This window comes from Oncorhynchus mykiss, chromosome 4 (genome assembly GCF_057628025.1).
Source record: "Oncorhynchus mykiss isolate SJ-2025 chromosome 4, ASM5762802v1, whole genome shotgun sequence".
NCBI lineage: Eukaryota > Metazoa > Chordata > Actinopteri > Salmoniformes > Salmonidae > Oncorhynchus > Oncorhynchus mykiss.
The window spans coordinates 70232955-70354850 of NC_143025.1; the positions used below are offsets into that span (position 1 = coordinate 70232955).

The following is a 121896-nucleotide window of genomic DNA, read 5'->3' on the forward strand; positions in this document are numbered from 1 at the left end:
ATGAATGAATCCACATCGAGAAGACGTGCAGTATATTCATGGTTCTCTGGTTGTTGTGTACCGATGTCACGGTATACAGACTTTCTAGTGCATACCTCGCAGCAGGTTACTAGGTTACAGGCTCAAGTGGACCTCTGTTTGAGCCCTGTGAATGACAAATCAATGGAAATATATTCTACCGGAAGGTCAGTAAACTTTGTGTAGTGATCGCATTGAGGGGGAAGAAATGTAATAGAAAACGGGTTTCTATATTAGATTAAACATTTCAGTCCAAAAGTAAATGCAAATATATTTTATTTGATTACTATTTTTGTTTCTTTAACCTCTATGAAAGCATAGAAACAGTATTCAAATAATATATGAGGGAGTGTTTCAAAAACTTTTTTGCAGTGTTTTTGAATTGATCTTATGTCCGTCCATAAGTCGACCATTATGTACAGTAAAGTTTAGAAATGTATGTTTTAGTGTTCTATCAATTTGAAAGTGTTCTTGGGGAGAGACAGTGCATGCCCTATTTAACACTGTACAGAGAAAGAACTTAATTTGGGAGATCAAAGATAATTAATTCCCAATTCACTCCCATTATTACACTCACATGTTTCTAATTTGATCAAAATGTAGTTCCGTTAATTAGAAAGTTTCCACTGATTAAATTTTCCCCTTGTTTTCCCCTTTGTCGCTTCTGCAATGTGGTTGTTGTCATGTGTGTGTGTGTGTGTGTGTGTGTGTGTGTGTGTGTGTGTGTGTGTGTGTGTGTGTGTGTGTGTGTGTGTGTGTGTGTGTGTGTGTGTGTGTGTGTGTGTGTGTGTGTGTGTGTGTGTTTTGGACCCATTCCAAAATGGACATGAGTCTTTCCCACCCGGACCCAATATGCAGAAATTTTTTAATTATAGAGACCCGTTCTGTACGGACCCGAGGGACAGACCCGTTCCATATAGATCTGGCTGGATCCAGACCAGGTCCGATCCAATCCGAGTGAGGGAAGCAGTAGAAGAAAATAAATTAAGCTACTTTATTAACCAGTTGAAAAAGCGCGAGAGGAAGGAAGAGGTGCCACTCTAGCAGGCAGGGAGGGGCCGTACTGTTAGCGAGTGACACAGGGAGGAGGGAGCGATAGACGAAAGACACCAACCAACAAAGCCGACTTGCCATACCTAGGTGGCATTAAGCTAGCTAATGTTAGCTAGCTTGGCTACCTAAGGCTGCAGTGCATTGCAGTTTTGATGACTCATGATTGGCCAACAACAAGCTACACGTGCCACACTCCACTCTAGTGTAAAGCAAGTGCAAACAGCAGCATTTTTCTCTTTCTCTACTGTAGCAGTCACGTTCGGATCTGTACAAGTCAGTTAAAATTACACATATCCGAAACCCTTGACAATCATATCAAATCCGACCCAGACCTGTGATATTATTTATAATTCTGGATCCGGACACGCTCGGGTCCCAGATCAGGTCTTGGATATTGGTGTACAGGTGGATCACTGAACACCTCTAGTATGTGTGTGTGTGTGTGTGTGTGTGTGTGTGTGTGTGTGCGTGTGCGTGTGCGTGTGCATGCGTGCGTGTAAGAGAGATATGATGATGATGTCAGACTAGCACAAACCTTCCTCACATACGCTTGGTCATTATGGTCCTAATCTATATACTGCATGGAACAACTCAAATGTTATCTATGGATTTTATTCATTTAATCTCAAAAACAACTCTCGGTGTGTAATAAAAAACGAGGCCTTCCAGATATATTGACCAATGATAACAGAAGAAATCAAGTTAAGTGTCTCTCAAAATTCCCACACAGGCCAGATCTTGGCCTCCTAATTCAGCTACTGTGTGGAGTAACCCAGTGCAGATCACTAAGTGGATATCACGTTATAAGATGCATGTCTGCCACTGAAGTAATGGCCACACCATGGAATGGACATGAAAATAGTTTGATTATATAGAAATCCCTCTGCAGTGCAAAGAACATAAGGTATTCACAGGACGGTAGGAGCATTGTACACACACATTCTGTTATTATCTCTACCCAGCACAGCCAGAAGAGGACTGGCCACCCCTCATAGCCTGGTTCCTCTCTAGGTTTCTTCCTAGGATTTGGCCTTTCTAGGGAGTTTTTCCTAGCCACCGTGCTTCTACATCTGCATTGCTTGCTGTTTGGGGTTTTAGGCTGTGTTTCTGTACAGCACTTTGATATATCAGCTGATATAAGAAGGGCTATATAAATACATTTGATTTGATTTTGACTTGACATGGAACATCTTGCCTCCGAATAGAATATGCATAAAAAGGACACAGAAACGATGTAACCTGCAGCAAACAAATAAATGGTCTCCTTTTAGAATGCAAATAACATTTTCTCTCAGTCTCATCTCCTTGCCTCCTTGTCCCCTCTAAATGTGTATCTTTGATACTGACGGCCGTTCCCTAAGTTACACATAGCGAGTCTACACAGCCTACACATAGTATATAATGAAATGAAATGCCTATTGCTTATTTTATGCCTTTCTAATTATCATGCCTTTTATGTCTATGCTTATTTTCTTTCATGTATAGAGACACATTGGTGTGTTATTGGAGGACGAGAGACCCAAAATAAAAAAAAAGCCTAAGCAGTCAACTTCCTCACTGCCCATATAAGGCTGAACAATATATGGACAACAACCACATCAAAGGTCATGCTTCAGTGAGGCACATGACCACGTCTTTCAAAGATAATTCGTAAAAATCCAAATAACTTCATAGATCTTCATTGAAAAGGGTTTAAACACTGTTTCCCATGCTTGTTCAATGAACCATTAATGATTACAGTTTACAGATGGTAGGCAATTAAGGTCATAGTTATGAAAACTTAGGACACTAAAGAGGCCTTTCTACTGACTCTGGAAAAACACCAAAAGAAAGATGCCCAGCATCCCTGCTCATCTGCGTGAACGTGCCTTATGCATGCTGCAAGGAGGCATGAGGACTGCAGATGTGGCCAGGGCAATAAATTACAATGTCCGTACAGTGAGACGGCTATGACAGTGCTACAGGGAGACAGGACGGACAGCTGATCGCCCACGCAGCGGCAGACCACATGTAACAACACCTGCACAGGATCGGTACATCGGAACATCACACCAGGTACAGGATGGCAACAACAACTGCCTGAGTTACACCAGGAACGCACAATCCCTCCATCAATACTCAGACTGTCCGCAATAGGCTAAGAGAGACTGGACTGAGGGCTTATAGGCCTTGTAGGCCACTGGCAACAATGTGGTCTATGGGCACAAACCCACCATTGCTGGACCAGACAGGACTGGCAAAAGGTGCTCTTCACTGTAGAGTCGCGGTTTTGTCTCACCAGGGGTCACCATCAGATTTGCATTTATCGTAGAAGAATGAGCGTTACACCGAGGCCTGTACTCTGGAGCGATATCGATTTGGAGGTGGAGAGTCCATCATGGTCTGGGGTGGTGTGTCACAGCATCATCGGACTAAGCTTGTTGTCTTTGAAGGCAATCTCAATGCTGTGCCATACAGGGAAGACATCCTCCTCCCTCATGTGGTACTCTTCCTGCAGGCTCATCCTGACATGACCCTCCAGCATGATAATGCCACCAGCCATACTGCTCGTTCTGTGCAGGATTCCCTGCAAGACAGGAATGTCAGTGTTCTGCCATAGCCAGCGAAGCCTGGATCTCAATGCCATTGAGCACGTCTGGGACCTGTTGGATCAGAGGGTGAGGGCTAGGGCCATTCCCCCCAGAAATGTCCAGGAACTTGCAGGTGCCTTGGTGGAAGAGGTGGGTAACATCTCACAGCAAGAACTTGCAAATTTGGTGCAGTCCATGAGGAGGAGATGCACTGCAGTACTTAATGTAGCTGGTGGCCACACCAGAGACTGACTGTTACTTTTGATTTTGACCCCCCCCCCTTTGTTCAGGGACACATTATTCAATTTCTGTTAGTCACGTGTCTGTGAAACTTGTTCAGTTTATGTCGCAGTTGTTGAATCTTGTTATGTTCATACACATATTTACACGTTAAGTTTGCAGAAAATAAACACAGTTGACAGTGAGAGGACATACTGTATCTTTTTTTGCTGAGTTTCTTTCTTTCTTAGTTTTTTGAATATATTTGACGTTCACGTTTTTTGATTTGCCCTGTTGTTTTTCAGTTACATCAGTGTATTTAATTAAGTTGTATAACTTGTTACTTTACTGTTATTCCTCTCTTTCAGAGTTCACAATCATAGACTGTGGCTTCATTTGCAGAAGTGCGACACCCTTTCCTTGTTGCTTTTGCACAGCAACAATAAACAACAGAGCACGGTTTCTGAACACCTGACATACCATCAGCATCCAGTGGTCCCTCAAAAGCACCCAGAGGCCCTTAAACAGTGGCCAGTGGCCCCTCAAGAGCACCCAGAGGCCCTTAAACAGTCCACAGAGAGACTGTGTTATGTGTTATGTTATGTTGTTTAGTAAAGCTGATGTTGAAGTCAGCAGAGTCTCTTTACTGGAGCTGATTTAACTTCATGTACAAAGCACATTCAGCTTGTCAGTATGTCTATGTGGTATAGTCTGTCTCCATTCTCATGAGGAAAGTAAACTGCATTATAAATCAGGGTAGGTAGTAACTGTATATATATGCTCAATTAAATAATATAATTACCAAGTTATAACACAATTTTAACAGTACATGACATACATAACAAGCCTGTTGTTCAAGCCTGTTTTATTCTCTGTTTTGGTTAGGCCAGGGTGTGACTAGGGGGGGCATTCTAGTTTCTTTATTTCTATGTTTTCTATTTGTTTTTTTGCTGAGTGTGGTTCCCAATCAGAGGCAGCGGTTTATCGTTGTCTCTGATTGGGGATCACATATAAGTTGTCATTCTCCTTTTGGTGTTTGTTGGATCTTGTTTTTTGTTAGCTCTGTGAAGCCTGCAGAACGTGACGTTCGTTATTCTTTTGTTTGGTGTTCTGAGTAAACAAAGAATCATGAACACTTACCACGCTGCACCTTAGTCTCCTTCCGACGACAAACGTTACAAGTAGCTTGTCTCAAATATAGCATGAGGCAAAAGTGTTAATGTACTGGTACCACTTTATATAATATTTCTTATGATCCTCAAAAACTAAATATGTTCGTATTCAACGTGTGCCGTGCACAAACGCGTGTGTTTGTATTCAGTGCGTGACTGTCAAACCTCTGCCCACATTGAGCCCGGCCCTGAACTGCACACTGCAGTCAGGGGTACATGTATCTTTCTGTGTGTGTACAGTACTCAATGTCACTACTACTATTATGAGCAGTATTCTTTTCATTGGGGGACTGGAGCTGCGGTGAAGATCTCTTCTGTTGATATTTGATTGATTTCGTCCTTTGCTGCCATCGCCCCTTCAACCCCTCCACCTCTCGTTCTGTAACAGCATTATGAATGCGAAAGCCCCCCTCCTCCAGAGAGATATCAGAGAGCCTCACAGCGCCAACCAAAATAATCAAGTCATTTTCATAATGAACCGTTGATAGAAAAAGCACCATATACCTTCTTGGGTCAGAGGAGATAAAAATGGCAAGTCTCCTTTACAACTTTGTATAATATTTTAGTGTGAGCCAGCTGGTTCGTCTTGGCTCGATGGAGTGCTGGTTATTTGCCATCAAATCACTCAATACCTCTCCATAGCTCTTACACCTAAAGGACACATTTGACCTTCATCTACACTGATTGTTTCAGCTTCATCATCTACCTTAGCCAGCCAGATGAGTCACCTAGAACTGGGATTTACCCCAAATGGCACCCTATCCCCTGTATTCGGCTCTGGTCCAAAGTAGTGCGCTATGAAGGCAATCAAATGCCATTTGGGATGGAGACCTGGGCTTGGGGTAGCAAGCTCACGGGAAGGGAGGGGCCAGGAGATGACGGATGGCCCATGACACCAGTCACACGACTGCAATACTCATCGGTAGGAGAAAGCAAGGGAGAAACCCCTAGCCAATTAATTGCGACCACTCAACTTTCTACATGTGGCTGAGTACTGAGAGGGAAGGAGGTTGTAATCCAGAAAAGCTATGTCACCTTGGTGGCGGTAGAATCCACTGTGACAAGTGAAATTATTAATACGTTTTTTTTTCACCCCCACAACCCCCCACCCTGCTCCTTGTTATTCATGGGAAGTGGTTAAGAGATATTGCATTACAATCACAGCAGCATAGTACTACCTATTGCAGAATAGTACTACAGTATAGCAGAGCCAGTGTGGACCGGGGCTTGGCCTGTCTCCCCTTCTTACAGGAGGGTTCACGATCGTGTGCTCGATGAAGACGTACTCAAGGAAAATACGGTCAGATTTCCAGACCAGGTGGTGCTTCCTGTTCCTCTGACCGGGTGCCAAGTCCATCCATGACTCAAGGTTGCTCTGACTGGGAATCAGAGGTGGGAGTCAGCACAAGACAAGGTACATACCGTATGTATAAAAGCCCATTGATAACACTGGCTAGAAACAACGGCAACAGACACTGTCCTTCTCTGGCCGATGTTCCATTGAACGGCTGTTGTGTTGTTTGTGATTAATTGATCAACAGATAGGATCAATAATGAGAGACCTGTACCTCCCTCTCTTTCTTCTTCTTCTTCTTCTCTCTCCCCCCTCTCTCTCTCCCTACTGTTGTGAGCTAGTATGATGTTTCCCAGAAGCTATACGTGCAGTGTAACACTTGGCCACCCAAGTGTTGTTATGAATTACCCTATATGTATAAAAGCGTGTCACGTTGGAGCAAAACCCCCATCATTTCAAATCGCCATACACCAGTCGTAGGCCTCGTTCGTAAGTTGCCGCAAATCAAACTACAGTGCATTAGGCCATTATACATGTGATTGCTGAATATATATGGCTCTGCAATGTTGACTCGCTTTCAAATGAGAGTTGTTGATCATCGACAGTCAAGATTCAAATAAATGTAAAAAATTGCCTATAGCGTGCACTTTGAGTACACTTTTCCAATATCTCCAGCTCGTAGATATGATCCCACCTCACATGGGACGTCTTTAAAATTGCATTACGCAAGTAGATATTAAATAATGCATAAGGTTTCGTATTTATATGATATGGGTGTATTGACAGCAGCAGTCTATGTGGGTCCCTTCAAGAGGAAGCTCTGTTTTAAAGCCAGTCTTAATCAAAGAGGCTCATTCATCTTAGCTGCGATGTTATGGCTGGCCCAGTGGTGATCTATACACATTAGTGTCAGCTCATGTGGGTGGTGTGCTCCTAACCAGAAGACATGTCAATACTTCTGTATTCATACGTAGAAAAAAGCATAGCAATATAGCATCTGTTTGATATTGTATTATTGCATTAATAATGTCAATAGATGTACAATTCTATACTATGAAATGAAAATGAAGTATCATTTTGCTACAGTACAGAGAATATGAATATATACATAACAATTAAAAGCATTCCACCACCCACATAAACAATAACAATCCCAAATGCAAATTCTCAGCTGATGTCAATTATAGGTAGCATAGGGAGTTACCAATCGATATCTATAGATGTCTATATCATATACACAGTTTATGGATGTTGCATAAGATAGTCTTTAATAACCCTATACTGACGTTCAGTACTATTGAAAATCCAATATACTGTTATCGCCCAGGTTTTTACCCTACTACAGTAGCTCAGGCCTACTGCCAATTTGTTGGCATGGACATGGGCAGATTGGAGTGGTATAAAACGGATTGATGGTCTGACAGTAGTGATTGTGGATTCTGTCTGTGGCTGTGTGATTTAAGAACGTAAAAGTCCTTCTGGGCCGTGTTTCTGAGGCAGAGCACCTCCAGAGTGCAGCACCTGGCACCCGTGCTACATTCGGTGATCCACCCAACATCCCTGCATCCCTGCACAGAGGTAGGTCATCATTGTAAATAAGAGTGTGTTCTTAACTGACTTGCCTAGTTAAATAAAGGTGAACTAAAAATAAACAGAGAAGGGATCCCTAACTCATGGAGCACCCTGCCCTGAACTACGTCCTCCTCCTGCCCAATCCTCCACTCTGTTCCTCTGTCTCTCTCAACCCTATCACAACCTCTAAATGTCTTTCTCACCGTGGTCTCTCCATCTCTCTCTACCAAGACTCAGCCCATCTCTTTCTCTAGGCAACGTGCATGTACTATTATTCTTTGGGGAATTGATGATGTCTTGTGCTTCCCGAGATAGACAGAAGAATATTTTGCACTACCTTTTAAAGAAAAGCAGCATGTACTGTACATCCAACATATGCATATACACATATGTTTCCATTACTAAGTATTAATGAATGGATGTACAGTGTATTTCCATGGACAGTCGTGAATAAAACAACAACAAAGCAACAAAGTTTAACTGGAGTAACACAACACACATACTGTATCTCAGGCAATATCTGCAGTAGTGAGTTTAAAACCAGGAATCCTCCATAGGGTAGCATAAATGTTGCCTTACTGGGGGGGGGTTACTGAGGAAAACGTTGAGCTGATTGAGACTTAATGACTCCCAATTTCGGTTAAATTAGCTAACTAAGAAATGTAGAATACAGTACTCATTTGGTTCGTCTGTGGGGAATAGGCAAGGACAAGCTGAATTAATCAGTGACATTCTCCATTGTAACCTCATTAGGGACAAGGAGTGTAGATTTCTGCTAAGTCACCTTCACATGGAGAGGGAAGAATTGCTCCTAAGATGCTCTGTTTATTTACTACTACAAAAAATACTAGCTGCCGGCTAAATTTAGATTTTTTTGAAAAATATTTTTATAAATAATGATTAGAACAGAGATGGTGAAATTAGAACATGAATCAAATGACAAAGCTACGTCCTTTAATATTTATTATACTTAGGTAGACAGTAGGCCTTTAGTAGTCAGGTAGAGACAGAAATAGATCATTTGAGCATAACAAAAGGCTCAGTTGCTCAAGTCCTCCTGGATTTCACTGACAGTTTACTGATCCCCTTGAATCTATTTCAAAATATGAATAACAGATCTGTAATTCCTTGTATTATATTCTTCTGGCTAAGCTCCCTGCAATATAATACATGGCCTAAAGAAATGTTTGTTTTGTAACATTAGAATATTATAGCATTATTCAAGGGAACATTTTGTCGGACGTGCATTGCATTTATGTGCTGAAAATAAAGCATCATTATAAGTATAAAGGATATGATGATGCATTTGAAACATAGCTTGACCTTTATCACTGTTCAAACAGGATGTGCTGCAGTCACAGCTTAAGGTATTAGAGGTTTTAAATGTCAAAGCATTACCTCTGTTTGTCATGCTGCAGACCACATGGAGATTTGTGTTTGAACAAGTGCACACGCATATATCAACACAAACTGTTGTGACGTACTGTACAGTATGCTTGGCAAGGCCAACCACCCTCTTGACAGTGACTGTCATCTTTCATAGAACTCCACAACAAAGGAGAGCAATCCGTAATTCAGTGGGTAAATGTGTATACACTCTCTCTCTCTTTCTTTCTCTTTCTGTGTGTCTGGGGGTGTTGATGAATAGTGGTGATTAGTTGTGAGAGGCAATGTGAGAGCAGTTTGCAGGATTACAAGCCATCACAAGGATGGAAGACGATCACTGAGGCAGAAAATAACTTTCATAAAGAGTCTACATTTAAATAATACACACCACATACAAACAAGTCCTGATAGGCCCAGGGTACTGTAATGGGTTACGTAAAAACAATTTCAACATGGACAGCTGAGAAACAAATTAAACCCCAATGATGGTTCCCAACAAGAAATATAAAACCGAAAAAATCATTGCCATGTTTCAAATCAAAAGCAGCAGTCACTGGTGATATCAGCGTGTCAGTGTGATATCATTCAAAACTCCACAGCTGAAACTAAATAACACTGTCTATAGAAAGTTCATGGAAGAACAACTGAGCATTGTTAAATAAGTAAAAAACATGTATTATAATAACTGCATGTTTACAACTACATTGGTTGGCTTGACTGTCATCTGTATGCGGTGTACTTAAGAAACGCATAACGTATGCAAGGCTTGCGATCATTCAAATCAAGTTTTATTTGTCACATGCTTTGTAAACAGCAGATGTCGACGAACAGTGAGGGACCCTCCACAAGAATGCAGAGAGAAAGACAATGGAGAAATAATAGAAAAGTAAATAAAGTAATAATAAAAGTAATAATAAATACACGAGTAACGATGACTTGGCATCATACACAGATGTTGTGACTTGACTTTCATTACAGTTTTTCTTAATTGCTAAAACACTCAAACCCATTGGCTGTACAAAGTTCTCAGTTGCCTGGACTCATTTAGCTAATTATGCAGTCTGTTGTCAATACCTTAAACAATTTCACATGGTAAAACACAATTTGCAGATCTCACTTAGACTTTTCAGCAAAACTCTAAACACATTCTCATTCTCAAAACACATTCTGCACTCTAATGCACATGTCATCCATACTGGTAAACACAAGTGGCAACAATCAAATACAAATAGAGAACATATGTCATTGATTGAACACAACCACTCAAAATGTATTTAACCTGTTTCAAATTATGCAACACAAGCAATATAAGCCAGTTCAGAGAGCAAACAGGTTGTTGAAGGTGGGAAGGAGAAAGTCTGAGAATGGATACTGTAGTACAGTACATTGTAGGCTGTATACTGTACAATGGACAAATTGTATGGCCCTGAACATTGTGCTTTCCATTTATTAACAGTACTGACGGACGGCTCAATAGATTTTGACTGGTTGCAGGTTCATATCAACAAAGAACAAGAATTACAGTATCACAGAGACAATGGACAAGTTGGTGAGATGCAGGGTACAGTACTGTAAAAATAGGAGTACAAGGAGGAGGAAGAACAAAAAATAAAATTGCAAAGAGCAAAGCAGAGTAGTAATTTCTGATCAATTTTGAGCTACTATGATAGAACATGTTTTTGTTCATCAAAAGACAATGACAGAAAAATATGAATATTTTTTTAGATTAAAAATGTACTTCTCCCTGAGAATTGTATGTTTCGAACAATGTGTTTTCCATTTTTCGGTGTATTGTTTACTGACTGCTTGAGAGTGTATATCATTTTGATCACTTTGTTTATGATTTGAGAGCAGTGTTTGATTTTGAACATTCGCCTCAAACTGTTTTTAAGAAGAATGTTTCATTTTGCAAGAGGAGTCAGAGGTTATGTAAATAGTGCTTGAAGATGAGGTTTTGTGTTTAATGTTTTCAGGAAATGGAGCAAGGTTTCAGAAATTGTGTTTTAGCAATTGAGAAAAACTGTAATCTGATGACTGTTATTTATTTAATCCAATAACTGTTTTTTAAAATGTTTTTTATTTATTTAACCTTTATTTAACTAGGCAAGTCAGTTATGAACATATTCTTATTTTAATTGTTACCCGATTAAATGAATCATGTAACAATTAACCCATTAGGAATTTGGGGCACCACAGAAGAGGTTGTTTAAAGAGTTAACGTCTCCTGAATTAAATTCTATTACATCGATAAATAGTCATCTTATTAATCATTACCTCTTATCATATCATCATTCTGAACAGTCGTAACCTTCTTGGATCTGCAAAACCCCCAGCCTTACCTATAATTCAGTACTACACAAATTGGTTTCATTATTTATTTACTAGCTAACTAAATAATAACAGGATAACATGCACACTTTATACATGACACAAAGGTCCCTAGCGGACGTTTACAAGATGGCGACTTTTTACACAACGACATGAGAGTGAGAGAGAGAGAGAGAGAGAGAGAGAGAGAGAGAGAGAGAGAGAGAGAGAGAGAGAGAGAGAGAGAGAGAGAGAGAGAGAAAGACACTTACCGTTTATATATTTCAGAACTATCCTCATAGTAGTCAAATAGTTTGCACACAAACCGCCACCCATTTGGAATAAGAAATCATGAATGTATTCACGTGTGAATGCCTTTGTTTTCTGTTCATCTCTGTCGGGAACCAGCCCTCCTTAAGAAGGTTGTTGGCCTTTCAGCGTAGTAGGATAGTCTCACTTAGATGAGCTTTTCTAGATATTTGACTCAAGACAGCTAATCAGCTGTCTCAGTGATTGTCTGAGAGGGGAGTTTGTTTTCCTCCTTGTGTTGGTATTCAGGATTCGGACCACAATGGACATGAGCTGCAGCTCGCCGTCTTTCTGGTCTAAAGGAAGGAGAGTTTATTTCTTCACCTCATGTTGAGGTTCAAAGTTCAAACCACTTCAAACGTGTAGCTCCTGCCTCACGTTTCCTGGTCTCTGAGACTCAGTGTTTAAACCACTTTAGACGTGGGCTGCAATTCCTCGTCTTTCATGGTCTGAAATGTTAACTCTCAGCCAGTCCTTTTAAGCACTCCGGTCAAAAAGGACGCTTCCATCAGGCTGAAACGCTCTTCTGACCTCACTCGGGGCATGGCTACTTACTATGCACAAAGTTATGTAAAACTATTTTTTCTTATGGTTCCTAAAATCATGTCCCTATCTTAACAATAATACTTACATCATGTTTCATATTACATGCACAATGTAATGGATGGAAACTGTCCAAGTTACCGTATTTCGTCCATACCATTTTTAATGGCATCACAAAATAAAAACCAATATGGCATTCTTCTTCTACCTTAATTTACAACAGAGTGTGGAGGTGTTAAAACCCCCACACCAGTTCCCTCCTCCCCTCTCCTGTTGGTGAGAGAAGGTCTGGTTACTGTCAGCCATTGCCAAGCTGATCTGACCCATTCTGATCCTCACAGGCCAGTCATGACACAGAATACCTGTGCTGAGTCGATGTGTAGGGGTCCAGCTTCGGCTGGACTGGTGTAAACAGGTAATTGAGGTAGATACACAATAAATACAAAAGTATGTGGACACCCCTTCAAATTAGTGGATTAAGCTATTTCATCCGCAACCATTGCCTACTGGTGTATAAAATAGAGCAAACAGCCATGCAATCTCCATAGACAATCATTGGCAGTAGAATGGCCTTACTGAAGAGCTCAGTGACTTTCAATGTGGCACTGTCATAGAATGTCACCTTCACAACAAATCAGTTCGTTAAATTTCTGCCCTGCTAGAGCTGGCAACTGTGAGTGCTGTTATTGTGAAGTGGAAACGTCTAGGAGCAACAATGGCTCAGCCTTGAAGTGGTCGGCCACACAAGCTCACAGAACGGGACCACAGAGTGCTGAAGCACGTAGCACTTAAAATGACTTCCAAACTGCCTCTGTATGCAATGTCAGCACTATAACTGTTTGTCGGGAGCTTTATGAAATGGGTTTCCATGACCGAGCAGCCACACACAAGCCTAAGATCACCATGCACAATGCCAAGCTTCGGCTGGACTGGTGTAAAGCTCCCCACCATTGGACTCTTGAACAGCGGAAACTCGTTCTCTGGAGTGATGAATTACACTTCACCATCTGGCAGTCCAACGGACTAATCTAGGTTTGGCGGATGCCAGGAGAACGCTACCTGCCCCAATGCATAGTGCCAAATGTAGAGTTTGGTAGAGGAGGAATAATGATCTGGGGCTGTTTTTCATGGTTCGGGTTAGGCCCCATAGTTCCAGTGACAGGAAATTTGAATGCTACAGCATTCAATTAAATTCTAGACGATTCTGTGCTTCCAACTTTGTGGCAACAGTTTGGGGAAGGCCCTTTCTTGTTTTAACATGACAATGACCCCATGCACAAAGCGAGGTCCATTCAGAAAGGGTTTGTCGAGATCGTTGTGGTTTAACTTGACTGGCCTGCACAGAGCCCTGACCTCAACCCCATCGAACACCTTTGGGATGAATTGGAACGCCGACTGCGAGCCAGGCCTAATCGCCCAACATCAGTGCCTGACCTCACTAATGCTCTTGTGGCTGATTGGATGCAAGTCGCTTCAGCAATATTCAAACATCTAGTGGACAGCCTTCCCAGAAGAATGGAGGCTGTTATAGCAGTTAAGGGGGGACCAACTCCATATTAATGCCCATGATTTTGGAATGAGATGTTCGAAGAGCAGGTGTCCGCATACTTTTTGTCATGGAGTGTATGTACACATAACTAGGAATAAAGTGACAGATAATAAACAGTAGAAGCAGCATATGTGATGAGTCAAAAACGTTAGTGCAAAAAGGGTCAATGCAGATAGTCTGGGTAGCTATTTGGTTAACTATTTAGCAGTCTTATGGCTTGGGTGTAGAAGCTGTTCAGGGTTCTTTTGGTTCCAGACATGGTGCATCAGTACCGCTTGCCGTGAAGAGAGAAAAGTCCATGACTTGGGTGGCTGGAGTCTTTGACAATTTTCAGGGCCTTCCTCTGACACCGCCTGGTATCGAGGTCCTGGATGGCAGGGAGCTCGGCCCCACTAATGTACTGGACTCTACGCACTACCCCCTGTAGCCTTGGATGTCAAGCAGTGTCCATAACAAGTGGTGACGTAGCCAGTCAATATGCTCTCAATGGTGCAGATGTAGAACTTTTTGTAGATCTGAGGTTCTGAGCGCCCATGAGAAATATTTTCAACCTCCTGAGAAGGAAGAGGCATTGTCATGACTGTATTGGTGTGTGTGGACCATGATAGATCCTTAGTGGACACCGAGGAACTTGAAGCTCTCAAAACAAGCTCTTCATCCAATGCAGATCAGCATGCAGCAAAACCTACTGTACTACGATATGGTTTCTTTCTTTCTAGAGTAATTGGAGAACTTCCTTTACTAGCTTTGTTGGTGACTTAATTTCCTTCATGACGTTATTATGATTATTTATTTGAGGTATGCCATATATGACTTCATTGCCATGATGGATGTCTTGCTGCACTTTCAATGCCGTGGTTGTTTTTATGTGCACTTTGGAGAATGCATCACCATAATTAGATAATTTCTCTTATAAGTGAGCTGAATGAAAAGTCATTAGTGTGAAGCAACGCAGGCTGGAGGATTGTGTTACACTCTTTCACAACACCATTCATCAGAAAGCGTCACAAACTCAATTCATTAGTGTTTTATGACGTGGTGTGACTGGCATTGAGTGAAGGGAGAGTTAGTTAACATTAGCCTATAGGTATTACATTGCATATTTGATCATATTGCAGCAACCAGGGTGGTCTCAGCGATTAAACTTCCACTTAATCCACTTGTCTTGAGATGTTTTCCTTTCACTCATAATAACAGCAGTGTGCATGTGACCATCCCACAGACCTGGTGGATTTTTAAAGAAAACACTTGGCACATATTTAAAGGCAAGTGGTATGGTCAATCACTGAGGAGAGCAATAGTGAATCCGTTCTCCAAGGAGAGGGCACACTTCACAGTGCACAAAGGAACAAACATGACTATATTAGGCAACAGTTTTGTCAATGTGTCTTTTGAATGTATGTAGCCTAGTGGAGGTAGTTGCAGCTAGCGTCATGCAAGGACGCAGGGTTCATAGGTTATTCTAGGCGTCTCCCTCCCTGTATAGGCCTCTTTCCATGTAACCTGGCCAGGGACTCTACAGTGTCAAGTGACTGTCGCTGTCCACGCTGTCCTGGTGCTGAAAATAGGAATTCCGATTATGTCGCTGAATCGCCTCAATAGTGCTGAATTGCTTGTTTGCTTATTTACTGCCAATGAATCCCAACAGATAAAAGTGAGCTATAGGTAGCCTGCTGTAACCCGATGGTATCAGTGACAGTATTGTCCCAGATTGTGTGGCAGGTGTAAACAAGTGTTGTACTGCGAGGCAATCCAGCGTTGTCTTTACTTTACTTTGCTCCTATACATCGTTCTGGATAAGAGCGTCTGCTATGACTAAAATGTCAATATAAACTTCCTGAGGTGAAAAAATAACTTCCTCAGCAAACTCCCCATGACTTTGAAAGGCTTTGAAGGACATGCTGTCTCCCCCTCTCACGAGGATAATTCATTAGCTAGTATTAAATATGAGCAAGACTATGTGATTTATCAAATACACCCATGTATAAAATACACCTAGCATAGCCTAGGCTACTGGCTATTTAGCGTTAAGCGCAACAGTATGGTTCTCATTCATGGGGTATTGGGAGTGATTTCAGGAAGTGCACGTGGCCATTGTGCCACCAGTGAATATTTCACGACTCTTATGGCTATTGCGCGTGTTCCTAAAATAACCCACCATCAGCATTTCTCCGTCTTCCCCCTTCAACCAGCACATGGTTACAGTCAAGTAGGCGGCACCAATAGTGTAGTTAGAACTAGGTATGCAAGCACATCAGACAGCTGCAGGTTGCTGCTATTGCAGCAGGAGCAATAGGACTAGTCACGGATCTGAGGTTAATAAGTGGGAGGAATGGCTTGAGATTAAACAACAACAAAAAAAAGCAACGAGAGATGAGCAATATCTGACAGTCTTGTTGGAAATTGCTGCAGTGCTCTTTTCCCAGGTGTAGTGTATTATCATACAGATGAACTAAACTGGGCAACGGAGTCTCATGTCACATGTGCTTCATAGGAAGAAACGGGGCATCTGCAAGCTGGATCTGGAGGAGGATGCTGCGGCAAATGATACACAGAGGGCTCAAAGCTTCTTTCTACTGGCTGGGCTTATTTGTTAGTAGGCATCCTGTTTTTTTCCTCACCGTTCCCGCAGTCTTAACCATCATTTTCGGATCTACAGTCCTGAGCAGATTCAAGCCCGAAACGGACCTCGAGATACTGGTTGCCCCGACCCACAGCTTTGCTAAAGTAGAGCGGAGTCTTGCGAACAGCCTTTTCCCCATCGACCAGTCTAAAAACAAGCTGTATTCCGACCTGCACACCCCCGGCAGATATGGCAGACTGATTCTACTGGCCAAGTCTGGGGGAAATATATTGGAGCTAGCCGACCAGGTCCTGCAGGTTCACAAAAAGGTGTTGGATTTGAGTGTTAATTACAAGGGATTCAATTACACTTTCGCTCATCTCTGTGTCCTGAGCCATCAGGATAAGCGATGCATCTTGGATGATATAATTACGATATTCGAAGATATCCGTTTAGCTATTCTGTCGAATTATACTTTATCGAAGGTGCCCGTGAGCTATCCAAATACAACCTTAAAGGTAAGAAGGCGAGAATTATGTTTTATTATAGTAAAATTATAGGCTACAATGTTTTTGTTGGCCGCAAGCATCAATTACCGATGTGAGTGTCAGAGAACGTGACTGACACACTGTGTTATTAAAAAAACGAACGAATTACTTGGATTAGCAGTGGGACAATGTTTCTGTAATGAGACCATAACCCACTGTCTGAAACCTGCAATAATTTCTCAATGAACGCAATAGGTGTATTCACTAAGCCTATTATGGAGGTTTCTGATGTCTTCATATCAGGCAGTCAAGGCAAGGAAACACTCAGAATAGATTGATTGAATTGCTGGTGTGTAGGCTAATTGTTAGCTGCAGGTTGTGAATTGGCGGCACAGCCCTGCACTGCTCCAGTATACAGGGAATACCCCCCTTCCTATTCTGATGCAGTGTCTTTCTCCCTCTCCTGCACATATATAATGACATAGCTGATAGACTAGTAAGGGCCTGCATCCCGTCTTCCCCTGTAAAATATTGTTATGCCTCCTAAGTGTATGCTGTGATTGCAGCCCTCTGCAGATGTATTGCTAGGCTGCTAGGCTACCTATGCCCATGCCATTTTAAACAGTAGGTTATAAATGAGGTTTATATTTTAATCAGCTGTTACACAGCTACAACAGGTAGCCTAATTTTACAACAGGTGACCAGATCTGTTGCTAGTAACATGGCACATTGAGCCCATTAGATTAATGAGTGTAGATAGAGCCTTAGGTAATAATCTACCTTGAGTGAGACTATTATGCTGGATAACATGAGTAGCCTTGTCACTGAGTGGAAAACTGTACTGTACAAAAGAATGCCTTTGCTACACAGAGCATCTTAAATTGCAAGGCACATGTCTAGCTACTGTGTCTCCTCCAATATGAGCATTTCTAGTGTGAGCTAGCTAATTCTCCTGCACCAGGCCTAGCTGTGTAATGCACTTGGGCCTGCACTGTTAATTCATACTGGGCTGTCCCTAAATCACTTCTAGACAGCACATCCTACTACCGTTCATTTCTCTGCATCCAAGGCCACGGTCTCCACGCATTACTATTGCAGCTAGTTGCCTGTTTCCCCATATGTCTCTGGCCCTTGTCCTCCCGTTGCCACCAACCCCTTTCACCTCATCTGGGTAAAAGGCTTCCTTTTTAAGGTTGGAATATACTGACCATATACTGACCTTCTTTTCCACCCCTCTTTGGCAGATACTTCCATGCGTTGTCTGGTGTCGTCTGCATCATTGATACTCCCCGTCTGTCTGAGCTGAATGTCTTGACACATTTGTTGCTCTTCATTCAGTGCTGTGATGTCAGCTGGGGGCTTTATTCATGTGCTTACTAGTCTGATGCTAAACCAAGCCACGACACTGCACTATGAACGTTTACATCTCTGGTTGGTATGTCAGACTTTCATGTGGTCTGCTTGTTAGAGGAGTCTTTGTTGGTGTGGGGTTGGCTATAAATGTTCAGGTCCACTGTTTTGAGAAGTTCTTACTCATTACTCCATCTACATGATCATGATAGGGAATGAATGGCAATAATAGCAGGAAATTCCCTGTTCTGCTGACAGTGCAAGTGGTATTTAATTACAATACCCGTGGAATCATTCATTTTCTGACGTTAGAGTTGTACAATCGACATCAAGTATTGTATTGAAGAGATCCAGGATTGTCTGTACAGTACAGTAGGCTGCAGATTACAAATAGTGATCAAATCAGACCAGCTAGGGCCCTTGTCCGAAATTAACAAACAATGCTCTATTACATTTGCATAATTCCACAATTGGCTGACAAGTTAACTGTTCCCCCACTTGTCTAGGAGATCCATCTTCTCTGGAGGACAGTTAAGTGGTGTCCTATATCTCATCTCCACATATCAGTCACCTTCTGGGGGAATGAATATCACGGCATCCCTATACTAGCGGCGTGCTGAACTGATAGGACAAAATATGCCTTTCTAAAAACAACTCGGCAGCCAGTGATTGGTTTAACGGTTATTCAACAGTGTTTTAGGAATCATACAGTACAGTGCATGTGCTCTGATTCTGTAGTAGCTGTAGTAACCAGACTTTTTCAGGCAAGATTCCCAGATACACAATTTACTATAGTATAAATGATGGGAATAGTTTATCATAGTGCAATTTTACTATTGCTTAGTAAATATGATATTACACATTATTTATTTGACCGTAAAATGTATTCAATGTGTCATCTCTCCTGCAGGGAATTCATGCATTATGTAATGGTTGATTGATGGGTCACAGTGTTTAAATCATTCACAAGATAATCATAATCCAAAAACATAACCGACTGTTGTTATTTCAGGTAACAGAAACCAAACAGCGTATCACCAGCTATGCTCTGTAGGGACTTGAGATTCATCTGTCAGTGTGTCTGATAGTATCCTGTCTGCTGTGCTCCATATCCCAGGACGGTCGTGTCTCTTTCATCGGCCACCAGCTGGGTGGAGTGGCCTTCTCGCCCAACAGCCGAGACCAGCAGGTGAAGTTTGCCCGTGCCGTCCAGATCACCTACTACCTCCGCAACCATGGCCCCGTGGTTCAGGACGTCATCGCAGAGAAGTGGGAGAACGCCTTCTGCGCCCTCATCACGCGCCTGTCCACGCTCAGCGAGGACCTGCACATCCAGTCTCTCACCTCCTTCAGCCTGTGGAGGGACTTCCACCAGACGGGAGTGCTGGCTAAAGGGGAGGTGTTGGTCAGCATGGTGCTCCTCCTGCTGGCAGCCACCATCTCCAGCTCCATGAGGGACTGCCTGAGGGGGAAGCCCTTCCTGGGTCTACTGGGTGTGCTCACAATAGCCATCGCCAACGTGACTGCAGCTGGCATCTTCTTCATCTCCGACGGGAAGTTTAACTCCACGCTGCTGGGGATCCCCTTCTTTTCCATGGGTGAGTCTGGAGCTGCTTAGTCTTATCAGGGGCAGCCATGTTGCTGATTGGGGAGAGGATTAGGGTAATTGGCTGCTGAGGGCTTCCTCAAAGAGGGCCACCCCTTCCTCCACTGATTGTTTTCAGTTTGTTTTAGTGGGAGTGTGTTGAATTGTGTTTGTGTGTGTGTATGTGTGTGTGTATGTGTATAAGTGTATGTGTGTGTATATGTGTGTGTGTTTGTGTGTGCCTGCCCTGCATATATGTGAGTGTATCTGACATCAGTACAACAATGCTCGATATTTCCCAAATAATCGTCAGATAAATGTTTTAATCAACTATGAAATCACAATTAAAATGCATTGTATTACGTACGTTACAAAGCACTACTGTACATCATCTAATGGCTGCAATAAAAAAGCCTGACTATTTAGTGTTAGTATGAAAACTTTGAACTGAGTTATGATAATCTTAACAATCACAAATTGCAGGCTACTTATAACATGTATATTTTCTAAATCGATAAACTCTTTATGAAAGTGCCAGCATCTACAAACATCTCCATCTTAATTGTCCCATTGTCTGTGGAGGGTAATACAAGTTTCCCGGCAGAGTTTTTACTCAAACCATTCTAAGCCACAGTATCACAAGGCGATCTCCTGTGTATATGTGGTTTTCTGCCATATGCAGTAACCTATTTTCCCAGTCTGAAAGGTTCAGAAGTCAGTCAATCCCTGGAGACTAAACTACTCTGACGTAAATAAAGTTTAAGTAAGAAGCAGGAACAGGAGGCAGAGGCATCTGGGTGACCTGCAGGTTGTGTCTCACCAGGGAAATGGAGGAGGAGAGACAGAGTCAGGGAGGAATGGCGGGAGGATAGACATAAGCAGGGAGGAACTTAATTAAAGAGGCAATCTGCAGTTGCTACAGCCATTTTTTGTAATTATAAATGAATGATATGTCCCCATTTATTCATGAAGAAAATAACTTATTCATGTCTCATGAGCTTAGTTCAACTGTTGTACCCCATCAGAACTCAAAATATAAGCTTGTTTTACTCCAATGTTAGTTAACAATGTAAATTTAAACAAACACAATGCAGCTTTAAAACATGATTAAAACTAATGTTGATATCGTGGATGGTCAGTCCTTGCATCCATAGCTCAGTCTATAAATTTGAGAGTAGTTACATTTCTCCAGCCCCATCCCCCAGCTTTTACCGAAACAGAGAGCGCTTTGTTATTGTTTCAACCGCTAATTGCTGCTTTAAATCACTAAATACACGTGACAGGTCCTCCGAGACTGAAGATTTCCACCACCCACCACCAGGGATGACACTGTAGTTTCTCACAAAGTAAACAAAGACTGTATCTGACTCCATCCTTGTCCAAAATGTGTTTTGTAGTTATCCTCGAAATGAATGCAACATGATTATCGCCAGACTCAAAGTCCAAATGATATTTTAGTTCTGTAATGTTAAATCATCTGACAAATCATACTTAACCAATCAACGATAGTCTTTTTGGACTGGGCCAACCCCCATGAGGGCAGTCGACTCTCACCACACGTCAGTGGACAACTGTAAGATGAGACAGCCAGACTGTCTTAACACAGTGCACCTTTTCATGTCTTTTACCAACTATGTCTGCCTGGGATGTCATCTTAGTGAAGCCAATTACTGTATTGCTGAGCTTGTCAGTTCTCGTCTCCCTGGGTAGATGTTAACTAGAGGAAAAGATGGAGGAGAGAGGGCTTTGTGCCAGGACTCATGAAACGTACATGTCACCACTGGCAGGGCACTGCCTGTTGTTCTCTCTGCACCAAATGAGCTGTGGACATTCACCTTACCTACTGTACTGTAACTCACACACTATTCACTTTGCTGTAAATAAGTACTTACTTTCTGCAGTTCTTCTGAATCCTCTGTTTTACAACATGTGTTATTCTTTGTCCTAGAAAGATTTCGCTCGCACTACTAAAACATAAATCATTGTAAACAAATTGTTTTAAAGGACAAAATTAGAAAGTGTTGACGCTGTGTGTATGCTTAGCAGAATGGTTCTGCAGGCAGGCACGGTGGCCTTTGTGGGAGTCTTACTCCATTTCAAAGTAATTTCTCCTGTTTCGTGACTACTGAACACTACTCTTGAAGAACTGGTAAAAGCCTACACCTAGTACTTGTATCTAAACCATGCCTCCTAAATCTAGTCCACAGTCAGATCAATCACAGTGAATGCTCTACAGGAAGTCCTTTCTGATTTACAGAGTTTGCATTTTCCTGTCTGGAAAACATAATTCTGGAGGAATTGATTTTATTCAACAGGCTAAGACGAATAGTGACACTGGACACGGCTGGTTACAGGCTTCACACAATGTGGCGAACACTGGTCCTCTGAGACCCAGCTGGCCGCTGATGGACTGGAACGCTGATGACACGTTCATTAATATTATTGTCATGAGCGTAGGATGATGATGATTATGGATGTGACAATTTCTCTGCCATTATGATTATGGCCATAGTATCATGACACAAGGCGAGACCCAGATGCAGACAAAGGAGGCAGATGGTTGGAGTCTTACAATCTTTTTTAATCAAATAAGTCAAGAGACTGGTCGTGAACAGGCAAAAGGGTCAAAACCAGTTCAGAGTCCAAAAGGTACCCGAAGGACAGGCAGATTCAAGGTCAGGGCAGACAGGATGATCAGGCAGGCGGGAAAGTAGTCAAGTCAGGCAGGGGTCAAAATCGGGAAGACTATCAAAAGAGAATAGCAAAAGGAGTACGGGAAAAACACGCTGGTTGACATGGCTAACATACAAGACGAACTGGCACAGAGAGACAGGAAACAGGGATAAATACACTGGGGAAAATAAGCGACACCTGGAGGGGGTGGAGACAATCACAAGGACAGGTGAAACAGATCAGGGCGTGACAGATAGGGAATACAATCTTCTTTAGGGCTTGATTAGAACCTTTGAGTTGTACTCAGATTAGAGTCCAGGAACAGTCCTATCAGAGAGTGATTGAAGCAGATATGAGAAACATCCTGAGAGAACTCCACAGTGAATCAATGTCAGGATGAGGGGATGATGTTATTTTAGTGTATGTCAATGGAGACAGTTGTTCCATGTACAGTATACAGTATGGTCAAGTTAGAACCGTTAAAATTTTTGAGTGGCGACACTGAAGATAAGTGTATATATTTTGTTGGCAAAAGCCTGTCCACCAAGACCAATGAGAATGGAGAAGGAAGCGGTGGGAAATGAAACTGATGTGTTTGGTACCTAATGAGCACACTGAATAATAAGCATGAGTGGAAGTGGGATTTACAGAGAAGAGGGAATAAGTAAACACTGTAGTATAACTGGTTGAGGCTTGATTTTCATTTAGTAGTGTGTTGGTTATTATCATTCATGATCAAAAAGTCCATGGAAAGAATGGATAATGTCGATACACCACCGAAGAAGAAACCACCACATTTACTCATTCCACATAACACATTGATTCCTAAGAGCAGTCCAAGCAATATAATAATGTATGTTCACAGGCAGCTGATGCACTTCTTGGGCCAATTTGTCAACACTGTTGTGTCACAGACAAGTCATCCGTATTCAGTGCTGTGCTGCTGCTGCCACCAACCTTGAGTCAATGGCCTCAGATAGGGCATGTGTGATACAGACAAGACACTTGGTGGGTGTGGCACGCTACCAGACACAGTCCAGATAGGGTATGTGTGATACAGACAGACACTTGGTGGGTGTGGCACGCTACCAGAGACAGTCCAGATAACTCCTCCTCAGTACGTCAGCTCATTGATCCAACTCATTACTGTTATTGGCCTTAGACTGGGGAGAAATATGGATGCACGTAGACCCGTTGCCTCCAGGGCGCTCCAGCCGGTGACGCCTCCACATATGATTTAAGAAAATTATCAATGATAACACAATGAAGCTTAAAAGCTTATTTCCATTGTGGTCCAATATATTTTGTTCAAAACATACACTTTCCGATCCAATAAATTGACATCTTTCGGAGAGTAAGAGTGAGAGAGCATTTCTGTGCATTTCACATGCTCATACATACACTGGCACTAACACTCACGTATGCACTACTCACTCGCATATGCACCATTACACTAGCAGGCAGCACCTGTCTTGTTTAGAATTGTAAACAGGACAGGGGCTGTGTGGTCATGGCAAACATGCTCAAGTTGCTCCGGGAAGGCATATGACAGTGTCCCCCGCAATCAGTGAGAGAGACCACACACAGACATGCTCTCTCACTCTTTCTCTCACAAACACAACCACACCCAGAGAGAGAGAGAGAGAGAGAGAGAGAGAGAGAGAGAGAGAGAGAGAGAGAGAGATTCACACAAATTAATGCACAGAGCAGAGCAGACCGAAAGATGTCAATTTATTGGATCGGAAAGTGTATGTTTTGAACAAAATGTATTGATCTCCTCCAACAAGAGAGACATTTAAGCCATTCTGATATAGATACTTATCGCTAATGTCCTCAAGCATGACATATTACATGTCAAAAGGCTAGGGGTCCCGCTAGCGGGACAACTTCCGGTGAAACTGAAGGGCGTGCAATTCAAATAAATAATCATAAAAATTATGGATATTAAACATTTAGGTACATACAAGTGTCTTATATCAGTTGAAAGTTTAAATTCTTGTTAATCTAACTGCACTGTCTGATTTACAGTAGGCTTTACAGCGAAAGCATGCCATGTAATTGTTTGAGGATGGCGCCCCACATCAAAATATTTTTCCACTGGCACAGGTTTCATAAATTCACAAATAGCGATTAAATATTCACTTACTTTTTGAAAATCTTCCTCTGATTTGTCATCCAAAGGGTCCCAGCTATAACATGTAGTGTCGTTTTGCTAGATAAAATCCTTCTTTATATCCCAAAAAGTCTGTTTAGTTGGCGCCATCGATTTGAGTAATCCACTCGTTCAACACGAAAATGTACCCCTAAATTTTGTTTCAACAAGTCAAAATATGTTTCTATTTAATGCTCAGATACCCTAAAATGTAATTAAACTATAATATTTCATACTGAAAGAAGTATGTTCAATAGGAAAGCGATATTAGCAGGTGCGCGTCCTCTTCGTCGCGCGCGCATACACACATTTCCAAGTCTGTATCCCTGTAGTAAAACTCATATTTCTTCCTCATTTTGGAAGAAACAAGCCTGAAACCTTGAACAAAGACTACTGACATCTGGTGGAAGCCATAGGAATTACATACTGGGAGCTAGATTTAATGATTTCCCTATACATTCCATTGGAAGACCTTGCTCTCAAAACAAACAAAAATTCTGGTTGGTTTTTCTTTGGATTTTCTCCTACCATATCTATTGTGTTATAATCTCCTACATTATTTTAACATTTATACAAACTACAGAGTGTTTTCTTTCCAATGGTACCAATTATATGCATATCTTGGCTTCAGGGCCTGAGCAACAGGCAGTTTACTTTGGGCACGTCAGTCAGGCGGAAACTGAGAAAAAATTGTCCCTAGCCTGAAGAAGTTTTTTTAAGCTAGCGACTATTTAATATCCCATTGCCGTGTTGGGCAGGACGCAGGGAGATTTCTTGGCAATGCAGCAGCTAGTATGGCATTTCCATGTTCATCCAGGCAGAGAGAAGAACCACTCACTGTGCAAATCAAATCAAATTGTATTTGTCACATGCGCCGAATACATGTGTAGACCTTACCGTGAAATACTTACTTACAAGCCCTTAACCAATAGTTCAATACAGGTAGATGACGGGTAGATGACGCCTACTTTCCTCTATAGTCCATCGGTAAATAGCCCACCCAATTTACCTACCTCATCCCCATACTGTTTTTATTTATTTACTTTTCTGCTCTTTTGCACACCAGTATCTCTACCTGCACATGACCATCAGATCATTTATCACTCCAGTGTTAATCTGCTAAATTGTAATTATTCGCCTACCTCCTCATGCCTTTTGCACACAATGTATATAGACTCTTTTTAAAAAAAATTTTATACTGTGTCATTGACTTGTTTATTGTTTACTCCATGTGTAACTCTGTGTTGTTGTCTGTTCACACTGCTATGCTTTATCTTGGCCAGGTCGCAGTTGTAAATGAGAACTATTCTCAACTAGCCTACCTGGTTAAATAAAGGTGAAATAAAATAAAATAAATATCTGAACTTTTGCCCATACTTGGGCCTATGTTTTGCCCAGATTCATTCACGTCATCTATCTTGTCTTTGGTTTCATGCTTGTATAAAGACATAATGAACTCAGAGAGAGGATAATTTTGTCAAACAACTCTTTTCTGTATTTTCTTACCATTTACTCCCGATTACAGCAGTAAGAATTAGCTTGATGCTGTATTATAGTGATCTGCCTTGTGGTAAATAAGCAGATGAGTATCGGCTGGGGAGGAAGCCACTATAGATGAGAATCAATGTGGTGGTATGTTAGGGTAATCCATCTTTAATTGAACAATCAGCAGGAAATGTACTTTGACTTGACAGATGTGTTCCTGCCAGGGCTGTATTTCCTTCTATTGGCCTCCCAAGCCAGGTCGCTCCAGTTCATGATAAGAGCTAGAACAGCCACCGTGTATTTATGTCTAGACACCTATTTATACTATTATTTTCTAGACAAATACTGTGTTGATACTGTAAGGTTTATAGTCTATTTAATCAGCAACAACAAAAATGATATAACTGTGAGAATGTTTCCAACAAGTCATCTTGAATCCGACAAGGGTTATTTTATCTTGCAGATATGTCTGAATAGCTCCTTTATGTGGTAACATTTCTGAAGTGGAATCATAAAGACTCTCCCCCAACTGCAGTCATGTATGACGTCTGAGAAAGCAAGTGTCAATAAAACCTTACAGCAAAACCGCATGCAATTGGTTGTTCTTGAATTTATGTGACGCAAACACTCTGTTATGCAGTACAGAGTAAACCGAAGTGTCCATAACTGGAGAAAGTGTTTTGAGTGTTTTGGAGCATTATCCTTTCGGTGTAATATTGGTAAATGTACCAACATTTTTACTCAGAGTTTTAAATCAGGATTGATGCTTGGCTGATATAGTCACGGCTATTGACATGGTTATTGTAATGCCATTTTATGGGCTGATAGGCAATAGTTGGATGTTGAAGGTGCTTCTTTGTTTTTATGGTGAAATTATCAGATGGAAGCCACACATGCACGCACAAGCACACAGTCTCTCACTCACACTCACTCACTCTTACAAATCAACTGTCTTTCTGGATTGGTGCATGACTGGAATCAAATGACTGAAATCAAATCCATTAGAAACCAATATACCTTGTGTTCCCTCAGGAATGTCATAACCCTGCACAACACTGAGATATGTTCTAACTGCAAACAAACATACAGACTTGCAGAGTAAAGAGGATTTCTTCTCCTCCTTTGTATTTCTAGTGCAGCCATCATGAACAGAAGGTTTTAGCAATTCGTGCTAATTCGTTTTCTTCCAGGAAGATAAACCTTCAAAATGCAAATTAAAGCATTTGCTGTTCCAGGAATGTTTCCGGATCTGTCCCTGCCAAACGGGACTCCTGCCACTTTTACCGGAGTAACATACAGTTGAAGTCGGATGTTTACATACATTTAAGTCATTAAAACTCGTTTTTCAACCACTCCACACATTTCTTGTTAACAAACTATAGTTTTGGCAAGTTGGTTAGGACATCTACTTCGTACATGACACAAGTCATTTTTTCAACAATTGTTTACAGACAGATTATTTCACTTATACTGTATCACTGTATCACAATTCCAGTGGGTCAGAAGTTTACATACACTAAGTCGACTGTGCCTTTAAACAGCTTGGAAAATTCCAGAAAATAATGTCATGGTTTTAGAAGCTTCCTATTGAATAATGTACATCATTTGAGTCAGTTGGAGGTGTAGCAAGACCTCAGAAAAAATGTGTAAACCTCCACAAGTCTGGTTCATCCTTGGGAGCAATTTCCAAACGCCTGAAGGTACCACGTTCATCTGTACAAACAATAGTACGCAAGTATAACCACCATGGGACCACGCAGCCGTCATACCACTCAGGAAGGAGACGCGGTCTGTCTCCTAGAGATGAATGTACTTTGGTGAAAACGCGCAAATCAATCACAGAACAATAGCAAAGGACCTTGTGAAGATGCTGGAGGAAACAGGTACAAAAGTATCTATATCCACAGTAAAACGAGTCCTATATCGACATAACCTGAAAGGCCGCTCAGCAAGGAAGAAGCCACTGCTCCAAAACCGCTATAAAAAAAGCCAGACTACGGTTTGCAACTGCACATGGGGATGAATATCGTATTTTTTGGAGAAATATCCTATGGTCTGATGAAACAAAAATAGAAATGTTTGGGCATAATGGACATCGTTACGTTTAGAGGAAAAAGGGGGTGGCTTGCAAGCTGAAGAACACCATCCCAACCTTAAAGTACGGGTGTGGCAGTATCATGTTTTGGGGGTAGATGGCATCATGAGGAAGGACAATTATATGGATATATTGAAGCAATATCTCAAGACCTCAGTCAGAAAGTTAAAGCTTGGCAGCAAATGGGTCTTCGAAATGGACAATGACCCTGTCACGCCCTGACCTTAGAGGTTTTTATGTCTCTTTTTTGGGTTTGGTCAGGGTGTGATTTGGGTGGGCATTCTATGTTCTATTTTCTATGTTTTTGTATTTCTTTGTTTTGGCCGGGTATGGTTCTCAATCAGGGACAGCTGTCTATCGTTGTCTCTGATTGGGAACCATACTCAGGTAGCCCTTTTCCCTCCTTTCTGTGTGGGAAGTTGTCTTTGTTTGTGGCACATAGCCCTTAAGCTTCACGGTTGTTTTGTATTGTTTATTGTTTTGTCGGTGTCATTTCAAATAAAAGGAATATGTACACTCACCACGCTGCGCTTTGGTCCAGTTCTTTCGACGGTCGTGACAGACCCCAAGCATACATCCAAAGTTGTGGTGAAATGGCTTAAGGACAACGAAGTCAAGGTATTGGAGTGGCCATCACATATTCCTGACCTCAATCCTATAGAGAATTTGTGAGCAGAACTGAAATATTTTGTGCGAGGCCTACAAACCTGAATCAGTTACACCAGCTCTGTCAGGAGGAATGGGCCAAAATTCACCCAACTTATTGTGGGAAGCTTGTGGAAGGCTACCCAAAATGTTTTACCCAACTTAAACAATTTAAAGGCAATGCTACCAAATACTAATTGAGTGAATGTAAACTTCTGACCCACTGGGAATGTGATGAAAGAAATAAAAGCTGAAATGAATCAATCTCTCTACTATTATTCTGACATTTCACATTCTTAAAATAAAGTGATGATCCTAACTGACCTAAGACAGGGAATTTTTACTAGGATTAAATGTCAGGAATTGTGAAAAACTGAGATTAAATGTATTTGGCTAAGGTGTATATAAACTTCCGACTTCAACTGTAACTGGCTTCACCAGAGCGAACTTGCTATTGTGTGAGCTCACATTTGTAATAATAATTTATTACCCTTAATGAAACTCAGACACAAGTCAGAGTAATTGATTTAGAGTGATATGGATATGGGTCACAGAACTATGAAATGGGTTTGATCCATCCAGAGAAATAATGAATATATAATGTACTGTATAATGTTTGACAGATACATGTAGATATGCATAGACATAGAACCAACCATTCTGTCCCATACAGTATTTCATGTTATAAAGCAGTTCTATTGATCTTACTGAGCCTGCTTCCTATGAACATAGAACTAATTAACTGATTACACTAACCTTTTTTTCCATCTGTAGTTTTTATGCGAGTCATATTGTGTATAAAAAAAAAATATCGACAGCTGTAATGGAAACAGGAAGTTTCGGTGTAATTTTCTAAATGTCAACAGATAATTTGTTCGTTCGACATGGTGGGAAAATTAATTATGGCGGTGGAAACGCCTTTAAGCAAATATTGATATAATAACCATTATCTCGAAGTTCATTTGAAGTCACGCGATGATATGGTGTGTTGTCCTCCCACTACGACTCGGGAAGCCATGCAGTTTACTAGGCTACAGATGGAATCATTTATGATAAACTTCACAGGGTAGTGAAAGTGCAAGGTGATGAACGTGATGCTGTCTTCCAATAAATGTTGAGGGTCTTATTCTGGTGACATGGTGATCGGTGCCTGACTGCTGTTTGACAAATAAAAATATTCTTGCTCTTGTCCAGAGAACCTAACAAATCAACGCTATTGGACATTACTGTAACGAATACCCCTCACATATATATACACATTGACTGGGATATTCTGTAATGATGTCAGTGATCACTGTGCAATTGCTTGTGTTAGAAATACAAAAATGACCAAAGCCAAACCCCGTTATATTTTTAAAAGACAGTTTAAACAGTATGATGAGCAAGCGTTCTTACATGATCTGTACCATAATAATGACAGAGTAAGTCTGATTCCCGATGTTGACACTGCCTGGGACTATTTTTACATACAATTTGTGTCGATTTGTGATAAGCATGCCCCTGTGAAGAAATGTAGAATCAGTGGAAGGGACAATTCCTGGTTTTCAGATAACTTGGCAGAATTAATTAGAAAGAGAAATGTCTCTTGGGCTCAAGCTAGACATACAAATGCTCCTGTTGACTGGGCCTCCTTCAGAGGTCTAAGAAACAAATGCACAGGTTTGATCAGGAAGTCCCAATCAGATGACTATCTAAATGCAGTCACAGAGAACCTAAACAACCCTACCAAGTTCTGGAAGCTAATCAAATCAGTGTCAGGTTCTAATGTATCCTCTGACCTTCCTGACCATTTAATGATGGATTCTAATGAAGTGAAGGATAAATCCCATATTGTAGGGGTTTTTAACAAGCACTTCATATCTGCTGGTTCAGTTTTTGATAATGGTGGGGCCAACATACTCAGCGGGGTTCAGTCTGGCTTTAGATCGGGGCACAGCACCATAACTGCAGCTATAGCAGTGGCAAACAACATCATTAATGCACTTGATAAAAAGCAACGTTGTGCTGCTCTGTTTGTGGATTTATCAAAGGCCTTTGTGTCAGTTGACCATGAATTGTTGCTAGCTAGACTCAGAAACATTGGTCTCAGTGAAGGGGCAGTAAATTGGTTTAGGAACTATCTTTGTAACATAACACAATGTGTATATACTGACAATGACAAGTCTAGCTTTCTTGGGGTTAATGGAGGTGTGCCCCAGGGTTCCATTTTAGCTCCTGTGTTGTTCTCAATTTTTATTAATGATTTGGGAAATGGGATGCAACCAGCAAAGTTACATCTATATGCAGATGATACATTTATATATTCATGTGCTCCTTCTCTGGTTCAGGCTGTTGAAGAGCTCCAGACTGCTTTTAAGTCACTGCAGGCCTCCCTTTATGGTCTCAAACTGGTCTTGAATATACAAAAAACTAAATTCATGACCTTTACCAGACCTCGCACTCAGCCAGAGAAGGTTAGCATTGTCACATCTGGTGGCTTGTCCATTGAAAAAGGGTCATCCTACAAATACCTAGGTATTTGGTTGGATGACAAGTTGTACTTTAAAGTTCATGTGGATGATCTTGTGACGAAGCTTAAATTGAAAATTGGTTTTTATTTTCGGAATAAGGCTTGCCTTCCACTTATGGCTAGAAGGAAGCTTGTTCAGGCCACTTTTCTCTCTGTAATTGTTTATGTTGACTTGTTGACATGCAACCTCCTTTGTCTTACAGAGACTGGACTCTGTTTATCATGCATCCTTGCGCTTTATTACAAATGCCAAGTCACTCACCCACCATTGTACAATGTACCAAATGGTAAGTTGGACCTCACTTTATATGTGCAGAAAGATACATTTGTGTGTGTTCATCTACAAAGCCCTTTTGGTTAAACTCCCTCTTTACTTCTGTAGTCTGGTCTCCTTCACCACCAGCAGTTACCAGACCCAGTCTGTTCGGAGGTTGCTACTTCAAGTCCCTAGGACATTCACAGTATTAGGCAAGACTGCCTTCTCTTCTTGTTCCCCAGACACATGGAATAGTCTACAATCCATGCTTCATCTAGATATGTTAATGCCACTGAATGAATTTAAAATATTGATGGGAGACTCTGTTATAGAGGAGTGTAAATGCTTTTGTTAGGCTGGATCATGTTGCATTGTTGTATGTTTTAATTCTGTAATATATTGATTCTTGCTGCCTTCTTGGCCAGGTCTCCCTTGAAAAAGAGACCCTGGGTCTCAATGGTCTTTTCCTGGTTAAGTAAAGGTAAAATAAGAATCTCGTCATGTAGACTAGACAACCCGCACAGCCTACTGGCAATGTCTTTTTTTATTCAACCTTTATTTATACAGGGTTTTTCTCATTGAGATAACATTTATTTTTCAAAAGAGACCTGGTCGGAGGATCACGTGACCCTTGAACGAGATGGCCGCATGAACTAAGAGCTCCGCACGAGTAGTTTCCAATTCCTAATCTTACCTCCACTCCAAGTTCAAACTCATTTAGCTTTAGTAAGAAAAGTCATGGCGGCTACAAAAGGTGACACTACAGGTGACATTTTTACCCGGACTCGAGCATTAGCGACGGAGAAAGCCTCCAAGAAGAAGCTGTCTTCAGAAAAAGCTAGCGCCATGAGCCAGGAGCAAGAGGACCCGCTCCCCCCCCGAGGCCCAACGAATGCCAACCTCGCACTCTGTCGAAGACATCCTTTCTGAGTTGAGATCCCAACGTACAGAACTCAACACTAAATTAGATGCCATTAATTCTCAGCTCAGTGCGATAGGGGGCAAGGTGACAATCCTGGAAAACGCTTTTCAACAACAAGATAACCATAAACGCGGGGCGCCTGGACGAGGCAGAGGGGCGAATCCTATCCATGGAAAACTTATTGACAGATGCCATGGAAACAATAGCATATGCTAAAAAGAAAATAGAGCATCTGGAAGAGAAAACAGGGGACCTGGAAAACAGGGGGTGAATGAGTAATTGTGTTCTATTAAATCTGGGCGAAAAAGAAGAGGGAAACCTGCCACTGATCCCCTACCTGCAAGATAAACTTCCCGAGTGGCTCCACCTGCCCACCGACAGGCCCATAGAACTCGAGAGAGAGAGAGCTCACCGAGCACTGAGGCCCCCACCAGCAGCCAGACAACCACCGCGCCCAATCACCATACGTTTCCTGAGATTCACCGACAAGGAACGAGTCTTACAGGCGGCGAAAAACAACACCATCACAGTGGGAAATACCAAACTCACTTTACACCAGGACTTGTCAGCTAGAATACGCCGAAAGCGCCGAGAGTTTGACGAGGTGAAGAAATACTCCATTGACCGAGGCATCTTCAGGGGATTCAAATACCCAAACGAGCTCAGGATTCTTCACCAAGGAGCCTTGCGACACTTCAAAACTAAAAAGAGGCTAAACGTTTTTTGAAAGACAATCCTGGTCAATGAGAAATGGACCAATGACTAAATGCATTTAATGCTGTTACTAAAGGAGGTAAGACAACATATAGCCGATATCCAAAGACCCACACGCCTCGCTAAATGTCATTATAGCCGTCCAATTTACATTTATTTTCCTTTAGCTGAGAGGGATAGGCTCTATAGCCTAACCTAGGCCTACTAATGTTTCAGCCTACTTTTATTTCCCTGTTTTTTTGTTGCTATTATTACTTGGGGTTCCCTATGTCCCCTGGGGGAAGTATATGTAGGCTGGGCTATTGATTTTATTTTCTCCCTCTTTTAGTGTGGTCTGGACGGGGGCTACGTTGTCATTTACTCAATGTGGGGCGGAGAGGAGAGGATGAGGCATTTCCTTGGTGGGGAGACGTTGTGCGTTGCTAACTGTTCCCGTTAGCAACGGGGGGGGGGGGGGGTAATAGATCCAACGGGATGTGTCGAGCTGTTTGGGAACTCGGTTGGGGTGTTCAGAGATTGTTATTTTATGTACACCATTTATTTTCCTTTTATGTGAACGCAGCTATAACTATTATCCACTTTTACCCAGAGATGACTTGCACTAAAGTTTGATTACTGTTCGATGACGATGACTAGTACCTTAAATCTATTGACATGGAACTGCCATGGTCTAGGGCATGCAATAAAAAGGAAAAAAATACTATGTGCTCTAAAAAAGGAAAAAGCAGACATCGCGCTATTACAAGAGACACAACTCTGTGATGCCGAACATGCCAAACTCCGCAGAGCTTGGGTGGGACAGGTGTATTTCTCATCTTTCAAATCAAACAGTAGAGGCACAGCCATACTTATCCATAAGAATGTTTCATTCATAATTGACAAAAACATATCTGATCTGATGATGAGGGGAGATTTATTTTGATAACTGGGTCACTGTATGGTCAACCAATTGCTATCTTAAATATATACGCCCCTAACACAGATACTCCTGCTTTCATGTCAAAATAACCCTGTTTAATGAGCATTGTGTTTCCTTTGCCGTGGTGGCCGGAGATTTTAATTGTACCCTTAACCCAACCCTAGACAAATCATCTCAAGTCCCCACCACAAATCCTAGATCTGCAAAGATGTTGAACTCTCTTACTAAAGAGATGGGACTGATAGATATCTGGAGAGAGACTAATAGCTCATCTATGGACTATACATACTACTCTCATGCCCATAACACCTCCTCCCGTATAGATTACATTTTCATCCCAAAGAGTTTCATAAATTCAGCCACATGTACAATCGGACCCATAGCACTTTCAGATCACGCCTTTGTCCACCTCCGCTTGGACCTCTGCAAAAACATCCCGAGGTCAAAGAGCTGGAAATTCAACACCTCCATGCTATCAAACGAAGCGTTCCATACATTGGTAACTACATGGATAGACAACTACACACAAGACAACAAAGATTCTCCTGTTTCTCCGGCCACAATGTGGGACGCTGCTAAAGCCACACTAAGAGGTCATCTAATCGCATATGCTTCCTCTAAGAAAAAAGCAATGGAAGCACACAGGCTAGATCTTGAGAGGGAGCTGGAATGCTGTGAAACAATACATAAACAATCCCCAGACAGCACCTCCTGGAGTCATCTTAAAGCAGCCAAAGCCAAACTGAATTTGGACTACACACGGGAGATAAAAAAAGAAGGTTTTCTTTACTAAACAGAAATACCATGAGTATAGCAATAGGCCCAGTAGATTGCTTGCTTACCAATTAAAAAAGGAGCAGTCAGAGCGTACAATCATGGCTTGCCGAACAGCAGAGGACGAGGTCACATATGACCCAAAAAAGATCAATTTAACTTTTGATGATTTTTACTGCAAACTATATACCTCTGAGAGAAAACACACGGAGGCAGAACTCCACTCTTTCCTAGAGGGAATCTCGCTACCTAAACTATCAGAGACAGACCAAGAAGATCTCAACTCCCCCTTCACTCCTGAGGAGATCCTGGAGGCAATTACCTCCATGCCACCTAATAAGTCCCCAGGCCCAGATGGATTCCCCAGAGAGTTATACAAAGCTTTTTGGCCCCAGCTCAGCCCTATCTTCATGCCAATGCTGGAGGAGTTTTGCAAAAACGGAGTTCTCCCAGACTCAATGCACACAACTCGCATTACAGTGTTGCTCAAAAAGGACAAGGACCCCCTATCCTGCTCGTCCTTCCGGCCCATGACCTTGTTGGATTTCGACTACAAAATAATTACCCAGTTGCTCGCCAAAAGACTAAACACTCTTCTTCCCAAAATAATAAAAGCGGACCAAACTGGATTTATTAGAGACAGATACTCTTCTGATAATATTCACCATCTTTTTGATATTAATGATCAAGGAAACGGACAGAAGACCCCTTTCTTGCTAGCTTCACTGGATGCTGAGAAGTAGTTTGACAGGATGGAGTGGAGCTTTCTGTTTTCAGTGTTAGAAAAGTTCAATATGGGCCCAAATTCTATTAAATTAAATTAAATCACTATACTCTCATCCAAATGCCATGGTGGCTACTAATGGACTGAACTCTGACAGATTCCCTCTGGAACGGGGCACAAGACAAGGGTGATCGCTGTCCCCCCTGCTCTACTTGTTGGGTGCGGAGCCTCTGGCAGAGCTGATAAGGAGCAATCCAAGTATTATGGGTGTCTCTGCAGGCGGCCTGCAGCACAAGATTTCGCTTTACACGGATGATGTCTTTGCTCTGCATATCCAACCCTGAGAAATCCCTCCCATTTTAGACACAATTGCTCAGTATGGCAAGTTTTCAGGGAATAAGATCAATTTTAACAAATCCACTGTCTGCCCTCTCAATATTACACTCACCAGCTCTATGAAAACACTATGTCCTTTCCAATGGAAAACACAGGGGTTTCAATACCTCAGGATCTTCATAACACCAGATCTGAATAGCCTTTTCAAGGAAAATTATCTTCCACTCCTGGATCGAATCAAGAACGATCTCCAAACCTGGATCTCCCTCCCAATTAGCTTAGTAGGAAGAATTAATGTCATCCGTATGAACGGCGTCCCTAGACTGAACTATATATTTCAGATGCTCCCATGCTATCTCCCAGTTTCCTTTTTCAAAACAACTAACCAAAGCATCACCAAATTTATATGGGGCAATAAAAAACCTAGGATCAAGTTCTCCACTCTATCGAAACCTGAATCTAAGGGTGGTCTTGCCCTTCCCTCCCTTCAACTGTACTACTGGTCTGCCCAAATCCGCAACATGCTAACATGGATCACAAACAGACAAGAGTCAACGTGGATTCAGATAGAAGCCCAATCCTGTGGTTCATTGCCCTTAAGCTAAATTATATTCATTCATAACTTTGGTGAAGTGGGCAACATAGCCAAAACCTTTGTGATTTACAGCACCCTACTAGCGTGGAGGGACTGTAAGAAATACCTGGGCATTTCCTCACAAATATGTTCTCACTCGCCTATAGTAGGCAACCCAGACTTGCCAAAAGCCCTGAGGGATGCCAACTTTAATCTTTGGCATACTTTAGGAATCAGTACCTTTTCAGACCTATTTCATCAGAAAACCACTACACTGAAATCCTTTCAAGAGCTCTGCAGTGAATTCAATGTGCCAAGATCCCTTTAAAAAATATATATCTTCAAATTAGACATGTCATTTCCTCATTTACTTCCAAGAGGAGGTTTAGAACTCAGTTGAATAAAGTTGAAACCCTTCTTGTTACAGCACAATCCATTAAAGGCAAAATATCTTATATCTATAGACTCTTTTCTGAGAAAGGAGGCTCCTCCTTTACTCCTTTGAAAATAATCTGGGAAAAGGACCTTGGTCTGACTATCAGTGATGAGTTATGGGCGGAGGTTTGCAACAGGGTATACTTCTCCTCTACTAATGTAAAAATGAAAGAATCTAATTACACATTTTTGTACAAATTTTATTACACTCCTTTGAGACTCCATTGAATGAAAACAGATATGTCTCCTAACTGTAAAAGATGTACCTCTGAAAGTGGAACCTATATGCATGTATTTTGGAGCTGTAGAGAGATTGCCAGACCATAATTTACAAATAAATACATTAAAAATCCTACAATGTGATTTTCTGGATTTTTTTTTCTCATTTTGTCTGTCATAGTTGAAGTGTACCTATGATGAAAATGACAGGCCTCTCTCATCTTTTTAAGTGGGAGAACTTGCACAATTGGTGGCTGACTAAATACTTTTTTGCCCACTGTATATACACCAAAAAAATGTTTTACTTTTATTTTTGTTATTATATTTTTATAAACCTGTTACATCTGTGAATGTGGAATGTGTTTTAACACAACATTAAACAAAACTATAGACACACATACAGTACAGGGGACAGTATTTATTCCCTTCCAATTAATTCCTTTTATTTGTCCCCCATTTTAACTCTGTAACAGTAATTTATGATTTCCCATGAATTCCTGAAGTATCAAACATTCAGTTCTATCTTCCCCATCCACACAGAGACACACTCCTAAAGACACTTCACACTCCTGTTGAAAATATCAAGATTCACGGCTGAAACTGAAAGTTTACAGTAGAGCAAACTCTGCCACTTTTGGGTTTTTAGATGTGCACTCAACAAACAAAATCAAAATAAAAGAGCCACAAAACAAACTAGTCTCTGATTCTGTTTGTACAGTATATCATACATCTGTCAAAGGAATTTGAAGATGATTGATGTTCCAAGTGCAGTGAAATCTTTATTTACCCAAGGTGGCTCTGTTAGTCAGCAGATTTGATTTATTTAACTAGGCAAGTCAGTGAAGAACAAATTCTTATTTTCAATGACGGCCTAGGAACAGTGGGTTAACTGCCTGTTCAGGGGCAGAACGACGGATTGTTACCTTGTCAGCTCGGGGATTTGATCTTGTAACCTTTCGGTTTTTATATCTTTCATATGTTTTCCAACATGCTGCAGGTTTAAGGAGTAGCCTGATAGTTCCTCTGTGTGTGTGTTTGTGTGTTTCACATCCCTCCACTTCTGACTGTTAGTGGTGAGTTTCTCCAGATGGCTGGGCATTCCCTCCCAATGCCTCAGGGCAGGCAGTGGGTGGATGTGGATGTGCTGTACTGTGCTGCTGGCAACACGTGTGATGCCCATGTGTAGGCTAGCTAGGCTGCCGCTGTGTTTGTAGGTCTGTCTTCATGGCTTCCCTCTATCACTCATACAGTACTGTAGGCTTCACTCATTGCATCTGTAATCTACTGCAGAGGGATTAGCTCACCTACAGAGAGAACGAATGCTGCTAACTAGGCCAGGGTTTGGAAAAAAGGCATATTCTGGAGTAGACAGCACTGGGAAATCTGTAGCCTAATGAAAGCCTAACGAAAGACATGTCTCAAAAGTCTAGCAAGAGCTAGTTTGTTGTTCTGAGGGAAATAGAATGAAAAAAATACTATTATAAAGTAGGTTATTTTATTAGAAATGTTGTCAAGATGTTACATTTGACATTAGTTTACTTCGATATTGGTAAGCTATACTCCGCAAAGACGCATTCTCTGTTACATACTACTCAGCTGTCTTTTTATCGAGTTTGATACACACAAAAAAAATAATCCAATATTTGCTATGTCACATTACCTGTGACAAATGTATGTGGTTTATAAATCCCTTTCCTCATCTGAGATTGATGTGTTTTCTGCCTGTGTGCCACTGAAGTTTTAGAGCTGTGATTTGGTTTAATGACTCAGGCTCGGGGTTGCGGTCTCCCTACTTCCAATAAGGGTTTCAGTTCCTCAGTGTTGTGCCTGAAATGGTCCACCAGAGGCCTTTGACAAACTGCCCTCTTAAGCTCAATGGAACGTTGTACCTGGGAGCTGCGGTGGACATGAAGTACAACCTTTCATCTCACTGCCTGCCTCCTCTTGAGACACCGTTGGCCACTGCCTCATGGCATGCCGCGTCTGAGATCATTCCCCGGGTGTTGTCCTCCGTCCGTCAGGAACACAATTTACAGCATCATAAAACATTTCCCTCCTCCTGAGAGAGTGTGTCAGGTGTGCCCCCCTAGCCTATTGCTCATGGCTCTAAACGTCCTGAGATGTGTGGCTGTCCTGTCGGTTACAATGTGTCTTGACTGTTTGGCTAAGGGTTGTCCGTCCGTATGGCGATAGGACAATCTTTAAGATGAGATGTGAAGGATCAAGAGGCACTGGTTTTGTTTTATTGGCAGATTGATTTGAGTTGAAGCTATGCTAGGCCTTAACCTCAGCCCATTGTGTATGTGCTGCCAACAGTGTGGATCTACAGCGCATGAGGGTTTATGGCTGGGAAGGCCAGTGGACTGCAAATGGAACATTCTGAGCATAACATTCTCTGTCTAGAGGAACGCATTGAGCAGCCCTGTTTTCAGACCTCATGTTTGATTGAGGAGTTTGGATTCTTTCAGACATTGCATTTCAGACATTGTGTGCATATTGGATATGAGAGTGTCTCCTCAACTGTTTGAGGTTGCTCTGCCTGAATGAGTATCACACTCGTGAATATGTTGTTTCTGAAAGTGCCCTCACCCCTTAATTTGAATTCTGTTCCATTCCCTGTTTTACATAGTGGTTTCTTGTTAAAGTAGCAGAATTCTTAAAAGTAGACCTCAAAGTAATCAAGGTGAAACTGTAATCTTTCAAGTGTGTATTCATTAAACAGTATTATATCAATACGATCAAGTTTTTGCCCAGAGGCAAAAATTGATTGAACATATTCCCCAAACTACAGTCTTGTTCTTCACTTGTTTCATAACTCTACCTATACAGAATTATTAGATCAAAGAAAGAGCTATGCCCATGTGCTCAATTATATAATTATATATTATCTTTCGAGTTACCAGCTTCCATAGCCTTGCATTCTCTGTCTCAAACAGTAAAGACCGTTAACACCATACCTCAGAGAGATCAAGCATCTTCATTACTGGGTGGGGGGGGGGGATCTCCTTCCCTCCCCCTCCTCTCTCCCTGAGTGTTGCTGCATCACAGGCATCCACAGTGTATTCCCGCTAGCTCCCTTCACACACAGCAGCCACAGCGTATTCCCGCTAGCTCCCTTCACACACAGCAGCCACAGTGTATTCCCGCTAGCTCCCTTCGCACACAGCAGCCACAGCGTATTCCCACTAGCTCCCTTCACACACAGCAGCCACAGTGTATTCCCACTAGCTCCCTTCACACACAGCAGCCATAGTGTATTCCCGCTAGCTCCCTTCACACACAGCAGCCACAGTGTATTCCCGCTAGCTCCCTTCACACACAGCAGCCACAGTGTATTCCCGCTAGCTCCCTTCACACACAGCAGCCACAGTGTATTCCCGCTAGCTCCCTTCACACACAGCAGCCACAGCGTATTCCCGCTAGCTCCCTTCACACACAGCAGCCACAGTGTATTCCCGCTAGCTCCCTTCGCACACAGCAGCCACAGCGTATTCCCACTAGCTCCCTTCACACACAGCAGCCACAGTGTATTCCCACTAGCTCCCTTCACACACAGCAGCCATAGTGTATTCCCGCTAGCTCCCTTCACACACAGCAGCCACAGTGTATTCCCGCTAGCTCCCTTCACACACAGCAGCCACAGTGTATTCCCGCTAGCTCCCTTCACACACAGCAGCCACAGTGTATTCCCGCTAGCTCCCTTCACACACAGCAGCCACAGCGTATTCCCACTAGCTCCCTTCACACACAGCAGCCACAGTGTATTCCCGCTAGCTCCCTTCACACACAGCAGCCACAGTGTATTCCCACTAGCTCCCTTCACACACAGCAGCCACAGTGTATTCCCACTAGCTCCCTTCACACACAGCAGCCACAGTGTATTCCCGCTAGCTCCCTTCACACACAGCAGCCACAGTGTATTCCCGCTAGCTCCCTTCACACACAGCAGCCACAGTGTATTCCACAGCGAGCAGGCAGGTGGAGTGTCAGAGGGAGGCAGAGCAGCAGACTTGTATGAATCAAGCACCCAGCAGTGCTGCTGACCTTGGCCAGCCCAGCACTCACCCATGATTAGAATATGCAACAGGGATTCATACAGCCACGTGGGACACATCTGTATCACGCCGAAAGTGCCTCCTCGCGTCGCATGGCGTCTAGTCCTCTTTATCCAGATCCTCTCCCTGCTTATGGCCAGCTTCACATCTTACATTAGCTAACAAATGCAGTGTTATAGCAGCATCTGAAGGGAGTGATAACATACTGTATTTATCTCTGTGGAAAGGGTCCTACATGGAACCCAAAAGGGTTCTACCTGGAACCAAAAGGGTCCTACCTGGAACCAAAAAGGGTTCTACCTGGAACCAAAAAAGGTTCTTCAAAGGGTTATCTTATGGGGACAGCCAAATAACCTTTTTAGGTTCTAGATAGCACCTTTTTTTCTACGAGTGTGGAGTTTCATGATAATGGCCCTGTCAGGGGTTCGGTGGCGTGGAATGAGAGGAGCTTTGTTATTGGCTGTGTGTGGAGGGTAATTCATTCCCCTTTTTCTTACGTACATCTTAGTCTGCACAAAGTGAGTGGAAACCCTGTCCCAGTCTGCCTTAATACGTTTTTATGTTTTACATCAAGATGGTGACATCAGACCAAGGCTTTGGTAATGGAGTGGAGATATTATCTGGGGATATTTTACCAGATGGGCCCAACATTATTATCCATTCCCCACCTGTGACTCATAAATCACATTAATGTAACCCAGGGCTTTTCCAATCATACACAGAAATGCCAGATATGTAGAAAATGGAAATCATGGGTACCATCCTTACTGAATAATGTTAGTAAACTGCTGCATATACTGTAGTGCGAAATTCCCACACACCATCTAAATGAACTGACACTAACTAATTGACTTGTACCGCAGCTTAATAAAACTAAAAGCAAGCCAAGTAAATCCACCTGACTCATTATATTGGCCTAATCCTTTATAGTTAATTAACTTTTTTTCATTGTGTCAAATGAGTCTAAATTTATGACGCCGTCGAGAGCAAGGAACCAACCAGGCAGATTTTTCAGGAAATCTTTAAAACAGTGTGGACACAGCATGCAGACGAGCCAAATCCACAACTCCCACTGAAATATTTAGGAGATGGAGGAGCGTTAAATGTATTCAAATGTTTCAAAGCCAACACATTCATGGTAGGCAACTCCCAGCCAGAAATATGTCAAAATATGTGTGTGTGTGTGTGTATGTGTGTGTGTGTGTGTGTGTGTGTGTGTGTGTGTAATATGGGTTTGGGTGAATATGGAGAATATGCCCCTGAGTGTGTCTATTCAAATCTATTTTTATAGCTCACAATCCCACAGATTTAACTAATTTTTACAATGCATGTGTTGTGTTATATTAATTTTAAAATGTTACCATACTTATACACAGATCATGAAGACTGTGTATTCACTGGCATTGGCATTAACAAAGTATGTGTTCCTGTCATTTCAGGTCATGGAACCAAAGGAGTGTTTGAGCTCCTGGCGGGCTGGAGAAGAACTCGAGAGAGCCTTCCCTTCAAGGAGCGCGTGGCAGACGCCTTCGCCGACGTGATGGTGTGCTATACCATGACCAGTTCCCTCTACATCATCACCTTTGGCATGGGTGCCAGCCCCTTCACCAACATCGAGTCGGTGAAGATCTTCTGCCAGAGCATGTGCGTAGCCGTCCTTGTCAACTACTTCTACGTGTTCTCCTTCTATGGTTCCTGCTTGGTGTTCGCTGGTCAGCTGGAGCAGAACCGCTACCACAGTGTGTTCTGCTGTAAGATACCCTCAGTGGAGTACCTGGACCGCCAGCCCACCTGGTTCAAGACCATGATGAGCGACGGCCATGACCACGTCACTCACCACGAGGTCTTGCCCTACCACAACCACTTCATCCAGCACTTCCTGAGGGAGCACTACACAGAGTGGATCACCAACACCTACGTCAAGCCCTTTGTGGTCATCCTCTATCTGATCTACGCCTCCTTCTCCTTCATGGGATGTTTACAAATCAGTGATGGATCCAACATCGTCAACCTCCTAGCCAGCAACACGCCCAGTGTGTCCTACGCCACGACCCAGCAGAAGTACTTCAGTAACTACAGCCCTGTGATCGGCTTCTACATCTATGAGCCCATCGAGTACTGGAACTCCACGGTGCAGGAGCACCTCACAACACTGAGCCACGGCTTCAACAAGATCTCCTGGATGGATAACTACTTTCAGTATCTGAAGGTGGTGAATGTGAGCGCCTCGACCAAAAGTGATTTCATCACCATCCTGCAGGGCTCCTTCCTGCGCAGCCCGGAGTATCAGCACTTCATGGAGGACATCATTCTGTCCAAGACAGATGGAGATGAAATGGAGATCATCGCGTCCAGGATGTACCTGGTGGCACGGACCACGGAGAAGACACGGGAGGAGGTGGTGGAACTGCTGGAGAGGCTCCGCCCACTATCGCTCATCAACAACATCAAGTTCATTGTCTTCAACCCCACCTTCGTCTTCATGGACCGTTACAGCTCCTCCGTAGTGTCACCCATCCTCACCTCAGCTTTCAGTGTGCTCACCATCCTCATCCTCACCTTCTTCCTGGTCATCAACCCTCTGGGGAACTTCTGGTTGATCCTGACCGTCACCTCCGTAGAGCTGGGGGTCCTGGGCCTCATGACCCTCTGGAATGTACACATGGACAGCATCTCTATCCTGTGCCTTATTTACACTCTCAACTTTGCCATGGATCACTGTGCACCCCACCTGTATACCTTCGTACTGGCCACGGAGCACACCAGGACCCAGTGCATTAAGATCTCGCTGGAGGAGCACGGGGCGGCCATTTTGCAAAATGCCTGCTGTTTCATCATTGGGATGTTGCCCTTGGTGTTTGTGCCTTCCAACCTGACCTACACACTGTTCAAGTGCTCCCTCCTCACCGCAGGCTGCACAGTGCTGCACTGTTTCGTTATCCTGCCTGTGTTTCTAACGTTTTTCCCCCCGTCCAAAAAAAGGCACAAGAAGAAGAAACGGGCCAAACGGAAAGAGAGAGAGAGGGAGCGGGAGATGATGGAGAGGGAGAGAGTGAGGGAAAGGGAGGAGATAGAGTGCATTGAAGTCAGGGAGAACCCTGATCATGTGACTAACGTCTGAGAGGCCGTGTGTCTGTGAGCGGTGAGCGGCGAACGTTGAGCGTCAGCGGGACGGTCTTCAGTGATTGGTGGATGAGGTGTTGGAAGCCTTTCCTAAAGTGAAGGTGGCCATGCGGTGTAGCACCTCACAGGGCCCAAGGGGTTAGAGCTGACTGGTCCTCAGAGGGAGGAGGAAGAGATAGGCTAGCAGCCATGACCCAGCCAGACAGCCAGCTGCCATGCTGTCCAGAGTAGAGACCAGACCAGATCAGACCTATAGATCAGCTACGCCTTCAAACTGGATGGGACAGTGTATATTATCTGCACAGTCTGCTCATGGTTCCCTCTGCTGTTCATGCAGACACATGCACACAGCCAGGACGCAACTACAAACGCCTACATTCACTTACAGTGTTATGTGTATGTGAATAATACATCTTATTTTAGCAATTGTAAATCTACAGTACCTTGAGCAAAGCATGCTAGCATGACAATGAGAGACATGTCTACCTCCAGGATGGTTGTCAAAGTTATCTAAATTGCTTTCTACCATTTGTCATAGTAAATCTGGCCATTCACTGGCATATATGACCACCCTTATAGTATGATTAGTTTGATGAATGACAGGCAGAAGGATCTATACATTAGAATTTGTTTGAGAGTACACAGAGATAATGAATTCCAACAGTACATTCCATTCTGTCTTTTCGGTGAACACCCAAGCGAACAGCTGAACTGGGCAGATGGCATACACTGTGTCCATTATGAAAAATGATCTTGCACAGTACAATTGTCAAGGTACATTTTACAGGAAGACAAGTATATCTGCTTTATTTCTGTTTTCACATCTGTTCTTAGCCAACAATTACAGTGGAACTGCAGCAAGGTACGTCATTTAATAGAGTCATGCATGTTCTAGAAATCCTAGCAGAATGAACTAGGTGTGAAAGGGCCTCTTTTAAAGCAGTAAAACCCAAAGGATGGAGTACTGCAGAGGTTGAAGGTTGTGTTGCCACACTAACTGGGCTCGGATATGGGGTCATCTGAACATCATGGTTGACGAGGCATGGTTAGTGTTTAACACATTTCAGTGTCACATGTTCTATTGGCCCATGATTATGGGTCATGAACAAAATAAATGATTGGGTGGGTTAGACACGACAGGCTACATGTTAGGTCATCATTTAATCAGAGATGCTGTATATTAGCTCTTTTTGCTTGTGTGAAATTCTATGGTGTCACATAATTAGAGAGAAAAACAACTTTTGGGTTGCAGATAAAACACTTCTTGATTTGTTTTGTAAATGTGGACATTCTGTCAAATGAAATCATGATGTAAAAGACGTCTTATTGGATCTAACCTCACAAGCAATGTCATACATCACAATTATTCTAGTTTAAGCAACCACTGATATTCATATTCCAATGGCTTTTATTGTCCCATGCTTGATGTACTGTAGAACTTTCCAGAGAATAACAACGTTCTCCTCCAGTAGCCTCTCTACGATCCAGAGTGGTCAAAATGTAGTCCCTCTCCTCCTGGGGAAAACCAAGCGCATTAACTAGCAACGTCTGGATAAGATCTATGTAAGGGCTGAGAAGCACACTCTCAAGGTCAGATTGCAGGAGATAGTCATCACTGACCTCTGACACATTATCTTAGAGTGGCTTGTGGCATGTGACAGAGTGCCTCTCATGTAAAAGGATGTGGCTGTCCTTAGGTTATTCTTATTTGAAAGTCATGACTTTGAGAAAGCATTGCTTTCTTTATATGATGCTTGAAAGGGTTGAGGCTCTCCTCAGAAAGGACAGATAAAGCTAGCAGGGCAGCTGAAGCAGATTTGTGTGTGTTTGGACCAAAAGTTAGAGAAGCTTCCATGAGAAAAATGGTTAGTAGAATTAACCATCGTGAAAGCATCATGTTGTAAGCGTACATATTAATGTAAAGAAAAGAAGAGTGGTTTATACTTCAGTATGATAGTTCGCTAGTTATCAAGATTAAGCCTTTAAGTGCACATGGGCTTTCCCATTCCTCCGTTAGTGAAATAAATGCAATTAAAGGGGTCCTCCATCATGAAATAATCATCCTCCTTACAAAATCCTTTGTCTCAGAGTTAGCAAAGAATGAATCTCTCATGTTAAAAATGTTGACAAGGTAAATCCCTAATTTCATTTTCAAATCTCTTGTCTGTGGTGATGATTAATCATAAGCATTTAAACCTAAATAGCCAGAGAGAATCTGGCCCCTTTGAACCAGACATAGTTTAGTGAGGGGTATAGGCTAGCTACAACACCTGCAGCTGTTGGTATCTCTGCATTTTGTAAAAGCCATGTCATGTATGTATAGCAAGAAAGCATGAACATTTAATATAATGGGAACAAAATTCCAATTGAAATCATTGACTTCCCAAAATGACTGTACGCATGGCACTGTAATGTATGTATGCATGTATTTCATTTTTGTACATTTAGTCTGTGTATCCTCATTTTGCTACTCTGTAGTAACCTATTTCAATGCATATTCTATAACATCGTGTGCAAAAAAAAGAACTACATGTCCTCTATGTTCAACAAGACAAAAGCCAGAGAATCATACTATGACATGTAATATAATTGTACATGATTTTTTTTGTAAGATTTTATAAGAAAAATAGGGAAAAAACTCTACAATATAAGATTTTTTTTAAGCTGAAGTTTTATTATAAAAAAGCAATAAAGAAAAAAAAAGGTTGAACACAGTAGGCCAGTAATAAACTGTGGAATGCCAACAGTATACAGAATGGGTCGACCCATCGCACACTGCAGTGGACCTACATGTTTGTTGTGCTTCAACAAATGCAACATGTTTTCTATGGGGAGACTTCTTTGTCTGTTTGTTTGTTTGTCTATTCCTCACTACTTGGCCATTATATTACAGGGAAATATTACAGCCTATTTTTACTACACCACCATTTTATCTGGCTTGGTTAGACTACCAGAATAGTTTGCAAAATAACAAACATTAACGACAAAGTATTTGCATTTTATACGCTGAAAATGTCTAAGACTTAGCTTAAAGGCTTGCTGTGCTGTTATGGCCCATATGTACATAACTTCTAATGAATATTCAGATTACAATATGATTATACATGATCCATGAACATGCTTAACCCTCCAATAACTTTTGTTGCTTTTTTTGCAAGACTCTCATGATACAGGATAGTCGATTCATATTTTCAAATACTCTGCTTGCTGGGGTTACTGTGTACAAGTCATCTCTGATGAAGCTATGTTTAAGGCTGTCTTTCTGAGTCTACTGTGTGTTCAAACGTGTGACCAATCATCACTTGTCTAACAACTTCATTGTCTGCTCCGCTGAGAAAGTCAGTACCTCCACCAATGTTTAATTTGTCATCATTAAGTATTCAATATCCAAAATACAGTACGTGGCTATCCAGTGTCCAAATCCTCTCAATTTCCAAACTCCCTTGCTTATGGTTTTATTTATCCCTTAAATCAGGCTGTCTGATGTGTCGTAGGGTGTAATTTGGAGTTTGGAGTTTGGACAGAACGTGGTCATTGATTGAGGACATCCGTGAAGACGTCATTATCTGAGGTTTGGTATTGATCACTGTGGTGTCTGATGCTCCATGTGTGAATATAAAAACCCAAACACTGTTATTGAGTAGCAGGTGATAGCAGGCTACTTTAACATTTCACCACACTTTGTTATACTAAGGATAGGCATCAAACCTGCTGCAGTTGGGCTCATGATTCTAGCTTATACTACTTGCCAGGAAAACACTGCAATAAGATGTGTGAAACAACCATTGAACATGATGACTGAATTAGAATATTGAAAGATGCATAGGAAAGTCCGAATAACCCAAGCAGCGGGTGAACTAATGTCTGCCCCTTGATCATACACAAGCATAGGTAAGTTTGCATGTTCAGGTATACAACAACACAGTGCAATAAGATTATGCAATTATAAACTGTAGTTGACTACGCTGCATTACTGTTATAACAGCAAGAACACATTTATTCTGTATTGTCAGGTTGGTTGTAACCCTGACAGTGGAGGCTGCTGAGGGGAGGACTGTTAATAATACTGGCTGGAATGGAGCAAATGGAATGGCAACAAACTATGTGTTTGATGTATTTGATACCATTCCACTGATTCCGCTCTAGCCATTACCGCGAGCTTGTCCTCCCCAATTAAGGTGCCACCAACCTCCTGTGAACCCAGCCAATGTATTTTCTGCTCATTCATCAATACTGTAGTCATCCCCTTTTTTACATTTGCAATTTCATACAGCATTTCTACATCACATGTCAATGTCAACAATTGAGTACTGCAGTAGGATTTCCTCACCTTAGAATAAGCAACAGGCTGAAAGGCGAACTGGCTCATAACGACTTGTGTGTGCTTGGCCAGTTTAAATACAATGTTACTAACATAGTGAACATTCATGTCAGCCGTCTTTTAGACAGTACAAAGTGCTCAGTGTTAAAGACAGAACGTCTTGGATGAATGACTTGATGATTTATTTGGAGTCTGGATTAGGTTTGAAAATGCTAATGTCTGAGGCTATGTACGTGTCATCATAAGCTTGAAATAACATGTCTTTGTGCACGTCATAAGCTCTACATAAGGCTGTGGGGTCCAGGAGAGATGCGCACCATTCATCTACAATGGAATTACTTTTGATTTGTCAGAATGGTTTGGTTGCATTGCATTACTTTTCAATGCTTTATGTGTCTTTTATGCAAAATAACTGATTGGATTCTGGTGAATGGTTTGTGGGTGCTGTTGTGATCCTGTCAGACAGAGTTGAAAACTGGTGGTGGGTTGAGCTGACTGTATCAATCAATACATGGTATTTGGAGTTTGATTGTGACCAAGGTTGAATGTTATGTTGGATATGCTGTACATAGATAGGATACATAGCATGTAGGCCCTGAATCAAGCAGCTAGTGTAAGGATGTGGTTATGACAACAATTTGTGTTTGTGTACTATAGTTAACACAGCCCCTCATCCCTAAAATTACACTTTATTTAATTTGCATACACCAACTGTAACCCCTGTGCTGCTCTGAGGCTTATGGTGAAAACAGATGACATTGCATGGGGAGTAATCACAGCTTTGTTTAAGTGCACATCAGTGTAGGCTCCTGAGAGGAGGAAGGGGAGGACCATCCTACTCAGTGAATTTCATGAAAATATCAATTGTGAAACATTAAAAAAGTAATACTTTTTAGATAAAACTATACTAAATAATATCACGTCACCAAATAATTGATTAAAATAAACTGTTTTGCAGTGGAGGTCTACAGTAGCCTCAACAGCACACTAATTATGTTAACTTCCAGAGGATGTCCTCCAACCCATCAGAGCTCTTGCAGTAATAACTGACATGTTGTCGACCCAATCAAAGGATCGGATAATTAATCTCGTTGTGAAAGCATAATCCACAGCTAGCTAGCACTGCAGTACATACAATGTGGTGAGTGTTTGGCTCAAAGGGAGAGAAAGATGATAGTTGAACAGTTTTGAACAAATTCATTTCTTAAAAAATAAAGAGGAAGCGAGAGAGAGAGAGAGAGAGGGAGAGATGGCTAGCTAGCTACATTTCATAGTATTTTTCTTTCACTTTGAATTACCTAGCTAGCGAATGCAGCTAGCTAGTTTAGCCTACTCGAACAGAGCTGGCTATGGCTATCCAACACTGGAACTCTTCCAAGTCAAGAGTAATGTTAAGGTAGATCAGATTTAATATTTCAGATGAATTGTAGCTTACATCAATGTAACACATATGTAATCATGTAGTAACCAAACAAGGGTTTAAACAAGTCTAAATATATTTTATAAGTAGCTACCGTTTGCCTTGATGACAGCTTCTTGGCATTCCTTCAACCAGCTTCATGAGGTAGTCACCTGGAATGCATTTAATTTGGTAAAAGACCAAGTCCATATTATGGGAAGAACAGCTCAAATAAGCAATGAGAGATGACAGTCCATCATTACAGTCCATCATTGACTGACATGAAGGTCAGTCAATACGGAAAATCTCAAGAACTTTGAAAGTTTCTTCAAGTGCAGTCGCAAAAACCATCAAGCGCTATGATGAAACTGTCTCTCATGGGGACCGCCACAGAAAATGAAGACCCAAAGTTACCTCTGCTGTAGAGGATAAGTTAATTAGAGTTACCAGCCTCAGAAATTGCAGCCCAAATAAATGCTTCACAGAGTTCAAGTAACAGACACATCTCAACATCAACTGTTTAGAAGAGACTGCGTGAATCAGGCCTTCATGGTCGAATTGCTGCAAAGGAACCTCTGCTAAAAGACACCAATAATAAGAAGAGACTTGCTTGGGCTAAGAAACTCGAGCAATGGACATTAGACCAGTGGAAATCTGTCCTTTGGTCTGAGTACAAATTTGAGATTTTTTGTTCCAACCGCCATGTCTTTGTGAGACGCAGAGTAGGTGAACTGATGATCTCCACATGTGTGGTTCCCACCGTGAAGCATGGAGGAGAAGGTGTGATGTTGGGGGGGTGCTTCGCTAGTGACATTGTCAGTGATTTATTTAGATTTCAAGGCACAGTTAACCAGCATGGCTATCACAGCATTCTGCAGCGATACGCCATCCCATCTGGTTTGCGCTTAGTAGGATTATCATTTGTTTTTCAACAGGACAATGACCCAACACATCTCCAGGCTGTGTAAGGGCTATTTGACCAAGAAGGAGAGTGATGGAGTGCTGCATCATATGACCTGGCCTCCACAATCACCTGAGCTCAACCCAATTGATATGGTTTGGGATGAGTTGGACCACAGAGTGAAGGAAAAGCAGCCAACAAGTTCTCAGTATATGTGCGAACTCCTTCAAGACTTTTGGAAAAGCATTCCAGGAGAAGCTGGTTTAGAGAATGCCAAGAGTGTGCAAATCTGTCATCAAGACAAAGGGTGGCTACTTTGAGGAATCTCAAATCTAAAATATATTTTGATTTGTTTAACACTTTGTTGGTTATTACATGATTCCATATGTGTTATTTCATAGTTTTGATGTCTTCACTATTCTTGTACAATGTAGAAAATATTAAAAATAAAGAAAAACCCTTGAATGAGTAGCTGTGTCCAAACTTATGACTTGTACTGTATATATAAAAATATATTCCTTTATTATTTTCCCCTAACCCTAAGAACCCTAGCCTACTTGGAGTAAACTAGTGAACATCACCACTTCGGCTGTTAATTTAAACGTATACATACTATATACATTTTACGGACACAATGTATTTTACAATAGTTATATTTGTTTTGTTTTGAATCCCATCCTTCAGATTCCCTCAACCCTTTTTGACATATTTTTTAAATTGCTGTTTCACAAAAGTTCTGAACCTATTTCCATTTTACAGGCACAGTATATTTTACAAATCAATTTTTGATTTGCCATATATTTTTCAACTGTGCTGTGATGTTTCAGAAAAGTTCTGAACCTTTCTATTCTCATAGTTTCTACAGATTGTAAAAGTATGATTATATTATTGATCGATTGACTATGACTTTTCAAATCACCCAGCAGTGCTATTTACAGAGTTAGCTCCAGGTAAATGTTGCAATTCTTGGACCTGCCACCAAAAACAAGTTACATATGGGCAGTACCGAAACAAATGATATAATGTTTCTGTTTCTTCACAGCAGCATCTGCAGAGCTGGGATGGTTGTATCCCCCATATGCAGTATATAACATTCTATTGGTTGCAAAAATGTTGTATAATTTAAATTGAAAAATTCTACGTTTTGAATCCGGTGTCATTTTACGTATCAGTTCATAAACCATGTACCGTGGAATCGGTACATCGGAAATCTCTTCCCAACTATATGGCACAACTGTCAGTTGTGGTTCTTAAATTAAACTGGTATACTTTTTTATGTATCACAATTTTCTTTAAACAATTTTGGTCTTTAATGCAGGGTCGACAGACAAGTTCCTTACTTTATCCCCCTTCCACTTCCCTTTACCATTTTTGTGGTAACGCTGCAATTAGTTGGTTGTATTTTTGGGTAGAGACAGACATTTCCATATATTTTTGTTAGCTGCATGTGTGACATAACTGCACCAGTCCTATGATATCATTTACAAAGATTATACTTCATTAAAAAAAAATCAATTAGGACATTTGAGTAACCATAATATTTGTTGTATTATTTAAAATTGCAACCAACTTTTTATTGCAACCAACTTTAAAAATAGCGATATTTTGGAGGTTGTAATCTGAATAAAAGGAAAAAGGCCATTCTTGAACATGGGGTGAGACATTCTTACTCATCTGTTAGAGAACCAGTTTGGATTTAAGTATAACTTTTCTATGACTGAAGCTTTTAGTAAAAGTTCTAATGCTTTAATATTTCATCATTTCTGTCCTCTTAATTCATATGCATTATATAAATAGGCCATTTAATTTTGTGTGGCTTGCTGTTCCAAATAAAATTGAATATATTATCAAGGTAAGATTTTGGTTTTAAACATTTATTGCCACTGGGGCCTGCCGGTGTAACTGCTAAACTGCTTGCTGTACATTGTATTGCATCATTGTAGTGGGTTTATTAACGCGTTAGTTATAGTAGCTAGCTATGTTGACTATGACGTTAGCTAAAATGGCGGCAACGATGTATGCTGTGTGTAGCTGCTAGCATTCCACAAGCCATGGGAAAAAGTGAGATGAGGAGAGCACGTAGATGCGAGAAGGAATTGTACAAAGAGCAAATTATCATGGTGTTTGAATGTGGCTGCTGTGAAAGTGAACTGTTTGAGGTTATCAGGGGTGTATTCATTCCACCGATTTTTTAGAAAAACATTTCTTCATTAGAAGCACATGGAAGGGAACGGGGATAAACATAACTGAATTTGTCCAATAGAAACTCTCGTTTGCAACTGTTGGACTAATGATTACACACTAGATCAGCTAGATGCAGGCAAGAGTGTGCAAGGCAGCATTGAATGTGTCACTGTCACCTTGAATACTCAAATATTTATCTCAACCTGTGCACCTACGTTGTAAACTTTAATTCATATGCTAGGTTGTACAGTAGCAACCTCATGATGGGTATATGGAAAATTTGAGTATCATTTAGTAGCCTAAACCTATTGATGTTACGATGAGCTGGATGAATGGAATATGAATGACAGTAATCTAATATGCTGTAATAGAAATAAGGCCATGCTCATTAAAAAAGATTGTCCTCCCTCATTTTAAACAGCACCGACCGCCACTGGTGCACATGTTTAAGCTAAATCACTTAGCATATTTTGTCTAAACCATTGTTTATAGGGACAACGTTTCTCCATGTGTAATCACCCCAAATGTAATCCATGTACTGTAATGTAAATGCAAATGTGGTCATTCACCCATTAGGTCTTCCCATGGCTCAGAGACACTCGGCCCGGCGTAGAGAGAATGATGGAGGGAGAAGGGATGCACAGGGGTGTGAAGTGAACAATACCACAGGAACACTGGCTAGTGACCCTGTGACTACCACAATGTTCTTTCGCACTCAGTAGCATAGACAAGGGAGCCCTCAGACCAGGCCATTAGTGTTGAAATGTAGAACTATCATTTCTGATGCTCTACCCAGCTCCGCAGTGGCTGACTGAATAGGCTTTTCTAGGCTCCAGTGCTGTGGTAGCAAGCTGGCAGGGCTGACAGCAATCCTCTCGCTCTCTTCTTCTTCCTTATCTTGTGGCAGCAGGAGAATATTTAAAAGATTCAGAGAACTGGAGAGGTAAGCCCTCATTTTAATCTCAAACGATTTTAGCAGCTAGCGCAGGAAGGAAACTGTGATAGTCATTACAGAAGATGACTGCAAGCTGTCTGATTGCTGCAACAGCAGAAGGACTCTCAACCCGCAACGTTTACTCCTCATGTTAGAGAGTTTCCACAATACTTTTTTTAGACTACTTGAGAGGAAAAGTTGGAAGAATGAAGGATGTTTTGTGTCATGTATTTGGGTTGTGTCTTTACTGTTCTGTATGCTGAGAGGGATATTCTTGGCTGCTGTTTTTGATTCTGCTGACGCTTATGTGTGCTGCATTTCTGTCTCTCCTTCCGTCGACACCGGCCTGTCTGTTGGGCTGCTTGGGCCCGGTGTGGCTACTGCTGCCCGCAGGTGGCTAATTCAATTAACTGTTCCCATCACATGCTAGTGGTGGTAAAATTCTTCAACCAAGTTACAGTGATTTCTTCCCCCTCACTTCTGCCACTTTCTTTCCTCGGGGGATGTCAACCCAGCTGAACACTGTGTTTTGGGGCAGAGAACTGACTGTTTAGTATGAGTGAGCCTTGTTGTGGTCAGACAATGTTCTGATTTATGTTTCACTGTGGTTGGCACTGTGGCTGGATGATGACAGTGTTTAGAGTGAGTTGATTTTGAACTTTTGTTGCAAGCGTGCTCATTCACCTGCTCTCGAAGACCACATTCGGTACGGTTGTATCTTCAATGATATATCTACGTTAGCAAAATACTACAAATGGTCATAGCACCAAATGAACTACAGTCTTCCATAAATGCAGAAATCGCCGTAATAAATGTTCTCTAGGACAGTATCGTACATCTCAGCTGACGTTCTCGAGACAAAAGTTTAGCTATGCAGGTGTCTGGCTGAAGTTAAGTAATCCAACTCCAGGAACATCTTTACGTTTGAATTGTAACGTAGAACAACCTGACCAGCCAAAAATGAAACCATAGTGAATTGATTATGTAAAGGAATGTTTCAGTGTGAATTTATTAGAAGTATGCTTTTGAATGCTATTCATATTTTCATTGTAAACTATTTTCTACTGCCTGCTATGTTGAAGCTATAAATAGTATGCATATGTGAAATTTTTATATGACCAAAACATTTTAATTAAAACCTTTGTCTATTTAACTGACTGTGATTCTTGACTCTCAACCTAACTAAAGTTAAAATGTTTCATCTTCATTTATTATTTGATGAATCTTCATTTAGTATTAACCGACTATGTTTTCATATATTATACAGCAGGCAACAAGGTCCCGCTTGCTCACATTAAGCCCTATTTATACCTGGTTCTAACTTACGTCCTTTGTCCTGATCTTGTCCACATTCTGATTGTGCCCACATTTTTAGTCAGGTGTAGACAATCAAAAGACACTTTGTGGTCTGATTGTGATCAGATCAACCTGCCCACCTCCGGAGGTAGTCAGACATGCATTGTGTCTCTATATCTTACAGGTGTAGACAGATCTGGACAGAGAAACAATTTAAATCATAATTTTCTGCACTCTAAAATCATCGACAGGTGGCACTGCTGACTAATTACATCCATATGTGTCTTACATTAAATAAATAAATCATTTTTTGAATGAATATCTGTGAAATCATTTGCAGGAAATCTGGTCACAATGCAGACACAGTAGATGGATAACAGACACATTTTAATACAATGCATAGACACATTTCGGGAAATATGGGTACAATCAAAAGGTAGACGAGCAAGACAAAGGACCCATGTTAGTACCAGGTATAAACAGGGATTAAGTAATTGGTCCTGATTCTCAGCACAATTACAGTTTGACTCACCCGTTTGCCTTTTTATAACATTACAGGCCACCCAAAACATTTTTTTATTATTTCAGCTGAACACATTTCCACTTTACTAGGAGGTCAGTCTCTGTTTCAGACTGGAGCTGTATCAGAAAATAACTCTGCTCTTCTGAACAACTCACGCATGCACCTAAGCACGCACATATTCATGCACACACACACACGCGCAAGCAGGCATGCACACACGCGCACACTCAAACGAAACCCCAGAGTCTCTGTGTCCTTGTTTCTTCAATATGTGGCCCAAACCATTATGCCCGTCTGTCCATCCTGGGAATGTGATGTCATGTGATTTGTATTTGTATTTATTTGTGTTTATTAAGGAGCCCCATTAGTTCCTGAGGTTCAAACAAGATTAAGGCAATTGCATCACACATGCAACACGTTATTCCACCACTCTACCTGTCACGGTGTGCGCTACTGGTGAAGAAGTCAGGTGCAGGAGAGCAGAGAGTTGTGAACAGGCGCACACTTTATTAAGGCAGAGGCAAATAAAACAGACTTTATTAAGGCAGAGGCAAATAAAACACACTTTATTAAGGCAGAGGCAAATAAAACACACTTTATTAAGGCAGAGGCAAATAAAACACACTTTATTAAGGCAGAGGCCATTAAAACAGACTTTATTAAGGCAGAGGCAAATAAAACACACTTTATTAAGGCAGAGGCAAATAAAACACACTTTATTAAGGCAGAGGCAAATAAAACATATTTTATTAAGGCAGAGGCAAATAAAACAGACTTTATTAAGGCAGAGACAAATAAAACACACTTTATTAAGGCAGAGGCAAATAAAACACACTTTATTAAGGCAGAGGCAAATAGAACAGACTTTATTAAGGCAGAGGCAAATAAAACACACTTTATTAAGGCAGAGGCAAATAAAACAGACAGACGCCACTGCGTCAAAACCTCAAGCCAAAGGTAAAAGTGCTATGCGTAAAACAATCACAAAAATTGAGCAAATGTTGTGCAATTAACATCCCTAGTGAAAAGCCACAGAAATAACGGGGGAAAACTCAGCCTGGCGCGTACACACGAACAATTTCACACAAAGACATGGAGGGGAACAGAGGAATAAATACATGCAGTGTGATTAGGGAATGAAAACCAGGTGTGCAGGGAACAAGACAAAACAAATGGAACAATGGAAAAATGGAGCAGCGATGGCTAGAAAGCTGGTGACGTTGACCGCCGAACGCCGCTCGAACAAGGAGAGGAGCCGACTTCGGCGGAAGTCGTGACACTACTTCTACAATCCTACAATACAACATTTATAATACCACAATATTACAACATTACAATGTACATGTGTGTAGAGTGCGTGTGTGTGCCTGTGTGTGTGTCTTCAAAGTCCTAAATCTGATTTTACTGCTTCATTGAGTTACTTGATGTGGTATTTCCCAGTCTGTTCTGGACTTGGGGACTGTGAAGAGAACCCTGGTGGCATGTCTTGTGGGGTATGCCTGGGTGTCTGAGCTGTGTGCTAGTCATTTCAACAGACAGCTCGGTGCTTTCAACATGTCAATACCTTTTACAAAGACAGGTACTGATGCAGTCAATCTCTCCTCTACTTTGAGCCTGGAGAGATTGACATACATTTTATAAATGCTAGCAAATCGATGAACATTTAAGGGCCAGCCATGCTGCTCTGTTCTGAGACAACTGTAATTTGCCTATGTCCCTCTTTGTCGCACTTTACCATATGACTGGGCAGTAGTCCATGTGCAATAAAAGTAGGTTATGTGAGAATTGATGACAAGCTTCATGGTAAATGGTAAAATTTTCTACCCAATATTTTAAAAATAAGGGACAGTCATCGCTGCACTTTGAAATGTATGTGGGGGCAATTTACCTGTGGGACTCGTTAGCATATTTGGGGTTGTGATCTAATATATGTGTATTTGTGCCAACCGTCAATGGAAGTATTGTACCAGTTTAAGTGGTTGATGATTATGTTGTCAAAGGTTGTCACCTCTTTTTAAACACAGTTCTGCAATTGTTGTAAGCGCATGTGACATGAAAGAGCTGCACTGTTAAAACGTTATTGTGCATGTCACAGTAATTTAATGAAAAGTTGTTGCTGTGAATTTTGTATTACCTAATTGGCATCCAGCTGTCAGTGAGTTATTGTAAAACTCACAGTAACTGCAAGCAATGCATTGGCAACCAGATGTCACTAAGTTATTGTAAAATGCACTTGCAAATAGCTGCCAGTAGCTAGCAGTAGTTTTCTGATTACAGAAAAGCTTGAAACATTAAGTAACAACTAAGTATTCTTTGTGGTGAGCACACTTGGGATCCAGCCTCACCTTCTTGGTTGGCAGCAAACTGACCTTCCTGTCACACCATCAGTGCAGTGAACATCACGGTGATCAGCCACAGTAAGTTACTGTGAATTTATCAATAACTAATCGCAGTAAGCTGACAGTAAGTTACTGAAAATTAAACATGAACTTCCCAATGACCAACTGCCACTAGGTTACTAGAAAATGCACAGCAATCTCTTAACTTAACAGTGCACCTCTCGAGTGTCACACGCACTTACAAAGACTATAGAACTGGGAGTGGACAAATTAATAATTCTAACAATAATGAACCACTTAAACTGGTACAACACTTCCACTAACGGTCGGCACAAATACATCATAGTTTAAACCATACCCCCAAATATGTTAAATAGCCCCTGCCAGCATATTTCCCCTGCCCACCTACGTTTCAAAGTGCAGTAAGGTAAACAACAAGTTATTTTACAACAATAACTCCTTAAGTCAACTGTAAAAATACTGTATTTTTACTACAACTCGGTAGCCAGTAACTTACTGTCAAATTCTAGGTACTTTTTTAACAGTGTGTGCCAAAAGCAGTAGTATCCTGGAAGTATAACTGTAGAACATGTCATTGGTTCTACCTGGAACCAGAGGCTTTTTCATGAGATGGTTTTAAATGGAACTCAAAAGTGTTCCCCTACAGTGACAAATCAAAGGGTGCTATGTGGCACCCAAAAGGGTTGTCCCTAATGTCTATTGGTTCTAATATTTTAACAATCTTTATCAAACCCACAGATAGCAGGAAATTCAGGTCACTGGCAACCGAGAGGTAGTGAACTCAACTCCCCAGTGAGATTGATGCCTAAGTAATCTGAATTTTGACGGTCTGCAAAACCACTCCGTCATTAGATTTTTTGAACTGTTTGTTGCAGCATCTGTGTTTTTGCATGTTCATTGATTGATTAATTAAACAATTAATTTGTTTTATGCTACACAAAGATAGCATACATTTTTCTAAACTAATCCAATCTGTTAGTTTGATTTATTGCGCCCATTACTGAAATGGTTGTTCCACTTTATATGGTTTAGGTAATCTCATTCATTCATCTTTCAAACCTTAGTGGTCATTCTAAATGCAGATTGTGGGATCCACTCTAGGAATTAAACATCACTTTGTAAACCAGCATAACGTGACTTGATGCTGATTTCGCTTTAGGTTTTCCTTGTCACAAAAACACAACAAAGGATGATCTGACAGAAAAAACAGCTAGACCATACTGGTCGGCCAGACAAACCAGTTAGACATGCTGGTCAGACCAGCTTGACCAACATCGAACAGCAAAGATCAGCATGGAACAGCTTGAAATGTATGCTGGTCTATGCTGTTTTTTTTTAGGCAGGGCTGAGACATCTGTTAGAGCCACATTGATTATCTATGTGGACTAGCACTGCCTAAGGCGGGGAATATTTATAACCTCAATCAATTCACAATGCATAGCACTACTCCTACAGTTCAGTTCGCCTCCCATTCACTGTGTGTGTTTTTTTTTTACTCCTGTGTAGCTACAATGAGGGCATAGATGAATTTGTATTTAATGGCACTATACTTTTTATGGTATATTTCCAAAGGAACAGAGTTGAATTCATTCAAACCTGCCAGTCATATTTATCATATTTATTCAGTATCTTTGTTTAGAAAATTATTCCTGACACTCTTACTATGAATTCAGTGGAAACGCAAATCAAAGGAATTATCAATCCATTTATCAATCCTCGCCGTGCTGAAGCACATGATGTGATTCGACTCTACTTTGAATTAACATGGGGATCACGGCTTGACAAATTAATTTAATCATCTGACAGGACCCAATATTTGAGTTTCTCCACACAAACACCAGCGCCCAGGTTTTCCCTATTGTATTCCAATGAACCAGCTAGGCCACCAGATCCCTGCTACACCAATGAAACTGACTAACTGGAAATATCTCCCTGGCGCGTCTAGCCATGCAAAGAACAATGACAATCTCATGTCTGATTCAAAATTAATTACGTTAGAGGGAATCTCATCTATACTAATTATAAAACCCCATCAGATTATGAAAACAGTCCATTTGGCTTGGCGAAGGCAAAGGGAGGCAGAGGGAGACAGGGAGTGCTGTGGCCTGGAGATTTAGTATCTCTCATCAGCTGTTCGTGTTTGTGCTGTTGCTATGTTAAGCTATGCCCCTTCTCTCTCTCTCTCACCCCCTCACTCACTTACCATCTCACTCTCTCTCTCTCTCTCTCTCGCTCTTTCTGCTCCACTGTCTCTCAAGGAATTAAATATTGATGGAAGACCTGGATTTTATCTGCTGCCTATCATACAGCCGTCCCCCACTGAGTTCACACAGTTTATTATAAGAGCAGGGCCCAGGCAAGGGTAACCTCTCTCCATCCTACTTCCACTAAAATAAATGCAAACTCCTTTCACGGAAATGGATAATGAATGAATGCTTCTCCAGATGCAGGTATCTGCTGCCAAGGTGGAGCTAGCCATTCCTAGTAGCAATCACTTGCTACTAGGACTGTTTCTACAACACAATATATTTTTCTTTATTTAATTAACACATGTATTTTTTTCCACACCCCCATGCGGAATTGAATGATCCAATCAAAAAGTTTAGAATAAGTGGAATGCAGTAAAGGCTGCTGAGGGGAGGACGGCTCATAATAATAGCTGGAATACGGAGTAAATGGAATGGCATCAAACACACGGAAACCATGTGTTTGATGTATTTGATTCCATTCTAACCTCCTGTGGTGGAAGAGCAATGCATCTCATCCAGACAGAGTGAAAAACAGTGGTTGTTTTGTTTTTAAAGCCTGGGAAGATGGCTCCCTCTACAGAGCTTAAAAGCGTATTTAATCGTCAGTCTCTCAAAGCAATCTTTGTTTTTTGGGGTTTAAATTGATTTGTGACTAATTACTTTGTAAAAGCTTTACAAGTTAAATGTACACTGCTCAAAAAAATAAAGGGAACACTAAAATAACACATCCTAGATCTGAATGAATGAAATATTCTTATTAAATACTTTTTTCTTTACATAGTTGAATGTGCTGACAACAAAATCACACAAGAATGATCAATGGAAATCAAACGTATCAACCCATGGAGGTCTGGATTTGGAATCACACTCAAAATTAAAGTGGAAAACCACACTACAGGCTTATCCAACTTTGATGTAATGTCCTTAAAACAAGTCAAAATGAGGCTCAGTAGTGTGTGTGGCCTCCACGTGCCTGTATGACCTCCCTACAACGCCTGGGCATGCTCCTGATGAGGTGGTCTCCTGAGGGATCTCCTCCCAGACCTGGACTAAAGCATCCGCCAACTCCTGGACAGTCTGTGGTGCAACGTGGCGTTGGTGGATGGAGCGAGATATGATGTCCCAGATGTGCTCAATTGGATTCAGGTCTGGGAAACGGGCGGGCCAGTCCATAGCATCAATGTCTTCCTCTTGCAGGAACTGCTGACACACTCCAGCCACATGAGGTCTAGCATTGCCTTGCATTAGGAGGAACCCAGGGCCAACCGCACCAGCATATGGTCTCACAAGGGGTCTGAGGATCTCATCTCGGTACCTAATGGCAGTCAGGCTACCTCTGGCGAGCACATGGAGTGCGGCCCCCCAAAGAAATGCCACCCCCCACCATGACTGACCCACCGCCAAACCGGTCATGCTGGAGGATGTTGCAGGCAGCAGAACGTTCTCCACGGCGTCTCCAGACTCTGTCATGTCTGTCACATGTGCTCAGTGTGAACCTGCTTTCATCTGAGAAGAGCACAGGGCACCAGTGGCGAATTTGCCAATCTTGGTGTTCTCTGGCAAATGCCAAACGTCCTGCACGATATTGGGCTGTAAGCACAACCCCCCCCCCCCCCGTGGACCTCGGGCCCTCATACCACCCTCATGGAGTCTGTTTCTGACCGTTTGAGCAGACACATGCACATTTGTGGCCTGCTGGAGGTCATTTTGCAGGGCTCTGGCAGTGCTCCTCCTGCTTCTCCTTGCACAAAGGCGGTGGTAGCAGTCCTGCTGTTGGGTTGTTGCCCTCCTACGGCCTCCTACGGCCTCCTCCTGTACTGGCCTGTCTCCTGGTAGCGCCTCCATGCTCTGGACACTACGCTGACAGACACAGCAAACCTTCTTGCCACAGCTCGCATTGATGTGCCATCCTGGATGAGCTGCACTACCTGAGCCACTTGTGTGGGTTGTAGACTCCGTCTCATGCTACCACTAGAGTGAAAGCACCGCCAGCATTCAAAAGTGACCAAAACATCAGCCAGGAAGCATAGGAACTGAGAAGTGGTCTGTGGTCACCACCTGCAGAACCACTCCTTTATTGGGGGTGTCTTGCTAATCGCCTATAATTTCCACCTGTTGTCTATTCCATTTGCACAACAGCATGTGGAATTTATTGTCAATCAGTGTTGCTTCCTAAGTGGACAGTTTGATTTCACAGAAGTGTGATTGACTTGGAGTTACATTATGTTGTTTAAGTGTTCCCTATATTTTCTGAGCAGTGTATTTGATTGTTGATGATGGGTGACAATGTAGACAGTAGAATTCATAATTTAAATGTGTACTTTTTTACAATATTAAGATTATTTTTACAGGATTATAACATCAAGGTTCACAGAAGAGTAGGGCAGATGTATGAAGGGAAAAACTTCACTCTGAGATGAACATCTACAATTGGTAAATGTCTGAATAAAATCACCAGTGAGCCTCAGGGAATACGCTTTGCAAAACAAAATGATCTAAAAAACAGCAACCATACAGCCCTACTAGGAGTTAGTACTAGCTACTGCCTTCTATATACTTCAAATTTGTAGAATGTCTACACAAAATAACGTAACTTGCATCACCAACCACTTCCATCCAGGAGGCAAATATGGTGTAGTTCATCTCAGTTACCAGCTGGTGGCAGTAAAGGATAGTGGATATAATTTATCCAATGGACGCACAGTGACCCTGTCTTCATCCGTGGCAGGCCAAGTATTACAGTAGGTCACAATTGTTTTATAGGAGTTTTAATTTTGGGAGACCCTATCTTTTAATGCAACAATTTCCTCAGATCATCAGATATCATTTAATCATGGCATTTAAAGGGCATGATGCAAAAAACTGTTTCCATGGATTTCCTTGCAAATTATGAAGTTAAAATATTTCATCTTCTCCCTATTGATTATGTTGACCATCTGATTATAGGACAAAGTAGATGTACAGTGCATTAAGAAAGTATTCAGACCCCTTCCCTTTTTCCAAATGTTGTTACGTTACAGCCTTATTCGAAAACAGATTAAATACCCCATGATGACAAAGTGAAAACATGTTTTTAGATATTTTTGCAAATGTATTAAAAAACAAAAAATATCTTATTGACATAAGTAATCAGACCCTTTGCTATGACACTCAAAATTGAGCTCAGGTGCATCTTCTTTCCATTGATCATCCTTGAGATGTTTCTACAACTTCATTGGAATCCACCTGTGGTAAATTCAATTGATTGGACATGATTTGGAAAAGCACACACCTGTCTATATAAGGTCTCACAATTGACAGTGCATGGCAGAGCAAAAACCAAGCCATGAGGTCAAAGAAATTGTCCGTAGAGCTCCGAGACACGATTGTGTCGAGGCACAGATCTGGGGAAGGGTACCAAAAAATGTCTGCAGCATTGAAGGTCCCCAAGAACACAGTAGCCTCATCATTCTTAAATGAAAGAAGTTTGGAACCACCAAGATACTTCCTAGAGATGGCCGCCTGGCCAAACTGAGCAATCGGGGAGCAGGGCCTTGGTCAGGGAGTTGACCAAGAACCCGATGGTCACTCTGACAGAGCTCCAGAGTTCCTCTGTGGAGATGGGAGAACCTTCCAGAAGGAAAACCATCTCTGCAGCACTCCACCAATCAGGCCTTTATGGTAGAGTGGCCAGACTCCTCAGCAAAAGGCACATGACAGCCTGCTTGGAGGCACCTAAAGGACTCTCAGACCATGGGAAACAAGATTCTCTGGTCTGATGAAACCAAGACTGAACTCTTTGGCCTGAATGTTAAGGGTCTGGAGGAAACCTGGCACCATCCCTACGGTGAAGCATGGTGGTGGCAGAATCATGCTGTGGGGATGTTTTTCAGTTGCAGGGACTGGGAGACTAATCAGGATTGAGGGAAAGATGAACGGAGCAAAGTACAGAAAGATCCTTGATGAAAACCTGCTCCAGAGCACTCAGGACCTCAGACTGGGGCGAAGGTTCGCCTTCCAACAGTAATTCAGCCCTAAACACACAGTCAAGACAAAGCAACAGTGGCTTACAGTTGAAGTCGGAAGTTTACTTACACTTAGGTTGGAGTCATTAAAACTTGTTTTTCAACCACTCCACAAATTTCTTGTTAACAAACTATAGTTCAAACTATAGTTGTGCATGACACTAGTCATTTTTCCAACAATTGTTTACAGACAGATTATTTCACTTATAATTCACTGTATCACAATTCTAGTGGGTCAGAAGTTTACCTACACTAAGCTGACTGCACCTTTAAACAGCTTGGAACATTCCAGAAAATGATGTCATGGCTTTAGAAGCTTCTGATAGGCTAATTGACATAATTTGAGTCAATTGGAGTTGTACCTGTGGATGTATTTCAAGGCCTACCTTCAAACTCAGTGCCTCTTTGCTTGACATCATGGTAAAAAAATTGTAGACCTCCGCAAGTCTGGTTCATCCTTGGGAGCAATTTCCAAACGCCTGAAGGTACCACGTTCATCTGTACAAACACCATGTGACCAAGCAGCCGTCATACCGCTCAGGAAGAAGACGCGTTCTCCTAGAGATGAACGTACTTTGGTGCGAAAAGTGCAAATCAATCCCAGAACAACAGCAAACGACCTTGTGAAGATGCTGGAGGAAACAGGTACAAAATTATCTACAGTATATCCACAGTAAAACGAGTCCTATATCGACATAACCTGAAAGGCCGCTCAGCAATGAAGAAGCCACTGCAATAAACAGATATGGCTTATTAACCTATACGGTCTGAATAATGATGATCCAAGCTTCTTTGAAAATATATATAAGAATTTATCAACTCTACAAGCAACACTAGACTCTATTATTATGGTGGGAGATTTTAATACGGTCTTAAATACCTCTATGGACTGGAAAGGAAATCACACTACAAACTATCACCCTCAGGCACTTAAGGAAATCATGAATGTCATGGATATACTGGAATTAGTGGATATATGGAGACTTAAATACCCTGACCTAGTGAGAAATACATGGCGGAGGCTTAATCAAGCTAGTCGTCTTGACTACTTTCTTATGTTATTCTCTCTGGCACCAAAAGTTTAAAAAGTGTTGATAAGGGACAGAATGATCATCACATAATTGACATATATATTACTCTTACAGAATTTCCACGTGGGCGAGGATATTGGAAATTTAATCAAAGCCCACTAGATGATAAATTGTTTAGAACTAGGACAGAATAATTTATAACTGACTTTTTTCAGACATAACATAGGTACATCAGATCCCCTTATTGTATGGGACACTTTTAAATGTGTCTTTAGAGGCCATGCAATTCAGCACTCATCTATAAAACAAAAGCAATTTAGAACAAAAGAGTCCATATTAACAAAGGAAATTGAAGGACTAACAGTACAGTTAGATAGCAATAAAAACGTTACCATAGAGGCACAGAATAAGGAAAAACAAAAAGAAATGGAGGAACTTATTCAAGAAAGATCTCGTGTAATATATTATAATAATAAAGAGAACTGGATGGAATATGGGGGAAAATGCAACAAATTATTTTTCAATCTTCAATATAGAAATGTTACAAAAAAAAATGTATTAAAACTTGTTACAAATGATGGAGTCACGCATGATTCACCGGATGATATTTTGAAGGAGGAAGTAAAGTACTTTAAGAATATGTTTTCGTTTCAGTCTCCTCCATCTCCACTAACTCAAACTAATTGTATGGATTTTTTTCCTAGTAATAATGTAAAATCAACATCTGTACAGAAAGACTCATGTGAAGGCCAAATTACAGAGGAGGAACTGCTTGATATAATTGGGGCCTTTAAGGATGGAAAAACTCCAGGGCTGGATCAGAGATGTAGCCAAGAGGCCCATGATCACTCTGGATGAACTGCAGAGATCTACAGCTGAGGTGGGAGACTCTGTCCATAGGACAACAATCAGTCGTATATTGCACAAATCTGGCCTTTATGGAAGAGTGGCAAGAAGAAAGCCATTTCTTAAAGATATCCATAAAAAGTGTCGTTTAAAGTTTGCCACAAGCCACCTGGGAGACACACCAAACATGTGGAAGAAGGTGCTCTGGTCAGATGAAACCAAAATTGAACTTTTTGGCAACAATGCAAAACGTTATGTTTGGCGTAAAAGCAACACAGCTGAACACACCATCCCCACTGTCAAACATAGTGGTGGCAGCATCATGGTTTGGGCCTGCTTTTCTTCAGCAGGGACAGGGATGGTTAAATGGTTAAAATTGATGGGAAGATGGATGGAGCCAAATACTGGACCATTCTGGAAGAAAACCTGATGGAGTCTGCAAAAGACCTGAGACTGGGACGGAGATTTGTCTTCCAACAAGACAATGATCCAAAACATAAAGCAAAATCTACAATGGAATGGTTCAAAAATAAACATATCCAGGTGTTAGAATGGCCAAGTCAAAGTCCAGACCTGAATCCAATCGAGAATCTGTGGAAAGAACTGAAAACTGCTGTTCACAAATGCTCTCCATCCAACCTCACTGAGCTCGAGCTGTTTTGCAAGGAGGAATGGGAAAAAAATTCAGTCTCTCGATGTGCAAAACTGATAGAGACATACCCCAAGCGACTTACAGCTGTAATCGCAGCAAAAGGTGGCGCTACAAAGTATTAATTTAAGGGGGCTGAATAATTTTGCACGCCCAATTTTTCAGTTTTTGATTTGTTAAAAAAGTTTGAAATATCCAATAAATGTCGTTCCACTTCATGATTGTGTCCCACTTGTTGTTGATTCTTCACAAAAAAATACAGTTTTATATCTTTATGTTTGAAGCCTGAAATGTGGCAAAAGGTCGCAAAGTTCAATGGGGCCGAATACTTTCGCAAGGCATTGTAAAACTGTATTTTTTTTGTGAAGAATCAACAACAAGTGGGACACAATCATGAAGTGGAACGACATTTATTGGATATTTCAAACTTTTTTAACAAATCAAAAACTGAAAAATTGGGCGTGCAATCTTCCCAGCTCTGCAGATTCTACTGTGAGGAGGCAGAGTCATTAGATCATTTATTTTGGTATTGTCCATATGTAGCTCGTTATTGGCTGAAGAATTGCAACATTTGCCTAAAACTAACGCTGCAGATAGCAATACTGGGTGATTTGAAAAGCCATAGTCAATCAATCAATAATATAATAATTATTTTAGCAAAAGTTTTTATTTTTTTATTTACAATCTGTAGAAACTATGAGAATAGAAAGGTTAAATTATTTTGTGAAGCATCACAGCACAGTTGAAAAATATATGGCAAATAGAAATCCAAAATGGATGATGTTGAGAGATAGATGGGAGGGGTTGAATGGAGCTGAAGGGTGGGACTAATAATAAGATAAACAATGTAAAACATATGGGGTCTGTAAAATGTATATAGGTTCAGAACTTTTTGTGAAATAGCACAGTTACAAATAGAAATCAAACTGGATGGACATCAGAAATAGAGGAAGGACTAAGAACAAACAAGAGAGAACTATTGTAAAGTAGACTGTGTCTGTAGAATGTGTATAAGATGTATGGATTGAAGGTAGAAGCAGAAGGGTTTATTAGTTTACTCCAATTGGGGGATCGGCGGTAGGGTTTGAGGGGAATAATAATAAAGGTATATTCTTTTAAAAAAGTATGTATGTTTATATAGGTATGTGTTTGTATATATGTGTATATGTATGCATGCGTGTATGGATATATATATTTACCCACAAAATATATGGGGGATTGGAAATGATGTAGGCAATTACATTGATGGAAGCAACATTCTTTCCGCAATATTAAGCTGATCCATAAAAAGAAGCCACTGCTCCAAAACCGCCATAAAAAAGCCAGACTATGGTTGGCAACTGCACATGGGGGCAGAGATTGTAATTTTGGAGAAATGTACTCTGGTCTGATGAAACAAAAATATAACTGTTTGGCCATAATGACCATTGTTATGTTTGGAGATATGTTTGTGGGGATGCTTTGCTGCAGGAGGGACTGGTTCACTTCACAAAATAGATGGCATCATGAGGGAGTAAAATTATGTGCATATATTGAAGCAAAACCTCAAGACATCAGTCAGGAAGTTAAAGCTTGGTCGCAAAATGATCTTCCAAATGGACAATCATGCTTCGAAAGTTGTGGCAAAATGGCTTAAGGACAACAAAGTCAAGGTATTGGAGTGGCCATCATAACGCCCTGACCTCAATCCTATAGAAAATGTGTGGGCAGAACTTTAAAAGCATGTGCGAGCAAGGAGGCCTACAAACCTGACTCAGTTACACCAGCTCTGTCAGGATGGGCCAATGGGCCAAAATTCTCCCAACTTATTGTGGGAAGCTTGTGTGAAGGCTACCTGAAACGTTTGACCCAAGTTAAACAATTTAAAGGCAATACTACCAAATACTAATTGAGTGTATGTAAACTTCTGACCCACTGGGAATGTGATGAAATAAATAAAAGCTGAAATAAATCATTCTCTCTACTACTTTTCTGACATTTCACATTCTTAAAATAAAGTGGTGATCCTAACTGACCTAAGACAGGGAATTTTTACTAGGATTAAATGTCAGGAATTGTGAAAAACTGATTTTAAATGTATTTGGCTAAGGTGAATGTAAACTTCCGACTTCAACTGTAGGTACAAGTGTCTGAATGTCCTTGAGTGGCTCAACCAGAGCCCAGACATGAACCCGATCGAACATCTCTGGAGATACCTGAAAGTATCTGAGCAGTGTCCCCATCAAACCTGACAGAGCTTGAGAGGATCTGCAGAGAAAAATGAGAGAAACTCACCAAATACAGGTGTGCCAAGCTTGTAGCATCATACCCAACAAGATACAAGTCTGAAAACCCTGCCAAAGGTGTTTCAACAAAGTACTGAGTATAGGGTCTGAATACTTAAGTAAATGTGATATTTCAGTTATTTTTTAAATACTTTTGAAAAAATGTCTAAAAACCTGTTTTTGCTTTGTCATTATGGGGTATTGTGTGGAGATTGATGAGGGGGAAAAACGATTTAATCAATTTTAAAATTAGGCTGTAACGTAACAAAATGTGAAAAAAGGCAAGGGGTCTGAATACTTACCAAATGCACTGTAAGCATGCAGTTAAAATTGAGGAAAATCTGCAATCTTGGTACTGGATATCCATTTCTACAGCAAGATCTTGAGCCTTTGCCAAATTAAATAAAATGGTTTGCTGTTAAGTGCCATTGTCAGCAACTAAATACAGCAATATAATGTTTAGGCCATGCTTGCTCAAAGGCATGGAAATGTTCAGTTGAAATTCTGTAGAAAATATTAAAATATACATATTTGCTTCACATGAATATTATATAGATATCTTACATTTTAGGATCAATTTATTGTAGGGTATTGTGCATGTAAGTCATGATGATTGAATCAGACTTTCGAGTAGAAGTGTTATGTGACTCTGAGTTAAGTGTTAGGTGACTCTAAATGAAGTGTGTATCAACATGGGAGTCAGACTATTTGTGTACCATTCTATTCTCTCCTCATGAGGGTGTTGGATGCCTCATGAGGATGCCCTATCAAACATAAATAAAACATCTATATCATCTAAATATATGTGCATAACTGCACCTTTTATTGCACTTATCATTATTCAACACAACAGATTTGCAATGGCTATGGAATGCTGTACTTTTTCTTTACAAAATAAAGGGACAAAGACGAATTCCTCAAAGAATGTGGAATGAAGTATAAGGTGTGACATGTGGTACTTGAAAGCAAACTACAGGTAGTATAAATTAATACAGTTACTGTATGCTTTTAGGAAATACATATGATAATAAGCAATGTGACATAATCCTCCTGGACCACAGTACTTGCTTCTTCAGATGATGTTCTTCATGATAAAACATTAAAACAAAACACTTTCAGTGATTTAGTTAGGAAAATGCAATGAATGACAGATGTAGGATCTTAATTTGATCACACTGCTGCAGGAAATTAAAAAAGCCATCTGAAGTTTGTAATTTCCACTTTGAAATTAAAAAAAATATATATATAATCCACAAAATAATTAAAATGTTCTCCTGTTGAATAATTACTTTCCTGCTGCGGCAAACTGTCTCAAATTAAGATCCTACACCTGTAGAGCCGCCTTCTTTTCTGAGACACAATCAAACCCTGTTGAAGTACACTAGTGCATCATCCTTAAACCCCTTTAAGAAACCCAACAGAGGCAGATAACGTAGTGAGATTAATACTGTGATGTGGAGACATACAGACAGCCCACCAAGGAAAAAGATTACACCTTGTCTTAACCTATACCTGAGATCAAATAAAGACACCATATTAGCTATCTCCTTCCTCATTCATAATTTTGTACATAAGCAAGATGTGATGACAGGTAAGCATTACAGTTGACTACTACCTATTTGACATCAATATTAACCTCTTAGTTGACATACATTTTGTACAGATGCAAATCTCAAAAATTGAGAAAAAAAATGCATAACATTACAGAACATTTGATATCAATAAGCTCTCCTAATACTGTCATTCACAACTTTACACAATAAAATAATAAACAAATCAAATCAAATGATTAGCAAGGCAATGAAAGAGTACATACTGAAAATCATACAAACAACAAAAACACAGATCCAGTAAGACACTGAGAAAGGAGATATTGTTTAAGTGATAATGCCCTTGAAGCCGGTGTTTGGAGAATATATTGGCACGGGTGTTGTAAGTTGATGGCCGGTAAACCGTGCCAATAAATCCTCCAAACACTGGCTTCAAGGGCATTATCACTTTTATACAACGGGTAACCAACATATTCAAATAATGATTGACATATTTTCACTAAAAACATTATTTTGATACATTTATTCATACTATTTCATCCTTCCACAAGACATAGTGCCGACACAAATCTAGAGTTGCTACCCAAGCCATCTGGTCATTCGTGCTATCGGTTCAGTTGACAGAGACGCGACCCAGTCGTTCAGTCTTTTTGTTCTGTATCTATGGATGCGGCCCAGTCGTTTGTTCTAAATGTTCCATTGCCATACTGGCTGGCAACGTACTCATCCCTTGCTTTCTAGATATCCAACTATGGCTAACTTACAGTCACGTCAAACAGTGCAGCTAGAATAACAACAGTAGCTGCATTTGCCTTTTTTTATGTTTTCTAGAGACATTTAATCGGATACATCCATAACAATGAGCTAATGAGGCGCGATTTCGCCTGGCATAGAAAATGTGCTCTCTCATCAGGAAACTGTTGTTCAGAGGAGCGAGCCAACAACACAGCCAGCAGAATAACTTCAAACTGCAGCTAGAGAGACTGCAAATGTTTCGTTTGACCTGTTTTCTATTGTTAGTTCTTTGTATATATCCATAAAAATTATGCCGATTCATGACTTCGATTGGCTGAGAAAAGTTGCCTGCCTGTCTCGTCCCAACTCCTGACATCTGCTGGAGATCGAATTTGAATATTGAAGCAATGTTGTAAATGTCGGAGAGACAGACAGCAAGGTTTATACAAATCTCCGCTGTTGAAAACAAAATGTTAGTCTAAAAGAAATAGGAGATAATGTCTAGATGCTTTTTATAGTGGAGATCACGTTTATAAATTGCCTGGCTGGGCTGATGAGACAGTGGATTGCACCATCAGATGGAATAGAGTAAATAGGCATTTTAACGTCATAGATTTAGCTGGTGGTAACTTGTGGAATAGACGCAAACTGGAATGGGGTTTTCCAATCAGCATTCAGGATTAGACCCACCTGTTGTATGATTTTGAATAAATCCTGTCAAATAAAGATTGTTGATTGTTCTTGCCAATGTTAGGACCTTAGGCTGAGTGCAGGTGTGTTGATCCTTCTGCCTTTCTATTGTTCTAAGGAGGTCAGCGAGTCTAGGGCCTCTTTTGTTTTTTTCAGTGTGTTGAATGCGGACACCCTCAGTTAGAGTAAAGATGAAAGATTTAAAATACAATAATAGACAATATGACAGTTGTAATAACCAATAGGATAATTATTTGCACTGAATGTTTATGCATTTCTAAAGATTGTTTTCTTGCATATAACTCAAAGCCTGGACTCCATACACAAGCACACACAGTATAAATACTTTAAAAAAAAACATGTTACTGACTTTGAAAACTGACTTTGATCTTAATAGCACCTCAACTTACTTTAATTAAGTTAATTACTTTAATTAAATTAGTAATTGAGAGGTATAAAAGCAAAAAACACATTTCTGGTTGTCTTATTCTTTCTGATCATGTGGATTTGTATTCAATTGTGTTTTGTCAAATCAACATAAACTGAGTGTACACAGCATTCAGAACACCTGCTCTTTCCATGACAAAGACTGACCAGGTGAATCCAGGTGGAAGCTATGATCCCTTATAGCTGTCAACTGTTAAACCCACTTCAATCCCTGTAGATGAAGGTGAGGATCTAGGTTAAAGAAGGATTTTTAAGCCTTAAGACATGGATTGTGTATGTGTGTCATTTTAGAGGGTGAAAGTGCAAGACAAAATATTGAAGTGCCTTTGAACAGGGTATGGTAGTAGGTTCCAGGCGCACAGGTTTGTGTCAAGAATTGCATCGCAGCTTGATTTTTCACGCTCAACATTTTACGGTGCATAACAAAAATGGTCCTCCACCCAAAGGACATCCAGCCAACTTGACACAACTTTGGGAAGCAATGGAGTCAACATGGGCCAGCATTCCTGTCGAACGCTTTTGACACCTTGTCGAAGCCATGCCCCGACAAATTGAGGCTGTTCTGAGGGTAAAAGGAAGGGTGCAACTCAATATTAGGAAGGTGTTCTTAATGTCTTGTATATGAGACGTAAAGGCTAACATCTGCTTATACAGAATGGATAACGATGACAGGAGCATAGTGCTGTACCACATAGCCTATACTCTTAACAGACATTGTTGCGCTGTGACTTGATATTTGGTCCAATTAACATGCGCTGGTGGCTACCTCACAGTGGAGCGTGCAGTTTGTGCATGAGCTAAAATAGTATTTTGTTTTGTGATGTCAATGACGTCTCTAAACATGTATCCAGTGACACTAAGAATCATGATGACTTTGACCGTTGATGAAAAGTGCTGCTACGGTCAAACCTGCCCGAAGCAGTGATTAACACTTAACCCCAACATCCACACCACAGTCTCTCCAGCACTCTGTACAGATATGGTATCTTAATTTGATCACTTTGCTCCACAGAACATTTTTTGTCCTAGTAGTAGCATAATGTCCCTGAAAACCTGCAGTTTCTCTTTCTATCACTATATCTCACACCTAAACTGTAGCCTATCAGAACTATTTTCCTGTTAGAAATTATAACTTTTTTGGGGAATAATCAAATAGTCCTCCTCCTGTGGCAGGATTATTTTACTCCTGCAACAAAACTGGTCAAATTAAGATCCAACATCTGTATATCATACCTCGTTCTTAACAACACTTTAGATCTTACAGGAGCACATCAAAGTTAAAGTTTAAATATGCATGTCACAGGTGTCACAATACACAATCTGTACAAAGTGTAAAAATACATCTTGACAACAGCCTTGAGCTGTAAACACAGAGGGACGTGAGGTAGGAGAGTACAGAGAGCTGTTTGAAGCAGGAACATAGATACAGCAAGGCTGGGTAGCGTACAGTAGGTTTGGGTGATGAGCGGTGGTCAATATCTTTGCAGATGATAGCAGGGTTGTGATTGGACAGGTGTCAAATCATAGGAGATTACCACTGTTTTTCTCTCACATTTCAATGTGAGCCTCATTACTGGACGGACTGACTTTAAGCGAGCCAGAAATTGTGTAAAACCTGTGGAAGATACAATGGGAGAAAAGTTTCATAAGTTAGAAATGTTGCATTGAAAACTATGCAATTTTTAAGGTATAGCGGTGATATGACGTACATGCAGAAAGTAAACAGCATCGTGGGTCAATTTCCACAACAACTAAGAGCATTGAAGCATGAGGCTCAACTTCTCCGCTGTTTTGGTACCCTGAATACCACGCTGTGAACAGCGTGAAGCGAACCCGTGCACATGAGCAGATATTATGTATGACTGTGTGAGAGCAAAGTCTTGTATCTTGCTCATCTTAGTATCTGCGATGCTGCTCGTGGCAACGTCATTTAGCTGAGTCTACCTTCAACTCTAGATCTAGCAAGCTGTTTGGGAAAACGTTGAAATATGATTGTTTTAACTCTAGCAAGCCATTAAACAAGGTAAATGTTAAACTAGGTCGGTACAGTTGTAACTGTCAATCCAGGGGAATAGAAAGTAGAAGAGAAAGCCATGAAATGAATACTACTCCATACCTTGACTTTTTTAAATGTGTGCGCTTCTTCAGAACTTGAAAACAGGAGGATTTAGCGCAGGAGTGTTTCAGGTCGATGACCTGGTAGATGATGGGGTTGTACATGGCAGAGGACTTAGCAAGCAGAGTGGGGATCACAGAGACCGAGATAGGCACTGAGTCGGGCTCGCCAAACGCAGACACCACTGAGACCACTGCATAAGGGATCCACGCTATCAAGAAACCAGCGCAGATCAGCATCGCCACCTGGAGGACACAAGTAGAACCACATCACTGGTCAGTCTCACAATAGTTAAAGTATCTCTGAGGTGAGGTTCCGTGCCCACACGCCCACACACACACACAAGAGCTCTGCTAACCGACTCGAGCCCGACGGGCCCTGACATTATACATCGGGTTAGGGCCGGGTAGGGCCTGTTTATTCCTCAATAACTAGGGTACAGGCAGGGTTTGGGTATCCATAAATTGATCGCTAACATTTTGAAGCTGAGCAGTACAGTCATATCTAACTAAGATCATAACATTGTGTCAGAAGTTATTTTTCAAATATAAGACAGGAGTTTGAGTTTTGTCAGAGTTTAGAGTGAGCAGAGGAGCCCAAGTGGAGCCGTTGCTATGGATACTCACAGACTCAGATTCGTCATGAGCAGAGAGCATGCAGAGTGAGCAGCGCTCAGGAAGCGAGTGACAGACAGAGAGGAGCAGCTAATTGATTTACTAACGGAGGATGTTATTTCTGATTTTGAGTTTCGGGCAGGGCCTTAAATTTGGCAGAAGCAATCGGGCCTGGGTAGGGTAGAGCCTGGACGTTGCAGGCATAGGTAGGGCTCGGGCTTAAAATTCATGTCTGTTCAGGGCTCTGACACACACACACACACACACACACCTTGGTCAGTTTCATCTCCAGATTATGGCTGTTCTTGTTCCTGGTGTCAAAGTGGGAGATTTCCTTGGCTGAGGACTTCACCTTGAAGATGATCATGACGTAGGAGAAAACGATGATGCCGGTGGGGAAGATAAGACAGAAGAAGAGGATTGCAATGACGAAGCTCTGGCCCGCCACGGAAGCCTGGGCCAGCCACCAGTCCAGAGTGCAGGAAGTGCCAAAGGGCTCGGGAGCATAGCTGCCCCAGCCCACCAGGGGCATGGTGGCCCAGAAGCCTGCATACAGCCACACAAACACCATACTCAGGAAAGCATGTTGCCTCTTTAGCCACGTTCCTGTGGGTACATTTATGGGCAGAATGATTGATAATGAATTGGTTCATCATAATAATAAAGTGTAATAATAATAATAAAGATATCACAGCTCATAATTTCAATTAACTTATTAATGAAAAAGTTCTAATTATTAATTATTCTAAAGGTCTTGTGTTACTGTAAACAGGGGTGTCAAACATACGCCCCGGGTCCAATCCGGCTCCCGGGTGGTTTAAGTAAAACAAATACAACTTGTAAAGTTTTTTTATACTTTAAAATTACTAAATCAAAACTGTGTAGAAATGATAAGGGACCTACAGTACATTCCTAAAGTTTCTTGGCTGTGTCTAGCTCGCTAATAATCACTGAATTGAAAGCTAGACAGTCAGGAAGTATCTTTTTTTTTTTAAAAACAATTAGATGATACACTGTGCCGCCCAAACAGATCCACAGATTACACAATCTCTATTGCACTCCACACTGCCCTTTCCCACTATGTGAGAACGCTGTTAATTGACTACAACTCAGCGTTCAACACCATAGTGCCCTCCAAGCTAACAGTAAGCTAAGGACCCTGGGACTGAACACCTCCCTCTGCAACTGGATCCTGGACTTTCTGACGGGACGGCCCCAGGTGGTGAGGGTAGGCAACAACACATTCGCAACGCTGACCCTTAACATGGGAGCCCTTCAGAGTTGCATGCTTAGACACCTTCCTGTATTCCCTGTTAACTCGCTACTGCGTTGTAGAGCACGACTCCAACACCATCATTAAGTTAGCCTGATTTCCGACAACAACGAGACAGCCTATAGGGAGGAGGTCAGAGACCTGGCAGTGTGGTGCCAGGACAACAACCTCTCCCTCAACGTCAGCAAGACAAAGGAGCTGATTGTGGACTACAGGAAACGGAGAGATGAGCATGCACCCATTCACATCGACAAGGCTGTAGTGGAGCGGGTCGAGAGCTTTAAGTCACGAGATCCTGAGGCCCATTGTCGTGCCATTCATCCGCCATCACGTCATGTTTCAGCATGATAATGCTCAGACCCATGTCGCAAGGATCTGCACACAATTCATGGAAGCTGAAAATGTCCCAGATCTTCCATGGCCTGCATACACACCAGACATGTCCACCACTGAGCCTGTTTGGGATGCTCTGGATCGACATGCACAGCACCGCGTTCCAGTTTCCGCCAATAACCAGCAACTTCGCACAGCCATTGAAGAGGAGTGGGACAACATTCCACAGGCCACAATCAACTCTATGCAATGAAGAAGTGTCTCGCTGCATGAGGCAAATGGTCACACCAGATACTGACTGGTTTTCTGATCCACGCCCCTAGCTTTTTTTAAAGGTATCTGTGACCAACAGATGCATATCTGTATTCCCAGTCATGTGAAATCCATAGATTAGGGCCTAATGAATTTAGTTCAATTGACTGATTTCCTTATATGAAGTGTAACTAAATTGTTGCATGTGGCATGTTTATTTTTGTTCAGTGTAGTTAGGTAGAGTTAACGAATAGCTATCCAGACTCTGCATTGACCACACACATTTTTTTACCCATCACATACGCTGCTGCTACTGTTTAAGATCTGTCACTTTATTCCTAGTTTTTTGTTACATATCTGCCTCAATTACCTCGTACCCCTGCACTTCGACTCGGTACTGGTACCCTGTGTACATAGCCATGTTATCATTACTCATTGTGTACTTATTATTACTTATTTTATTATATGTTTTACTTTTCTATCATTTCTATATTTTCTTTCTCTCTGCATTATTGGGAAGGACCCGTAAGTAAGCATTTCTCTGTTAGTCATTTATTTGTTAGAGGATATTCTTTGCTAATTCTTTGCTCGGCAAGGAAATGTAAGTGATCTTCAGTGCAGCCCTACGGACACCATTGAAGACCGAATGCGACCAGCGGGGCAAAATGTAGTTTGACACCCCTGCTGTAAACCAAAACACAAACTGAGAACATAGCCCACTGTACCGTATCTGAGGTGGCAGATCTTGAGGTATCTGTCTAGGCTGACTACGGTCATGGTGATGAGGCTGCCAACACCGAAGAAGAAGCCAGCCCAGCCATAGAAACGACAGCCCTCCCAGCCAAACAGCCAGCGGTGGGAGAAACTGGACGCCACAAAGAACGGCTTCCCTGTGACTTCAAGACCAAACACACACAGTTGTTAACCACCTCAAATGAGCCGTGTGTGCTGTAAAGGCATGAGAATATATAGTATACATGTACAGTAACATAGTAATGTAGGCCTTAAAATGCATGAGAATTCAAATGAAAAACCATCCTCTTCATCCACTTCACATAACAGAAGTGCTGTTTCTTCAAAACCCACAATGATAACAGATGCAGTAAAGTTACAATCCTGAGGCATAGCATGGGACAGAAGAGGTGATCATAAATAGTGTTTATATCGTGTGAGGAGAAAGTGGCATCCTCACCGGTCTGACGCCACAGAGGTTCAGAGAGCACAGTTATGACCCTGTCTCTATATACATGTTGACGTACACACACTGCACTCTCCACCAACCCTCGTAGTTAATAAAATACTCTTTCTCTCACTTTATGACTCCTACAGTATTATGGTAAAATGGCTACGAAATATTCTGGCCCTCTTTTCATTTGGACCTCCAACATCTGAGTGACATTCCCAAGATGCAGGCAAAGCTGGCAGACACAAATAGATCATGCTTGTTGTCTGCTGTGGACGTTGGCTCAAGTCCTAGAGAGCAATGCAGGCGTCTCATACAGAGAGACATAGTTGGCCCAGAGACCAAGAAATAAACAGATAAACAAGTGAGCATCTCGTGGTTGTATGAGACACAGAGAGAGCTGGCCAGAGATTGTTCTGAGACTGAGACATACTGTTGTGAATTCTGCTTCTGGCTGGGTCACAGGGACTCTTTGAGAAACTAGAATATTCTCAGATAAAGGGGATTTTTAAAACAACATTTCTTAACTGAGATGACTGCTTACAGTGGAACTAAACCTCTTGTACATCAAAGGCCTGGTCTATCGATATATTGTGATCAACATGCCAGGTAGAGTCATTAGAGGTGAGTTCTTTTGACGTGATGCTGTTCCTCTAATATCCAAACGATGGCGATAAAGGACTAATTCCAGATTAAGCCACAATTTAGCATATTTCAGGGTGAGTTACCAAACATGCCTAAAAAGTTATGACTTTAAAGCAACTCGGTGATTCTCTCTCTCTCTCTCTCTCTCTCTCTCTCTCTCTCTCTCTCTCTCTCTCTCTCTCTCCCTCACTCTCTCGCTTTCTTGTCATTATATTCCACCACTTCATCTTCTTCCAACCATGACAACCATTCCCATGTGTCAGGATGTACAGTACATGAGTAAATGTTAACGCAGCGCTACCATTGTTCATATACATGCTGTTCGGAATTGAAATACACAGACTACACAGGACTAATCCACCATACACTGTTCTGTACAGAAACACACTGTACATGGACATACTGTATGAAGAGACTGCGGAATGGTTTACCTGATATGCAAAAGTCAAATATGGCTAAGTTGACTGTCATGAGCTCAGGCGGCCTTAGCTTTGTCTTGCGTTTGATGGTCATGTATATAACATAGCCATTTCCTATGGCTGACATGATCCCTGCAGAGAAAACAGAGGACAAGAGGAAGACATGACAAGTTGTAAAATGCAACATGACAGGGTGTACCTACAGGTTAGTCAATTTACATACTTAGGCCTATGGCATACTTGTTTTAATTATAATGCTATAATATGATATAATATTATTTTAAAGGGGCAATCTGCAGTTGCTACGTCCATTTTTTGACTTATAAATGAATGATATGTACATATTGATTTTTGAAGACTATGACTTATAAATGCCTCATGATCTTGGTTTAACTGTCGTACCCCATTAGAACCCAAAATATAAGCTAGTTTATTTTACTCGCTAATGTCCAATTCCTGGATAATAAAATTGACGAGCTCAAGGCGAGAGTTGCTTTTCAGAGAGACATCAGGGATTGTAACATACTCTGCTTCACGGAAACATGGCTCTCTCGAGATATACTGTCTGACTCTGTAAAGCCAGTTGGGATCTCTGTACATCGCGCTGACAGGAACAAACATCTCTCCGGGAAGCAGAAGGGTGGAGGTATATGTTTTATGATCAACGTCTTATGGTGTAACTATGATAGCATACAGGAACTCAAGTCCTTCTGTTCACCTAACCTAGAATATCTCACAATCAAATGGCGACCGTACTATCTCCCAAGATCATTTTTGTCAATAATAGCCACAACAGTCTATACCCCCCCCTCCCCCAAGCGGATACCACAGAGGTCCTCAAAGAACTTCACTGGACCTTATGCAAATTGAAAACCACATATCCTGAGGCTGCATTTATTGTAGCTGGGAATTTGAACAAAGCAAGGAAGAGGTTCCCGAAATTCTATCAACATATTGATTGTTGGACTCGCGCTGCTAAAACCCTCAACCATTGCTATACTACCTTTCAGAATGCATATAAGGCCCTCCATTCAGCAAATCGGACCACAATGCCATCTTGCTCCTCCCCTCCTATAAGCAGAAACTCAAACAGGAAGCACCCGTGGTGAGGTCTATTCAACGCTGGTCTGACCAATCAGAATCCACACTTCAAGATTGTTTTTATCACGCGGACTGGAATATGTTCAGAGTAGCTTCAGAAAATAATATCGACACATATACCGATATGGTGAATGAGTTTATCAGGAAGTTCAACAGCATAGTGCCCTCAAAGCTCATCACTAAGCTAAGGACCCTGGAACTAAACACCTCCCTCTGCAACTGGATCCTGGACTTACTGACTGGCCGCCCCCAGGTGGTAAGGGTAGGTAACTACACATTCTTGGTCCCCTTCTGTATTCCCTGTTCACTCATGACTGCATGGCCAGGCATGACTCCAACACCATCATTAAGTTTGCTGATGACACAACAGTGGTAGGCCTATTCACCGACAACGATGAGACATATCACCTCAATTACCTTGACTAACTAGTGCCCCCGCACATTGACTCTGTACCTTCTGTAAAAAGCCTTGCTATTGTTATTTTACTGCTGCTCTTTAATTATTTGTTACATTTATTTTTTACTTTACACGTATTTTTCTTAAAACAGCAGTGTTGGTTAAGGGCTTGTAAGTAAACATTTCACTTTAAGCTCTACACCTGTTGTATTCGGCGCATGTGACAAATAAAAATGGATTTGATTTGATTTGCTTGCTTGGCAGAGTGTCACTCTTCCATAGAAACACTGTGCATGTATTGACTGCAATGACTGCCAATTTAATTAATCTGGTTTTGCTACCAATATTAACTGGTAGAACAGTCATCTCCAAGAAGAATAAGGGAAGGATCTAGTGGTACAGTCATATCAGTGACCTGTGATAAGATCTGAATAATTCTTCCCAATAATTGCCTAGTTCAGGGCAGGACAAAAACATATGCAAAAGTGTGCCCACCCCTGTTTTACAAGGCCCATACACATTCACAATGGTAATGGTCTCAGTATTAATAAAACCCTGAATGATCACAAACCTACCTCCTTTGTCTTTAATCTTAGATTGAAGCTGAAAGAGGCATTGCTTATTAATGAGAATGGCCAACCCGCTTGCCCGAGACATGAAAGATGAATAGTACACTTGACCCACCCACTCTCTTTTCAGTTTATCGTGCTCAGTCAGTCAGGCGTGTCTCCTGAAGAAGAGCTATATCAACCTTATGTTGCTTTAGATAATTCAGAATGCGTTTGCGCTTGACTGGGCATTTAGTACCCCTAATGTTAGTTATCATAAATGTATACATATTAGGTGTCGACAGCTTTAAAGAAAATAAGAAATAGGGAAAGAGATGCAAATAAAATGGTGTTGAGCATGTACAAATTGTACAAAATGAAAGTATAATATAGTCAACATCTCGTGGGCTAATACCCTGACCCTACCACAAACCCACTCATCCCCCTCCCCAACTGAGGGAGTTAAAAACCCATACCCCTAGACACTAGTCTTTAAGCTAGATGTACTGTATCTGCTATGCATAGCATCGCCCGAATTAGGTACATTCAAAATGATATGTACAAGTTAGCACATAAAAGTGCATTAACTGTTCACTGTAATTTGAAAATGTTGACAGTCGAGTCACAAAATACAATTTCAATCAAAGCAGAAAACGTCATCAACAATAATGACGGGATTATTTAGCCCCACATGACCATGTCAACAACACCCAAGCACCCAAGCACCACAGGAAAAAAGTTATCAAGCTACGATGAATAAATGAAAACCTATACTAGATGAGAACTATCATCCTTCAAATATGAAATAGAGATAATTAGTTAACCAATCACCATCATCCTGAGTCCACATTATGGCAAGAACAGCTCAAATAAGCAAAGAGAAACGACAGTCCATCATTACTTTAAGACATGAAGGTCAATCAATGTGGAAAATTTCAAGAACTTTTAAAGTTTCTTCAAGTGCAGTTGCAAAAACTATCAAGCGCTATGATGAAACTGGCTGTCATGAGGACCACCACAGTTAAGGAAGACCCAGAGCTGCTGCAGAGGATAAGTTCATTAGAGGTACCAGTCTTAGAAATCAGCAATTGACAGCACCTCAGAAATTGCAACCCAAATAAACACTTCACAGAGTTCAAGTGAGTTCAAGAAACAGACACATCTCAACATCAACTGTTCAGAGAAGACTGTGTGAATCATGGTCAAATTGCTGCAAAGAAACCACTACTAAAGGACACCAATAAGAAGAAGAGACTTTCTTGGGCCACGAAACATGAGCAATGGACATTAGACTGGTGGAAATCTGTCATTTAGTCTGATGAGTCCAAATTTGAGGTTTTTGGTTACAACCGCAGTGACTTTGTGAGACGCAGAGTAGGTGAATGGATGAAGTCTGCATGTGTGGTTCCCACCGGGAAGCATGGAGGAGGAGGTGTCATGGTGTGGGGGTGCTTTGCTGGTGACACTGTCAGTGATTTATTTAGAATTTAAGGCATACTTAACCAGCATTGCTACCACAGCATTCTGCAGTGTTACGCCATCCTATCTGGTTTGCGCTTAGTGGGACTATCATTTGTTTTTCAACAGGACAATGACCCAAAACACACCTCCAGGCTGTTTAAGGGCTATTTGACCAAGAAGGAGAGAGATGGAGTGCTGCATCAGATGACGTGGCCTCCACAATCACCCAATTGAGATAGTTTGGATGAGTCAAACCGCACAGTGAAGGAAAATCAGCCAACAAGTGCTCAGCATATGTGGGAACTCCTTCAAGACAATTGGAAAAGCATTCCAGGTGAAGCTGGTTGAGAGAATGCCAAGAGTGTACAAAGCTGTCATCAAGGCAAAGGGTGGCTACTTTGAAGAATCTAAAATATATTTAGATTTTTTTACTATTTTTGGTTACTACAAAATTCCATATGTGTTATTTTATTGTTTTGATGTCTTCACTATTCTTGTACAATGTAGAAAATAGTAAAAATAAAGAAAAACCCTTGAATGAGTAGGTGTGTCCAAACCTTTGACTGGTACTGTACATACTTACACATACACAATGTTAAAGCTATCATCTAGCTGGCAATTAGGCGGTCAGTCACATATTAGTGCCAGCTGGTGTGCAGCTTATCCCTGCCTCGGTATCACTAACGCTAGCATACATCTCTAACAATAAACAAACTAGCAAACATTAGTAGCTAAAATTCCCTGAAGTAATATAAACAACATAGTTAGGCTTGAAACCCAGTCAAAAGCCACATAGCTATTTAACCAAACCCGATTGGACCTCTATGCGTAAAATAAAAGTATACAGAAAAAATGTAACAATCTGGCACAGTGTGGCTATAGCTATAGTCACACCCTTGTAAACTTAGCGAGCTGGCTTAATAGCGCAGACAACATTAGCTATGATCCAACGTTACCTAGCCAGTCATTATCAAGCTAGCCATCTAGCCAGCCAACCCTGCCAGCCAGTCGATCATATGAGTAATTTCATGGTATCCTCATGTTTCACTAGTGACGGGCCACCCCCAGGTGGTAAGGGTAGATAACAACACTGTATCCAAGTTCAAAAGACAGTTCCTCATGATGTAGTAGGAGTGAACAAGTCAGGGAGTTCTTTCCTCATGTATGTTTCAGCTGTCTTCACAGCGTCAAATGTGCACTCATCATTCTTGGTTTCGATCCACAAAGTCACCGGGTAGCGCAGGCCATATGCCAGGCAGCCAGCCTGCCGCAGAAGCCTCTTCAGTGGGGAGAAAGCCATCCTCCTCTTGTGTAGTATGGGATAAATATCAGGAAATATCATGATTCTGGCATCTCCGTACTTGAGCTCTCCCTTTGCTCGGACAGCAGAGAGGATGCGGACATCGCCCTGGTACCGTAGAAATGTATTGACAAATGCCCTGGGTGCAACCTGGCCAGGCAGCCACCTCCGTAGCGTGCGATGGGCCCTCTCGATTTCCAGTGGGTACGCGGAAGAGTTTAAATCCAGAATTTGGGGAATTAATTCCTGTAGAAAAGAGATGGTGTCTCTTCCCTCCACAGCCTCAAACTTTTGTAAATTTTTGTAATAATCTAATTTCTCCTTGAGCTTAGAAATGATGTCTCCCAACTTCTTGTACTTCTGGTCCATGTCCTCGCAGATGTCCAGGATGGTAGCCTGGTGACTTTCACCTTTGTGACTCACCTTTGTGACTCACCTTTGTGACTTTCTGGTCTTCGTGGAGTTTATCAACCAGCACATCAATCATGATAAGGCGTTCAGAAAGTGTCTCTTGGATTTTTGTTATACTCTTATCCATCTCCATTCTGAACCATGCTGGTGCTTCTTCCGAGCTAGCATCCGTCGAGGCCGAAAAGGGCTGTAAGAGGGGGGCACTTTTCCATGCCTCGTCTGTGGCTTTGCAAAAATATATGTTTTAACTTCCAACTCACTGTAAATGAACAGGTAAACTGTGTCAAAATGCCTTAAAGGTTTTCTAAAGTTCGAGGACGCTAGGCAGACGCATCTTGTTAGAGCTTCGCCATTGCCAGAAGTCTGCACATGCCACCTTAATAGGCTTTCCATTGATTCTGATCAATAGTTCATTGTTATTCACAAACATGTATTTATCTGTCAATACTGACGTCAGTGTGCTGCTAACAGTTTTGCTTCCTCTACGTCCTTGTCCCCTTACTGGGCTTGAACCAGTGGCAGCAATTACAGACGCAAGTCTTTTGGGGTACAACGCTACAAGCTTGGCACACCTGTATTTGGGGAGTTTCTCCCATTATTTTTAGCAGATCCTCTCAAGCTCTGTCAGGTTGAATGGGGAACGTCGCTGCACAGCTATTTTCAAGTCTCTCCAGAGATGTTTGATCGGGTTCAAGTCTGGGCTCTGGCTGGGCCACTCAAGGACATTCAGAGACTTGTCCCGAAGCCACTCCTGCTTTGTCTGGGCTGTGTGCTTAGGGTCGTTGTCCTGTTGAAAGGTGAAGCTTCGCCCCAGTCTGAGGTCCTAAGTGCTCTGGAACACGTTTTCATCAAGGATCTCTCTGTACTTTGCTCTATTAATCTTTCCCTCGATCCTGACTAGTCTCCCAGTCCCTGCTGCTGAAAAACATCCCACAGCATGATGCTGCCAAAACAATACTTCACCGTAGGGATGGTATTGGTCAGGTGATAAGCAGTGCCTGTTTTTTTCCAGACGTAACGATTGGCATTCAGGCCAAAGAGTTTAATCTTGGTTTCATCAGACCAGAGAATCGTGTTTCTCATGGTCTGAGAGTCCTTTGGGTGCCTTTTGGCAACCTCCAAGCAGGCTGACATGAGCCTTTTACTGAGGAGTGGCTTCCGTCTGGTCACTCTACCATAAAGGCCTGATTGGTAGAGTGCTGCAGAGATGGTTGTCCTTCTGGAAAGTTCTCCCATCTCCACAGAGGAACCCTAGAGCTCTGCCAGAGTGACCATTGGGTTCTTAGTCACCTCCCTGACCAAGGCCCTTCTCCCCCGATTGCTCAATTTGGCAAGGCGGCCAGCTCTTAAAAAGAGTCTTGGTGGTTCCAAACTTCATCCATTTAAGAATGATGGAGGCCACTGTGTTCTTGGGAACCTTCAATGCTGCAGATATTCCTTCAACCTCATGGCTTGGTTTTTGCTTTGACATGCACTGTCAACTGTGGGACCTTATATAGACAGGCGTGTGCCTTTCCAAATCATGTCCAATCAATTGAATTTACCACAAGTGGACTCCAATGAAGTAGAAACATCTCAAGGATGATCAATGGAAGCAGGATGCACCGGAGCTCAATTTTGAGTCTCATAGCAAAGGGTCTGAATACTTATGTGAATGCTGTTATGTACCTGTAGCACTAACAACTGTTTATCTTATTGTATAAAATAGATCCAACGGATTGTAAACCATGATCTACTGTTGTGTGTACAAGTCCATTGAAACACCCATGAATAGAAGAGACACGTCATGTTTGGGTAGACAGACACGATCCTCTGCTCTATTCTATGATATGTGATATGAGCGTAAACACTGTAAAGCAGGGTTCCCCAAACTCCCCTGGGTGCATGTTTTGTTTTTGCCCTAGCACTACACAGTTGATTCAAATAATCACAGCTTGACGATGAGCTGGTTATTAGGGCAAAACCACGTGCGCCTGGGGGGTTGGGGCCCAGGACCGAGTATGGGAAACCCTGCTATAAAGTGAAGGCTCTCTAGTGCTCATTCTCTGGTGAGATTTTCCATTCACTCTGGACTTCATCAGCTGAATGACCCTGGTTTTACACACAAAGCAAGTTATTGAGAGAAATTTAGAAGGGGAAAAATGAATTATCTATTGCATTCCAATTCTATCATATGATAAACAGATTAGAGAAAAACTAAACAAATGGGTTACACAGTTTATTTTTTCAGTTATCGAGGGCACAGGATATGGACAGAACATCAGGGAGTAACCACATTTGATCTATTTAATTTAACTCCGTGTCTAGCTTAAGGGTTAAATGGAAAATGTTAGAATGGCTGCACACATTTGTTTGTGCCATGCAATATCAATGTGACCACGAGATGTTTGACTTTTGGGATGAATTTATACCTAAGCAGAAAAGTAAAGAAAACAGGCAAAGAAACAGTACACTGTCCTTCTCTCAGCACATATCAAAGCTGCAGGCTGAAGTTATATCTCAACTTGGTTACCTCTATCGTAATCTCTCTTCTTTCACCCCAGCTGCCAAATTAACCCTGATTCAGATGACTATCCTACCCATGATAGTAGAGGTCGACCGATTAATCGGAATGGCCATTTAATTAGGGCCGATTTGGAAATCGTTATTTTGGGACACCAATTTGGCCGATTTCTTTTAATTATTTATTTTATATATACACCTTTATTTAACTAGGCAAGTCAGTTAAGAACACATTCTTATTTTCAATGACGGCCTAGGAACGGTGGGTTAACTGCCTCGTTCAGGGGCAGAACGACAGATTTTTACCTTGTCAGCTTGGGGGATTCAATCTGGCAACCTTACAGTTAACTAGTCCAACGCTCTAACCACCTGCCTCTCATTGCACTCCACGAGGAGCCTGCCTGTTACGCAAATGCAGCAAGAAGCCAAGGTAAGTTGCTAGCTAGCATTAAACTTATCTTATAAAAAACAATCAATCAATCATAATCTCATAAACTACACATGGTTGATGATATTACTAGTTTATCTAGCGTGTCCTGCATAGCATATAATCGATGCAGTGCGTATTCGCGAAAAGGGACTGTCGTTGCTCCAACGTATACCTAACCATAAACACCAATGCCTTTCTTAAAATCAATACACAGAAGTATATATTTTTAAACCTGCACATTTAGCAAAAAAGATCCAGGTTAGCAGGCAATATTAACCAGGTGAAATTGTGTCACTTCTCTTGCGTTCATTGCACGCAGATTCAGGGTATATGGGATAATAATAAACGTTTTGTTTTCGAAATGATAGTTTCTGGAATCGACCATATTAGTGACCAAAGGCTCGTATTTCTGTGTGTTATTATGTTATAATTAAGTCTCAGATTTGATAGAGCAGTCTGACTGAGTGATGGTAGGCACCAGCAGGCTCATAAGCATTCATTCAAAGAGCACTTTCGTGTATTTGCCAGCAGCTCTTCGCTGTGCTTCAAGCATTGCACTGTTTATGACTTCAAGCCTATCAACTCCAGAGATTAGGCCGGTGTAACCGATGTGAAATGGCTAGCTAGTTAGCGGGGTGCACACTAATAGCGTTTCAAACGTCACTCGCTCTGAGACTTGGGGTTGTTGTTCACCTTGCTCTGCATGGGTAACGCTGCTTCGAGGGTGGCTGTTGTCGATGTGTTCCTGGTTCGAGCCCAGGTAGGAGCGAGGAGAGGGACGGAAGCTATACTGTTACACTGGCAATACTAAAGTGCCTATAAGAACATCCAATAGTCAAAGGTATATGAAATACAAATCGTATAGTGAGAAATTGTCCTATAAATACTATATTAACTACAACCTTAAACCTATATTGAAGTCTCATGGTAAAAGGAACCACCATCTTTCATATGTTCTCATGTTCTGAGCAAGGAACTTAAACGTTAGCTTTTTTACATGGCACATATTGCACTTTTACTTTCTTCTCCAACACTTTGTTTTTGCATTATTTAAACCAAATTGAACATGTTTCATTATTTATTTGAGGCTAATTAGATTTTTATTGATTTATTATATTAAGTTAAAATAAGTGTTCATTCAGTATTGTTGTAATTGTCATTAATAAAAATAAATAAAACAAATCGGCCGATTAATCGGGATCGGCTTTTTTTGGTCCTCCAATAATCGGCATCGGTATCGGCGGTGAAAAATCATAATCGGTCGACCTCTACATGATAGATTTTGGAGACATAATTTATAGATCGGCAGGTAAGAGTGCTCTCGAGCGGCTAGGTGTTCTTTACCATTCGGCCATCAGATTTGCCACCAATGCTCCTTAGAGGTCACATCACTGCACTCTATACTCCTCTGTAAACTGGTCATCTCTGTATACCCGTCGCAAGACCCACTGGTTGACGCTTATTTATAAAAACGCGCTTAGGCCTGAATCCCCCCTATCTGAGATATCTACTGCAGCCCTCATACTCCACATACAACACCCGTTCTGCTAGTCACATTCTGTTCAAGGTCCCCAAAGCACACACATCCCTGGGACGTTCCTCTTTTCAGTTTGCTGCAGTTAGTGACTGAAACGAGCTACAACAAACACTCAAACTGGACAGTTTTATCTCAATCTCTTCATTCAAAGACTCAATCATGGACACTATTACTGACAGGTTTGGCTACTTTGCGTGATGTATTGTTGTCTCTACCTTCTTGCCCTTTGTGCTGTTGTCTGTGCCCAATAATGTTTGTACCATGTTTTGTGCTGCTACCATGTTATGTTGCTACTATGTTGTTGTCATGTTGTGTTGCTACTATGTTGTTGTCATGTTATATTGCTACTATGTTGTTGTCATGTTATGTTGCTACTATGTTGTTGTCATGTTGTGTTCCTACCATGATGTGTTGTCATGTGTTGCTGCCTTGCCATGTTGTTGTCTTAGGTCTCTCTTTATGTAGTGTTGTGTTGTCTCTCTTGTCGTGTTTTGTCCTATAAGACCTTTTGCCTTTTGGTACGCCGTCATTGTAAATAAGAATTTGTTCTTAACTGACTTGCCCAGTTAAATAAAGGTTAAATGTAAAAAATAAAATTCAAATTAAATGAAGAACCAATACAACTTCACACAATACCATTTGGAGAACCTTTAGCAAACAAAGGAATGGTCTGAATGACCTGAACCTGTTTGGTGGGACTGTGAGGTCACCAAGAAATGCCAAACAGACCCGAAGTTGTATGTAATTTATATCCTGAATGTCCTTGTACACAGCAACTCATCACTTTAATGTCAAAGCATCTCCTGTCTCTCTGTTAGACACTTTAGCGTGAGTTGGATGTCCCTGTTCACTGCTGCATGCCTCTGTCTCTTTTCCCATCACCACCTTCCAGACTCTGCTCAGTACACCTAAGTACACACATCTGTGGAGGTTAGCAAGGGGCCTCAATGTGGAAGTTACCTCTGCCTGTTGTTTATTGTGTGCCAATTTCGGGTCAGAGACCTTAGGGGGCCTACCATACATCCATGCCATGGTGAGCATGGGGCCTACCATTCTACCTTACATCCATGCCATGGTGAGCAGGTGGCCTACCATCCTACCTTACATCCATGCCATGGTGAGCAGGGGGCCTACCATTCTACCTTACATCCATGCCATGGTGAGCAGGGGGCCTACCATCCTACCTTACATCCATGCCATGGTGAGCAGGGGGCCTACCATTCTACCTTACATCCATGCCATGGTGAGCAGGGGGCCTACCATCCTACCTTACATCCATGCCATGGTGAGCAGGGAGCCTATCATTCTACCTTATATCCATGCCATGGTGAGCAGGAGGCCTACCATCCTACCTTACATCCATGCTATGGTGAGCACTGGGCCTATCATCCTACCAGTAATACATTCTTATTGATTCAGGTGTTTGTCATGTTCCTATGGACTGTGTTTGTATAGTTTTACAGTAAAATAAACCAACATGGAGTATTACCATATCAACAGAAACACACATTTGGGATCTCAATGGGGGAATTAAAGCAGAGTTTGAAGTTGTGAAAACAACAGATTCCAGCTAAACCGAACCCATGAAAGCATTTTTTATAAACTCAGCAAAAAAGAAACGTCCCTTTTTCAGGGCCCTATCTTTCAAAGATAATTCGTAAAAATCCAAATAGCCGCACAGATCTTCATTGTAAAGGGTTTAAACACTGTTTCCCATGCTTGTTCAATGAACCATAAACAATCAATGAACATGCACCTGTGGAACACTAACAGCTTACAGACGGTAGGCAATTGAGGTCACAGTTATGAAAACTTAGGACACTAAAGAAGCCTTTCTACTGACTTTGAAAAACACCAAAAGAAAGATGCCCAGGGTCCCTGCTCATCTGCGTGAACGTGCCTTAGGCATGCTGCAAGGAGGCATGAGGACTGCAGATGTAGCCAGGGCAATAAATTGCAATGTCCGTACTGTGAGATGCCTAAGACAGCGCTACAAGGAGACAGGACGGACAGCTGATCGTCCTCGCAGTGGCAGACCACATGTAACAACACTTGCACAGGATCGGTACATCCGAACATCACACCTGCGGGACAGGTACAGGATGGCAACAACAACTGCCTGAGTTACACCAGGAACGCACAATCCCTCCATCAGTGCCCAGACTGTCCGCAATAGGCTGAGAGAGGCTGGACTGAGGGTTTGTAGGCCTGTCCTCACCAGACATCACCGGCAACAACGTCGCCTATGGGCACAAACGCACTGTCGCTGGACCAGACAGGACTGGCAAAAAGTGCTCTTCACTGACGAGTCAAGGTTTTGTCTCACCCGGGGTGATGGTCAAATTCGCGTTTATCGTCGAAGGAATGAGCGTTACACCGATGCCTGTACTCTGGTGCGGGATCGATTTGGAGGTAGAGGGTCCGTCATGGTCTGGGGCGGTGTGTCACAACATCATCGGACTGAGCTTGTTGTCACTGCAGGCAATCTCAATGCTGTGCGTTACAGGGAAGACATCCTTCTCCTTCATATGGTACCCTTCCTGCAGGCTCATCCCTCCAGCATGACAATGCCACCAGCCATACTGCTCGTTCTGTGCATGATTTCCTGCAAGACAGGAATGTCAGTGTTCTGCCATAGCCAGCGATGAGCCCGGATCTCAATCCCATTGAGCACGTCTGGGACCTGTTGGATCGGAGGGTGAGGACTAGGGTCAGGCCCCTAGAAATGTCCGGTAACTTGCAGGTGCCTTGGTGGAAGAGTGGGGTAACATCTCACAGCAAGAACTGGCGAATCTGGTGCAGTCCATGAGGAGGAGATGCACTGCAGTACTTAATACAGCTGGTGGCCACACCAGATACTGACTGCTACTTTTGATTTTGACCCCCCCCCCCCCCTTTGTTCAGTGACACATTATTACATTTCTGTTAGTCATATGTCTGTGGACCTTGTTCAGTTTATGTTTCAGTTGTTGAATCTTGTTATGTTCATACAAATATTTACACATGTTAAGTTTGCTGAAAATAAACGCAGTTGACAGTGAGAGGACGTTTCTTTTGTTGCTGAGTTAATATGCTGAAAACCACACCAAAGATACGCGAATCGATCAAGTTAATCATAAATGCCTTTGTTAACCTATAAAGCGTGGTCGTTGAATAGGCAGACTCCACAGTATCCAAATATCCAACAGATGCCCCATTCAGAACAAATACACAGTAAGAGGATTAGTCCTATTTTCTTGTGATCTCCTATTCCATTGAGATGCCTAACACACATTAAAATCAGTCAATCGTTTGGGGTAATTTATGGCATTGCTAGTGGTAGTACTGTTTCTAGCGGGAGAGACTGAGGTGTTTATAGTATGTTCTTGTACAACTGGGCTTATTAGCTAGCATCATTAGCATAGTCAAAGTCAACCAACACAGCTGTAAAGAGAGTGCAGACCAAGGGATGGGGATGGTACAGTCCCTCGGAGCAAGTAATGGAGTTGACAGGTGTAGGACTTATGGGTGTTAGGGAGTGAGAGATGGAGGGAGGGAGTGGGAGAGAGACATGGGATTCATGGGACTCAGGAGCTCAGAGGGATAAGCCCCAAATGCAGTTCTCACTGAAAAGCCGCATCAAAATGCATGAGACCCCGGCATGAAGCATCTTCACCGTCCATCGGTTCATTAGGTCAGGGCAGCAGTTATACAGGGCATTGTAGAGTTTGCAAATGGCTCAGCTAAGTATAAACAAAAAATTAGTCGGTATGAACATTTCTGTGAACACACACAAGGCAGTTGTTGTGGCAAGAGAAACAAAAAATGACAAGAAAGGATTTGTGACAGGTGTGCAGCCTGAAGTAAAGAAATAAGTCATCTGACATCCAGGAAAGGAAAACCCTGTTTCCCTACTGACTGCAAGTGATGTTTAATACGACTGTGAGCATATTAAAGAGACAGAGATTGCATAACTGTATCTCTTCATGACTTAATCTATTGATTCCTGTATCTATTCAATCGATTTGAGTCATGGATACAAATCTACCTAATTTTCGAATGTTGCCACGGGCACAGCCAAATAACACAAGTAATGGATTCGACTTCCGCTTTACTTCCGTACTTCAGCGCGCCGATGACAAACTTGCTGGAGTAAATTATTTGAAGGAGTCCATTTATAGAGTAAAAAATTAAAGTAAACAAGTATAAGTGTATAAGTGTAATTTTACATGTATTTAATTCAAGTTAGCTAACGTTACCTTCTAGTAGTTCTGTTGTGATACAAAGAGAAAGATAGAGGACTCATCTTTAGATCTTTGCAATTATAGCATCCGTGACAGCATGGACAGCACCATTGAGGCTACAACCCTAAGGAATCTCTACACAGTTGACTACTATGACTAATTTAAAATGGTGGAAACATGGTGGAAGCCCTCAATGGTGCTGCCCATTGGCCACTCGAGGCCTCTATCATTCTCTATGGTTGTGTCAGCATTAAGGGCCTTCCACCAAGCCAATAACTATACTATAACGATAAAAAAAACTATAACTATAAAACGATGGTGAGCGTCCACACTAGAGGAAAGTGTATCATTCTACAGTTCTACACCTGTCAATCAACTGATCATTGCATCCTACTGCATGCTGCCTAATATGGTGGTAACACAAGACCATTCAGTGATTTCAGGGTGTCATTGTCACAGTGACAACTGCAAATAATACTTAAATGTTCATGTAGACACAATGAAAAATAATATATTAACTCATATTTAAATGTTGCAATTCAACAACAAACCCTGTTTAGCCTGCACATATTTCAATGTCATTGCCTCCTTGCTCATGTGGTTTGCAAGTGATTTCCATTTTTCAAATGGTTGTCAATTCCTATGGGTCTTCTTTTTCACTGTGCTCATCTCTCTGTCTGTCCTGTTCAACTATTTACAATGCATCAGTGCAACAATGTTATCATAATCGGCCAAAAGTGATCACACCAATGCAATTCCCAGACAGATAATATGGCCTATGCTATAGGCCTGTTTTAAGCATGCTTCTTTCCCCAGGGCTGTTAGGCCTAGTATAGAAATATGATCAAAATAAATGTCCTATAGCTTTCGCAGCCTAAAGCTTTACCTGGGATTTCAAGAGAAGAGGAATGACCTAATGCTGAGAGACTTGCGCAGCCTTTAGCCTATTGTGCACAGGAACTGCTGGAAGAGAGAGGCTAATGATGTTTAGCCAACGTAAGAAGCTAAATATTAGGGCTATACAGAGGTGTAAAGTAGCCAGGAAATATACTTTGAAGTACTACTTAAATCTGTACTTTACTTTACTATTCAAATGTTTTACAACTTTTAATTTACTCCACTACATTCCTAAAGAAAATATGTACTTTTTACTCCCATACCTTTTCACTGACACCCAAAAGTATTCTTTACATTTCCAATATGGTCCAATTCACGCACCTATCAATATAATGCGTTGTCATCCTCAGACTCACTAAACACAAGTGAGTGTGCCCCTTGCTGTACAAAAAATAAAATCTTGCTGTCTGGTTTGCGTAATATAAAGACATTGATGTGTAGAATTTACTTTGACTTTTTACTTTTACTCAAGTATGACAATTGAGTACCTTTTCCACCACTGTACTTAAGTACATTTAAAACCAGATACTTTTAGACTTTCACTTTTAGACTTTTTTTAAGTAGTATTTTACTGGGTGACTTTCACTTTTACTTGAGTCATTTTCTACGACCTATTATTAGGTATCTTTACTTTTACTTAAATATAACAACTGAGTACTTTTTCCACCACTGGGGCTATAGACTAAATATTTACCTGTCAAAGTGCAAGAAAACAAAGTTAACAGATGATGAAATGGCAGATCTTTGCTTTACTCTAGACTGTGCTCTAGATCCAGTCAATTCACACAGCTTAAGGAAAAAAAGTTATCAGATAAGGAAATCATAGGTAGGCCTAGTCTACATTATGTGCACTGCCAAAGCTGCGATGAGTCCCCGGGCATGCAGCTTGAAAAGCTACCCTATTGATTATGTTTTTTAGGGACAATAAATGTATCCTACCTAAGCTACAACAGCAAAATGTAATGTTAATATTGTTTTCAAGAGTACTAAACTGTAGTCTAGGCTGTCAACTGCAGTAAATAGCTTATAGCTCAAAACGCCTGGTATTTTGAATAGTGTGGATGGACCACCAGATGGCAGGCTGTTCCCACAGACAGTAGCCCAGCTCGGCATGTGAGTCCAGGTGATCAGAGGCAATTAAGCACAGCTGACGGTACTAATGAGCTATTCTCTTTCCCCTACAAGAGCGAGGAGGGGGAGACGCAGAAGCGTTTGCTTCTGCAAAGGAGAGGACGTACCTTTCGGAAAGGAGAAGAAGGGGACACACCACCTCTAGGGAATGTTCACCACAGATCTGGACAACCACCCGAAGGGAGCTCTCCACGGACGGATCGTGAAGGCGGTGACACACCTGTGATTTATGTTATAGTTTAAAGATACTCATCTTGTGTTCCTTGTTTTTGTGAAGATATGTTTTCCTTGGGATATCATCCTTGATTTGTGTTTGAGAAGGGTAAAAAATACCTCAATAGAGGACTTTGTTCAATTAAGAACTTGCTCCTGACTCGTTTATTCCACCTTTCCACTTTAGAGCAACCTCCAAGTACTTCGTCCACTCACAATACATATTCATTTTGAAATGACTGCATCTAGCCTGCCTGATTGGAAAACCATTACCAGGATCAGTTGTGGGGGGGGGGGGGTTTCTCTGCAATTTTAGCCTACAAGGTCAAGGCACACTAGTAGACCAGTAACATGGTGTACTGCAGTGGCGTGTCTTTATGGATGCCAAGAGAAACTACCATGGGGGGGAATATATATTTTGTTTTTGTAAATGTCCTTCAATTTGCAAGAGGATGACTATCTCACCGAGAAAGCATTGAAGCGAGCGAAACCGCACCACTGACTCTGTACGCCTTGATTTGGTCTTATGTACATTACACTACCGTTCAAAAGTTTGGGGTCACTTAAATGTCCTTGTTTTTAAAGATTCACATTTTATTAAAATAATTTCAAACTGATCAGAAATACAGCGTAGACATTATTGTTGTAAATTACTTGTAGCTGGAAACGGCTGATTTATAATGGAATATCTACATAGGCGTACAGAGGCCCATTATCAGCAACCATCACTCCTGTGTTCCAATGGCACGTTGTGTTAGCTAATCCAAGTTTATCATTTTAGAAGGCTAATTGATCATTAGAACCCTTTTGCAATTGTTAGCACAGCTGAAAACTGTTGCTGATTTAAAGAAGCAATAAAGCTGTCCTTTTGACTAGTTGAGTATCTGGAGCATCAGCCTTTGTGGGTTTGATTACAGGCTCAAGTGGCCAGAATTAAGGACTTCCTTCTGAAACTCGTCAGTCTGTTCTGAGAAATGAAGGCTATTCCATGCGAGAAACTGAAGACCTCGTATAACGCTGTCGTACTCCCTTCACAGAACAGCGCAAACGGTCTCTAACCAGAATAGAAAAAGGAGTGGGAGGCCCTGGTGCACAACTGAGGAAGCGGACAAGTACATTAGTGTCTAGTTTGAGAAAGAAGCCTCGCAACGAGGCGACTCCGGGATGTTGGCCTTCTAGGCAGAGTTCCTCTGGCCAGTGTCTGTTCTTTTTCCCCATCTTAATCTTTTCTTTTATTGGCCAGTCTGAGATGGGGCTTTTTCTTTGCAACTCTGCCTAGAAGGCCAGCATCTGGAGTTGCCTCTTCACTGTTGACGTTGATATTTTGCGGGTATTATTTAATGAAGTTGCCAGTTGAGAACTTGTGAGGCGTCTGTTTCTCAAACTAGATGCTCTAATGTACTTGTCCTATTGCTCAGTTGTGCACCGAGGCCTCCCACTCCTCTAATCGAACCCACAAATGCTGATGCTCCAGATACTCAACTAGTCTAAAGGACAGTTTTTTATTGCTTTAATCAGGGCAAGTTTTCAGCTGTGCAAACAATTGCAAAAGGGTTTCCTAATGAACAATTAACCTTTTAAAAGGATTAACTTGGATTAGCTAACACAACGTGCCATTGGAACACAGGCATGATGGTTGCTGATAATGGGCCTATGTAGATATTCCATAAAAAGACAGCCGTTTCCAGCTACAATAGTCATTTACAACATTTACAATGTCTACACTGTATTTCTGATCAATTTGATGTCACTTCAATGGACATTTATTTTGCTTTGCTTTCAAAAACAAGGACATTTCTAAGTGACCCCAAGCTTTTGAACAGCAGTGTAGAAAATGTTGAAATTGTGTTTGTTAAAAGTAGAGACTCAGAGCTACAAAATGGTACATCATACACTGCAGTTGAGGAACATTGAGTCATTCTGCTTTGAAAGTTCCTTGAATGTTTTGGTACATCTACTGGAGAGCTCTTTGTCTACACCTAGTCAGCATCATTCACAACCTTTTAAGCCTTAGCCCCACCCATCTCTTTAAGGATTCACATGTGCGACCATGTGCTAAACACAGTAAGGTACAGTAGTATAGTAAATAACCAAATAATTCAAGACTAAAAGTGGTTTAAGTAGTGACCTACTATAAGGAAAAACTCCAGGTAAAAATATGTTATCTAGTCCTTGGCCTATATCCTAATCTGACTGAAAGTGTCCAGATAAAAATATTGTATTATTAGATGATGGGTCATGTGAAAGAAATGCTATAAACACAACCACATCTAGCTAGGTGGATTGGTCACTATTGTCTAGACATACACATGTTCATGAAATACAATAGATGGCTGTAATCACCCCTAGACACACCTGGCACAATTTTATGGGTCATGTTATTATTCTCTTGTGGAGGCTTTTGTTTAGACATGTAGCTAGCTAGCTAAACAATTAATCATAATCCCCAGTCATAGCTACAGTAAAAATGGATTATCATAGCTAGCCACAATGCATGAAAGTATGAATTTGCAGGTAGCTAACGAGCTAACATTAGGCTATAACTCACAATGGAAATGGCTTTCTGAGATACTAACAATATTACTACACAGATCATATATTAGCTAGCGAGCCAGCAAGCTAATGTTCGCTAGACTGCAAACAATGCACTTAATTTGCAATGAAAACAACTTTCCGAGAAAACAGAAAAATATATCTGAAAATGTAGCTAGACTCTTACCCGTAAAGATGGATGAACGCTTCATGGCAACGTATCTTTTACATTTGTTTTGTAACTAGCTACAGCTTATTTGGGCTGCTGTATCAGTCACTCCGGTTCACACTGACAGTGTGCAGAAAGTAGCTCATCACAACTTTTTCCCACTGATCTTTGTCGATAGTGCCTGATAAAGCCTGGCCAGCAATGATGAAGAAAGCAGTAGCAACACTTTTGCAGTTCTCCTTGGCTAACGTTAGATCTTAAAAAAAAACTACACATACTGAGCACCTCTGATTCAGAAGGGTTGGGTTAAATGCGGAAGACACATTTCAGTTGTACAACTGACTAGGTATCCACCCTTTCATGTTCTAGACAGAAGCGTGCTACATGGCAGACCAATCCAAACACAGCCCATCCATTATCTCAGCTAATCATGACTAGCAGGAAGGATCCTGTCTTTTCCGTGGCTAAACAAATTAGGCTCGTAATTTAACAATTTATTTGTATTTACAGATGGCTACACGTTTAAGGCACATGAAATGTTGATATTAAATAAATGTTAATGCCTCTCCTGTGAGGTAGTGATGTGCGACATACTCCTAGTTTCTTGAAACCGGTCATCTATCTGATGCTGTCTGGTCATAAAGAGGAGGACATTGTTGCCGCCCGTAGCATTGAATGCAAGAGTAGCCAGCAAGCATTTGGGGTCCCTTGATAAACAAAATAATAATAATAATGGTCTAGTGTTGAGCTAAACTGAGTGAGCACAACTGTGAATGGTCCTGGCACGCTAAAAAAAGTGTCAAGGGACGCCAATTTGGATTTGGCTTCACTGCTCTCACATCGCATCAAGAGAATTACATAATTGACAGAAACAACTTGAATTGCTGCATCTCAATGTGGTTTTTTTTATTCCGGGGGCTAGCTAGCTAAAATTGGTCCTTTTGTAAATTAGCCATGGATGGAGATAGGGATCTGGACTTTACTTAATTCTCCGTACTGGCCAATGATTACAACGTTGATTCTGTTCCAACCATAAATTACTACATTGTGCCCCTGGACGAAGAGGATGTAAGTTCAATTTATAGCTAGATGTAGAAGGCTAATGTTAACTAGCTAACGTTGCCCATAAAAATAAGTTTAGGCTAGCGGGCATGCATTTTAGCCAGGTGGCCTAGGACAACAAAAAATAGAAGTGTGTACTGTATGACAGGGTCATAGACCGTTTTGTCAACATGAAACAGAGGAGAATGGCATTCGCAATTCTCTACAAGTAGGGTGAGTCAACATGTTTTTTCTACTTGCACGAACATGCACGCACACACACACACACACACATACACACACACACAAGATGGCGCCGAAGAACATGGCTGACGTTTTACATTCTCTTTTGTTTGTTTTTTTGCTTTTTGTGTAACAATTTTTTAAAACTTATTTTGTACATAATGTTTCTGCTACCATCTCTTATGACCGAAAATAACTTCTGGACATCAGAACAGCGATTACTCACTGCGGACTGGAAGAAACTTTTTCCTTTAACGAGTCTGACGAGAAGAATATCCTGCTTTCACTGGAACAGGCCAGTGCCTTTTGCGTAAAGAAAAGACTCAGGAAAAGGGGCCGCAGATCGGGCAGCCTTCTGAGAATCCGTAGGCGAGTAAACTCCCACTGCTATCCGTTCTTCTTGCTAACGTGCAATCATTGGAAAATTGATGACCTACGATTAAGATTATCCTACCAACGGGACATTAAAAACTGTAATATCTTATGTTTCACGAGACGTTCCTCTGGTAAGACGAGGGGTGGGGGTGTGTGTCTATTTGTCAATATTAGCTGGTGCGCGATGTCTAACATGAAAGAAGTCTCAAGGTATTGCTCGCCTGAGGTAGAGTACCTTGTGATAAGCTACAAAGAGTTCTCATCTATATTATTCGTAGCCGTCTATTTACCACCACAGAATGAAGCTGGCACCACGACCGCTCTGAACCAACTCTATAAGGCCAAAAACAAAAATGCTCACCCAGAAGTGTCGCTCCTAGTGGCCGGGGACTTTATTGCAGGCAAACTTAAATCAGGCAAACCACATTTTTACCAGCATGTCACATGTACAACCAGAGGGAAAAAAAATCATAGACCATCTTTACTCCACACACAGATGCATACAAAGCTCTCCCCCGCCCTCCTGGCAAATCTGACCATAATTCTATCCTCCTGATTCCTGTTTACAAGCAAAAACTAAAGCAGGAAGTGCCAGTGACTCGCCCAATACGGAAGAGGTCAGATGACGCGGATGCTACACTACAGGACTGTTTTTCTAGCACAGATAAGAATATTCATCCAATGGCATTGAGGAGAACACCACCTCAATCATTGGCTTCATCAATAAGTGCATCGACGTCGTCCCCACAGTGACTGTACATACATATCCCAACCAGAAGCCATGGATTACAGGCAACATCCGCATTGAGTTAAAAGCTAGAGCTACCGCTTTCAAGGAGCGGGGAACTAATCTGGACGCTTATAAGAAATCCCGCTATGCCCTCAGACGAACCATCAAACAAGCAAAGCGTCAATACAGGATTAAGATTGAATCCTACTACACCGGCTCTGACGCTCGTCAGATGTGGTAGGGCTTGAAAACTATTACGGACTACAAAGGGAAACCCAGACGCGAGCTGCCCAGTGACGCGAGCTTACCAGACGAGCTAGATGCTTTTTATGCTCGCTTCAAGGCAAGCAACACTGAAGCATGCACGAGAGCACCAGCTGTTCTGGATGACTGTGTGATAACACTCTCGGTAGCCGATGTGAACAAAACCTTTAAAAAGGTCAACATTCACAAAGCCGCTGGCCCAGACGGATTACCAGGACATGTACTCAAAGTATGCATGGACCAACTGTCAAGTGTCTTCACTGACATTTTCAACCTCACCCTGACCAAGTCTGTAATACCTACATGTTTCAAGCAGACCACAATAGTACCTGTGCCCAAGGAAGCTAAGGTAACCTTCCTAAATGATTACCGTCCCATGGCACTCACGTCGGTAGCCATGAAGTGCTTTGAAAGGCTGGTCATGGCTCACATCAACAGCATCCTCCCGGACACCCTAGACCCACTCCAATTCGCATACCGCCCCAACAGATCCACAGATGAAGCAATCTCAATCGCACTCCACACTGCCCTTTCTCACCTGCACAAAAGGAACACCAATGTGAGAATGCTGTTCATTGACTACAGCTCAGCGTTCAACACCATATTGCCCATGAAGCTCATCACTAAGTTAAGAACTCTGGGACTAAACACCTCCCTCTGCAACTGGATCCTGGACTTCCTGACGGGTCGCCCCCAGGTGGTAAGAGTGGGCCACAACATGTCTGCCATGCTGATCCTTAACAGGGGTGTGTACTTAGTCCCCTCCTGTACTCCCTGTTCCCTCCTGTACTCCCTCTTCCTCAATGTGAGTAAGACAAAGGAGCTGATTATGGACTACAAGAAAAGGCGGGCCGAACATGCCCCCACTAACATCAACGGGGCTGTAGTGGAGCGGGTCGAGAGTTTCAAGTTCCTTGGTGTCCACATCACCAACAAACTATCATGGTCTAAACATACCAGGACAGTCGTGAAGAGGGCAAAACCTTTCCCCCCTCAGGAGACTGAAAAGATTTGGCATGGGTTCTCAGATCCTCAAACGGTTCTACAGCTGCAGAATCAAGAGCATACCAGGTTGCATCACCGCCTGGTATGGCAACTGCTCGGCATCTGACCATAAGGCACTACAGAGGGTAGTGCGAACGGCCCAGTACATCCCTGGGGCCAAGCTTCCTGCCATCCAGGACCTATATAATAGGCGGTGTCAGAGGAAAGCCATAAAATTGTCAGAGACTCCAGTCACCCAAGTTATTGACTGTCTATGACCAAAAGGCTCCTCAACAGCTTCTACCCCCAAGCCATAAGATTGCTGAACAATTAATAAAATCGCCTCCGGACAATTTACATTGACCCACCCTCCTCCTTTTTGTACACTGCAGCTACTCGCTATTTATTATCTATGCATTGTCACTTCACCCCTACTTACATGTACAAATTACCTCAACTAACCTGTACCCCCGCACACTGACTCGGTACCGGTACTACCTGTATATAGCCTCATTATTCTTATTGTGTTACTTTTTATATTTTTTATTTTTTTTACTTTAGTCTACTTGGTAGACTATTCTTGAACTGCACTGTTGGTTAAGAGCTTATAAGTAAGCATTTCATGGTAATGTCTGCACTTGTAGTATTAGGTGCATGTGACAGTATTATTTGATTTAACACACACACACACACACACAGATAAATCAGAACCATGGACAGCCACATCATATTTAGCTTACGTTAATTGGACTAAATTGTTTTTTGTATGTTTTAGTTGTCACAGTATTAGACTAAGCATAGGTGATTTGATTATGTTGAAATGACAGCTCCTGTTCTCTTTGCGACTTGCGGTAACTCATTGTGGTTCTAAATCAATAGTTGTTTAGTTGTCAGAAAATGTCATAAACATTAATTTGCTTAACAATGCTGCAGATCATGTAACCGTTATGTTACATGCAATATGCTTTCTAGACTTCACAAGACAGAGGTTGATCTCCGGTTTTGTGATGAAACGAAGGTGTGGTTGAATTTATTCTGCCACTGTGTCTTCTTATTGTCTCGGCCTTGGGCCAAATGTCACGGTCGCAAGACATAAGAACTAACAGGTTATAGAGCAAACAACTCCCGAGTGGCGCAGTGGTCTAAGGCACTGCATCTCAGTGCTAGTGGCATCACTACAGACCCTGGTTTGATTCCAGGCTGTATCAAAACCAGCCGTCATTGGGTGTCCCATAGGGCGGTGGACCAGCGTCGTCCGGGTTAGAGTTTGGCCAGGGTAGGCCGTCATGTAAATAAGAATTTGTTCTTAACTGACTTGCCTAGTTAAATAAAAGTTATATATGTATTTGTGTGTACATGGATATTTTTTCTAGCGTGGCTTCCCCAGTGATTTTACCCATGCACCGCTACTGGTATTTTGACAGGATGTATCAGCTAACAGAATAATGCTATTGCAGGGATTTCTAGTGGCGCGCATATGAGTTATGATAATGCACAAGCACAGAGGAAGTTGTCTCCATCGTTTCCTCATTTGGCTTCCGGGTTTTAAAAGCATGCAGAAATAAGGTGGATGCAGCAGAAAACCCCAACAGTAAAAAGATGAATTCATATTTTTCCATCCAGTAGCTAAAGCTATGTCTACATTAAAATGCATTTTCAAAGTAGGATGTATTCAGCTTTGATGTTGAGCAAACATCACACCATATTACAGTACCTTCCTCTCCTAAATCAATCTGTTGATAATCGATCTAAGCACACCCTTCGAATACATTTTATATCATAACATTCAAATTCCTAAGGTTTCATTTAAGTGTTATGTACTTTAATGACCACAATAATGTATGTTGATTAACATTGGTTGATAGAAGAACATTCTTGATTGACGGATGGATCAAACAACCTGGTGGTCATATAGCATGATATCCCACAATGAAAGCTCATCAGAGCTGTTGACCAATCAGGATGCCAGAACAGTATCAACAGAGAGCTTCTGAACAGCCTCTAACAAGAGTCTCCCATGCCCCGTGCAGTCTGGCTTCTGAACAGCCTCGAACAGGATTCTCCTATGCCCCGTACAGTCTGGCAGACCAAATAGTGGCCTTTACAACTCAGTAGCCCATAATCAACATGTCTGGAGGCTGTCATAGATCAGTATGTCCTGTAACTGTGTTAATTAGCATGAACATTCAAACCTTTCTTGATGTGATAGGAAATTATAATTAATTTAACCTGTTAGACTAACCACTAACATCACCATTTGTGTGATACATTGCTGTCAACATTTCATTTTAATCGTTTAGTTGGCTTCGAAGAAGAGGGTTTCCAAGGCAACCTAGCCAACCTAGCAAACAAAATAATGTAATTACTACTGTACCCTTTAGAGGAGAAACACACAGTGGTTTCCAGTGTGGAGTCTGTCTGTATATAAGGAGGCGGGCATCTCTTTCTAACTGCATGTTGTTAACTGCTGATACACAGCCACCTCTTGAGTGTTCTTTTAAAGTCCCTTTCATGTCAATGTGCCACATAGCAGGTTATACAGTATATGTATGTCTATTTTATCCACTTTCTCTGTAACGTAGGCAACAGCTACAGTACTCTTCATGTTGTCCACGTAACATCTCCCTTTGGTCCACACAAAAATTGATAGAGGAGGAGAGGTGTACGTTTATAAATTAAACTTTCTATCATCTTTGAAAAGGTGCAATGAGTGATGGAAAAGTATGTGGAATCATTACAACCAGATTATTGCTATCAATTGCAGCAAAACTGAGAAGCTACTGAATATAGGATCTTCTACATTAGAAAAGAAAATAACCTTTTCAAATACATTTTGAATCTACAATGTCTTACAGACATAGGCAGTGCTTGATTTGGACTGAAATAGGTGCCGGTACTCATTTTGGGAGCCGGTACTGTTTATATCTAAGTGCAGGAGCTCCAGAATATTTTTGAGCTAATATTCTATTCTATAGGAGGAAGAGGAGCTTAAGCAGTACTCAGCTCTGGTGAGCTCCTGCCCAAGTCAAGCACTGGATCTAGGATCTTAATTTGAGCCAGTCTCTTTCTTAGCAGGAAAATTTGAATTATTATGTGGATTACAATGAATGGACATTTTTGTAGCGGTTGATACATTTTTCATGAAGGAAAATCAAGTGGAAAATGTAAAACTTTTGAAGCCTTTTTAAACCTCAAATACACTACAAGTTTAAAATGGAAAGGTGTCCTGCAACAGGGTGATCAAATTAAGATCCTACATCGGTACACAATGGAAAACCTTGATGAATCACAATTGATTGCAAACATAATCGAATCAGAATGGCTCTCCTTGAGGTGAAGACTGGTTAGGCTATGTCTCAAGGAAGATGAGGATATCAGTGAGTCTATTGATGAGTCTACGTCCCTATGCAGTCTACATTCCTGTACTTTATTGACACTTACCTATGATGCAGATGTAGAAAGCAGCCACGATGTCGGCCTCCTTGGACAGCTTGGAGGCGAAAGGGTCACCCGCCAGGAGGTAATGGGGGACATAATCGGGGCGAGCTGAGGTGTCATTTCCTATCAGAGCCATGATTAGGAGTGTCAGCAGCTTCCTGGGGAGCCAAAAGAAACAGCAGTAACACACCTGATTACTAACTCACATTCTATTACTGCATTTGTCTTGAATTATCAGTCTGTACCCCCATGATGTTCAGTGCTGTATATTGCCTCTAATGGAAGACAGCGATAAGAGAGAGAATTGAATCAAACACTTGACCATGAAGAATATATCCCTGATTAGTCACCATGGGGTTCATTCTAGTTTCCTGCTTCCTGTCCTTGGCTATCTCTCCCTTCACACACTGCACCAGCTCACCTAGGGTGACCACATGTCCCGCATTTGATCAACAAATTCAAACAACAACAAAAAAGGTTGATTTGTTCCATATTTCAGTCTGACATTCCAGCAAAGAGGAAGAGGCTAAATCTGTCCAAAATAAGCCCAATGCATTTTTACTGTCTTATTTTGGACCTAAGCTGGTGCGAAAAAATGAGCATCTCATCATCTTGTCTTTGTTTGCAGTCACGTTGCTCTTCTGACAAGATATACAGTATATCATAAGGATGTGGTACTGGAAATGTTAAACACTTATCCAATCGTTGTTAAGATCTGATATTCAGCGCAGCGCAAGGCCAATGTCATTTCAACTGTCAAATCCTTTCGGTCTCAATTCCAGCTAAACTTGGAGAGAGGACAGTTAACTACCTACAAAAATCTACTTCTGATGATCTACAAAGTAAGTAAATAGCCATATTAGACTGAAAGATATAACAATTTCGTCAAACTTGTGAGGCGCTCCATGCTTATTAGTTGCTCATTCAACATATTTTCTACTACTTCTCTCAATTTGATTTTCAATGTCTCCCTTCCTAACTTTTTTACATTCCTTGAGACCAACCAGAAATGTTTCCTTGGCCAACTATTCCCAAATGTTCAGTTTCTCCATGACCAAATTTTGCACGAGGTAAAGGATTAACCTATAGGCACACATAAATGAGCTCCTTCAGTGAATTGGAAGGGGGATTTATGTGGGTGTGTGTTGGCGATGACTGGAAATCACTACTAGATTTATCGTGAGAAGAAGCACATAACTTTACAGAGAGACCAATGGTACCATTTCAATGTTCTTTAGTGTTTCAGTCACACAAATACTCACAAACCAGACACAAGATCACACACACATGCATGCACACAAACACAGTAATTTCTGAAAACAAAGAACCCCAATTTTCTGGTGGTCATACAGGAACTCACTGCTGGGACTTGTGAGTCATCCATTAAACAAACTCACACACACACAGAGATACACACACGCAGAGATACATTTACACACACACACACACACACGCAGAGATACAGATATACACACACACACACACACACACACACTATAATCCTTTTGTGGAGTCCCTTTCTGCTGGCCAGTAGGTCCTTTAGCAGGGAGGCACACTGTAGCCCTTAAGGCTACAGTGTGGCTCCATCAAGGCTCCATCAAAAACAGTTATGACGACATTTTGGTCGTCGTTTTGGTCTTCCATAAGGGTTTTTTCAGCGGATTGTGCACACACAAAATGTTCGGTAGTGTAAGTCTAAGCCCCTTCGTCAGTGATTGGGCAACAGTAGGGATTCTTCAATTAAATGTTTGTTGTCATTCAATGAGAGGTGCCTCGTTTTCATGCACATTTTTTCACTTGAGAAATACTTCACCAAACATCTTCACCTGCAAAAACATAACTCAAGAAATCTGTAATACATTTTTATCTCTGAATTTCAATCAGATTTAAGTCAGGACTGAGACTGGACCATTCAGGAACACTCAATACCTATTGGAAAGCCATTCTGGTGTGTCTTAAAATCTGTTTAATTGACCCTGTGAAAAGTAAAACTCTATCCCAGGGTTAGGTATTTAGAAGACTGAGGCAGGGTTTCCTCTAGCTTTTCATCTGAGCTTTGTTCCGTCCATATTTATATCCTGACAAACTCCCCAGATCCTAACAGTGACAAGCATATACCCATAACATGATGCTGCCACCACAATACAGGGTCATGTAAATCGGTAGGATTTTTATTTTATTTTAAGGCAGCAAAATATGATGACTGTGCAAGAAGTGTGTAGACTTTGACTAGGCACTGTACTGTATGTGTGGACTGGGGAGTTTGTTTGTGGCCAGAATCGGTGCAGTAAATCCTATGGCAGACACCCCCAACCTCTGAAGGTGTGGCTCCGCTAAGAGAACGAGCAGCCAGCCAGGCAAGTCTGTGTGTAATGAATACGATGGGAGACAGAGTTCTGGTTTCAAGCGCAGTGCGCAGCAGGTGTTTGTAAGCAAAGGACCACAGGAAGAGGCAGGTAGCTGGGTCCAGGGACTGGCAGAAGGTCATACACAGGGACTCCAAAACGGTAACAGTACAGGCAGGGAATAGGCAAAAAGGCATTGTTCGTGAGGATGGCCAAAAACTATGATACTAATACGGAAATGACCAGAGCTCCGAGAAGTACTTGTAACAAAACAAACAATACCTCACAATGATGCGGTGCAAAGAACTGAGATAAATAGTGTATGTAAATGACATACAGGTGTGTGAACAAGTGATCAGAATTCAGACGATTGGGATCTGGAGAGTGAGCTGCTTTCATGGGATCTATGTGTTTGAGAGCGTGAGCTGGAAAGTGAGCTGCGTTCAGGGGATCTACGTGTTTGAGAGTGTGAGTTGGAAGCAGACATAACACTGAGTGGCACTTCTGCCTTCAAAATCTACATCACCTCAGAAAGCACACCTCCATTTACAAGTCAGACATGAAAAAAGGTCAACTTTTGCTTTAACTCTGAAGGCTCAGGTGCAAGCCAATCTTTCCCTCGTTGTGTTGAAACTATATTACACACCCCACAATAGTTTGTTCATTTTCAAAGCCCTTCAACAAAGTCTAAAATCTGAAACAGAATAAAAATAAGTGCGATTTTCTCTCAAAAAAAATGAGGAGAATATATTTGTTTCTATGCTCTAGGTTTCCAGTAGCGCAGTTTCGATACAATTACAGCCTACGCCTAGGTACCAGGCTCTCCATTTAAACAAGACCAAATGTTCTTCAGAGTACTAAAACTAACAGAAGTTTGTGACATCGGGTGCTGTAGTTGTCCTTGGAGGGCAGGCAGTGTGCAAATGCATTCCAGATTCAAGTCAGCCACAGTAGCCTGCAGGGGGTGGGAGCACCTGCCTAAAGTTATTTGCTATATTTAATTTCAGGAGCACCTTTAGGGGTTACTTCCAGTAGCAGATTATCATGACTTTCTCCAACCACAAAAGTCTGCCTACCATCTGCCAATCAAGAGTAAAACACTGGCAGGTCCTACAACTTGAGTATTTCTGACAAGGGACACCACAAAACACCACACAATATAATGAATTAGAAAGGGATGTGTACAAAGGGTGTGTAGACTTTCACTAGGCACTGTATGTGTGGACTGGGGAGATTGATATACAGTACCACACATACAGTATATTATGTACAATACAGTACTTCTTGGAAAATGTAGGTTTATTTGAATAATTGATGAGCAGTCCATGCCAGGGCAGAAGAGTCTGACTCTAAATAGCAGAACGTCTACTATAGTTCGCAATGTTAAGGAAGAAATTCCAATGAACATATTCAAAGGAGAAAACATAAGGATAAAGAACTGTACATGACCTTGAAAAGTGTTATCCCCCAAAATAGTGACACATTCACTATGACAGCAAATGCATAATTCTTCAGGGGAATAATAACGATATAAGTAAGTAAATATAGCATATAACTTTAGGCAGGTGCTCCCACCCCTGCTGGCTACTGTGGCTGACTTGAATCTGGAATGCATTTGTTTGCTTTAATAGGCTACGGTAAATTCATGAATAATTATATAAGATTAAATGCAGAGTTTACAGATTAAGACCATGTTAGTCAAATGTGCGTTGTAGATGTATTATTTTTCTCTGATTGGCTGCCTGCACTATACATCTCTTAACCTGAAATTACAGGTGATTGTTGGTATTCAACAAAATAATCAGGACTGTATGCTTGACGTTTAATCAAACCCAGTGAATTGCATGATGAAGTATTGACTGTGATGTATATTGAGAATTGTGTCATACATCAGAATTCTCAAAGTACATCCGAGACACACAATTTAAGTAACCATCTGTCTTATGTACCCATACCGAACGTGACATATCATACTAAATGGAGTGTCTTGGATTTACTTACAGAATAATACGAAATATTCTGAGACCAGGTTGCTGTCTATGTGGACAAACATCTATAGCCATCCACAGCATGCATAGTGTTGACAACTTTGACTGCTAAACTACTGCAGATTGGAGCTGTTATATCGAGGTTAGAGATAGAATGTGGGGGCAAGTTGCCACATGGATAATGGATTTCAATGCAAGATTTTTAAGAAGGAATCTCTGTGCAGTTTGATTGAGGACACCATAGCAGCAGAAACCCAATCAACTTGATATTGTGATCTAACGACATCTCGTCTAATGATCCTCTGTGGCGATGGATTATCATCGATTATCTACAATTTAGTCTTTCGACAAGAACAACAAGAGGAGAAACGTACCTGATGGGGCTCCATTTGAATGAGGAAGACTTCAGAACATGAAGTTTCTGAATGTTTACTGTGACTGATGCAGCAATCTGAAAGTACAATGACTACACATCCACCTTCCCTTTGGTGCTTTTGCAGGTGTACATAAAGGGCAGAACTAAACACAGGGAAGACATCAGAGGAGGCTGGTGAGGGGAGGATGGCTCATAATAATGGATGGAATGGAGTAAATGGAATAGTATCAAACACATGGAAAACCAGATACTTGATGTGTTTGATACCATTCCCTTTATTCTGTTCCAGCCATTACTATGAGCCCGTACTCTACATATAAAGTGCCATCAGCCACAAGAGTGAGAAATGTGTGTGATATGCAAATAGGATATTTGATTCAAGTTCACTGAAGCCTTCGCTGGAGCAATTGCATCGGAAATTAAATGTTGTGCAGTCACAAACGTAATTTTCCTGTGTTTTTAAATATATTTCCACACTATGAGGTAGGAATAATACTGTGACCTTATGAAAATGTTTTTTATGCCCTTTCTGTGTAATAGCTGTTTGAAAAGACCACCTAAAATTTCAGCCTGTTTTGGTGGGATGGACTTTTGGCCTGCCTGGTGACATCATTGGGCGGTAAATTAGTTAATAGACCAATAAGAAAGAGTTCCAAACCACTCTAATAATAACTAGAGGTCGACCGATTATGATTTTTCAACGCCAATACCGATTATTGGAGGACCAAAAAACCCGATACCGATTATCGGCCGTTTTAATTTATTTTATTTTATTTGTAATAATGACAACAATACTGAATGAACACTTATTTTAACTTAATATAATACATCAATAAAAATCCATTTAGCCTCAAATAAATAATGAAACGTTTAATTTGGTTTAAATAATGCAAAAACAAAGTGTTGGAGAAGTAAAAGTGCAATATGTGCCATGTAAAAAAGCTAACGTTTGAGTTCCTTGCTCAGAACATGAGAACATATGAAAGTTGGCGGTTCCTTTTAACATGAGACTTCAATATTCCAAGGTAAGAGGTTTTAGGTTGTAGTTAATATAGTATTTATAGGACTATTTATCTCTATACCATTTGTATTTCATATACCTTTGACTATTGGATGTTCTTATAGGCACTATAGTATTGCCAGTGTAACAGTATAGCTTTCGTCCCTCTCCTCGCCCCTACCTGGGCTCGAACCAGGAACACATCGACAACAGCCACACTCGAAGCAGCGTTATCCATCACTCCACAAAAGCCGCGGCTCTTGCAGAACAAGGGGAATTTCTACTCCAAGTCTTAGAGCGAGTGACGTTTGAAACGCTATTAGCGCACACCCAGCTAACTAACTAGCCATTTCACATCGGTTACACCAGCCATTAGGCTGATAGGCTTGAAGTCATAAACAGCGCTGTGTTTGCGAAGAGCTGCTGGCAAAATGCACGAAAGTGCTGTTTGAATTAATGCTTACGAGCCTGCTGGTGCCTACCATCGCTCAGTCAGACTGCTCTATCAAATCTGAGACTTAATTATAACATAATAATGCACAGAAATACGAGCCTTTGGTCATTAATATGGTTGAATCCGGAAACTATCATTTCGAAAACAAAACGTTTATTATTTCAGTGAAATACAGAACCGTTCGGTATTTTATCTAACGGGTGGCATCCCTAAGTCATCCCTACAACATTCAATGTTATGTCATAATTACGTAAAATTCTGGCAAATTAGTTTGCAATGAGCCAGGCAGCCCAAACTGTTGCATATATCCTGACTCTGCGTGCAATGAAGGCAAGAGAAATGACACAATTTCACCTGGTTAATATTGCCTGCTAACCTGGATTTCTTTTAATATGCAGCTTTAAAAATATATACTTCTGTGTATTGATTTTAAGAAAGGCATTGATGTATATGGGTAGGTACAGTCGTCCAACGATTGTGCTTATTTTGCAAATGCGCTTTTGTTAAATCATCCCCCAGCGGTACATCGATTATATGCAACGCAGGACACGCTAATATTTTATTTTTACCTTTATTTAAAGGCAAGTCAGTTAAGAACAAATTCTTATTTTCAATGATGGGGCAGAACGACAGATTAGTACTTTGTCAGCTCGGGGGTTTGAACTTGCAACCTTCCGGTTCCTAGTCCAACTCTCTAACCACTGGGGTACCCTGCCGCCCCTAAACTAGTAATATCATCAACCAGTTATAACTAGTGATTATGATTGATTGCTGCCAACACACTGACTCAACTCCAGCCACTTTAATAATGGGAATTGATGGGAAATTATGTAAAATATATCACTAGCCACTTTAAACAATGCTACCTAATATAATGTTACATACCCTACATTATTCATCTCATATGTATATGTATATACTGTACTCTATATCATCTACTGCATCTTTATGTAATACATGTATCACTAGCCACTTTAACTATGCCACTTTGTTTACATACTCATCTCATATGTATATACTGCACTCAATACCATCTACTGTATCTTGCCTATGCCGCTCTGTACCATCACTCATTACACTTGTGTCTATAAGGTAGTAGTTTTGGAATTGTTAGCTAGATTACTTGTTGGTTATTACTGCATTGTCGGAACTAGAAGCACAAGCATTTCGCTACACTCGCATTAACATCTGCTAACCATGTGTATGTGACAAATAAAATTTGATTTGATAAGATAAGTTTTATGCTAGCTAGCAACTTACCTTGGCTTGTACTGCATTCGCGTAACAGGCTCCTCGTGGAGTGCAATGAGAGGCAGGTGGTTAGATTGTTGGACTAGTTAACTGTAAGGTTGCAAGATTGGATCCCCCAAGCTGACAATGTGAAAATCTGTCGTTCTGCCCCTGGACAAGGCAGTTAACCCACCGTTCCTAGGCCGTCATTGAAAATAAGAATGTGTTCTTAACTGACTTGTCTAGTTAAATAAAGGTATATAAAAAAAGTAATAATAAATTACATTTAAAAAATCTTCAAAATCGGCGCCCAAAAATACAGATTCCGATTGTTATGAAAACTTGAAACCGGCCCTAATTAATCGTCCATTCCGATTAATCGGTCGACCTCTAATAACAACTAGTTTTCAGTTTTACCCTCCACATTAAGACCACTCCCAGAAAGTCCTAGCGAAAATTTGTGTTTGAGAAATTTCTCTTTGCTAAGAAGTAAATTGTTTTTCTTTTTGACCATTTTATTGGAAGACAATCACAGTAACGTATTTAATTGTTACCCAGAAGTGATTGATATTGAGATAAAAACAACCTTTAAGTTATGGAAAGATAATATATCCACATCTCACTATTGTTACAAACAATGCAACTTCCATGGACTTGATATTTCCTGAAAATAACTGCACCTCAGATTGCAGCCTAAATAAATGCTTCAGATTTCAAGTAACAGACACATCCCAACATCAATTGTTTAGAGGAGAATGTGTGAATCAGGCATTCATGGTCGAATTCCTGCAAAGAAATCACTACTAAAGGACACCAATAATAAGAAGAGACTTGCTTGGGCCAAGAAACATGAATAATGGACATTAGACAAGTGGAAATCAGTCCTTTGGTCTGATGAGTCCAAATTTGAGATTTTTGGTTCCAACCGCCATGTCTTTGTGAGACGCAGAGTGGGTGAACGGATGATCTCTGCATTTGTGGTTCCCACCGTGAAGCATGTGGGAGGTATCATGGTGTGGGTGTGCTTTGCTGGTGACACTGTCAGTTATTTATTTTGAATTCAAGGCACACTTAACCAGCATGGCTACCACAGCATTCTGCAGCAATACAACATCCCATCTGGTTTGCGCTTAGTGGGACAATAATTTGTTTTTCAACAGGAAAATGACCCAACACACACCCAGGCTGCGTAAGGGCTATTTGACCAAGAAGGAGAGTGATGGAGTGCTGCATCAGATGACCTGGCCTCCACAATCACCCGACCTCAACCCAATTGAGATGGTTTGGGATGAGTTGGAATGCAGAGTGAAGGAAAAGCAGCCAACAAGTGGTCAGCATATGTGGAACTCCTTCAAGACTATTGGAAAAGCATTCCAGGTGAATCTGGTTGAGAGAATGCCAAGAGTGTGCAAAGCTGTTATCAAGGCAAAGGGTGGCTACTTTGAAGAATCTGTAACACTTTTTGGTTATTATATGATTCCATGTGTTATTTCATTGCTTTGATAACTTCACTATTATTTTACAATGTAGAAAATAGTAAAAAATAAAACCTTTGAATGAGTAGGTGTATCCAAACTTTTGACTGATCCTGTATATACAGTGCTGTTTTGATTATCTCCAAATATGATGCTGCAGTTCTGCATCAACTTTCCCTCCAGAGTCATATGTGCACTGCAGACATCATATAGCTAGCTACTTTAAGAGTAGGTCTTCCACCTGCAATGTATTATGAATGCATGCATTATATATAAGACTACGTAAAATGTACCGTACAGCAATAACCTGTGTTAGCCACCAGACGCGCGTGTGTTTTGCCTTGCACATTTGGTGTCTAGTCCGCATTTTCCATACTTGATGCACATGTGCTTCTCAAGGCTGCAGAATGGAGAAGGTTATTTTCGCCGTTTCTGGGTTTCCTTCCGTGTTCGACCAAAGCACACATGGCTACCGGGACCTCCATGCTAGAAATACTGCATGGAGAGACATCGCGAATACGATTGGATTACATGGTCAGTTGATTGTTAAATAATTAGCTGGAAAGTGGAAGCTATGTACTGGTAATTTCATAGCTAAACTATCTAGCAAAGTGTTTAGCTTTGTAGTTAGACAGCTAGCTAGCTTGACTGTTTTATGAACTTCCGTATGTACCACTGCACGGTAAAGCGACGCACAAATTGACCAAAGTGGCCTAGTGCGGCATCCCCAGCACAGTTTTGTGGACTGCCCCATTGACAAGAAATGACTTCCATCTGAACACAAAGATTTTGACACCTCTGTTGGACATGAGGCTTTCTTGTACACCAACTGTGTCAAACTATGCGTTCTGGCGAAAGTTAATTTCAATGGGAGGCAATCCGCACCGCTGCGACTCATCTGCTGGAATATGATGTGGTGTGTGGCATGTGTTGGATTTTGCCAATTTGTGCCTTTTCGGCGTGTTATCAGAAACTGACGTAGATAGACAACCGAAGAAGGTGCTAATGTGTAGGGTGAATCTTTTTGTTGTAATGCTGCACATTGATTTTCAGGTGTACCCACTTTTCTTTCTACAAAAAAAAGGTAATTTTGTCAGCAAGACACATCAATTAATTTGAGTGTAGACCTAATGACAATCGCAGAATGTCATTACACGTTTTGGAGTTTTGTAACAGATGTATCTTTCCATTCAACAAATGGCAGGTGCACAGTGCACTGTTTGGATGCTGGAATTGTTTTGGAGTGGCGGAACATGCGCAGGTAACCTACCTACTTGTTGAAGTGATTTGTTTGACAATCAGATAAACATAACTAGTCGTGTTCATGCCACATTAAAAGGTAAACCTTTTTTTTACCGTTAAATTACATATTTACTATTAGGTCCATAAATTGTTTTCGTGGACACATAGGAGGTCCCGTGAAAAAATAGAGACCCCCGAATGTCACTGTATAATTTGTACTCTGCTTACTTTGAATGCACTATACCCCCAGCGTGTAATGCAGAATAAGCATCTGTGGACTCATAAATGCTGTTAGTTGTATAATTGATTATATTAAGTTTTGTTTGAACTTATTATAATTCCATTACAGAAAGTTCTAAATATATTAATGAGTAGTTTATGAATAGGCTATTAACCGTCCTAACCCCATCGACTTTACAAGAAAAATAAACTGGTATAATTCAGTGGTGTCCATTATCAGCCGTACTCCTCTATACATGCTTTCATTAACATATGCATGATTACATAAATCACAACCCACTGGGCACAGTTCAATGTTAAGTTTTGATTTGCATTTGGTTGAGTTTTCAACTAACGTGTATTCAAGTGAAATAAACAAAACATGTCACCATGTCATTGAATTTAGGTTAAAAGTTGGGTAAAAAAAAATAGACAATACGCACTTAAGATGATGACCTTTTAGTAAATCCAATCAGTTCTCCACTTTGGTCATAACATTGATTGTTTTGGTTGAAATCACGTGAAATAACATTGAGTCGAGTCGACCAGTTTTTGCCCAGTGGGAAGGGATTATACTGGTACTATAGTAGCCTATACAATGCACTGTTGGCTCTCATATGACTGATTTACCAACAATATCTGCAGAAGTGATAATGATGTAGCCAATAATAAAGACTAAATCGATGCAACACATTCCCGCTTCTTGAAAGCGCATTGAGCGAGTTTTGTATACTGTCCAACATTTTTACGGGAAACAAACTGAATAGCCTACATTGCACATTCATGTCAATATTTTTTCAACTTATTTTGAAAATAAATCTAAGTCTTCCATAAAGACTCCCAATAATGATAGTATAATATAGAATAATAATAACAATGTGAGTGAGTCTTAGTAGAAATGACTTGCCTTCACAAGTCTTCAGTCATCCCCAGTAGTTCCGTTCACTTTCCGCCAAAATAATACTATCCAACTGCCTCCTTCCGCAAAATTCTAAATAAAGAACCGACAATCAACTTGAGCAAATACTTTGTAAGTGTTCTTGTGATGGTACACCGGTTGGATAGAGATTGCACTCCGTGTAACAGCCTGTTTTCTTCACAGCCTGTTTTCTTCGTCCTGGTGGGGGATTCTCAGTAGAGCGCTTTGGTGATGCGCGGCGCCTCCAAACTACCGCTGCGAGTAAATCAACCACAGCTGAATCATTGCGTTCAGTCATCTACAATAGTGTCATGTGTTGACTTCATTACGGAATTAAACACATACCATCTAGAGTGTAAAAACAGGGAACCTCGCACCACAACGGGATAAAATAGGATGTCATCAGGCTTCTTCTCCATATAATCAAAATAAGTGAATCAGGTTGCAGTCGAAGAGTTTGATTCTCGTTCGTGAGTGGAGTATCCAAACTATGCCGCATACTTGAATGCACACTGGAGCCTATTCATTGTATAATGGATTGAGCACCACCCATTTTAATCAGGCAATGTAATGTAAAACAGACTGCAGGCTACATGAAGCTGCCAGATGTGGAGGGGTACATAGGTGCTCATATAGGATATTGCTAGGAAGCTGTAGAAATAGGGATGCATGGAGCTCACTTGACCCATTTCTTACATTTAGTAAACAATCATCATATCAACCAAGTTATACTTTAGATGTTGCACTAAACTCTAGGGAGCCGAGTCTGAAAACATAACCCTTGCATCAAGTAAACAAAAACACATTTATTCAAACTGCCCAGAGCTATCATGGTCTGAGAAGTCACATCTAGGCCTACAACTTGTGGCTTCTGCAAACTGCACTCTGCTCAACAACAAAAAAGTCATGCATGCAGAAAAAAACTATTTCTATTGAATGCTTAGCAGATAAGGCTAATGAAATGAAAGCGAGAGAGAGCCTTCCTTAATCCCCTTTTGTGATTTGACTGAATAAGTCATTTTCACAATGCTGTATCACTCAGAATTACTCAACCCTCCTTATGGCATAGGCCTATACAGCGCAAACTGTATGTCTCAATGTTTCCCCTTATTTGTCTGTTTGTGAATCAAGCCTGTGAAGTCGTGAATGGTGAAATCTTAACATATCTCCAATGTCCTCTGGGTTATGTTTGTAGCCCCACAGATGCTGCACGTCCTCCTCAGTGGATGAATATGTCTATCGCAAAGACCACACGGAGCAATAAATAGCACTCGATTTCACATGACCTTTTCAACTGTTGTCTTTCTCCTCTGAAAGAATGCTGTCCACTATGCAGTTAGTGGATAATATCCTGGCACGAAACACAACAACCAAAGCGGCTACATTGGTTTTACTGTCTGCACTTCCGTTAATATCCAAAGGATCAGTGGTGGGAAAAGTAATAAATTGTCACATTTGAGTAAAAATAAAGATACCTTGTATAGAAAATGACTCAAGTAAAAGTGAAAGTCAGCCAGTACAATTCTACTTGAGTAAAAGTCTAAAAGTATTTGGTTTTGATAATACTTAAGTATAAAAAGTACATGGAATTGCAAAAATGTACTTAAGTATCACAATTAGAAGAAAAATAATTTCAAATTCCTTATATTAAAGCAAACCAGGAGCAATATTCGTGTTTTTTTTTACGGATAGCCAGCGGCACACTCCAACACTCAGACATAATTTACAAACAAAGCATGTGTGTTTAGTGAGTCCGCCAGATCAGATGCAGTAGGGATGACCAGAGATGTTCTCTTGATACTTTAAGTATGTGAATTGGACCATTTTCTGTCAAAATGTAACAAGTACTTTTAGGTGTCATGGAAAATGTATGGAGTAAAGAGTTCATTATTTTCTTTAGGAATGTAGTGAAGTAAAAGTTGCCAAAAATATCAATAGTAAAGTACAGATACCTGAAAAAACTACTTAAGTAGTACTTTAAAGTATTTTTACTTAAGTACTTTACACCACTGCAAAGGATAGACCCTATAATAAATCAAGTCTGCTTCTCAACAGATCTAATAAAATGTTATTGGTCCACATTTAGCACATGTTATTGTGGCTGTAGCGAAATGCTTATGTTCCTAGCTCCATCAGTGCAGTAACACCTAACAATACAAAATAATACATGCAAAATCTAAAAAGAAAGGAATTAAGAAATATAGAACAAGCAATGTCAGAGTCCAGAATATAAATATACTGCATGATGATATACTGTGTATGGACAGTATATGAATAGAACTGCTGTGTACAGCAGTAGTTACAGTGCCTTGCGAAAGTATTCGGCCCCCTTGAACTTTGCGACCTTTTGCCACATTTCAGGCTTCAAACATAAAGATATAAAACTGTATTTTTTTGTGAAGAATCAACAACAAGTGGGACACAATCATGAAGTGGAACGACATTTATTGGATATTTCAAACTTTTTTAACAAATCAAAAACTGAAAAATTGGGCGTGCAAAATTATTCAGCCCCCTTAAGTTAATACTTTGTAGCGCCACCTTTTGCTGCGATTACAGCTGTAAGTCGCTTGGGGTATGTCTCTATCAGTTTTGCACATCGAGAGACTGAAATTATTTCCCATTCCTCCTTGCAAAACAGCTCGAGCTCAGTGAGGTTGGATTGAGAGCATTTGTGAACAGCAGTTTTCAGTTCTTTCCACAGATTCTCGATTGGATTCAGGTCTGGACTTTGACTTGGTCATTCTAACACTGTATATGTTTATTTTTGAACCATTCCATTGTAGATTTTGCTTTATGTTTTGGATCATTGTCTTGTTGGAAGACAAATCTCCGTCCCAGTCTCAGGTCTTTTGCAGACTCCATCAGGTTTTCTTCCAGAATGGTCCTGTATTTGGCTCGATCCATCTTCCCATCAATTTTAACCATCTTCCCTGTCCCTGCTGAAGAAAAGCAGGCCCAAACCATGATGCTGCCACCACCATGTTTGACAGTGGGGATGGTGTGTTCAGCTGTGTTGCTTTTACGCCAAACATAACGTTTTGCATTGTTGCCAAAAAGTTCAATTTTGGTTTCATCTGACCAGAGCACCTTCTTCCACATGTTTGGTGTGTCTCCCAGGTGGCTTGTGGCAAACTTTAAACAACACTTTTTATGGATATCTTTAAGAAATGGCTTTCTTCTTGCCACTCTTCCATAAAGGCCAGATTTGTGCAATATACTTGTTTGTTGTCCTATGGACAGAGTCTCCCACCTCAGCTGTAGATCTCTGCAGTTCATCCAGAGTGATCATGGGCCTCTTGGCTGCATCTCTGATCAGTCTTCTCCTTGTATGAGCTGAAAGTTTAGAGGGACGGCCAGGTCTTGGTAGATTTGCAGTGGTCTGATACTCCTTCCATTTCAATATTATCGCTTGCACAGTGCTCCTTGGGATGTTTAAAGCTTGGGAAATATTTTTGTATCCAAATCCGGCTTTAAACTTCTTCACAACAGTATCTCGGACCTGCCTGGTGTGTTCCTTGTTCTTCATGATGCTCTCTGCGCTTTTAACGGACCTCTGAGACTATCACAGTGCAGGTGCATTTATACGGAGACTTGATTACACACAGGTGGATTGTATTTATCATCATTAGTCATTTAGGTCAACATTGGATCATTCAGAGATCCTCACTGAACTTCTGGAGAGAGTTTGCTGCACTGAAAGTAAAGGGGCTGAATAATTCTGCACGCCCAATTTTTCAGTTTTTGATTTGTTAAAAAAGTTTGAAATATCCAATAAATGTCGTTCCACTTCATGATTGTGTCCCACTTGTTGTTGATTCTTCACAAAAAAAATACAGTTTTATATCTTTATGTTTGAAGCCTGAAATGTGGCAAAAGGTCTCAAAGTTCAAGGGGGCCGAATACTTTCGCAAGGCACTGTATATAGGCTGAGCCATGAATACAGTAAACATCAGTCTTGTTTCGTCCCGCTCCTCGCTCCAACCTGGGTTTGAACCAGGGACCCTCTGCACACATCCACTATCGTCATCTCCAAAGCATCGATACCTATCGCCCCACAAAAATCACGGTCCTTGAAAAAACAACAACTACGTCAAGGTCTCAGAGCAAGTGATGTCACCAATTGAAATGCTACTAGCGCACACCGCTAACTACTACCATTTCACACTGGTTACATTAACATTTTGTGAGAGATCATTTTCTTTACACAGTGTCTTCAGAAAGTATTCACACCTCTTTACTTTTTCCACATTTTGTTGTTACAGCCTGAATTTAAAATTGATTACAGTTAGATATTTTTGTCACCTGCCTACCCACAATACCCCGTAATGTCAAAGTGCAATTATGTTTTCAATTATTTATTTATTTTTTACAAATGAATTTTTTAAAAAGTCAAATATTCAACCCCTTTGTTGTGGCAAGCCTCCATAAGTTCAGCAGTAAACATTTGCTTATCTCTGTCACATAAGTGGCATGGACTCACTCTGTGTGCAATAATAGTTTTTAACATGATTTTTGAATGATACCTCATCTCTCCATCTGTAAAGGTCGAGCAGTGAATTAGAAGCACGAAGAACAGGGAGGTTTTCCAATGCCTCGCAAAGAAGGGCACCTATTGGTAGATGAGTAAAAATGTATAAAGCAGACATTGAATATCCCTTTGAGTATGGTGAAATTATTAATTACACTTTGGATGGTGTATCAATACACCCATTAACTACAAATATACAGGCGTCCTTCCTAACTCAGTTGCTGGAGAGGAAGGAAACCACTCAGGGATTTCACCATTATGAGGCCAATGGTGACTTTAAAACAGAGTGTGTAATGGCTGTAATAGGAGAAAACTGAGGATGGATCAACAACTTTGTAGTTTGTCTACAATACTAACATAATTGACATAGGGAAAGAAGGAAGC

General features: G+C 41.3%; 2 protein-coding genes across 2 annotated transcripts; one reads left to right on the top strand and one right to left on the bottom strand.

Annotated features, from left to right (window-relative positions):
• Positions 1-16201: 16201 nt before the first annotated feature.
• LOC110522285 (patched domain-containing protein 1) lies at positions 16202-47249 on the top strand. The gene is made up of 3 exons (XM_021600550.3): positions 16202-17073; positions 19511-19991; positions 42905-47249. Exons 1-3 carry the CDS (start codon positions 16474-16476, stop codon positions 44584-44586), a joined length of 2763 nt encoding a protein of 920 aa, XP_021456225.2. The 5' UTR covers positions 16202-16473; the 3' UTR covers positions 44587-47249.
• Positions 47250-70343: 23094 nt separating this feature from the next.
• On the bottom strand, positions 70344-117476 carry LOC110522287 (opsin-5-like). Its single transcript, XM_021600551.3, has 7 exons — positions 116970-117476; positions 105737-105891; positions 79819-79938; positions 78285-78455; positions 75973-76307; positions 75088-75332; positions 70344-74586 (listed from the first exon to the last, which is right to left on the bottom strand). Exons 2-7 carry the CDS (start codon positions 105867-105869, stop codon positions 74520-74522), a joined length of 1071 nt encoding a protein of 356 aa, XP_021456226.1. The 5' UTR covers positions 105870-105891; positions 116970-117476; the 3' UTR covers positions 70344-74519.
• Positions 117477-121896: the final 4420 nt, after the last annotated feature.

What these genes read in the sequence shown, in the direction of transcription:
- LOC110522285 (XM_021600550.3), top strand. Translation starts at nt 16,474, where the DNA reads ATGTGCTTCATAGGAAGAAACGGGGCATCTGCAAGCTGGATCTGGAGG. An exon ending in ATCCAAATACAACCTTAAAG is followed by an intron (nt 17,074 to 19,510) that starts GTAAGAAGGCGA and finishes TCCATATCCCAG; the next exon opens with GACGGTCGTGTCTCTTTCAT. An exon ending in GATCCCCTTCTTTTCCATGG is followed by an intron (nt 19,992 to 42,904) that starts GTGAGTCTGGAG and finishes CTGTCATTTCAG; the next exon opens with GTCATGGAACCAAAGGAGTG.
- LOC110522287 (XM_021600551.3), bottom strand. Translation starts at nt 105,869, where the DNA reads ATGGCTCTGATAGGAAATGACACCTCAGCTCGCCCCGATTATGTCCCC. An exon ending in TTTCTACATCTGCATCATAG is followed by an intron (nt 79,939 to 105,736) that starts GTAAGTGTCAAT and finishes TTTTCTCTGCAG; the next exon opens with GGATCATGTCAGCCATAGGA. An exon ending in ACACATTTAAAAAAGTCAAG is followed by an intron (nt 74,587 to 75,087) that starts GTATGGAGTAGT and finishes TATCTTCCACAG; the next exon opens with GTTTTACACAATTTCTGGCT.